Genomic DNA, 144,179 nt, shown 5'->3' on the forward strand with positions numbered 1-144,179 from the left:
GAATGGCTGGCAGAGACGCTTAATAAAACCAAGAGATTGAAGGCTCTAGAAACAATGTTATTGATGTGAAAAGAATAATTAAGGTTGGAAGTAAGGTAAATGCCCAAATCCTTGACAACAGAGACCCGTTGAAGAGGGGTACCATTGATGGAGTAATCAAGAGAGGAAATGATTCTTTTCTTAAGTGTAAAACTGATAAATTTACATTTACTGATATTAGGTGACAGTTTCCAGTTGTTACACCATTGTGCAAATTTGTCAAGATCTTGCTGTAACATGACACAGTCAGCGAGGGATGTGATGGTGCGATAGATCTTGGCATCGTCGGCATACAAGCTGAGTTAGGAACAGTTATTGTGTCAGCTATTGTGTCAGCCGGAAATGTTGGCATTGTCCAAAACGCGATATATCAGAATATAGACCTACATGTTGTTCACAAGCGGCTGCATGGTTGGTTGTCCTGCAAACAATTGGCGGCTCAGAAGTTTCTGGCGCTGGGATATCGAGAGGGAAGTGAGAAAAGCCTTGCATGGCGATCGGGGCAGGGTTCGGGTCTCAGATATCTACGATCCACTCACAGTTCAGTACCCAAAGCCAAGACCGGGGAGGGGGGAGGGGGGCAGGGCGCACAGAGATACTGTTAACATCAACCAGCATGTACTACCGAACTTGATCGATATATTTTCTGTGATTATTTCCCGTTGTTGTTGACATTATAGTACAACATTTTCAGTTTTTCATTGCCACTCACCTACGTGACTAAGGTAAAAACTCTGCGAGTATGAAAATATCTGCACAGGGAAAGTTTGAAATTCACATGCAATATTTCAAATAATTTATTATACATTAGAAGTGTATTTTCTACAGCAAAATGGTCTCTCCTCTCTTTTCTTGACAATCTGACAATATTCTGCTGTTACTAGTCGATGCACACCGCCTAAGCTACAGTGTTGACTTTATCAGGGAATTAAATTATTTCGCCAGTGGTGGCGTTTTCATTGGAAGTCGCACTTGATGTTTCCAGTGTTTCGTCAGTGCGGAGTCCGTGGCCACTATTCTCTGACTGCTTTTAATAGGGTATGATCTCACGTCATTGTCCCTCAATCAAGGAGGGAGTGCTCACATTGAGGTACACCATATGCCAAGGCAGTATGTATACGTCATGTTTAGGACCGTGGTCTAATGCCATAGAGAGACCGTTATCAGCCTGAGAAATGTCGATACCATGGGTCAAAGTCTTAAAACACAATGCACAGTTATCACAGAAATCACGCTATACTTCAAGATGTCAGGTATTGTGGGTTTTATTGCTTCTACATACAATACAATATGCAAAACTTCCATTTCAGTGCCAGTAATTTGGTATTTTAGTGTCAGTGGTCCCAGCAATAATGCAAGCCACGTTATCTCCCGACTACAGTCGGGCACGTGACCTTGAAGAAGGGCTTCGGAGATCAGCGCAGATAGCAGTGTTCGATGCTACAGATAGTGAGAAAAGTTGACATGGCAAGCAGACGACAGCACTCAAACTCATTTTTCAGCAGATATCAAGCAACTTTTGGTTCGTTTTTGTTTTAAAAACAGACACAAACCTGTGGATTAACTTTTCTCGGGTAACTGCATGATGCCTACAGTCAATTTTGAAAATGTTGCCGACAATATTCCACAAAATTTGATAGCATACTCTTCACATGTGAACAAAATGAGGTTTAACGGTATTTTCTCTGTTAATAGATTTCAACCATCAGCTGTGGATATTTGGTCCGAATAAAGTTTTGCACTGCCTCTAAACCAAAGAAATGAAATTGAAGTTCAAGTAAGCAGACGCTGTAGTGGTCATTTTCTGTCCTCGGGTGTGAAAAATCACCGTGATGTGTGTGCACCTGTAAATTTGACACAAATGTGTCCATTACAACAGTCAAGCAGAATCCAACAGTCAGGCTTATAAATAAAGATTTTCTATTGCTTGATAAAGATATAATTAGCCAACTCATAGAATGCATATTTCTAAATCACTTCTAAAATCATCTATTAAATCATATACAACTCTCTAGTTAATACAAAAAGCCAAATTTGAAGTGAATTCACTAAATGAGACAACTGAAGGTTAGTGGACACATCTTTGGTTGCGAATAAGTTTTTTTCTTAGGGGTTGTATATATTACTGATGGTGTGAATATACTCCCTATGTAACTTACAATTCAAACAAAACTTCATGTCCACTAAACTTCAGTTTTGCCCACTAAATAAAGCTTTCTAAGCTATAGGTACAATTTTTCTTAAATAATACGGCAAGACAAGATTTCACTTGTCTTCAAAATCAAGCAGACTGAAATTTTTTTTACAGGAACAGAATAGGAATCTCGTCTGGAATGGAAAAATTGGTACAATGTATATCAATGTGTGCTCATAAAGTACGACAAACAAAAGTATGGTGTTCTTGACAAGTTTTGATGCAAAAATGTTGCAAGATAAGTTGAGAGAACCAATGATAGCACTCATCGATTGTACTGATGGCATTTCAGAGGGAGGGGTTCAATTATTGGAACTGCACCTAGATCCATCACGTCAGCATAGCTACAACTTTCAAATATGGCCTAAATTATGGCATACATGTTTTAAGGTTCTTCATTCGCCAATGTTCCTTGGAAATAGTGTTTACATTGGTTGTAGGGTTCCCATATGGACTTCAAGTGCAGTTCCAAAGACCCCTCCATTTAAGTACAAGTCATTTTTGGATGTACAGTAAGTCAAATACATAAGGAGTGTCTTAGTATGACCGGGATATTACAGTATGATGTGACGGTCAGTCTGACCAAAGATGGTAGAGACAGATCGATATATTCTAAGAAGTTGTTTAACCCTTTAAGTGCCAAAGTCAATAATTTGTCACCTTTATAAAATATTACCCTAAAATTTTTAGGTCCAAATATCTTTTTTAAGATTTTTTCCAAAATTTGATCAAAAACTGTAACCTTTGGAAAGTTCTGTCCATTTGGTCAACAATTATTAAACATGTTTCAGAAAAATTCTTAAAAATTGGTAAAATGTCGCACTAAAATTTTGGCGGGAAAAATTACAGCACTCAAAGGGTTAACGACAATCGGCAGCTTCTTCAAGCTTGATGTTGTAAATAATAAGGCGGCCTATGAACAGTTTAATAATTTCTCTGCTAAAAGCAAACATACTTATCATGATCTTTCAGAACTTCTAAATCGATGCATTATTTCAGTTTTAATGTGTGTTAATGATACATATAACATTTTTCTTTGCTGCCAAAAAAATATTTTATCTCAGATACGGCTCTCATGTCACACACAGAATGCTGACACCAAGTAGCTATCCTTGACACACAAATAAAGGATGCTTTCAAAAAGCCACAATAAGAAAGCACCAAAAAATTTTTTTCTCAACATTCTTCTCTTTCCCACTCTTACATTTCTCTGAAATGGTATGATCAAACATTTCACAAGGTTTACTGACAGAAGAAATGAAAACCTGATTTGAGTAAAGCTGGTGAAGATATTCATCCTCATCAAATCATCATCATCACACATTTCACAAATGAAATTTCCTACCTTCGTCGCAACACAAGAAATTTTCAGAATACTTTACACCAATGTTTACAAATTTCTAGCACGATGCTTTTTGGGGTGGTCCAATAATCTTTCGGTCAAAATACATAACAAGAGTCATCAACAAAGAATCCAGATTTTTTTTCGTGCAAAAAAAAATCAAAAAAACAATGAGGCTGAATTGAACTCAGCAAAATATAATTCCATGTTACACTGCCATCGTTGCTGTAAGTCATTCAGATTTTCTCGTCATTAAAGCTGATGAAGTCGTTAGAATGCGAAGTTTTGCGCACCAGTAGGATGGGGAACATCAGACTCAAGGATTCCTAGAGACAGGATTTAGCCAGAGAGTCTTCAAAAGTCCTCTGTATGCGTCACATTCACAGACCACGATTCATCACTGGAAATACTCGTTTACTCAAAAAAAAAAAGCTGCCACATCCGATGAGGAATTCTCATCAGATGTTGGCGTTTTCAAGTGAAGAAGCATTTCCACTCCCCCTTTAACGAGTGAAAATCTTGTGATGTCACAATGAGGAAAGATGTCGCCAGCCACTTCTGTCAGGAAATAAATCTCGAACACACAAACTTCCCGTGGACCTGATTTGTGTGTTGTCATGGTACCATCAAGTGGTTAGCAACTTCTTCCACCTCCTGTAACGTCACCACTTTTTGAATTCTCTTCTCGTTTCTAAACTATTTGGGCCAAACGCTCTTATACAAAGAGAACCATCATACTGGGGACAAATTATGGTAGTTAGAGCCATAGCCCTAACCAAGCCATGACCGCCTCGTATCACGGTTGCCCAACATCTTCCATGTCATTGTAACATGAATGATGTCCACTACTACTACTTTTTTTAAAATGCCAAAAACCAGGAATGACAGACTTGGTTCATCACTATCAGCAATGTGGTCTATCTATCATGCTTGACAAACAATATCACAATTGCTGCATGCAACAAACCTTATCCGTCATTCCGGACTTCAACACCTTTTGTTCTGTTTTTTACTCAATCTCTGTGGTCAGTGAACATGGAATTTTTTTTGGAGGAGATGACTTATTCCTCGGCTAGTCATCTGACTCCAAATCACTCTTCCTTGGGGAATTTGGAATCCAAATACTTCTGAACTCCCTCACTCATGATGTGCTCTGGATGCTTCAAGACCTCGGTGACGTGCTCGCTGACAAAGACCACTTCTTTGTCTTCGATGATGAGGATGCGGTCAGGCCAAGCGGCGTAGTTCAGAGCGAACTCGTTGTCCATGCTGTCGACGACGACGCGGACTTTGTCTTCATCTTTGTGGTCGGTGGTAAGAAGATCAGGCTGGAGATCTACCAACATTCTAAAATGGAACAAAAGGAAACAGAACTTAGATATGATGTACTGTACTTGGATTGGAAAGTATCTCTGTGATTACATAATCACTATGAACTAAATCAAAAGAGAGTTGAGCACACGCATATTTAATAATACGTAAAATCTAAATATAGCTATTTGGGGTAAATACAATATAGGTTGTACAACTGCAGTGTTTCATCAAGAGAGGGGGATGGGGGATTCCCCTCTGTTGACATGTTGGCACCCCCAGTAATTTTTGAAGGTGGGACCAGCCCCATGAAATGGTGCCAGTCACACCTTAGAGGTATAAGGAGAACACATGAACTGGTGAAATCCCCCCTAAATTTTCTGGTTAGGGGGAAAATCCCCCCTGTTGATGACATCCTGGATTAAACACTGCAACTATGTGCATTTTACCTACTAACAAGTATGGTTGTTTGCCAAACTATGCAAGCATGAGAGCAAGCTCATGACTAAACTCATTCTAGTTTCTCACAGAAGCACATATTTTTTGAGAAAAGGAAATAACTTTACAAAGGGCATCTTTTTAGAAAAGTTCTGAATCACAAACTGGAAGAATCTTATGCGCCAAATGTCAGACTTAAACTCAGTGTCCTTGCATACCCGTATTCACAGATTTGCAGGGATGGTGACTGAAAATATCATACAGAGGCTCGGAAACTTACTGGGCAGCGTCAATCCTCTCCTGAAGGGTAGTGTGGGCGCTGACAGTGGAAAACTTGTCACCGAAGCTCCAACCATCTTTGGGGTGAGCCTCCTGCAGATAGACGAACACGAACTGAACTCTATCGTGGTAGCTCTCAAAGAGGTTGAAGAGAGGACCACCTTCAATGATGGTCTAAAAGAAAGAAAAAATTCAGAGTTAGTATTTTTTTCTTCCAGAAAAAAAATGAATATTGCAGTATTTTTTCAGATTAATATTCTCTAAATGTTGCAAATGCCCATAATGATAAGAGATGAGGTGAACCATGTTATTACCATTCAATGTAACTGAAAATAAATTGAGCAAATAGATGCCATGCGTTATGACATGTATTTGACATGGCAATCATCACATGGTTCATGAATATTTATCAACATTGCATGGTACCAACTGTATTTTTGTCATGTTCTTCCAATTCGTATTAAATAGGACTTCTTGAAAATTACACATGTTCAAGAAGTATGCAAAATTCAGCATTGAACGACAGAAATTTTGCGAAAATCAGCATTGGATGACAGAAATTTTGCAAAATTTCAGCATTAAACAACAGAAATTTTTGGAAAAATTCTGCGTTGAATGACAGAAATTTTGCAAAAATTCATCGTTGAACGACAGAAATTCTGCCCGTAGACTCACCCTCATTATGGGTCAGCTTTGCGATGAAGCGATGAATACAATAGGTTGGTCCTTCTTGGAGTGGAGTTCCGACAACGAGACATGTTCTTTGTCATCTATTCCGTAGAGTTCAACATCAGGTGGATGATCACCAACACTGATTTGGGCATTCAATAAATTGGCAACTCCTTTACCGACAAACTGAAATTGGGTCATAATCTGGTTGGCACGGAAAGAAAAATGCAATATTTGTTAAGAAAATGTGTAAATAGATGAAATTAATTCAAGAAACACGTGTATACAAATGTTTGCACAAAGCTGCACAGAATATTCAGTCAAATAATTCAATCATAATTTAGACGGCCTCATAAGAAACAACTCAGTTTAATAATCCGACTCTTAAGTACATATTAGACCTTTTTTACTACTTTCTGAACCAAGGAGCTATTTATAACTATTGTCAGTCACTAAGCATTAGGCACTTTGAGTGCCAAAGTCAATTTGTGTCGCCTTTATAAAATGTTCCCCAGTCAATTTTTTTCTGATTTTTGCCCAAAATTTTGATAAGAAACTGTTGCGAATGAAATGTGATATCCATTTGGTCCAAAATTATCACAAAAATTAGAGAAAAATTCATAAAAATAGTGTCAATGACACTGTCCTCCCATTTTGCAGCGATACTAACTACTAGTACACACATGACATTGCATTCTTACAGGTTGACTAAGAAAATTCCATTGCAAGTCCAAATTAATCTTATACCCCGGCAATATGAAATGCTCCATCTCATAATGACTTTTACACGTCTGACAGAAAACAACCTAGGATCAAGACTATCATGTTTTACAGCAATCCAACAAATACTTTGGGAGAAAATGATTTTCTGACAAAAAATGGGAAAAATTGCCCCAAAAATACAAATATGAAAATTTCACCACAATTTGAACAAATCTGACAAAGGTCAACCCTAGGATCATACAAACAAGTTTTCAAGGCAATGGGATGAGTGCTTTCAGAAAAGATTTTTTGACAAAAAAACGGGAAAATCGCCAAAAAATATACATACAACTTTTAAAATTTCACCACAATTTGAAGAAATGTAACTTAGGTCACTATAAAGAGCCTGCATACCAAGTTTCAACCAAATCTGGCCAGTGATTTACAAAGTTTTAGCAATTTGCAGGATTTTTCCTTTTTTCCCCTTCATTTGCATATTTTTGACTTTGTCATGTTTATTTCAACAAATTCACATCTCCACCCCTCGATGCCTGTCAACCAAATACTAAGATGGTAGGTGCTGCGATTTAGGAGTTTTTAATGTTGACAGACATACATCCGCACATAATAACTAACATACATACATACATACAGACAGACCATAGACCCTCCAAAAAACGCGGGTCTACAGACAGACAGACAGACAAACAGATAGACATGCATACATGCATACATTGTTTTTACAGCTTTTAATCTCCAACAGCAGACCAACTTGTCAATATTAGCTTGATCAACTTGATACTACTGCTTATTATAATATAGATGAGAGTTAATTACATTCTAATTAAAGTAAACAAGACTTGCTTATCAACATTTACGTCATAAAAAAACAGCATATCTGTCAGGTTATAAAGAATCTTCAGCTGGTTATCTTTATCAGTATTTCATCCTATTAACCAAGCACATTTTAACTTTCAAATTAACATTGCAAGTAAGTTCTGTTGAATAAGTTGAGCCTGTAGGTACTCAGAGAAAGCACACAGAAGAGACAAATGTTTGCAACTTAAGAAGTTCAAGGTCATCAAAAGCATTATAAGGAATCATGTAACACTTTCATTGCACCGTTTACACAGATTGCATAATTGCTATAAATAGCACATGAGGAATCTTACAGTCCAGCTTTACCATAAAAACCCTATCACTTTGACCACTCTTTTAATTGATCACTCTATTTTTTCCTCAAAAAGTAATTTTATTTTATCCTTACCAAGTCAACCATAAATGGAAATTGGAACTTTCTCTATCTCTATTTATTTGACCAACCTATCATGATAAGCTATTATGAGCAATTTCATTTAGATAACATACACAGCACAATATATGACGGTTCAGAATATGTCAAAGTTGGGATTCAGGAAACTTGCCTTTACATGTTTTAATCCTCCATTTCACTATGAACTGTCAAAAAAGTTGAACATTCTAATAATTCTACACTAAAATTATTTTGGCTTTGTTGATATCCTCATTAATTCAATTATTTAAAATCATATTAATTATTTTTTTCTGGGTGAATTGATAGGGTTTATACAGTACAGGAGTTACATACAATGTAAGTCAAATTCAGTCAAAACATCAATTACTGTTTAACATTGCATCATTCCTATAAATAGCACCTCAGCCTGGAACAGCACAATCATAATCTGCTCATTCACACAGGCAGTACTTGACTTTGAATGAATGACCTACTACATTTCACCTATGTACCAAATTTGAAAGCATGGCAAAAAGTACCACAAAATTTGCAAATTTCAGCTTGAGTTCACAGAGTCATCTTCAGGTCACTCCTAGGAACCTGCACACCCAATTAGAAAGTAATGGCATACACAGTTTCAAAGAAGATTTTTTTAACCAAAAATGGCAAAAATTGCCCAAAAATACAAATATGCAAATTGTGCCATAATTCTGGTGAATTCTATTTTGAGTTTTCACAAGGTACCTGCACGCCGAATTTTAAAGCGATCCAACCATTGGTTTAAGAGGAAAAGATTTTTTACTAAAATGGCAAAAAAAGAAAAAAAAATCATTAAAAATAGAAAGCATCAAATATTGACATCAAATCTACATGTTTAATTGAGTTGGTCCCAAGGTACCTTAAACCCAAATATGACAATGATCAGATGAGTAGTTCCTGAGTTATTGATTTTTGACCATTTTCGCTTTTTTTCTACCTCATTAGCATATCTATGGGCCTAACAAGTTCATTTTAACAACGGCACATCTACATCATATATGGCATCACTACACCAAAAATCAGCTCAATACGTGCAGCGGTTTTGGAGTTTTTGCGTTGGACGGACAGACATCCATACATACATACATACATACATACATACATACATACATACAGACAGACATCTCACATACAGACTTTTTTCAACCATATAACCTCCCATTGCCATATATGTATGGCAAATGGGAGATAAAAATTGGTAAAATGTAGCACTAAAATTTTGGCGGGAAAAATTACAGCACCATGACTATTGTGGCATTGTCACCTCTTCTTGTGATTTTACAACACAGTTTGAATGGCCAGTCTGTTGTATGGATCAAAATCACTGAAAGATCCTTTGTGAGCAAAACCCATGGCATACGGTGTCTTACCTCTCTGTCAGTCTTGTACTTGGGTACAATGAAGGCAAAGAATGGAAGTTTGCCAGGCATGATGTCCGCACTCACTCCATAGCTTTCCAAGACTCTCTTTTCAGCTTCGCGACACGTGTCGAACATCTGCATGTGGTATTTCTTCTTGTCGATGTGATCCACGGTGTCGTCAAAGTCATGGAACAGGTCTTCAGACTGCATGACCGCTTTCATCTTCTTGGAAACTTCCAGAACCAGTTCGCGGTTAGAGAGGAACTCTTCAGCTGATGTCACTGATGTAGGAACAGAAGTTGGCAAAGTTTAGTGTATTGACAATGTCACGTGAAGCATGTAAATGCTGCTGCATACATATTTTGCACATTCGACAAACGAAGAAATTGCATTTCAACAGAGAAACATTGGCATGCTTTGCAGTCAATCATTTTACATGTTGTTCAATTTATTGTAATGATATTATTTTACACTGCTATGTAAACCCACAGACCCTCGAGAAAAACGTCTTTCTGGAGGGTCTATGGTAAACCAAACTCCTAAGTAATCTATATTTGCAGCATGTCTACTAATTGTGCAAGAAAGTTTAAAATGCTATCTACGTCCACTGTAACAAAATCTTGATGCAGAAAGAATATAGCGAGATAACAGAACAAGGAAGAGGTGCAGAGCTTAGGAGATATTGAGTGCACGTCACATTACCAGACACTTCCCATCATTGAACTTGGTAAAAAACCAAGGTCAATGATACCGTAATGGAAATGTTTATAAGAAAGGAACAAGGCATGCAGTATTGAAGCACTAAAGAGGACAGATTGGAGAGACAGAGAGAGAGCACAGACCCACCGTACACCATAGGAGGACAAGAGAGGAACTGTACAGAGTCCAGAAGAGAACATCAGTTTGTTGCAAATTTTGGATATTTGGGGTTTTACCTGTGATCTTATTTTGAGGACTAGGCGGGCTTGCCTTTGGCTTGTCGTCAACATGGTGCTCAACTTTTAGTTTTTTTACTGCAGGCTCATGACCGTTTTGTACATGCACTGCACCATTGCTAATGCCATTACCCAATGCACTGTTGACTTTCTTCACATGTTTTAGGCTGTCAACGTCGTATCCGTTTTCAGCCTTCGCAGCGGCTTCTTCATCATGCTCTCGCTTACGAGAGGTCACGACAGAATTCTGAAAAAATAGGGAAAATTACGTAAATTTACTCATCAAATAGAATCAGCTGTGAACAAATTTGAAATGTTTAGTTCTATTGATATACCCCAAAAACATCCTTCTTGTGAGGCAAAGTTTACTTTTTCGCCGTACAAATAAATTTACAATACATGAAATCTGGTTGAAAATATCAGTGAGTTACTAAGCTTAATTAATTGTGACAAATCATAATTCATGTGATGGCTGTAGCTGCAAAATTGTAGCTCTACGGTGAGGCGGTCGGGGAGTTTTGGTTTTTGCGACCTCGCTCACCAGTAGAGCTACAATGCCGAAGGCCCTGAAGCATACAAAATAAGCACGCTGCATATGGCATGGCATTTTGATGTAAAATCCCATATATTTACTGCATTTGGTCATACTGATTTATCACTACTGAAGATTAAACACTATACTACACTAACCTTGTCGTGTATGGGGTTTGGTATTTGTTCAAATACGTCGATCGCGTTCCAAAACATTTCTTGGAGCTGCCATTACCAACTTCCGGTAATGGCGGCTCCATGAAACACGCTCAATGTTTATGGAACGCGATCGACGTGTCTGTGCTAATACCAAACCCCATAAACGACAAGGTTAGTTTAGTATAGTGTTTAGTCTTCAGTAGTGATAAATCGGTACGACCAAATGCAGTAAATATGTGGGATTTTACATGAAAATGCCGCACCATGTGTGGCGCGCTTATTTTGTATGCTACAGGGCCTTCGGCATTGTAGCTCTACTGGTGAGCGATGTTGCAAAAACCAAAACTCACCGACCGCCTCACCGTAGAGCTACAATTTTGCAGCTAGTGATGGCTGATGTAATGCCAGCTACGCGACAACCTGTTTACGAAAGAAGTCAAGCCTTAGTATCACACTCGTATATCTATTTACCTTCTTCACATAATCAGGAGCGTCTAATTTTCATGTGACAATATAACGAACGAACTTGTACTCCGAGAAATGGCATAACGATAAAACAAGAGCTCTTGGCTTCACGAGAGCTGTGGCCAAGCTTCAGAGCCTCGATGTGGCCCTCAAATCATATGATCACAAATGTTGAACTCTGACCCATAGTTTACTCGAGGTCAACGCAATGCAGTACAAACCGGTTACGCGGAACGAGCAGCCGAGAAAAACAACACTGTTATTCCTACGCTACGAGTACTACGTTCATGCTGGACAGGCTCGTTTTAAGTTTCCGGAATTTTTTCAGTGTTTCAGGAATTTTGCCTTCGATCATTTCATCGAAATCTGATGTTGAAGAGAAGAGAAAAGTGAAGAAATCTCCGATTGAAAAGACGATCAAAACAAACGCGTTCGCGCCCTCCTCCCCTTATCGATAACAAGATTTCGTACAATGGTAGTGACGCAGGAAAATCTTTGGCCCGTAAAACATGCGGCGGAATTTATAGGTAAGATTCTCCAACATTTTTGAACCCCAATTTTCAGGGACGATACTAGAATTATGTCGGTTTTAAAACCGTATCTGCGTTCCAAATTGAGGCATCGAACGGAAAAGCCAATATTTTATTTATCAGTAGGCTACTCCACTGCGGCGGCACTGCACCATACTGTGGGACGCTGTCCAAAATTTGTTTTTTATTCAAAATAAGCAGATACATAGCACCGATGTCCTTATTTCAGTGACAGACGCCGCTTCGTCTCGCATAGTAAATTCTTTTTGACACATTATTCATGTAGTAATTTAGTCATGTACACTTTGCACAGAACCTTACGTTTTTAGAATTTAGTTTTTTAAATCCCATCTCCATTGTATTTCGAACTCTTTGACTCGTCAGAATAGACTGCAGCTAGCTCGGTACTTGCCAGAACGGTGGGGCTGTCCCACATGTAGTGTCAGCAAACCAAAATTGATTCCTGTTGATAGTTTATACTCCATGGGAAAATGGTGTTTCAGCTGTTTGTTTGCCAGCCTGTTTAATAGGAAATCTACCGTTCCTCGCGGATTTTTTAGATATCGAAGTTTGCGTTAATCTGTTCATCACCAAGTTGAAGCCACGGTCCCTCTACTAGCCTAGGCCTACAGTACAATTTTGTTCCAAAATTTTGCTGCGCATGCCATTGGCGTCATGAAATGACAAGAACGAATTGGAACGGAAAGCCAAAAGTGATTTCACACGCAGAATGATCTTAGTCCTGATAATGACTGGGGTCTACAGGCCGTGAACCTGGTTGTCGCACTGTGAATGAAAGTCGGCACAAATGCAAATGTGCGAGTTACGATTTTCACTCAGGAGGGCGCGGTATACGCGGTAGCGTTTCGATATGATTGCTGATGCGCATGCCCAATACACGTATCGTGGTCTGGTGGTATTTCAAGGCCTATCTTTCTCGACTTTTTTCTAGTCCGCAAGGTGAATTTCAAACTTTAGAATCTATCATATGCCGATAAGAAAACAATGCCCACTCCCAGAGTGTAGCATATTCCAAGGGACTAGCACTTGCTTCGGTTAAAAAATCCTGCACTACCTCCGGACATATAACATCCGGGCACTTTCCATGACTCGAGTCGGAAAATTCATCAGATCAGTGTTGTGATCATTAATATTATAACGATTCTCTTCATAGTTCTCTTCTATTTCAGACAACTCGTTGAGAAAAACTGGATAACAAGCTGAAGAAATTTAAATCGGACATTCCCCTTCAAGAAAAATCACTACACTGATTGCGGTACCTCGGCTCACTGATGATCACGAATTGTTATGTACTGGAACTCGGGCCAAACAGTAGATCGAGTCGTACTTGGAAATATTTCGTTTCAAATACAATATACACATATACGGGTATTCGTACCAAATATGTACAAGAACTTAATACAAACACTAAGTTTCAAACAAAAATATTGCGTAATTTCTAAATGATTAATAAATTTAAAACTCACGCTCTCTGGCATCTTGGCGCCGTTCCCAGTTGTCTTCCACGTGACTGGCAACGGAGATTCTTTCAAATCTGTGAACCATTCAAGAAAACGGAGAATATTAACATTGTTGTTTGATTTCAGAAATCAAGTTGTAGTTCCTGACAGGTGTAACAAAGTTACGAGAAAAGGTAAACGTATCATGATAGGGGAGAAGATTTCAAAGAAAATTGAGAGGACAGTACCTAACCTTGTTAATGTTGAAAGTACAAGCTACTTCTAAGAACAAGACATTTTGAGCAGTTCAACTAATGCTGAAGTTCTAGATATGAGAAGAATGGTGTGATAGAATCCTGGCATCTCGCAGTTGGGACTAACTGTTACTGCACTCAAGCTCTGACAGGCAGGTCAGATCGTCGTCAGGACGTGTCGAGATGACAACAGGCTGCAGAGAAGCGGATTGTCCGACAAAGAGTTCAATTCTACCATCGTGGATGTACCAAGAAAATCTAGTTTTTTTAATTCGGATTTTGGCGAAGAATTATCATCGTGAAGATAAATCAAGTTGTAAGGACAAAGAAGTAAAGCGGGCTTTTCGACAGAAACGTTTGCCAACTCTCCCTTCATCTTAAACTTTGCCTAATGATGTTCGGCAGAGTTTTGTCCGTCTCATAATTACCTAACTTTCATCCTGGTGAAAAAAATACATGTAATGGCAATGTTTTATATTTTCAGGTCTGGCAGATTCAAGAGATAGAGAGGATGGAGGTGGTATCGAAGATCGTAGTTTGCAAAAGATGAGAATTTTCGAAAACCACCCCGGACAAGAAAAAGCTCAAAGTCGTATATAGACGGAAAGACGAGACGCCGTTCATGGAAGGCAGAGGGTTGTACTGCACATTGAAGATTACGTTGAAACTTTGCACTCACTAAAAGAACTTTATTGTCAGAAAAAAAAACTCAATTTGCTGTGACAGAATAACCTTAAATTTTGCGCCCATCGGTCTCGAACGGCCACGCCCAAAGACAGTGGTCGCAAGTTATCATAGATTTCAGCGCGATCGCAACGTACGACAGACATATATCTACATAATTTTGCTGTTTCCGCGATACTTAACGATTCTTTTCTAATGTTTTCTTGTCAAAAGCCCCAATCATATCATGGTCCCAATGTTGGTCTATTTGGGAGAGAATTTTACTTCCCCAATGGTGCTCAAAGCATCACCTGGCCGTAAATACTTGAATGATCGGTTGCGAACCTGCGAAAAGTTGGCTTATCAACTAACGATTTCCTTTGACAAAATCTGGAATCAGAGGCATAAACAAGTTTTGCAGGTTTTTTCATAATCTGAATACAACAATGTCGCATCTCTGTATACCCAGGGTCGAATTTCCAGCGCAAAAAGTGTTCAGTGAAACCGTGAATGATTACATATTAATTGTATCTCGCGCACTCCAAATAAGGACAAGTCAGGTGACCCTGCGACGGTGTCATTGTCTAAATCTTACATACTTTATGGTTGTATGTACTTGTTACCGTTAAATTCTCCACCTTTTGTATCAAGAAGCTAAATTGATGACCAAGATACCCACATCCTTCCACTTGTGGTGACGTGTTGTGAACAGCAAGATGATCGAGAGCATTTACAACCTGACGGGGTCGATGTACCACGCGGTGTTCACTCCTAGGAAATTCCCCACAGCCCGAGACAATCCACTCTAACCTGCGATTATTCTTTGTTTGGGAACCAAGAAAAGTCACATTTTTCTGTGGTTTACGCTTTTCATGGTAAAATTGATATGTTTGATTATATCTACAGGTCTCTATGACAACCACAGGGACGAAAAGGAAAAAAAATCGCGGGTGTTAACATGCCGTTACACATGTGAGCAATTTCGTAATATGTTTGACTGCGGCTGAAATGTGCTGGGTGAATTTGTCTGAAGCAAAGTGGGTCTCAATCACTTGAATAAATGGAAGAGTCCCAACTAGTTCGTCCATGTTATAAAAAATAAAAGCACTGGTTCACGCTGTAAATGTATGTAGCAGATGTAAGTTCAATTATGTTGCTATGATCGCGACAACTTAGAGACTAACTGTGTGACTACGATATTCGGAACCACTGTTCGAATGAATGTCTATAGACTTTAAGAGCCTGACACCGGTGTGATCTCGGAAAGCGCTGGCGAACAAAAACGCCGGTACGAACGGAAAACTCACATACTCGATGAGAACACAAAAATACTCAGCACACACTACTGACAAACAAAATGAAGAAATATTAAAAACCATATATGCGGAAGATGGTTGCACAGAAGTCGGACTATACTGAACTACGTACTCCAATGTCATTAAATAAAGCCTGGATCAGGGCTCTGGAAATTTCCGTAAATGTTAGAAAAAGGTAGAGCCAGCAAAACTGGCTAAGGACACCGATTTCACCGACAAAAAGAAGCGCTGTCCAAGGAAAAACGATATAAAATAAGTAAACACCTCAGTAAAATCAATCACTCGATCAGATTCCACGATGAGTTACTTCAAGTCCACGTTAGCTGTTCGGGATCACCGGCTCCAAAAATGTCAGCTCAGCTGGGCCACGAAGCGATCCCCTCGAACCGCAATGGTAAAGTGAGCGAGATATTAATACATTCAGTTACCCTACTCTCATCTCATGCACGGTTTTTACCGTGGAAGAGTACAGAATTGTTGGGGAAGATCTCATAGCCAATAAGGTAGGGGTGTTCACGTGAAGGCGACTGACCCGGCATTATTGAATATGCAAATGACTGTGTCATGTGGCTTTTCTATACAGCGGTGCCTAGGCAATGGATTAACAGTGTGCCATGAATATGAATAGCCAGCTGACTGAGGACAATGCCCGCGATGCAAAAGTACAGCTGGATGGAATGGAAGGTTTTCTCGCCGAAGGATCTCTTCAGCTTACTTTTCGCACAATCGCCGTTGCAAGTTTATTTTGAAACCACGTTCAATGTCACAACACCATCAACGAAAATCATTTAATGTATTCTTCGCTCGCTGTCAGAACGGTATATCGCGGTATTTTCCGTTGTCGACGATCACGAACCGCGTGATGTCATCATGCCGGTATAGGGCTTCCCAGACGGAACCATTTATTTGTAGGTGTGTCAGCAACTGACGGCGTGGAAAGACCTCCGTGGCGCTGGCTGGGCTTTGCTTTCCGAGTGCAAGGTCACCTTTGTACGGACAGTGATAAACAGATAAACGGTTATTTCCGACTAGTACTCATCCTCACCCTGGTCGCATTTCACCTACAAACCATGGCCTTGCCGTTGGAAGGATTTTGACTCGAAATATATTGGCGCAGAAAATTGTTCCTTTTGTGTAACAGATTAAAACATAAATCACTTTTCCGATAGACATAGCTGTGGGGGAAACGCAGCCATCTGTGGAGGGGTAGCGGGCGTCTATGCGGGCCATCAAAAGGTCAACCCCGCCACGAATATACGGTAGACCACGTTCCTTCCACTGTGCACTAGGGACCGTCTTTGCTTCCCTGAACCCATTGTGTCGTTTCAAGTAAACTGGCTTGAGTTGGAGGTCACACATCTCTCAAATGACGTCACAAGATTATTGAAGAAAGGGAAGACGTCGACGCCGAGCAAGGGCAAGTCTTCTATCACGCATGCGCTTCCTTTGTGTCTTTTTTTTTCATCGGTCTGTAATAAGTGCAAGCTTTATAGAATAGCGCTTATGGTCAGTACATACAATTTTAAACTTTTGCCGCGAGTAGTTCTCGTTCAGTAAAAAACAAAATCATGTCAATTTAGAACCTAGCCCTGCGTACGATGCTGTGTTATTCCGGCGTTATACATTAGGTGCATATGGCCAGCCACTGGACTCTTGATCTGAAATCGCTTGTAAACTAACGGTTTGGGATGTCACGAGAGCAAATGTTTTTGCAATCTGTGAGGAATTGAGTTATTCGGATAGGCATAGAGCGGAATCGAGTTGATTTCGGCCGAAAATAGTTAGAAAGGGTATTTTTTCGTACGTGGTCCAAATCGCGCCGCGGGCGCCCTGTTTTCCCATGAGACTGAGTCAGCAGGGGTGTGTGGTGGGAGGCCGTACAACGCCAGGAACACACATCATCGTACGCAGGGAACCATTCGTGAAAAAATGAACGCAATTCATAAAATACAGTCACTCATGCATGAAGTCCCGAGTCAAAGTGGATACAAGATCGTTGCCCCAGTTTTTTCCTCGACCCGCCCTGACACATCGTTTTCTATGCACTATTGAGGTTCTTGAGAGGACGGCTGGTGACCTCTAGGTTTCCAGCCGCCCATGATAAGGTACTCAGCACTGGTGTCGACTGACGTGTACAACTGAAATCCCGCCAGGGAAAGATCGACACCAGCGTATAGGCTCGGTAATCAGTACCAGGTGCGTGGACTATAAAAGCTAGCACGGCTGGCAAGCGTCGCGGTGCAATCAGTGTTAACGGTTACTATTAGAACCAACCTGACCGATCCAAGCTTTAATATTTCACTATAAGAACCCTTTGAGTGCCAAATTCAATGTTTGTCTCCTTCGTAAAATACAACACAATTTTTTTTCAGATCAGACAATTTTTGTTCAAGATCTTCCCCAAAATTTTGATCAAAACTTGTAATCAGTGAAAAGTGATATTTATTTGGTCCAAAATTATCAAAAAATTACAGAAAAATTTATAAAAAATAAGAATGTTGCACTAAAATTTTGGTGTGAAAAATTACAGGGTTCAAGGGTTAATTCTGTCACCTGATGGAAATGAGGTCATGGAATTTTGATGTCATGAATTACATCGTGACCCTAAAACGACAGTGCGTGCCATTACAGACTCTCGTTTGCTCATCACAAACGACGCATTGTCACATAGCGCAAGTTGCGCAGTCAAAAGTCCCGCAGACGAAATCACGCGTTGGTCACGGTTACCCACCACCGCATTATGCATGTTCTGGTTCGGTGAAGCGTATCAGTTATATTCACATAATCGTGTCTGGTGATGTTAAGAGATATTGATTGTCGATTTCAACGGCTACGTCACGGCAACTCGGGGCGGTGTTTCTGTATGATCTGCAAAAGTAGGTCAGCATTAACATATACGTCGTTGTGTCATTGCGATATATTAATTGACCATTCGACAACAGTTTCTCACAAATCGAGTCGACTGTCTGTAGAGTATCAACTATTGTAATAATGTTCATCCTGTTGACATTTTGAGCTTTAAACTTCTGATGATGAGTACAAACAAGAGATGGGAAATCAAGCATAACCTCGGTAATATGTAATGTTAGGTATGTGTGGTTGTAGCTCCACATGTCTAGACAGTAATTTTTTATTAATCCACGCATTTTATTTCCACAGTATTTTCAGGTTTTTTAAGGTTATTCAGCTCGCGTTGAATGTATCACAAGCGTCGTCGAAACAATGCTACATTACTGTTGGCAAGGCCAGGCTGAACTTTCCGCTTTTGATGGAGCATGCGCACTGTTCTGATGTGGACAATCCAAGCGACAAAAAGCTATCAATAAATAATACCATAGGCCTTGAGTTTTCACAAGGGACTATTGATAATAGCAGCAAGTTGCAGCAACCCATTTAACAGGGAGTATGATCACATACTCCCTGTTAAATGGGTTGCTGCAACTTGCTGCTATTATCAATAGTCCCTTGTGAAAACTCAAGGCCTATGGTATTATTTATTGATAGCTTTTTGTCGCTTGGATTGTCCACATCAGAACAGTGCGCATGCTCCATCAAAAGCGGAAAGTTCAGCCTGGCCTTGCCAACAGTAATGTAGCATTGTTTCGACGACGCTTGTGATACATTCAACGCGAGCTGAATAACCTTAAAAAACCTGAAAATACTGTGGAAATAAAATGCGTGGATTAATAAAAAATTACTGTCTAGACATGTGGAGCTACAACCACACATACCTAACATTACATATTACCGAGGTTATGCTTGATTTCCCATCTCTTGTTTGTACTCATCATCAGAAGTTTAAAGCTCAAAATGTCAACAGGATGAACATTATTGACCTCCACGCACCTGTAAGTGCCTCGCAAAATACTGAACTCGTAATGACCAGGCCTAATATTGTTTTTAAATGCATATTTAATGGAAATTTCTTTTAATTTTGGGGAGGTGGTGGAAGACACACACGGTGTAATATACATATGCCGTTAGTGGTATGATGAAGATACAACCAAGCCCATGATGACGGTGTCGGTACAGGAAAATTAATCTTTTTATCAAACGTATTAGCTCGCCAGCACAGCTTGTAAGTGATGTATGGATTTTTCAATGTTGCGTTTACTCTCATGTAAACCGATTCATTCTGAATCCTTATTCCATCTATCACAGTCCCTCTCATGATGCTGTAGTTCAGAAGACCTATGCACCTTCTCCCTGCGTCACATTTATCCAAAACCCAGGCGCGTGGAAAGCACTTTTTATTGGGAGGGCAGTATGTTTGTATGTATCATATTATGCCAAGTGTGTATGTTTTAAATTGTTTTCATCTGCAATATCATGAAGGGTGCCCATATCTTACATCAAAGTTTCAATATAGATACCATGCCACTACTTTTGCAATAAATCATGAAATTGTGTTTAACATTAAATTGGCTAGTATTCATAGCTAAGCTACGGTTTGTCATTCAGATAACACCATTATAAAAGCTCAGTTTTGTCATGAGGTATGGTATTACAAATAATTGAATTTTGAAAACAAGTTTCGATTTTTCTTTGTATTCCTAAGTGCCACGCGGTTTGTAAATTATACATGTGCTTCTTGTGACTCCAAATCCCGTCAGACCAACATAATTACGGACGGCCACTGGTCCGAGTAGTTCTGTAGACTCACCAACCCCTTAAAACACCACATTGGATTTGTGGTGTTTCCATATGAGAAACGAATGTTAGAATTTAGAATGAAAATGTCGTATCAAAACGACGCATACATTTTCACATATCAAGAAAAACAAGATCTGGACCAAAGCTTTTTCATTCCAGGGTGTTCTGTTAACCATGCAGGAATTCATAGGATTTGGGGGGGGGGGGTATCGATAGGGAGAGACCATCGGATAGTTTACCAGGTGGGGAGCGGAAGAGGGAAATTTACAAAATGTGGTGGGGGCGGTTGCGAATAGCTTTCACTGTTCCTTTTGAATGTGTGTTATGAAGAAAATGACAGACATTAAGTCATTTTCCAATCAGACAGCATAAAGCATAGTATGAACTGGGTTTGGGCAAATAATTATTATGTTTGTGCAAAACTGCTGTTAAGTTTCTTCAGCAAATTTAATGCAGATTTTCCTTACTTTTTCGATTATTTATTCTTAAAGGCAACTTTGCCGGACCAAGTCATGTGGTCGGACAGAATTGTTTTCGAAATCCCCATCACAAATTACAGCAACTGAGCAACTGATGTAGTTATTCGGCATTGAACGTTTCGCGTACACTATACAAAATCGAAACAAAGTTTGTTCGGATTCGCAGAAATTGCGATATACTCTTAGCCGTTAGCCAATTCTACTGATCGCTCTTTAACTGGCAATATGATGATGTGTATTGTCGTTATCACAATTCCTCCAGAGGTGTGCAGAATGAGTGGGGGGACACCATAGAATTACCCTTCTGCAAGACTGTGAGCAACCTTGTTGATGATGCAATAACGCAATCGGCAAGGAGCGGTAGGTTGGTCACAATCCGTAGGACCGTTTGACTGTTTGGCCAAGAAAAAAAATAATAAAAAGTTTGTTTCTCATCCTAGACATATTGCAAAAATGATGCGGTAACGCAGTTTTCCTTCCCTTTTTTATTCTTCAACAAGAACGCATAAAAACATGAAAACGACATAGGAATGCACGCAGAGATAAATGCACAGCAGTGTTGTTTTAGTATTTTTGTATAGCAACAGTTCTGTGGTTTGACTTTTAGTGCAGCAATGCACACTTCTGACAGCTTAATATAACAGTGACATATGTGTATAGTTCTGAATGGAATGTTAGTGTCAGTTATTTTGTTTACAGTTCTGTTTTATACAGCACTGTGTTATACACTATTGTCTCGTATTTTTGCGTTAATTATTTTTTTTCCATTTTATTTCCCCATGAGCAGAAAAAAGGTTGACGCGGCGGGTCTGAATTGACGCGCGCAAGGATGAGAAACAAAACTTTTTATTTTTCTTGGCCCCAGCCTTGGATCTATCTATTAAATCGTTACGAGCGAAGAAATAGAACACAATATACAATACTTACATAAAGGCAATGAGAGGGTGTGACAAAGGTAAAGAAATGGACAATTGTATGCAAATTCTATCAACTGTCTGCAAATGATAAGGGCAAAGGTCAGCTTTGTCTCCATTGGACAGTCATGTATTGTCCCAGGACAAGGTCGTGTCGACGCGAAACTAAACTCACCTGACCTGCGACGCGAAACTAAACTCACCTGACCTGCTTCAGTCTCTCATGCCGTGGATATGACGATTGGTAGGCACAGTCCAACAAGCTGCTACTTTCAGGCAGTAGATGGATGACTGGAGAATATTTTAAGAAAATGATAAAAATCGACACATTCTTTCCAGCAAACTGTGGTACTCTGCGCCAACATGATTTTGCAAGGGGTTCGACGTTGTCCCATATGTTACTTTGTTTGATCGTGTTTCCGTGCGTGTTTAATTTGTTCCCGCTGAGGATTTATAGAGTTGTTTGCAATGAATAATATTTACTTTCAAAAGCGCAACTTACATTGGGAAAGAATAAAAACCTATATATACAGACTAATAATGAGAAGAAAACCCAGGGCCTGTATTTAGAAAGAGGACATTAAGGAAGTATGCGCCTCGAAAGTGAAAGACCTAAACTTTTGCTCAAACTTTAAGCAAGGAATATCTCACCATTTCTCTGACAAAATCAATAATAAAAGTCGGGGGTAACCGTGCATATTATAGTATTAGAGAAAAATTCCCAAGATTAAGCGAAATTTGAAATCCAGAATGGCCGCCATCCGTGTGTTAACTCTATGGATAACAATAAAATTTTTGATTTACGAAAAAGCACGACGGTGAAAATTTTTCTTACACCAAGAGCTAGAAAATGAACCCCCTCCCCTAGGTTTTAGATCAGAAAAGAACTTTAAATGTTTAGAGTTCAAATATTTGTCCCCGAGGCGCAATCAACTTAAACACATACAATATGACTGGAATATACATGAGTAGTTAGGCCTACTGCCGATTGAGTTTGTAACTAATCCATAAGCTCGCTGTCATCCGTTGCATATCAGCTGATATGCAATCATGGTTAGATTGCATATCAACATTGAGATAATGCCTTGACATGCAATTCTGCGAAAAAAACTACAGTCCCGGTATGCCATCTGCAGCGTGTTGGGCACGTGGAGCGTACATGGAATATCCCCATTGGCAATTATTGTATCGTCAAGCGAACGGTCCGTTGTCAGAATAGCTATACGTAACGTTCATAAATATTAGGAATACATGTGTAACTCGCTTGAAATATTTCTACAATAAAATCGGCTACCCTAGAAATAGTCACTACAGCAAGAAAGTATTTCATTACGAGAAGTATTGCTGATGCGAATTGTTTAAACCAACACGATTGGAACTAATTTTGATTGGATTTTAATATTTTTCAAATTTCTCAAAAGTGTTAGGTGCCGTATAGCTGAATGTTGCAATATCGCAAATTACTCATAAAACAAATGTGTAAAAAGAAACGCAGATGAGGTTACATTTTTACATCAAATCGACATTACTTCACCATCCAATTATCCCAAATTTGTTCCAATCGTGTTAACCATGGTACCTAAACATATGCCTGTTTCAACGTATTAAAAATAGAAGCAACAATAAAAGTAGTGCCTTGTCAAAAATTATGTATATAAAAGGCAGATTCCAGTCGCCAGACTCAAATCGAGCAGACAAGAACATAGAAGTGTAGCAGATATCATATTGATTGTCCAATGCAAACATTCCACGTCACCAAGGCATGCAAGGTGTATGCCTCGTCATTGCCAAGCTTTTTCTCCCAAATTAAAAATTAAATATTGTGTAACACATCGTGCAAATATTTCTCCAAGATAAACACTTTTCTCTACTATACTGTTCTGTATTAAGGACCCGTCTATTTATTCCAAAGACTGAAACAACACTAGCGAATGAGCACTGCTAAGCAATTTTTTTCTTTTTAGAGCTTTGGTGATTTCGTAAACAGTTTGTTTATTCAGGGGTTATCATCAAGTTCACCAGAGTTCATGGACTATGTGACGCACTCTTACGCAAATTGTTTTACATTTGGGTAACCTCTTACTTTTGTGTAACTTCTGGGTCACTTCACATGTGCAGATAGTTTGACGTAACAATACATCGCACAGGCTCATGTTGGCGAATTTTGACAGTGTGTCACTTTTTAATAACTTTTAATCCCATTGGACGTTCGAGCATAGACCGCATTATTAAGTTCGAGAGCCCGTTTCATTTCTGTTGTTTAATCAACAAAATGTGTGGCGTTCATCGCAGTACCTCCATTGTATCATAGACCCTAGAAAGGGTCTATGATTATACGTTGCAAACACGATTGGAACTAATTTGGGATGATTGGATTTTCATATTTTTCAAATTTCTCAAAAGTGTTAGGTGCCGTATAGCTGAATGTTCCAATGTTACAAATTACTCATAACAACAAGTGTGTAATGTAAAAAGGAAAGCAGATGAGATTACATTTGTAGATTAAATCGCATTACTTCACTATCCAATTATCCCAAATTAGTTCAAATCGTGTTGCTGTCGAACTAGCCAGAAGGTAAATTGTTTATAGCTATTGGGGGCCCATTGTTACGATGTTCTTGTACACGTATTTGCATCAACAACAATATGGTTGAAACAACAACAATAACAACTAGCAGTTTACAGGTGTTCATCTCCATGTTTCTTGTGTCTGAGTCAAGTACAGTCCATACAGCCAAGTCATACAAAAGTTGATGAACAGAATATATCAGAAGTATTAAATGGCGAGAATCAATCAAGAATCAATTCCTATCCACCTCGATATTTCTATTATAGGTAGCAAGCCATAAAACACAAAAGTATCCTATTAGACATAGGATACCTTTGTGTACTTCAAAGACCCAGACATGCATAATGAGTAGGAAACCAGATATTAAACATATGGCTTGCTACCAGTAATAGGAATATCGAGGTGGATAGGAATCTCTTCAAATTTAAAATTGACAGTCTGTCAACGAAAACAATTTGGTGATTGCGATGTAGTAGAAAAATTGCGATTGTTTTCTCTGAACGCGTGACGTCGTGGAGTCATCGGGTTCACTTCATGCGCAAATGTATCAAAAGATCAGATGCGAAGACAGCATACTACTGCGATCATCTCACTCAAAGGGTCTCACACGGAAAGTATCACTCCACTGCTTTCGGTTAAACAGTGAAATGAATTTATTTCACAAAGCAGTGGAATGTTACTGTTCAAGGGTGATCAAATCTCTTCATCTTTTGTTCTATTGACTTGTCAAAACAAATCACAGGGGGCAGGTAAAAGTTTCCTGGGGTGGGTAGGAGGGTTTTTTGGTGCAACGGTTTACCTTATTTGATTTTATTAATTTTGACTGTGATATTTCAAATAAACAGTTCATCTCCAAACCGTCTGACTGTGTTTTCAATACCTACGATTCCTTATCTCCTCTTCAACCAGTGCACATACCACTCTAATTGCTCCGCAAACATTGCCAAATTATTAATGACTGTGCGTATCAGCGGATTAGCTTATTAAGTCAACACCACAGCCGTCCCACACGTAGTAAAATAAGGAAAGGGTCGAAGATCTTAGACACAGTGTCACAAATAATGCAAATCTGAGCAGATATAGAAGTCAATCGATACCGATGAACTGTTACATGCCAAAGTACGCCGTCTAAAATGGTCATCTTGAGCCAGAAAACCAACCTACATTTTTGAGTCGGTCATGGTCCGATGTCGTCCGTAAGAGCGGAAGTCGGAGGTAGAACCTTTTGACCTCGAATTTGTTTATTTCCAGTGTATTTCCAGGCAAGCAGTAAACATTTCACATGACCATGATCACCGTCCAACTACAAATTAATGTTGTTTTATTTGCAAATAAAATAAATAAGAGCAACAACCAGATTGCAAAGTTCTGAGTGATCATCTTCCAATCCGTGGATACTGTCTTAGCGATGATCTCGGCAAGTCAACGAAATCTCGCAAAAAAATATGAAAATCCAATTATCCTAAATTAGTTCCAATCGTGTTACTGTACTTGACTCAGACATACGAAACATGGAGATGAACACCTGTAAAATGCGGAAATATTTGATCGTAGTGCTCAGAGATATTACTAGAGATCTAAACTGAATGTGAATCTGATGCTTATTATTGAGTCGCTGATTTTCAAATGATGCTCTTATACAAGACTATGATAATCCCAGGGAATTGATAGAAGAGTCTTAAAAATAAACAGGCGCACACACGTTTATCTCCAGTTGAAATAAAATAGGCAAGTTTCAAATACACAAATAATGTTTATGAGTCACAGTTTATAAAAAAGGAAAATTTCAATATCATATTTTCTTCTTTATCCATTGGTGTATTTGTGTATGAATATTTCAAATGACAACTATCTGATACTACATACTGTAACAGGTTTGACTTTGTGCAGCATTAAAGACCCATATACACTTTGACCATCAAATGCAACAATAAGCAAAGGTAGCTACATCCCAGAGATAATTTTATATCACTTCAAAGGGAAAGACATATAAAAAAACACTATGATGTGTAGAACTTGATACATGCAGAATACCATATATCAAAACATATAGTTTGCTCTTCCACAGTCATACTGGTATGATGCACACACCAAAGTAGGTATCTTATCTATATGGATCAAAAATGAATGAAAAGTGTTTTTCTTTCACATTTCACTCCCTTCATCCTATACAGCACAAAAAGATAATTTAACGATTTTAATTTTCCGAGTAAACAAAAAGAAAAGAGGGACAGCTGAGTTGATGCATAGGTTAACCCTTTGAGTGCTGTCATTTTTCCTGCCAAAATTCAGTGCCACATTTTACCAATTTTTATGAATTTTTCTGTATTTGATTCGACAATTTTGGAGCAAATAGACATTGCATTTTGATTGCTACAGTTTATATCAAAATTTTGGCAAAAATCTGAAAAAAATTTGACTGGCGTATATTTTGTAAAGGGGACAAAAATTGACTTTGGCACTCAAAGGGTCAACATATCAGTAAGTAGTACACATCCTGCCAGACAAGCTGCTGGTCACTTGGCATTTGTCTAAACTTTGCTCAGACATGCACAGTTGGTGATCACCCTGACACCTCAACCAGTCTGCTGATGTTTTTTCCTTCAATTTACTCTGTAAGGCCAAGAAAAATAAAAAGTTTGTTTCTCATCCTGGACATATTGCAAAAATGATGCAGTGACGCCGGTTTTTTTCTCTCAATTTTTTTATATTCTTCAATCAACACGACCGCGTAAAAAAACATGAAAACAACTTAGGAATGCACGTTGAGATAAATGCACAGCAGTGTTGCTTTAGTACTTTTGTATACACTGTAGCAATATTTCTGCAGTTTGAATTTAGTGCAGCAATGCACAGTTATGACAGCTTAATATGGCAGTGACATATGTGTACAGTTCTGAATGAAATTTTAGTGTCAGTTATTTTGTTTACTGTACTGTTTCATACAGCACTGTGTTATGCACTATTGTCGCACATTTTTTCATTTATTTACTAATTTATTTATTTTTTCATTTTTCCTCAGCAGAAAAAAAAGATTGACGCTGCAGGTCTGAATTAACGCATGCAAGGATGAGAAAGAAACTTTTTGTTTTTTTGGCCTTATGATGTCGATGAGCAAACAGACTCAGGGAAAGTCTAGAATCCTGCTGATGCAATAAAAACTTTAACCTTTTATAATTTTTTCAGGATGTCTGCAGTATGCAGCAACATAGCTTGACATATAGCAAAAGAATTCTTGGTCATTGCAGGGTTCAAAATAACATTTGACCCACTATCCTAAGTCTGGTAAATTTCCAGAAGGACGAGTAACATTATGTTACAGGTAGTCAGACAGATAGTAATTTTTCAAGAGGTACCTTTTGGATGAAATAAAAAAAATGCTCGTAAATGCTTGCACAGACAGGACCAGTAAATCTCTTTGAAGGACCGCGACATCAGCAATTTTACCAGTCTGATCAGACAGTGTGATGCATTGAATCCTGCGTCAGTTCAATCTAGCACTTGTCTGTGAGTGTGGTTATATGCCAAGGGACAAGATAAATTGCAGTAAAGCCAAGTCTGGTACCATAGCGTGCCCTTCAGTCTCCATGTTGATCTAGAATGTATTGATAAGCATGTGGTGGCTTTCTGAAGAATACAACCAGTGCTGTCTGACCAGAATGTATATAAGCTTTGATATCTTTACTATGTGTCAATGTGACAACAAAAAATGCACCTTACACAATTATGAACAGTGCTGATAAGCTGAATACTGTGAACTTGTTTTAACATTTTGAGTGCCAAAGTCTATTTTTGTCCCTTTTATGTAAAATAATACCAAGTCAATTTTTCTCAGATTTTTGCCAAAAGTTTGAGAAAAAACTGTAGCTAATGAAATGTGATGTCCATTTGGTCCAAAATTATCAAAAAATTACAGAAAAATTTATAAAAATTGGTTAAATTTTGCAATTAAATTTTGGCGGGAGAAAATTACAGCACTCAAAGGGTTAATGAGTAGATCAATGAAGATGGTTGAAACACCAAACATTATTGCTAAAGAGATCTGACTTAACCTTTTCATCCCAATTATCTGTAAACATGTCAACACCTACCATTGATAACAATATGTCTGGGCAAAACTAGGGCGGTGAAAGGGTTAAGGTTTACTACTCTTCTACATGATAGATAACACAGGTACAAAATCTCCGGTTGTTGGAGAGACCCACTTTTGTGGTGTAAAGTTCAGAGGTCAAAGTTCAGATGTAGGCAATAAAGAGTTATCATACTGATCTAATTCCGACAACTCTAAGCATAGACCCTCGTTTTTCTCGAGGGTCTATGCTCTAAATAACGTCCTTGACACCTTGATATAGCCAGGGGACTGCCATTTTCAAAGTTCTCCTTTGGCTCAGTGACAGAAATACCAGTCATGTCATGAAAACATCAATTCCAATATGTTGCGGCAGTATTTCGGCTCTCATTTAAAATAAACAGGACACGGCTTTCCATCCTTACGGCAATATGTAGCAGACAAATCCTCTAGTTCTATCAATAACACAGGTGTCAGCTACTGAGCTGTGTCTATAAGACTCTGAAGAGACACCGGAGTCCATTTTTGTCCTTGCTGTTGAAAAATTACGCCGTGTTCGATGTACATTGTGTGATTCCCAAAATTGTACAACATTTTGCCGTTGTAGCGTCTGTTGGCTGGTGCAAATAAAATGCCATTTTCTTGCGCCTGAAAAAGAACACAGAAAATAGGTGTAAATTTCATAGCTGCAGATTTGTAAATTTTGTAGCAGATTTATCAGGTCCGAGTCTACTGAGAACTAACTTGAGATCACCTTGCATGTAATGATTATCTAATTAAGGTAGTATGCATCTCAAGAGAGATATTCAGACTCAAAATTTTCTATACTTTTCTAGTCTAGTCTTGTGAGGGCTCATTTTTAAGCTCTTGGAGATGGTAAAGTATGAATACCATTTTAGTTTTTTTGCAAATTGAAAATTTTAATTTCCCTTCCATAGAGTTAACACAGGCATGGCGGCCATTTTGAATTTCAAATACAGGTAAATGTTGGATATTTTGTTCCTCTGGTGTCGACATTTGCATCGTCACCCCTGATTTTTTATTCATGATTTAGTAAGAGGATAGTTTAAAGTTTCATTGCCGAAAGTTTGAGCGAAAGTTTAAGTCTTTCAGTTTCGAGGCGCATACAACAGTGACGCAGCCAGGAATTTTAAACCACAGGACACTCTGCCCCCCTACCGTTTATTTTTGGGGACATTTTGCACATTTTGGGGACATCATGCGGCACTTGTTAATCAAATTTTGTATCATTTTGTAGCAAATTAGTTTACAAAACAAAATTTAAGCTACCGGGGACCTCTTCACTATGCTTGAATTTCAGGCAAGTAATTGTTGCAGTTAGTATACCGTATCTGTCACCAATCAGAGCGCTAAGTCGGACTACAAGCAAGTTATAATATCAAGTGCAGCGTTTTTAATTACTTCTATTCACAGTGCTGAAAGTACGAAAATTGAGCCTCAAAGTAATCATACAAAACAAAGGTTATCGTCAGTATCAGATATTACTTCCAGACTACACCTGACACAGTCGACTCATGCATGCGCCCGAGGTGACCCACAGTATGCGAGAATGCGGGACAATGGTTCGATTTTGGGGTCATTGTCGCAAGGGCGCATCCTGGCTGCAACACTGCATACAACCGTAAGTTCTACACCACCACTACTTTGTACAGTACATTTCCATGTTACACGGCCATAGAAATAAATTTTCCTGTGGACTCAAAAAGGACAGACAATGAAATCATAGCCATGTTAGCTGTGTAGAAAATTTTTTTTACAGACAAATAATAGATACGGGCGGAAGCGTCTCTGAAAAAAGTTCTTTTATCATTCTCTGGACAAAAAGAAAGGTCAGGTGAGTTCTGTATGGACAAAACACAAAATACTCCTTTCTACACACTAATATCCGCTAAGAAAGTCATCAATTTTCCAAAGATGTCAGCGCTACAACTGCTGTATGAACAAACAGACCAGAATTGAGGACACATGGCAAATAACAGAGATTTTGAAATTCAAAATAGCAAATTGATGAGAAGGGGCTACACTATATTTCAAAGTATTATACAATGTCATTCTCTTTGCTGTATCGCACTTTCAGAAAGATTTTGCAAAAGACAAAGCAAAGACTTCAAAGCGAAATCCCGTTGTAGATGAAACCTTATTTGCATAAACATTCTGACACTCTTGTCTTGCATGGTGACAATGTTCTTGATAGCACAACACATGCAAGGCATGTCACGATCCTATCACACTGGTCTTGTCAAACTATTGAAGTACTTGCTGTGTACACAAGACTTTGGACAAACATCTACTTCAAAGACTTGGTGAAAGCTCATGAGAACCCATCGAATATGGCACACATACCCCACTCACTTCCAAAAGATATTTTACTGCTTCAAACTTTGATTGCGTGGAAATTCTTGGCAAGTGGAAATGTAACATTATTCAGTATATAAAGCTTGAAAACAAAATATTGCAAGTTTAAGGTAGTATGCACCTCAAAATTGAAAGACGTAAAATTTTGTTCAAATTTTCCTCAAGCAAACTTACAACCACTCTCTTTACAGAATCAAAATGAAAATCGAGGATTACTACGCAAATTTTGGTGTTAAGGAAACAAATTACCTTAAATTTACAGACATTTGAAATTCAAAAATGGCCACCAATTCTACAGACAATAACTTAATTTTTCATTTTCACAAAAATAAGCCCGTGAAAACTTTATTCATTCCAAGAGCTTCAAAATAACAAGAGCTCCAAAATAAGCCCCCACAAGTGGTATTGTAGAAGTTTGAGAGTCAGAATATCTGTCCCTAGGGTGTGTTCTACCTTAATGGTAACATTTGATTTTTCTGATAAGTGTGCTCCACTTGAATTTCTGATTAGACTTTTTCTAAATTAAAATGACATACACGTGACAAATTTCTATTTTTACAACATTGATTCGAGTTAGCATGACTGTCTGGGAATTTATCAATATGAAATGTATATCACAAAGAAAACATAAAGAGACACTGAAATGGAAAATATTTCTGTACCTTCTTTTCAACCAGGTCTTTGAAGCTTGTTGGTACTGTTATCCTCCGTACTGGGCTCTGTGAAAAAAGTCATACAAAATTTCATAAACTGAAATATGTTGAGATTGATACAAAATTTCATAAACTAAAATATGTTTTTCAAAGCTTGTCAAATGTACACAGGTTATCTACTATGCTGCGCCGTGCTATCCTGACACCTCTTAACACTTTGAGTGCCATATTTTTTCCCACCAAAATTTTTGTGCAACATTTTACCAATTTTTGTGAACTTTTATGTAATTTTTTTGATAATTTTGGACCAAATGAACACAACATTTCATTGGCCACAGTTTTTTATCAAAATTTTGGCAAAAATCTGACAAAAATTGCCTGAGGTATATTTTATAAGGGAGACAAAAATTGACTTTGGAGTTCAAAGGGTTAATTTCTTTGAATAGTTTACATCCACTTGCAATTATGCCTTGAAAAACCATGAGCATAAGAACAATGGATGCATGTACCTTTACCAACAGTTTATCCAACTAAGTGTTGCACAAAAACCGTGCATATATTTGACCCAGGTTTTAGACAAATTAAATGAAACCATGGCGATAATGAATTAATGGTCATGACCATTATTCATTTTCGCAATGGTTTCGCTTATCGTGTTTAAAATCGAGGTCGAATATATGCATGGTCACCCATTCATTTAGTATCTTTCAACATGTCAATCAATATAATTAGTATCTCATTTCAAACAAAATTCATGAAAAATGGCCGACTTTGTCCTTTTAACACCTTAATGCTAGAAGAGAATTTTGTGATGATTTGCTTGGACTTACTTCAGTACGTTGTGGTCTGTCTTGTTGCATAGCTTCCACTGGGTCAGGTCTTTGCATGTACGGAGGCATGTTTCCAGGATGGAAGTTACCAGTTACTGAACGATTCATTATCTCCAGGGCTTGGTTGATTTGATCTGTAGCATGGGGAATTAAACAAGAGGTAACTCAGAAACTGTGGAAAATTTTGATAGCATTTGCCATGTCCATGTTTTAGCATTTAGAAGTCATTTATTTTACAATGTTTCACGATGTTCTATTCACAGTGTTGATGCCCATATGTTCAGCCATTGTCATTAGGTAGAATGAGCCTCGGGGATAGATATTTGAACTTTCAGATTTTTACAATTCTTTTCTGATCTACCACTTGTTGGTGTTCATTTTAAAGCTCTTGAAGTAGGAAAAATCTTCATCATGTTGGGTTTTCGAAAATCAAAAATTCTATTTTTTCCATAGAGTTAATACAGGGATGGCAGCCATTTTGAATTTCAAATATCGGTAAATGTTAGGTAATTTGTTTCTGTGGTATCAAACTTTGCACGGTGACCCCTGATTTTTATTGTTGATTTGGTAAGAGAATGGTCAAAAGTTTCATTAAGAAAAGTCTGAGCACTGAGTGACTTTATGTAAATATTCCATGTTTTCTTGATATCACAAAAAGTCAAAAAAGAGAAACTTTGTCCCCGTAAAGGTGGTATTCTCCCAAATACAACTTTATCATTGAATTGTACACATACTTTATAGGCTATCAAAATATATCTTAACCCTTTGAGTGCTGTAATTTTTCCCACCAAAATTTTGATGCAGCATTTTACCAATTTTTATGAATATTTCTGAAAATATTTGATAATTTTGGACCAAATGGACAATACATTTCATTCGCTTCAGTTTTTTACCAACATTTGGGCAAAAATCTGACAAAAATTAACAAGGGTATATTTTTTAAAACCGACAAAAAATTACTTTGGCGCTGAAAGGGTTACCACACACATAGCATGCTTAAAGGTATACAGTCACCTGTAATCTAAATATGCCAATATATGGTCAAAGGGGAGTTCCTTGGTATTCAAAATGCCCATGTGAGGGCGCTGTTTTTTTAAAAGCGGCCACCCGCTTAAAATCTGTGATTGGTTAGATTTTCTCTTTCCATGGTAACTGTGGCAAAATTGGAACAGATGACCTTTAAAGTAAGTAATGGGAAATAATTTATGTAGAGATAAACAGGACTCGTTCTGAGGAATGGTAGTAAGCTCATTTGAGCAGTGTTTGTTTACTCTGGTTTACCTTTGATGGCTGGAATGGCCAGAAGTTCGTCTGAAAACATGGATTTCCATCCTTTGTACCATTTCAGGACTTCATCGTAGTTTGGGTTGTTAGTCAACCAGCTGCACAATACATTCAGCCATTTTGGAAAGAACTGTTTCGCCAGCAGTGAAGCCAGCGTTGACTTGGGTAGCATGTTTTCCCACGACATCACCCAGTTGAATGGATCTACACATTGGAGGAAAGAATATCATGTAACTTATATCATTCAACAACCAACTGCAAACACTGTGGAATTACTTACAGGCAGAAAAAATCACACTATCAGCTTTTTACGAAAAAATAAAACATCAGAACTTAAGATAGAACGCGCCTCGGGGACAGACAGTCAGACTCAAATTTCTACAATTCTTTTCTGATCTACCACTTGTGGGGGCTCCTTTTAAAGGTCTTGGAGAAAGAAAAACTTTCACTGTCTTAGTTTTCAAAAAATGTAAAATTTAGTTTTCCCTCCATAGAGTTAGTTAACTCAGGAATTGCAGCCATTTTGAATTTGAAATATCGCAAAATGTTGGGTAATTTGTTTCGCTAGTAGTTCCAAATTTTGCACAGTGACCCTAAATTTTTATTGTTGATTTGGTAAAAGAATGGTTGAAAGTTTCATACAGGAAAGTTACAGCAAAAGTTTAAGTCTTTCATGTTGATATAGGCTTATCATGAGCAATACATCTGCAATCTTGCTGCTGAAATATATTTCCTATACACCTTACATGTACCCCATCATTCAACAAGCAAGGAGCTAATTTACAGGACAAGGTACCCATCTTCAACTCTCCAATTGTACAATGAGCAGTAGAGACCTTGCTTAAGGGCACCACACTATATATATATGGTATAGTCGCATCCTCAACACCAACTCGCCACTCTATTGATTGCCAGTCTGGTACCCTTCCAAATGAGCTCTAACCCTTGCTGTTAAGTTTTAACAGAGCTCAGATAGTGTCTACTGCATGGCATGATCCTAATGACGTTCAAAAGTTTTACAAGGACCAATGCCGTAAGAATAGTATATAAGAGCAATCAAAATATTCGATATGATTGTAAAAAGATACACAATATTAAACATCATGAAAGAATGAAAACTCATTTACATTGAAATATTCTCTCTTACCAAGTTGTTGCTGATAAGGGTTGATGACAAATTCCTGTAGACACACGGCAAGTTTGGGTACAATATGGCGGACAAGAAACGCATCCATTGTTCCTGGGGAGAAGACTTGTTTCCATGGTTGCAAGATTGTCTTGGCCGATATATCACTAGGGTGCCAGTTATTGAGTGCATTTCCTAGCTTGTTTCTGATTGGTGGATACAGCGGTTCAAGTCTCTGACCTGAGAGGGCAAATCAGAGCATGTACAATCAGGCTTTTTTCAAATGATGTCATAATTTGCAATAAATAAACATTTGTCCGCACATTAAGATTACATTTTTGGAAATTATTTGTTCAAAAATGGCAAAAATACGACCAAATACATGACTGCTAGTGTTAAAATTAAATTTAAAAAGACAAATTAACAGCTCAGACTACAAGCTTCAACAACAGCTATGCATGCAACACTGACAAAATCTGTTTCACAACACTGCTGTCTCATAGCCTACAACACTAAATCACCATTTCACACTCATCAGGTTTGAACACTACAACTTCAAGTTGTTTGGCAGCAATGCAGACAGTTCAGTCAGTGTTTTTCATTCTGTCATTCTGTCAAGGCATTCTATAGAGATGCATTCCTCAAATAATATCAGTAAACACTGACATACTAAGCATGACAAGCCTTGTCCTCTTACATTAATAATCTACAAAAGTGGTGCCTCCAACTGCATTCTTCATCTCATGGCACAAAGAAAAGAGGTTATAAACTACGCCTTTGAGGGCGCTCTTCAAATATTTACAGTTTGTCATAAAGCTTTTAAGACTGTTACATTCATTCAATAAAGAGTGAGTAATAATTTGATCATTTTGATTTAATCATTCCTTTCCCTGGATAAAATGTCAAGTGCAAGGAGTGTTGACATTAGACAGAAATTAAATACAAAGTTGTATTACTGTAGATGACTGCGGAAAGTAAAAATATTGTCCTTTTCTTTATAATTGCTTGTGCAATAGGTAGCAGTGAATAGACAAGAGATTTGATGAGAAAAAGCAGAGTTTCCATCTAACTGTTTGAGATGCATAACCTTTCATTTTTTTGAGCTCAGAGTGTGTTATGACAAATTTCAGCCATCAAAGATGTAGGAAGCTGATTAAAACTGAAGAAAAATCATTTCCTTGGAGCAAAGATTCTAAAATATGCCTTAACAAGTGACTTTTAAAATGGCTGAAAAAATTTGGGTTGCTGACTGAAATTATTACAAAATTAAGTTTTTCTGACACAGGTGACAAGAACAGAAATTTACAGATATGACATTTTCGCACTAATATGACTCCGTCTGTAGAATTTTTCACTTACCCATGAGCGGTAACCATGGATGCAGCCATGAGTCAATTCTCTGAGTGTCTGTTAAGGGATTCCAGTTCTGAACTTCAGTCTGTAACTTTGGAAAGATCAGCTGATCAAAGATGTTGTTGCTGACCCACAGGGGCAACAATGGCAACCAATTTTCTATCACCTCTGTGAAAGAAAAGAGAAAATTAATTTATATACTGTTCTGAAGTCTGGGATTTGAAGGATAAATGATAGTTATCACCAAAAGATTTTATAGTAGGAAATGACAGTCGTGTGCCATCTTATCTTGATGAACTCTTGATTAGACGCAGTATCTGTCACAGCTTGTGGTCATATTCCATGGGATAATTAAATTCCATCAAGCCATTGGTTAGACTGGAAGATCCGTCGTCGAGGGCTCAAGGGTTGCTCATAAATCAGGATTATTTCTGTTTCTCATGAATGAAAGTTTGAGCAAAGTTTGTCTTTCACTGTCGAGGCGCCTACTTCATGACGAAAAACCTTTGTTAGTATAATTTGCATATATGAATACTTATGATGTGGTTATGTCTCTGCTACACTGACATCAAACCTACCTATCAATGGATCACAATTCCGGGGATTCCACGCCTGGACGGCTTTCCGGATGTACGGCATCCATACTTCCCAAACCATTCTGTCATACATCGTCATGGTTTGCGCACCTTCTCTGGCAATGGCGTTGTCATGGTTATCGATCAAATCCTTCCACTTTTTAAGAATATCTATTCCAAATATACTGTCTTGCAGTGGGTCCCAGCAAACAAAAAACTCATACATCTGAGAAAGAGGGATGATTCATGTGTCAGTTGCTATGGTTACACACAAGATACAAATATTCAAAGGAGATATATTCAAATTTGGCAAACATCCAATGACATTGGGTTATGTACGATATAACTGTGTATTAATTTCAGTTAAAGGATATCTGATATCAGAAATCAGGTTGTTGTATTTTTGTCACGTGCACAGGCTGTGTGACAGTAGCTTCAGAATTCAGTAATCAAATGTGGACATACTTGCTAAAAATATACAGACAAACTTTGTATTTGAAAGTTTGACAGTACTGTTACACAGATTGCAAACACAAAAACATGGACAAGGAAATGAACTCAGTAGTCTTTCTGTGTTGTACTGTGTCTATTTCTGATTCATCCGGTACACAATAAACCAATGTACGAAACAAATTTCTAAATATCTACATACAACACTCAGGACCCAATTTTAATCTGACCATTTTACTCATCAATCGTACTGAATGTGGTACTGCATCAAGCTTTCAAAAACACATCATTATCAAAAGTCAATATATCAAATGGTACAAATCAGGGATCCTTTTTGTCAAACGTCGATAGTTCTACTCCAGAATAAAAAGGACAAGCAGTGTTTTACACACTCAGTACAACCCAAAGGAACACCTGATGATGGTACAAACAAATGCATATGAGCAAACGGAAACAGGAATGCACGCATTTCTTTGCGTGGTTGTGCACCTGGTTTTGTTTATACTGTGATCAGAGACACTTTAAGGTGAAGTACTACGAATTACGTCAAAATTAGGTTGTGGTGTCATTTTCTTGAAACTTTGCACAAATATTTTTGGAAGTTGTGCAAGTGCAAAAATGAAATAAAACATGGGGTCACCACGCTTGTTTCCATGGAAACAGACGTTAAAATGGCGTCGTTAGAAATAAATAAAAATGATATAATTCACTTAAACTAAAGAAAGCAATTATAAAACACTTAGCAAATGAGTTAATTTTAATAAATACCAAGAATTAAGGTCCATATCTATCGAATGTATAGTTTTCATGATGTTTGTAAAGAAATTTTAACATAAGTATCGATTACAAAATGACGATATCGAAATTATATCACTACATAATTTTCGAACTTTCTTCCTGTCGCTTTGAATGGTGTCATTTTGACCAAACTTGGCGAATAAAATCCTGACATAATACCATTTAGTTTACACTTTTAATAAAAGGGTGTCACCACGCTACTTTTTACAATATCTCCAGGTGAATGGGTAATATGCGCCATGTAAATTGGTACTAAATGTTAATTTTTCGCTCATATTGAATAAAAACCAGCTTCCTAGGGGGTCAAAATATGACAAGGTTATAGGTCACATGAATTTCTAAGAGACTGGGTCAAAAAATTAGGTAAAAGCGCAATTTCATCAATGACAGGTGATGTTAAATACATGCGCTACAAAATAACCCATTTGCGGCAGGCTGGAGTTAAATCTGCGCAGAAATGTTCTAAAGCGTGTGCGCGTCCGAATTCGTCGGCCTTTACCTTACAGATACTGTACGATGCACATTAAATTATATCTAGACATTATATACTTTACCAATGGAAAAACTGTCGGTATGATGAGATTTGATAATTCATAAAGTCTATATTCTTCATAAAAGTCATCTTGCAACATTTTGAAGAATTCCTCCGCGTCTTCTAGCTCCCATGGACACATGCTGTCTGGTTCTTGTCTCTCTTCATATCTGTAACGGAACACAATTGTCCAATAAACAGTGAGTGGCCATGTGGGGGCGCTACACCACACTCACTGATTCCATATTTACATGAACTACATGGTCATACAAATTCAAGATCTTGTATCCACTTTCAACATTTCATCATTTTACAATCCAATTCCAGAAAATTTCTGTGTATATGCCATGGATTACCTCAAAGCTAAAACCATTTATGCAATCCGTAGAAGTCAGCAATATCTCTGAGTGATAGATTCGTTAATAAAACACATATCAATCACTACTTACTTTGCAATCATATTCATAATTTCTGTCATTCTGCTGATCTGTTTGGATTCATTGTCAAGTACACCCTTCAGTTTCTCTTCCTCGTGTTTGAGATTGACAATGGTATCCTCTTCGTGATGTAGCCTGGAATTTGGAAAAAGAAAAATCAGGATTATTTGAGGTGAAGTTGAGGCAGACTGGCCTACTGAACTGTCCGGCAAAGGGGTTAATTTATATAACAATGCATAATTTGCATATTCTTTTGTTGTGAAAATGAGTTCTGTTGTATTTAACATATGAGTAGATCATCAGTAAAACAGTGGGACGATCCAACACTCAAATTCCCATTGTGAAAGATCCAGACTGGTTTCATAAAGTTTCTAATCAACACTGAAGTTTCAACTCTGAAACTCTTTTAAAATTGTAAGGAGTAATACCATGAGCACATTAAAACATACAATTGGAAATTTCGGGAAACTTACTGTTTATCATTTTTGATAATTTCTTGTTCGGACATGTCCACCAGCAAGTCTAGATTATGCATCAACTCTGGCATAGTGAACGCTGTTTGGTCCAGAGTGACAGGCGTGACTGGTTCCGTTTCTTCACCAGGTCTGCTGTGTTTCTGACTGATCTGATCGTATCCGGACAACACCCTCTTCTCCTTTCCAGTCAAGTCAATCACTTTCACTTGGGTCATGGCTTTGTCGGTCGGCCGGGACGATTTCTTCAATTTCACTTTTTCCTTCAGTTCATCAATCGTTTTGTAAGAATACTTGGGTTTCTGTTTAGCCTGTTGCAAACACAAACGGAAAATGGAATACTTGAAATTTACATTCTTTTAAACAAAACTATGCCTTCAGTTAATCTTCTACAAATAGCTAATGTACCTCACGTCTTTGATAGCAAACTTCTGTAAATTACACATACGTATACAGTGCTTTGGGTAAAACATCTTCCATTAATGAAAACATAGATGGTGAGACTTGAAATGATCTGTTCAGTGTACCTCAGGTCCTTTCTTCCATTGTGATAATTGATTTCTGAATTCCTCGTCTTCTTCATCTTCTGAATCGACTTGTGGTTTCTGATTGGGTCGTTCTGGTCCGTGCGCACCGATGGCGCCCTTTCCTTTCCTCAGATGCGCCTCCACAGGTGTGATGATACCCTGTCCCTTTTTACCCAGACCTTTACCAGGCTGGTATCCCATCTGAAAGACAACAGGAAATAGAACTGTTACAGAGTTGGCGATTGTGAGGTCTGGCAGAGATCACCCTATTCATTGCGCAATGCCAAAAACTTACAAATAGCAGCAACAACTGAATTTGCAAAATCATAGTGGAGACCACTACGGTACATCCTTACCCTAGAATTCAACAATGCATTGTCCATGACATAGTCCCTACATGGTTGATGAATTTAGAAACAATTGATGGAAATGATAGTCATGTTGGATTGTGTCACAAAACCAATTTACATGCATATGTATTACATAGGTGGTAATCCTTGTACCAAGTTTGGAAGAAATCGCTCCTGGCATCTCTGAGAAATTTGCGTGAACAGGGGCACGCACAGACGCATGCACGGACATGGCCAAATCTATAAGTCCCATCTGACTTTGTCCGTTGGGACTAAAAAAGTAATTTACAGTCAGGATGTATACAAGTAAGACATATATCAGAACCAATTTGGAATTGTCATTGCAAACATTGTTTCATATAAGAAGAAGAATCAGACTGCGGTTTCTTTTCGATATGAACGTCGCAGTGATAAGTATTTTTACATTGTCAAAAATACTGGCATTAAACTACAATAAAATGGAGTGCAAGCTATATTTGGTATGTTTCATTATTTATCACTATATGTAACACATTATGCATTGCTGGAAGGGGGGGGGAGGGCAAATTGACAAACCTACCTGAAGCAGAAGCTTCTGACCAATACCTTTGGTATGTTTTTCCCAACTTCCAAACCCTTTATCCGAGGTATGCATTTTTCCTGAACCCTTCTGTTTGAAACCCAATCCACCCTGTGATTTGAATGGTTTCTTCTTGGTGCTTTTGAATTCCATGGGAACTTCAAAGGCTTCTTCTTCATTGCCCTGGAGATGAAAATTAATATTGTGTTAAAATCAGATTTTTATTTTTGTCGTGTTGATCACTGCAATGTATCATTCACAGTTCTTTATAGCTCGTCAGGTTGAGTGGCGATGTGAAACATAACAGTAGTTTGACATCGTCACACATCAGTATGCTGCAAATAAACGTTTTTCATGAATCTTATAGTGTTACTATCCACAGTGCACTCACATTCCACTAAAGAAGTATTCTTATGGCTGAAAAATGGTCATATGAATTGAAACAGAAGCAATCTTGACACGATCACATTGACACAAATTATTCAGCAAATTTTGTCCTTATCCTGCCAAGTTCATATGTCACCATCAGGCCAATATGGTTATAAAACTAGTGAAGCACATGTACCATATGATGCATTTTAACAAATTGGACATTTGAAGGCCCCTGAAAATATGTATACACTGTAAACATGATTTTTACTGGGGAAAGCTGCTACAAGAAACCAAATCAAGTAGGTAAAATATGGATGATGTTGGCTCAATACTGCTTTTTTTACTGACTTGGCAGATGGGGAAGTGATACTGTCTGGCAGGAAAAGGGTTAAATGTACAGGAATAATAAATTTTGACCCCATGTCCCTGTGCAGAGGTCCAACTGGACTACAGGGAATATTAGGAAGAGTTCAGTCCAATTTGTGGTGCTGATCCAATTTATCATCCTACTTTCCAAACCGTCAAACAACAGAAACTTCTGGAGAAAGCCACAAACTTACTTCTTCCATTTCCTGTTTCATCTCTTCACCAGTTTTCTTGAGACCTCCGCTGACAAACTCAAGCCCAGCGGAGAAATCTTTCCGTCTTCCTCCTCCCAGGCCCGCCCTCCCTCCTCCGTATTCATCGTCGCTGTCATCTCGAGGAGGGGCCCAAATACCTGGAAATTTGGAAAGAATTGAGTATAAGTAAGTGGCATTCATGTGCGAATGCAGCAACCAAGCTACGTTGCATGTAATGGTGTTCTGATTCAGGCAACTACAGAGTGTGAGTCCAACCTTGTGCTGATAATAAACTTAAGGTAGATCACCCCTCAGAGACAGATATTCGGACTCTCAAACTTTTACAATTCTTTTCTGATATACCACTTGTGGGGGTTCATTTTAAAGCTCTTGGTGTAAGAAAACATTTTGGCGACTTCATTTTTCAAAATTCGAAAATTGTATTATTCTCTATAGAGTTAACACAGGGATTGTGGCCATCTTGAATTTTAAATATCGGCAAATCTTGGGTTATTTGAAGGACTGCCTCCAAATATAGTAAGCACACTGTGTGACAATTGTGATAACATACTCAACCATACAATTTTCTTCCCTATTTTTGAATCCCGGTATCTTTAATTATGATGCTCATTGAGAAGTAGAGAATTTGTCATTTGCATCGTTGACTTCTGCAAAAGCCAGGTCATAAGGTTTATGGATGAAGCCTTTATACAAATATTTCCATAATTATGCACAAGGCGGAATAAAAGTAAAGCCTCAGTATTTAAGGATTTTCCTATCATTTGGATACACCTATATATGATACATAGGTTATAACTTTTGCGAATGTAAACAAATTATCTTTGTAATAAAATTTTGTAGACTTTATTGCAGATTACTGTAGGTTTGCATATATTAAACAAACTTTGCCAGGATTGTCAATGTCAGACAAGGATGATTGTAATTTTTCCCCTTACAGAGCAAGAAATCAGCAATAACTTTTCCGGAACTTTGTGAAAAATACATAGTTTTTGTCACTTTCCAGGTGCGTTTTTTTTTTTATTTGAACATTTAAGAAGACTACTTCCCGAAGAACTTACTATCAATTGTAAATTTGACGGTATATTTCTGACAGTTACATGCATATGTGACACTACATGGAAGTGTGTTAGCACCCCTCACCTACGGGTATTGGAGAGCATCTCCGTAGTAGTGCCAACTTCATGGTCATGTAGAGCCTAGATTCTATTCGTGCGCTTGCCTCCGTACCTCTGACCCACTGGGTCGGAGGTACGGAGGCAAGCGGACAAATAGAATCTAGGCTAGGTCATGTACAAACTTGAGAGCGTTGCTCACCATAAATGGCGTCACTCTTGGTTTGCCTATATCGTTTCCGATCGGGATTAAACTCGTTTAACAAATCGTAATCGGTTACTTCAAAGCTCTCCACTTCTTCTTCGGAATTGGAGTCGAATCTGTCCGCCATACTTCTTCAGTTTGTGTATGGCTCCTAGTATCACGACCAATCGATCTGTACTCTTCACAATCACAGAACAAGGTACACAGCGCCAGGCCCACAGGCAAGTCCCCCAAACAAAAAAAAATCTTGTTGTAAAAGCAAGATGCTGGTACAAATATTTCGCTGATCGAGTTTGAATCTGGTACAGTGATTCAATGATTCAAATTCAGCAGCAGATCAGTCTATTTAGACACTACGTTACGTAGTATCGACGACATGTATGATGTAGACGTTGTTTTGAACGTAAGTTCAGGGTCCCTCCAAACGCATAACGTGAAAGAAACGTTCCTGTGTGATTTACCCTTAACTGTCCTAAATTGACTTACAGCATCATGTGTTGAACTTGGTAGAGGGTTAATGTCTTACATTTAATCACGTAAGATCTGGCTGAATCGAATTATCGCGGGTTTAACACAGCTACCGATGGTCCCGAAGCTTTTTTCCCATGAAAGCCGCCATCTTTGTTTGATTCTACTGGGGCGCCCTCTATTAATACTGATTTCAGCACGTGAAGGACACAAGGGAGAGAAGGAGCTTTGGATCGCCATCGTCCCCTTTGGACTCTTTTTACTTTGCTAACGTTGACAACTTTCATCTTTTTTTTAGTTTTAAATGTTTGAAGTAAGTATAGAGATAATTCCACAGTCCTGAAACGTTAAAATAAACAGTTTAAGGCAGAATGCGTCCCGGGAACAGATATTCGGTCTCTCAAACTTCTGCAATTCTTTTCTGATCTACCACTTGTAGAGGCTCATTTTAAAGCTCTCTATGTAAGAAAAAATTTCACCGTGTTAGTTTTGCGAAAATAGAAATTTTTTTTTCTCTCCATACAATTAACACAAGGATGGCGGTCATTTTGAATTTCAAGTATCGGTAAACCTTTGGTAATTTGTTTCACCAGTAACAGAATTTGCAAGGTGACCCCAAATTTTTATTCTTGATTTTGAAAGAGAATGGTCGAAATATTTGCCTGGGAAAGTTTGAGCTAAAGTTTTTAAGTCTTTCACTTTCGAGGTGTATACTACCTTAACGTAAAAATAATTACAGTCTTTTCGGTTTGTAAACTATGCAAAAGCATAGTAGGAAGCAGAAGCGAGAAAAAATAACAGCGGATATTGTTATATCTGCTTTAAGACATATATGGTGCAGTGAGTAGTCAAGAAACACGGTATCGGAGAGAAATAGTTGTCCCTTTTTCAGTTTTTTAAATAGATCTTATACGATTACTTCATGCTCTTTGATTTTATGCAGCTCAAATTGTTTTGTGACAACTATTACCCTACTGTGGCATGGATTGAAAGATCCGTCGGTAGAGGGCGCTCTAGATAGCACCCAAAAGCAACGACCGCAACGTATCTTCTAATCTACTTGAGGCATGGAGCTGATTCAAACCGAAGCATTTTTCCAGTATTCAAGTTTTAAGTGAACTAAATTTCAAAAACGTTCCATCACTTTGAGACGTTGTCAGAAGAACTGGGTTGTGACCAAGGATTACAATGCACAAAGATGTATTTATCAAAAGCGAAGAGACAACCAGATCTGTCAGTATTTTTTCGCCGGCTCTAATGTACATAAAAAAATGTTGTTGTTGGTTTTTTTTCTAAATTATCTTGAATCCTAGCACGATGATAATACTTTTTCCAACAAGTACGTCTTTCCGTTTTAGTCATTTTACAATTTCACTTCAAAGTCTTAGTCAGTGTCTCAAACTAAGTCCTAGTTTTTACAATCGGTTTCCAAACACACAAAATACTCAAGAGATATTTTTCAAATTTATACAAATCTTGCAAAAGTAGATTATATATATATATATATATATATATATATATATATATATATATATATATATATATATATATATATATATATATATATATATATATATATATATATATATATATATATATGAATGACTGGGGTACTGGGGTACGGGAAGTATACCCGTCCCTCGCGATAGGAAATGAGCGATAAGGGTGAAGACTTACATCCTAAGCCCGTTGTAAAGCAAGACAGCAGATCAGCCCGGTGGAATGATGGGGTGGTAATGTCGATAGTGTGAAAGTTAAATGTCCGAAGCAAGAGAGTTGACAAATCAGTACAATGGAAGGTAAAAACAGCTGTTTAAAAGAGCCTTACACTGGAAATTCCAGATATATTTAGACTCATTCATAACATTGTCTTTGTCTGAAACTTAATACTAACAACGAAATTAATACTTGTGATAGATCTGTAAGTTTATAAACCACCTTTTCTTAAACTCAAAGGGTTCAATTATCCGGTATTCTCCACAGTTATCGTTCAAACAATCAAATACACTTTTGTTGCCCTACTTCTGTGCTTCATTTGACGAATATTTTTTTCATAGTTTTACTGTTTCTTACTTTGAGGTAGCATGCACCTCGAAAGTCAAAGATCAGACGTAAACCTTTGCTAGCACTTTACTAAATGAAACTTTGCCCCATTCTCTTACCAAATCAACAATGAAAATTAGGGGTCACCCTGCAAAATGTGGCACTTAATTAGAGAAACAAATTACCTGTCATTTCCTGATATGTGAAATTCGAAATTATCCCTATCTGTGTGGTAACTCCGAGGGGAAAATTTTATAATTCGATTTTCGAAAAATTCAAGATTCCTTACACCAAGAGCTTTAAAATGAGCCCCCACAAGTGGTAGATCAGTCTGATAACAGATTTGTAAAAGTTTGAGAGTCCGGATATCTGTCCCAGGAGCGCATTCTACCCAAATATACAACACATTCATGAGGTGATTAATGCTAGTACAACATTACGAGTTGTTGAGAGTCTACACTGAGTAAAATACACTGCTTAATGTAATATATGCCATTAGTTCAAGTGCATATTGCTTATATCCATCTTGACTGGATTAATAATCCAAACCTAACATGTATCGAAATGTACATCCTTCATTAGAAATACTCTAATACCAAGTACTTTTTAAAGCATTACAAAAAGGTTTATATATTCACCTCTACTCTGTACATATTTGGAATATTAAATGTATAAAAAACCCCACATCTTTTGTATGATAAATGCACGCGTTTACATAAAAATGCTTTCGAAATAAAGATAAAAAATCGTATCCTTGGTGGTAAAAGGAATTGAAACCGAAAAGAGAGTCTGTATAACAACACTTTCAAAAAGAATGGTATAAATTCACACACAAAAAATGGTACAATGTACATTTCTAAAAATTAAGTACTTCTCACTTGAGTAAAACAATATCAAAAGTTTGGGAATTGCAATTTTCCCAAAAATGCAACTTTTTAAAAAAATGTTAAAACAAATATGACAGTTTTCTAAATATGATCATCATTTTCATCAATTCAAAAGGAACACAGATTGTCTTTTTATATTGTCTGATCGGAAACATTAAAACGTCATTACAGCTGTGCGATTTGTGATGCCTTGTGAACGCGAGTGCAACTAACTTATTTCTTAGAAAACCAATTTATTTTTATCCTATAAAACATGTGTAAATGCAATGTCTGGAAGTTCTCAGTAGATTCTTCCAACAAGTTTCTCGACACGTAAAACCGCTAAGCGTATGCCGGCGGCAACGTATCATTTGACGGCTCCCCCTTCGCTTGAGGTTGGCCGTAACCGTAACCGGCTCCTGGTTCACCCTGGCCATAGGGGGCGCTTGTCCCTGCCATCGGCACGGCGCCAGGCTGCACGAACATCGGCTGAGTGTTGTAAGGACCTAATTGAGAACAGTTAAAGAGATTATTTATTTATTTATTTATTTATTTATTTATTTATTTACTTTATTTATTTATTACCATGATACATCAATTTTTATTTATTTATTTTTCAATCAATCTATCTATGTATTTATATAATCTATCTATCTATGTATTTATCTATCTATTTATTTATCTATTTACTATATGCCTCGTACACCGAAAGTTGAGCTCTACATGGAATCCCATGGCAACTTGTTGATGATGTAGTAACAGGCCACATAGTCATCATTTGACTGAAAGTGAATAGGAGCTATTTCCAATTTGACAACTTCGGGATTTAAAAAAAAATATGCATAAAAAATTGGTTAACCGCACAACAGTGATTTAAATATTCTAAATGTGTTATAAGATGAAAATCGATCTACTTTTGCTACAGATTTGGTCTAACATTTAGATAAAGAATACGATTGTCATGTGCAAAAGTAAACTAAAAAATTTGGAGTGAAAACTAAGTAAGAGAGACATGTAAAAACATTACAGTGCCTTGTTTGGGACTATGTACTCTCGAGGCAGGACACCATTTGCTCTTTTGTTTATTAATACATTTGTTTAGTTGCAAGTGTAATTAACGTAACTTTCATACGATTAAATAAATTCACTTCTAGGGTATGAACAACATGATAGGCAAACTGTATAAACTCAGAAGCTTTGTCTGACTTAACTTCAATTTTAATTTCAATAGCAATTGACCGTAGATTTAGTGAAATATTGCATTTTGCACATTGTACACTTACCGTAAGGTGGTGGCGCACTTGGGCCACTGGGAGGCACTAATATCACTTGTTGGCCATATTGCGTCGTTGCCATTGGAACCTGTTGTGGCACCCCGCCGGGCTGAACTGTGTAGTATACCTGTACAAAACGACACAGTGAGTAACACTGGCGACACGGGCAAACACGATTTTCTGCGTTTTCCTGAAAACTATTTCTTGTAAAAAAGGGGGGTATTTTGGCCTGTCCGATTTGTCGGTTCCTTTCTGGTTGTTTAATCATGGATTATGTGTTTATTCGTTTGTCTAAACAACCTTGTGTCCTAATTCGTCCTCAAGGAACAAAAAATCAGACAAACACATCACTGTCGGCGAAATATCATCAAACTAGATGATTCTTCAATATGTCAAACCCAGACATCGTGTATTGTATCATTTGTGCCGAAATTCTTATTCTCTAATGTGTTTCACTTTGAAATGTTTACAGTAAATTCGGTAAATTTTCGATCGGATTCGAAATGTTAACAGTAAAAGACATCAAACAGCTAAAATCAAATGTTGATATCGTCTACTACTTTCAGGTTACCTAAAAATATAGATTCGTAAAATTCATTCATTTTTTACGTCTTCGGAATTCAAGTGATCATTATGATAGGATTAAACTATAACTAATGACTACGTCAAATTTGATTCAAAAATAGACAGATAACTTACGACTGGTGAGACATTTCTTGGCTTACAGCAGAGGGCGCCACAGCAAAAGGCAGAGTTAACAATCGCGACAACGAAGTCTATAAACCCCAAGAACAGGATCACGCCCTCTATGGCCAGTTTGGTGTCCTGATATTCGGAAGGAATATTCAAAGATGGTAACAAATTCAAGCCTTGGTTTCACTATTAGTGGTAGAAGTGATAAAAGAAGTGATGCGCCATTTATGGGCATCAGTCAGAAATTACAATAATATTGATTTATTTTTGAAGCTTAATGACACACACGACCTAGCGCGAAGACCAATGCAATTAGGAACTTTGAATAAAAAGGTGAAAAACATCAGCCCTAGCATTTGAAACATGTTCATATGCATATTGATGCATACTAATGCAAGATTTTTATGTGCTGTGATCTACAAAAAATCCTCATTTAATTCATTTAGGCACAGTCTGTGATTTAGCCGTCAGTCTCCGCTTTTGTAATATATCCTCCTTTTAAGTAAGCTGGTAACTGGCCAGTCGTTTATTCGTCAAATGTTCTGACAGTCAAAAGTTTTCATTTTACCCTGTTATTCCACAGAAGTCTGCTTAAATATCCAGCCTCCAGGGTGGGGAGGGGGTAGAGGTGTCTTGGTCTTATCACAGGTTATGAAAGGAAACTCTTCTCTGTCATGCCCTTGGTGGTGCATTAACTGTTGACTTTGGCAAAGTTAATCCGGTGATAATCTAGTGACAGCCTCCACAGATTAGTAACTTACTCTTGATTGCTTTAGCGCATTATTAGGCCACGGTTCCTTTGTGGCGGGACCGTGATTAGGCAATCAAATGCATCAGATAATAGACGCAACATGTCGATAAAACTTCGGGTTAGGGTGTCAAAGGACAAATACATGACATAGTGATGGAGAACAAGAAATCTTTTCAAAACTAGTGTTGAGATGATACCGAGACACCAAAGGAGTATTGGCAATACAAATCATAGTCGAAAGTATTAAAATAAAACAAGTATTAAAATAAACACTATCGATAAGAAACCTGTGATAAGACCAAGACAGCTATACTCCACCCCTGGGGAAGAACATTTAAGCAACCGCCTATGGTTATTCGTTAGTTAACCTATGGTAAGGATACTCACCCTATCATCACAGATGTAGTCCCCCCAAGAACCGTGTCGGCTGTAGTCATAGTAGCAAGAGTCAATAGCTTCTATCACCATGGTGGCCACCATAATACCAAACAGAGTTGGGTAAAATAGAGTGGCGGTTAAAATGCACATCACCATGGAACTGATAATCTGGATAAGCAAAAATAATGGACATGTGCCTTTCAGTTGTTACGTTCTACATTTCAAGTCGGTAAGAATGTGCCTCGGACTCGGAGACAGATATTCAGAATCTAAAACTGTTACAATAGTTTTCTGATCTCACACTCGTGGGGCTCATTTTAAAGAGAAACATTTTCAGACTTCATTTTTCAAAAATGTAAATTTTTATTTTTGAATTTCAAACTTCTGTAAATATTACACAATTTGTTTCTCCAGCACCAAACTTAGCATAGTGACCCAAATTTTCCTTAATGGGTAAGAGAGTGGTTGAAAGTTTCATTGAGGAAACTCAGCAAAAATTTTGTCTTTCACTTTCGAGGTGTTGACCACCTTTAATTTTATATATGTTATTTGCTATCGGTCGCTTCGTTTCGATGTGTTTTAAATTATGCACAGTGTACCCACCTGAGAAAACAAAACCTTAATAAACAGGGTATTTGATACCTGACAGTGCGTACATTGGATTTAGGGATAAGACCAACGAACACGTATCATCCAAGAATGAAGAACACTCGTGCCAACACAACCCCTCGAAAGTTAAAGGTGAAAACTTTTGCTCAAACTTTCCTTATTGAATCTTTCAACCAAACTCTTTAAAATTCAAGAATAAATTCGGGGATCAACATGCAAGTTTTGGTACCAGACAAACAAATTACCCAAGATTTACCGATATTTGGAAATTCAAAATGGCCGCCACCCTTGTGTTAATAACTCCATGGAGAAAAATAAAAGTTTCGATTTCCGAAAAACTAAGACGTTTACAAATTTTCCTACACCAAAAGAGCTTTGAAATGAGTCCCCGCAAGTGGTAGACCGGAAAATTTTAATTAGGGCCCTAATATCTGTCCCCGAGTCGCATTCTGCATTAACAAAGCAACTTAATGAGGTCACTTCTCAAAATTGTGGAGTAGGTCTTTAGAAAAAAAAAAAAAAAAAAAAAAAAAAACGATTTTTGTTTCACTTCTTCAAACCTCTGTTGTCAAGATTATAAAAAGGAACACGCAAGCGTTATTACCTGATACAACAATAAAATATGGAAATAAAGACGAATATTTTTGCTTACCACACCGCTGGTCTTCCAGTTAGCTGCTAAGACTCCAAGCAGACCGGTAACAATGAACTGCAAGTAACGGTAAGAATATTCAGAATGCCAAGAAGAAAGTGTAACAGATGGAAAACGGATGAAAGCGATAAAAAAGCGGTGACAAATTTGCCAAGATGACATATTGTTGACATGGAATCACGTATACAAGTTTTATCTTCTTTTGTTTATTTGTTTGTTTTGACTGAGGTACGCAAAATGGTGCCTTAATCATGACAGGAAAATAATAAACGTTTCATGCAACATTGATACTACTCTACGTAGTTTTAATATTCAGTCCCACGACCGCAAGGACCAACAGCATACATTTTAATAGGATCCACAAATTACGTTGCCAATGGGTGAAGAGAACCGATAGAGTTGGTCACAGTTCTCAGCAATGATCATTTCTCGCGCTACGTGAGACCTAAGGGACTGGTCAGTTTCTTCGGCCTGGGGGGGGGGGGGCGGTGGATTATTTTTTGCCGACGTCAAAAAGTGGCTGACCCCCCTATTCCAAATTTTGAAAACAGGGTGACCCCCCTATTCCAAATTTCTAAAACAGGGTGACCCCCCCCCCCCGGGCGCGACAAAGGTAAAACAAAAGATGGACATAAATTATATATATATATATATATATATATATATATATATATATATATATATTATATATTTTACATTTTACATATATTTATATTTTAAATAGTCATTCTATGTTTTAGTGAAATTGTTGACATGTCAGTTGTAAGATAGGAATTTCAAAGTGTCAATCTTAAAGTTTAAATACAGTACATTTTGAATGAGCTGTATTTTGAATGAGCTGTGAATGTATTTCACACTTTCTCTGCTTAACCAGATGTCCTGAACTGTTGTACAGAAATGGATGTCAATCATTAATATCAAAGAGGAAAAAGCAGTGAATCAAAAACTTTGATGGGTGTTAAGACTTGCCAACCATCCAATTAAATCTACTGAGGAGCCATAGAGAGCTTTTTTTAGCCAAATCTGATGTGTACAGTGTCTGAGAGGACCTTTTCTTGTGTAACATTGAAACCATAAAAGCACAGCTAATAATGACAAAAACTGCCTTTTTTAACTGTTATTTTGTTCATAAAAAAGCATCTTTCTACAGAAAAACCTATGAAACAAAGGACAATAATTGCATCAATGAGAAGGAAAGATATCTTGTCATTTTTCTATCTCTAAAATAAGTCACTGTATCAAATATATATTGTGAAATATTTGTGCATGTTGCTTTCTCATACTGAATTCTCACAGAGAGAACAGAAAAGTATCAGGAATTTGTCATCCTTTTCATATGAAATGCAGATTTCATAATGGTACACTTTCACTTAGCAAACATCAAGATATCTCTGAAAGTATGGCGCCCGAAGGGCGCGCCAAAAAATATGAAACATCCTGATATCTCTGATATATATGCCTTGTATATTAAAGTCATGCACCTGAAGGGCATGCTGAAAGATGTATGATATATTAAAGTAATGAGCTTGAAGAGCACGCTGAAAAATATTGAACATACAGATATCTCTGATGTATGTATGCTTGATATATTAAAGTTGGGCGTGCTGAAAAATATGACTGATTATTAAAGTTACGCGCCCGAAGGGCGCGCCGAAAAATACAACTGAATGGTGAATTTTGTGGCTGACACTAGCATTTTAGGCAATGATGACCCTGTGTCAAAATTCAAAAACACACTGACCCCCCCTATCGGGCATTTCAAAAACATGGTGACCCCCCCCCTATCACCAAAGTCAAAAACAGGGTGACCCCCCCCCCCATGAATCCACCGCCCCCCCCCAAAGGCTGAAGAAACTGACCAGTCCCTAACGAGACCTTGTCGGGCTGTTATGTTTTCAGGCCCTCCCTTCAAAGAAAGCACACGACGCATTGAGTTCATCACTAAGAATTAAAAAGGTACGCACTAATGTAATACTTATGTTTACATACAGAGACCCTATCGACCTTCTATCAGGCAAGGTTTTCATTTCCTGCGTAGCAAGTAAAACATCATATATAGCGAATGGTAAAGTCTCGCGGCATCAAGCGAGATCTGTTGTATGAGGAAGTATTTTCACGAGAGGCAAATACTTACGATAGCCCCACACCAAAGTGGTGCTGCTATGAATGATATGGCGCCATTCAGTGCAAGAATGACTATCCCAAACAAGACACAGAGGGAGCCAAGGACAATCTGCATGGCGCCAAGGACGCCCACTGCGCGGTGAGAGAAGTCATTCCTAGCTCCATTTGCTGCCTGTTGCTCCATCACCAATGTGACGTTTATCTTTACAGTACACTATGGTATCGCAGTCTGTATCAACACTCTCCAAGCTTCCTGAAAATGAATGCAAATGTCAACTTTCAGCATTAAAACCTTGCTTAGGTCAAAAATCCAAGGTCCGAGAAAGTGGGATAATCTGAACAAACACCTGATTTTAGGCCAGAGAAAAAACTCTTGTTCATCGGATTTTTTGGACCAAGGTTCAGGAGGGGCGAGCGAAAATTTTTATTTTTATTTTTATTTTTTGTAGGCCAAAGGTAACCGCGGTCCCCTCAAACTGTTTTGCCGGGGTGCAAACAAGGAAAAATAATCTTTTCCCCTTTTAGGCTAACCAGAAATATCTCAGACAAGATACACTGATACTGGTTATTGAATTCAACACTATATTTCTTAACAATAACATAGGGAATTACATATACAATCAGTGTTTGCACAAGTTATTCCGAGTGTTTCAACATGCTCTCAGAATAAAACTGATATGCACAGCAAATCACTGAAATCCAACAATTCAGTATTCTCCTTCAATATCCTCCTGGTAGGACCTAGCAATTTGGTTTTTCAATTTACTTTGGCCCCATATTATGGCTTCTTTACCGCTGTTCCGACACATTTTACACAATGGTCTAACAACACTCTATTGTGATCCTGGTGAAGTTATATAGTCATCGTTCAGAAGGAAACAGCAAGCTTCAAATGATACTGTAGTTGCACTGTAGTAAATTGTTTCCATTGGACTGGTGAAGACCACAGCTTGGCATACAAGTATGAATTTGCCGAAATCAAAAAAAATTCCAAATTGGGCAAAGTAGAAGTGGCGATTCCGATGAACAATTTATTTTTTTCTTTCTGGCCTTACAGATCTCGATGCTTCCCTTTGAAAACTGACAAAATAATTTGCCGTTCATAACGTATTTCCTGTTCTCAAATATTAAGTAAACCTATTTTTCTGCAAGCATTCTCAAATTTGTTGCGGGTGAATAATAGGTTAACTATCTACTTCCTTTTAACTTGACTTAATAGGATTAAATGTTGTAAAATTATCGTTGTAACGTGTTCATGAATTCCCCGATATTTTGCTAGGATCTCCACCGTTGCAATAAAAATACTGACCTTTGAAAAAACCTCCAATTTACATATAAGCTCACGAAAGTCAACGTTTGTAAATGAAGCTTATGTAACTTACATGTATCGCAATATGTTTTGTTGAAGTCTGCGCACGTATGTATGTATGTATGTATGTATGTATGTATGTATGTATGTATGTATGTATGTATGTATGTATGTATGTATGTATGTATGTATGCATGTATGCATGTATGTATCTATGTATGTATCTATGTATGTATCTATGTATATATCTATGTATCTATGTATCTATGTATGTATCTATGTATGTATCTATGTATGTATCTATGTATATATCTATGTATGTATGTATGTATGTATGTATGTATGTATGTATGTATGTATCTATGTATGTATGTATGTATCTATGTATGTATGTATGTATGTATGTATGTATGTATGTATGTATGTATATATCTATGTATCTATGTATGTATGTATGTATGTATGTATGTATGTATGTATGTATGTATGTATGTATGTATGTATGTATGTATGTATGCATGCATGTATGTATGTATGTATGTATGTATGTATGTATGTATGTATGTATGTATGTATGTATGTATGTATGTATGTATGTATGTATCTATGTATCTATGTATGTATCTATGTATATATCTATGGATCTATGTATCTATGTATGTATGTATGTATGTATGTATGTATGTATGTATGTATGTATGTATGTATGTGCGTTCAATGACTTAAATCAGTTTGTTCAAACAATGATGAATAGCTTTAGAGGGGAGGACGATTGCCTATTGCTATTTTGTGTCGACTACATGTTCAAATCGCTCTCCAGCCGACCATTTCCCCATTATTCACTTTCTCACAAGGAAAACGCTTGATTTTCCCTTCAATGAAGTTGAAAATATGGGTAATAAAATATAAAAAAAACTCTCAAAAATACGCGACGATAGTGCACAACACAGTGCTGTATAAAACAGAACTGTAAACAACATAACTGACACTATCATTCCATTCAGAACTGAACACATATGTCACTGTTATATTAAGCTGTTAAACTTTGTGCATATCTGCACTGAAAGTCAAACCACAGCGCTGTTGCTATACAAAAATACTAAAGCAACACTGCTGTGCATTTATCTCTGCGAGCATTCCTATGTTGTTTTAATGTCTTTTGTGCGTTCTTGATGGTTGAAGAATAAAAAAAAAATAGAAAAAAAAACTGCGTCACAGCATCATTTTTGCAATATGTCTAGGATGAGAAACATACTTTTTATTTTTCATGGATTAAGTTGATTTATCTCAATGAGTTCTGTTTTTCTGTGCTTCGTGTGTCTCTGTTTGTGCTAAATCTATTGTATGCGTTCTTTTCTTCATTACTGTAAGGGCCAAGGTCAGGTTTCTGCGTTCATTCTATGGTTTGGAGGACCTACAAGTCTCTCAGTGTAAGCTCACACCTGTCAAGTTCAAAAACGACTCACGAAATCAGCGCTCCCATCTTACGCCGAAACGGTACAGTCAACTTTTCGGAGTGTTCGTGACTAACAATGCGTTTCACGAAGTAACCCTCAACGTGCTTTGAGCATTAAGCTTATATTCATCTATCGATATCGTACAGACTTCTTCACGTCGTTTTAGCCCAATAGACAAGTGACACAAATTGTGACAGTTCTCTGACTAAGTTGACTAGTCATATCTGTATTCTTCAAGATGATCATTAAAATGTTTGAAAGAATCAATAGCGGTAACACACTTGCATCGTGACACAGTCGCCATAATAAAACTCGCACTGCACAATATGGCGACCATAACTGCGTCATAACTACACTACAGTGATTGCGCTTCACTCTGCGTTGTAAACACTCAAGTAAGTCTCTTTTACCTTGTTGACACGTCGGTAAAACGGCACTCTTCGCAACGGCCGAGATTAACGCGTCGATCAGGCAGGATGTCCAAAGTCAATCACCAACCAGTGGCAAATAAGTGTAAACGGTTAGTCTACCTATTAAATACAAGTGAGTGTGTAGCGCTAGTTGAAGTTACTAGGACACTTATTGATAGCAACTCACGTATTGCTTTCGTGTTCATAAGGTCCCGTCAGGTCAAAGAAACCTTTGTGGAGGAAATATGTTACAAACAGCGCTTGAAGGAAATAAAATCCATACCAAGGTAGTCATAATGTGTTTTACTTCCTTGATCTCACTTAACTTTTCCAGGCCGTTTGGGTATTTTACTTCAGCATTATTTTCTATAATAAGAAAATATAATATTCGCGACGGACCTTCAACTTTTTGGGTCCACTTTTGAAGATTTGGTCACTCGGAAGAGAAGAGCTGAAACTTATTATTTAATTGATTATGAAATGGACATCAGATAAAATACACTTCATGTTCTTCTCAACAAAGTATGTTGAATGGCATTGTGTGTACATTTCCAAAATATTTCATTGCTCTTTCCACACATACAGCCACGTTCTCGAGGCACGGTTACCCCTAACATTGAGGTAGTGTAACCGTTTAAAGCCATCCCAGGAGTGTGGGAAAACAGTAAGACTCTAAAGGTGTCCTTGAGTTGAAATGTATTATGCTATGATTTTGACAGAGAGACAATTTGAAATTCATACAAATTCATTGTATTCACTACTATCAGTAGCATATTTAGGGCGATTTGGAAATTACTGTTGATCTACTTTTGATTGACCTTATCATTGGATTTCAAAATAACAATTTATTTTTATTGGACGTGGATGAGTGTGACACCAACATTTGTTCTGAAATTTCGAGATCACCTTTGTCGACTTTCATCTCATTAAGTATACAAATATGTCATTCTAAGCTAACCAATAAGGCTGCAGGTTGTAGTTTGTTAGACATAGACCCTTTTGGGTGATGAAATCTTATCTCACAATTTTCAGACAACCTTTGCCTACTTTCACCATATCACTTACATGCATGTCCGATTTCAGGCTTAGGATTACAGGTTTTCTTCATGTGACAAGGAATAGTGTGGGACCAAAATTTGTTAACAGACTTTAGCATGACCTTTGATCTGCTTTAACGTCACTTATTATGCGTATATCTAATGCTAGGCTAACGATTAAGGTTAGAGGTAAACTTTTCTTGGCCAATGTCAACTATAGTTGGATCGAGCATATTACCAAATTTTTGAATGACTGTTCATCTATCTTTGCATGCATCAGTATGTACAACACTGAAGACCTTGAATTTCACAGAATGGGATATTAATGTTATGCATTTTCATTTATTTGTGTACCTCATTCTCGGCTATATATGTATGTCACTCGTTAAGGTTTTGGGCGAGTGTGGGCAACTATGGCCACAACGTAGGGACACTTTCGAGGTCATCTGAATTGGTTCTTTGATAGACTACATAGGGGTTGTATTAATGGAAGTTCTAGTACCTAGGCCATATGGGGCACTTTGGAAGGCGTTGGTGCACTTTTGAAGTCACACCGATTGGTTCTATATAATACTCCAAATTTGATGTATTGATGGTATAGTATTAATTTTTCTTGACATTTTGTATTTATTGTTTGTATATTTATTTCTATCAGTAGGCCTACACCAGCGGACCGGAAGCCCATTTATATGCACCGCAAAATGCAAGTGTAAAAATGAAAATAATACTAGAATAACGAGGGTATCATTACAGACGTACAAAGATCACGAATGTGAATGTACTTATCGAAAAATGAATTTAATATAAGGTACAATCTTTCAAAGGAGATGAACATAAAATCTGACATACTGCTAGCCTTTAAGAAAATTAATCAATAAATGTAACAAGTGACATGCTGATGTAAATGTATTATTTCTTTAACGTGGAAACATGTCAAATGCAATAAAGGGACATTGCTAACTAAAATAATAAAACAAAAAAGTAAACAACAACATACAGTACAAATACAGACAACTTACAGAGCGGAGGGATAACAAGTCAAAAGTCAACTTTTCGAAGAACATTTCCAAGATTCAAACACAAAGGAACGTGTTTGTTTAATATGTTTGGCCTTGCAGAGATTATAGAAGTCCAAATTCGTTTAAAGTGTTGCCATTAGGTCTTGATAACATTTCAAACTGTGCAATGCATAAAGGTAAACGAAGAAAAGTTATAGTATCCACAGCATTGCCAATACTCATGGCACATTTATGATTGCGTGATAAGACGTTTTCGTGGGTTACTATAAAAGCAAATAATGAAGATTATTCGTGAGTGTGTCGATATTTATAACGTGTGTGAAAATGTACGCTGATTGTGTTTATGGTGTAATTGTTCTAAAACCTGTCATTCATTCATTCATTCATTCATTCATTCATTCATTCATTCATTCATTCATTCATTCATTCATTCATTCATTCATTCATTCATTCATGCATTCATTCATTCATTCGTTCATTCATTCATTCATTCATTCACTCATTCATTCACTCATTCATTCATTCATTCATTCACTCATTCATTCATTCACTCACTCACTCACTCACTCATTCATTCATTCATTCATTCATTCATTCACTCACTCACTCACTCACTCATTCATTCATTCATTCATTCATTCATTCGTTCATTCATTCATTCATTCATTCATTCACTCATTCATTCATTCACTCATTCATTCATTCACTCACTCACTCATTCATTCATTCATTCATTCATTCATTCACTCATTCATTCACTCACTCACTCACTCACTCATTCTTCATTCATTCATTCATTCATTCGTTCATTCATTCATTCATTCATTCATTCATTCATTCACTCATTCACTCACTCATTCATTCATTCATTCATTCATTCATTCACTCACTCATTCATTCATTCATTCATTCATTCATTCACTCACTCATTCATTCACTCATTCATTCATTCACTCACTCATTCATTCACTCACTCACTCATTTATTTATTCATTCATTCATTCATTCATTCATTCAAGCAAATGATTCCCGACCTGGTCAATATTTATGGTGTATGCGAAAAGTTTAATTTTTTTCACTACAACTGTTCATCATATTACTCATTTGCGCCTAGAGCTCTGTTCAGAGATTAAGCGCATTACAAATGTACTCTATTATTATTATTATTATTTCCAAGAGCTTCAAAAGCTTTAAAATACAAGGAAGATCAGCAAAAAATCAGTAAAAGTTTGGGAATCCCTAAGCGCATTCTACCCTAATATACAATCCGTTCTTGCTGCCATTGATACATGCACTGTGTAACACTGCTTTATGTAATATATACTATTATGTCAAGTGCATATTACTTATATCCTCAATGACTGAATTAAAAATCAACACCTTGCATCTATCGTAATATACATCCTTCATGTCAGAAATACCGTAAGCCTAACAAATGCTTTTTCAACGCATTACAACAAGGTTCATTTACTCAGTACATATTTGGAATATTGATGTCATGACTAAAATAATGTACACCTCTTTTGTATGATTAATGCATTCGTTTTTTCAAGAATGTTTTCAGTATAAAGGTAATAAATAAAATCTTTGGTGGCAAAAAGTGAATAAAAAGACTTACGATCGTGTCAATGAAAATGGTACAAATTCACAATATACATTTCTAAAAATGAAGTACTGAATGGTTAAGTAATATAACAATATTAAAAGTTTTTGAGTTGCAATTTTTCTCAAAATGCAACTTTAAAAATGTTTAAACAAATATGACTGCTAGCATTTTTTCTAAATATGATCATCATTTTCATCAATATTTTTTTTAAAAGGAACACTCCACTTAAATTGTCTCACCGGCACCGGAAACATTAAAACGTCATTAAAGCTTTGCGGTTTGTAATGCTTTATGGTACGCGAGTGCTACAGACTTATTTCTTAGAAAGCTAATTTATTTTTCCCTAAAAAAACAGTGTAAATGCAACGATTGTCATGGATCGGAAGCTCTTACTAGATTCGTTGCAACACGTAAAACCGCTAGGCGTATGGCGGCGGCAACATATCATTGGTTTCGGACTGCCCGCTCCTCACTTGATGTTGGCCATAACCGGCTCCTTGTGCCTCGCCGTATGGGGCGCTTGTCCCTGCCATCGGCACGGCGCCTGGTTGCACGAACATCGGCTGAGTGTTGTGAGAACCTAATTGAGAGCAGTTAGAGAGAATTTTGTCTATACAGATGTCCTCATAGGAAATTATAGTGCTCGATGCCAAAAGCAGATCGTTAAATAAAAAGACAAATTACTTCAAATTACAAATACAAAGTAGTACGTTACATAATTTCGTTTATCCAGAAATGTTCAAACAGACGGAAGGAAATTTTTCTCAGATCTTCACTCTCGTTCACATGGTTCGGACACAATATACTGCGGTTTTAGGTTGTTTTGAAATTCGATAGATAATATTTGTTTTGGTAGCGATACTTTGAAACTACTAATAACTCGTAACGTTCATTTAACAGGGTAGATTTATCAGCCATGAAAGTATGTAGCTTTGCTAGCAATCTCACTTGCTTATGTTAGAGTGGCTTGATGCTTAGGCAATAATTTACCATGATACAACATATCTATTTATTTTTTTATCTATTTCTTTATCTATCTATCTATTATCTATTAATCTATTCATTTATCTTTTCATATATCATCATTTATTTATTTAAATTTATTTATTTATTTATTTATTTATTTATTTATTTATTTATTTATTTATTTATTACATGCATTGTATAGCGAACGGACGGTCGCGCTCTAGAGAGAATTCAATGGTGACTTGCTGATGACGTAGTGGACCATAAACCAATCATTGAACAGAAAGCGAATAGGACCCGTTTTCAACTTGACATCTTCGGGATTTAAAAATGAACGAATTACATGTTTGACATTTGAAATACTCTTTTTTATAGAATTATGCATAAAAAAATCGATAAACCGCACAACAGTGATTCAAATATATAAAATATGTTACATGATGAAAATCGTTCTATTTTTTCTACGGACATTGGTTTAATATGAAAATGAAGCAAAGGATTGTCTTTTGCATGTCAACTCAAAACGTAGGAGTGAAAACTATGTACGAGATGAATGTAATAAAAACTTTACAGCCAAAACAAGGCATTATGTACTCTCGAGGCAGGAGACAATTTGCCCTTTTGTTTATTATTCTTTTTGTACTAAAGTTGCGAGTGTACTTAACCTGTAACTTTCATACGATTAAATAAATTCACTTGTTCTTCTACGGTTTGAACAACATGGTAACCTGACGGTAATAACTCAGAAAGTAAGTCTGTCTCTGGCAATTCAACTTGATATTGACCGTATATATTTAGTGAAATATTGCATTTTGCATTTTGTACACTTCTTACCGTATGGCGGTGGCGCAATTGGGCCACTGGGAGGCACTATGATCACTTATTGGCCAGACTGCGTCGTTGCCGTTTGAACCTGTTGTGGCACCCCGCCGGGGTGAGTTGTGTAGTATACCTGTACAAAACGGCACAGTGAGTAACACTGGCAACACGGGCAAGTACGATTCTCTGCGATTTTCCTGCCAACTATTCCTCGTAAAAAGTGTTGTTTTTGCTTGTATGATTTGTCGGTCGTTTCTGATTGCTTAATTATTGGTTGTGTATGTCTTTATTCGTTTGTCTGAACAACCTTGTGCCGTAATTCCTTCCTAATGTAGTATCTCATACGAAGAAAAAAACAATCAGACAAAACCATCACTATGGTTCCAATATAATACAATCAAGCAATACTTCAGTTTGTCAAACCCAGACATCGCCTATTGTGTAATTTATACCGAAATTATAATTGTTTTTTTTTCTGTTTGACTTTACAATGTACATTGTAAATTCAGTAAATGTTCGATTGGATTCGAAATATTTAAAGTAAGACACGTCCAACAGCCAAAATCCAATGGAAATGTAGTCTGCAACTTTCAGGCTTCCTGAAAATAATCGAAAATTTCATCATTTTTTCCGTCTTCGGAAGTGAAATGTTCATGATTTGTTTGAATAAAAGACAACTTACAATTGGTGTAACGTTTCTTGGCTTACAGCAGATGGCGCCACAGCAAAAGGCAGAGTTAATAATCGCGACAATGAAGTCTATAAACCCTAAGAACAGGATTATGCCCTCTATCGCCAGTTCGGTGTCCTTATATTCAGAAGAAAGATGGAAATAAGTGTAGGCATTAATAAGAAATAAGAATAATTTTGAGGAATTTTTGTAACTTTATGATAAAACTGACCTAGCTCTAACGAAGGAATCGAATTTTGGACTTGAAATGATAAAGGGAAGAACATCAAAACATTAGCGAGCACAGCATTTACGCATTCTCATTTGCATATTCATTTGCATGCTCATTTGCATGTTCATCTGCATATATATACATAGCGATGCAAGTACTGACATCTTTACAAATTTTTGAATTTATTTATCCACTAATCTCTGCTTTTGCAATGTCTTCTTGCTACGAACCAGCCAGTCGTTTATTCGTCAAATGTGACGTCGTCTATACAGATTCATCATTTGATCCTGTTATTTGTTCGTAAAGCTATAGTGAAGATGCCCACCCTATTCTCGCAAATGTACTGTCGACGGTAGTTGTCATAGTTATAGTGGCAAGAATCCTCAGCTTCTATGGCCATGGTCGCTACCATAATGCCAGAGTTGGGTAAAACATAACTGCGGTCACGATGCACATCACCATGGAACTGATAATCTGGAGAAGCAAAAAATAATGCACATGCGTCTTTCAGTTGTAACATTTTACACTTTCTTTGCTTTTAAGGTAGAACGCGCCTCGGTGGGCAGATATTCGGACTCTAAAAATTTTTGCGATTCTTTTCTGATATATCGCTTGTGAGTGGCGCACTTTTAAAGCTCTTTGAGCGAGGAACATTTTCAGTCCAGGTTTTCGAAAATAGACATTTCAATTTTTTCCCAAAGAGTTAACACAGGGATAGTTACCATTTTGAATTCTACACATCGGTAAATATTTGGTAATTTTGGTTTCTCCGCTACCACACTTTGCACGATGACCCCCGATTTTTATTCTTGACCTAGTAGGAGATAGGCCGAAAGTTTCATCGAAGAAAGTTTGAGCAAAAATTTGGGTCTTTCACTTATGAGGCGCGAACTACCTTAAAATGTCTTTTTTGCTATCGTGTGACGTGAGTTTTTAAATGCGGTATAGTATATCTACCTATGAAAACAAAAACTCAGTAAACAGGGTATTAGATACCCGATAGTGCGTACATTGGTCTCAGGAATAAGACAAACGTACAGTTATCATCAACGGTGCAAGATTAAAGAACTCTCGGCCAAACACGAACAAATCAACTCAGTCAAGTCACTTCTCAAACCTTTGGGAGTAGGCCTTCAGAAAAACGGATTGTTTTTATGAAGTTTTTATGATGAGGGATGGTTCTATTATTCCTAAGGTGCACCTGGTCGCTGCTTTTATTGAACCACAGTTGACAAGATGATCTAAAGGAACATGCGCTAGTGATACAGCGAAAAATATGGAAATAAAAAAAAGACGTGTCTTGTTGCTTACCACACCGTCGGTCTTCCAATAAGCTGCTAAGACTCCAAGCAGACCGGTAAGGATGAACTGTAAGTAATGGTAAGAATTTTCAGAATACCAAAACGGCAGTATAACAGACGGAGTACGGATGGGCGCAATAAACAGACGGTGACAAATTTGTCAAGATGACTGATCGTGTATATGGAATCACGTTTACAAGTTTTTATATCTTGTGTTTTGGGTTTTCTTCGGGGAGAGAGGTTACTCAAAGTGGTGTTTTAATGGTGACAGGAAAATCAAATCCACGTTCAATGCAATATGGATACTACTCTGACGTATGTTTTAAAATTTGATCCCACGTCCTCGAGGGTCATCGGCATAAAGTTTTGTAGGATCAAAAAAATTACGTTGCAAATGTGTGAACAGAATCGATTGACCAGATGATGATCCACAACAATAATCATTTCTCGCGCTACATGAGACCTTACGAGATTATGACTGGGTATGGTGTTTGCATCTCCTGCCTTTGAAGCGGACAACAGATGATGCATTGAGTTATTGATGTACTGAGAGCTGATAAAACGTATTTACAATTCGTCCCTGTATCAGGCAAGGTTGGTTTCCGTCGTGGCAAGTAAACAAAATGCGTTTAGTGAATGGATGAGCCACGCGGCATCTATTTATGAGGGGAGTATTTTCATCCTCAACTGGAGGCAAATACTCACGATAGCCCCGCACCAAAGTGGTGCTGCTATGAATGATATGGCGCCATTCAGCAGTAGAATGATTATCCCAAACAAGACGCAGAGGGAGCCAAGGACAATCTGCATGGCGCCAAGGACGCCCACTACGCGATGTGAGAAGTCACTCCTAGCTCCATTTGCTGCCTGTTGCTCCATCGCGAAGGTGACTTATATCTTTACTCAACGCTGTGGTGACGATGTCTGTATCAACACTCTCCAAGCTTCCTGAAAATAAACGCAAAAGTCAAGTTTAAGCATTAAAGTGTTATTCAACTCGAAAACCAAAGGTGCGAGAAAGAGGGATATACTTTGAACAAACACCTTCATTTACAGAATGATGCCTACCATTGAAAACATACTCAAGATTAAACGTTCACTGAAGTACCTCCTGTACATTTTAAGTGATCTATTTTACTCAACGTACTCACAAATTTACTTTTGTTGATTAATTCATGCATGCGTTCATGTAAAATGCCCTACATCGCTCTGTTTAAGCAATGAGGATGTTGTTAGTGGAAGAAGATTGCCATCTTGTGTCAGCTAGATGTTCAAAATCGCTTTACGGCCGACTACTTCCCAGTTATCAATTTTCTTACAACGGAAACTCAAAATCTCCACTATATCTGATATCTATTGCCCCGGTCATCTTGGCAAAAACCCCGTCATTGGCTTATTCCTGCTCTCTGCCGTCCGGTGACCTTTCTTGAGCTTTGCACAATTAGCAAAAGAAGAGAACAGTTTTCAAGCCCGTCACGTCCTTTTGCAATTCGCTGATACGCGTACAAAAATTCCGCCCTTCAAGACACCACTTCCGAATCCGAACAATTGTTTGGTTTTTTTGTTGTTTTTTTTTTGTTTTTTTTTTGTTTTTTTTTTTTTTTTTGCTGATATTGCGATTGAATTCTTCTTGTTATAGTGACGCAGTGATTACATCTTGTACAGAACAAAAATTTGATTTAACTGATTTAAGTTGAAAATATGAGAAATATCGTGCTGATTAATCTCCCTTCGTTCTGTAAGTTTTTCCTCGCTTAGCGTGTCTGTATTTGTGCATTATCTATTGTCTGCTTTCCTTTCTTTATGACTGTAACGGCCAAGGTCATGTTTTTGCTTCCATTTTATGGTTCAGAGAATGTAAAAGCTTCTGAGACAGTTCAGAGTAAGCTCTCGCCTTTAAAGTTCAAACATGACTTACTAAATCAGCACTCTCCTCTTGCGCCAAAACGGTAAGCAACTTTTTCGAGATGTTCGTGAGTTACAATACGCTTCACGAAGCAACCCTCAACGTGCTTTGAGCCTTGCATGCATCTATCGATATGGTAGATACTTCTTCACGTCGTTTTAGTCTAATACACAAATGACACGAATTGTAACAGTTTTCTGATTAAGCTAAGTAGTCATAGCTGTATTCTTCTAGATATTCATTAGAATGTTTGAAACAATCAGGAACAAGTAACTGCTATTCAACATAATGAAACACGCGCTGCACAATATGGCGACTATAACTGGGTCATAACTACACTACAGTGATTGCGCTCCATTATTCCAGTCTGAGTTGTAAACACTCAAGTAGGTCGCCTTTACCTTGTAGACACGCTGATAAAACGTCACCTTTCACAGCCGAGTGCAACGCGTCGATCAACCAGGTCCAGGTATTCCAAACTCAATTACCGACCAGCAGCAAAAAAGTGAAAACAGTTGGTTTCCTCAAACATACAAGTGAGTGTGTAGCGCTAGTTGAAGTTACCAGGACACTTATTTATTGATAGCAACTAACGTGTTGCTTCGTGGTCATAAGGTCACGTCAGGTCAAAGAACTGTCAGTGGAGGGAATATGTTACGAACAGCACAATAAGGAAATAAAATTTATACCAGGCTAGTAAGTACGTGTTTAACTTCCCAGTTATAACGGAACTTTTCCCGGACCGTGGAGGTATTTTTCGTCCGTTTATGAATCATTGTATTTGATTTCTTATGATAAGAAAAGTATTCGCGACTGAATTTCAACATTTTGAGCCAGCTTTGAAGATTTGGACACTCGGAAGATAGGAGCTGTAACTTCTGACTTCATTTTGCATGCTACAGATATCAGACAATTACACTTAACGGCCTTCTGAACAAAGGAACGTGCTGGAAAGTGTTGTATGAACATTTTCAATACCTTCAATACACGACCACATTGTTTGAGGGTGAAGCCAGGAGTGTGAGAAACCAGTAAGGCGTGTTAAGACTCTAACAGTGTCCTTGACATGACAAAGGGACAGTTTTAACTTCATACTAATTCGTTGTATTCACTACTATCGGTTGCACTTTTAGTGCGAGTTGGGAATGACTGTTGACCTAATTGTGTTTGACCTTATTATTTAAGTACATATTAAGGTGGAGCTGCAGGTTGCCAACACAGTTTTGTTCAGAGGAATATTTCTCATCTAAGATGACAAGGAAACCCCCTCATACTATATTTCAAAAAGCAGAGAATCTAAAGTTTAGTATGGTGGCAATAGTTTACTTGAAGGATAAGGGGTGTATATTTGGGGTGAAAACCTCTATTGTGGTATGAATAATTAATTTAAATCAAAAATTTGATACTATTTTTTGAAATGTAATATTTCACTTCAAACAATAGTACATGTAGAGAAAAAAACGACTATTTTATTTTGCATTATTTATCCTCAGGCTAAATTGCATGGTTGAAAAACTGACACTCAAAAAAGTGATAAATATGAAAAACACGATTGGCTAAATGAATATGACTCGTACTCAAAATGTGAGAACTTTATTGCCAAACAAAATTATCGTTTTTATACATAGCGTTTAAAAAAATATGAAAATTTCAGAAAATTTGCCCGAGCAGGAGTGGAATTTAAGTCTTTGGAAATCTTTAAATTGGGAGAGGGGAGAACTCTGGAAATCGGGTAATTTGTATACATTTCCATAAATTAGCACTTCTTTATCAGGCAACTTACGACTGCTTGACAAGCTTTTAAGTGAGCCTAACCAGTGTTTCGATCTTGGTTAAAGAATTATTTAAAATCGAATGCATATTTGCAAAAACGTGATTCTGAGCAAAATACGCTGTGTTGGGTGCGGCGCCCAGTAAATTTCCCAATAACAAATGGGGCTCTTGGCGATGGATATTCATCGGACATGGATGAGCAATGTTTGTTCTGAAATTTTGAGATCCCCTTTGTCAACCTCGCCTCATTAAGTGTGCGAAGTTATAATTCTAGGCTAACCAACAGAGGTGCAGAATAGAGTTTTGTTGGACATGGTCCGTTTTTGGATCAAAATTTATTACATAATTTTCAGAGGACAATTTGCCCACTTTCACCTAAGTACTTAGGCCGTGCCTGATTTCAGGCTATTCAATAGCATTACAAGTTTCCTTTGCTTCACATGGAATAGTGTGGGACCTAAATTTGTTAACAGACTTTAGGATGACTTTTGACTGCTTTATTGACTATTATGTAACATCATGGATTATTTATATTCGATTGCTAGGCTAACAGGAGGTAACATTATTTTGACCATGAACAACTCTTGAACCAAACATATTTACCAGCTTTTTGCGCGACCGTTCGCCTACCTTTGCATACATCAGTGTCTGCAACACAGTAGACCTTTTGTTTAGTGAAATTTGGTATAATAGTAGGCTATTCATTCTAAGCCTATGTTACAAAATGTTGGCATTTTCAATTATGAGTATACCTAATTCTCGGCTATGTATTAATGTCACCAGTAAAGGTTTTCGGCGAGTGTTAGTAACTAGGGACACTTTTTACGGTCATCTGAATTGGGTTTTTGAGTCGCTAATGGATGGTTGTATTTTGTGTAACGTCGTAATACCCAGACAATAAAGTGATACTTTTTAAGAAATATGGACACTTTTGAAGTCACACCGATTAGTTCTATATGATAAACTAAATTGGACGTATTAATGGTATTTAATGAATTTAATGTTCCTTGACATTGTGTATTCATTGCTTGTATATTTATTTCGGTGCACCAATGGACCAAAGACCCGTTTACAGTAACCGTAAAAGGCAGCTGTAAAAATGAAAACAATGTTAGAATAACGAGAGTAACATTAGAGACATACACAGATCACAAATATAAATGTACATTTCGAAACATGAAATCCATATAAATTACAATGTTACAAATCATATGAAAATATTTAAAGTTGAAACAATGCACGCCTTTGAGAGAATTAACAAATCAATATAACAAGTGAACATGCTGATATTACCGTATTTTCTTTTTACTTGGCAACAGGTGAGTGTGAACATGTCAAACGCAATATAGGGGCATTTCTAATTTAAAACAAAACAACAAAAAGAAGAGGGTAAACAACAACATACAGGACCAATACAACGAAAAGAGCGGAAGTATAACTTGTACAAAGTTTGTAGTATTTTAATTGTTTGGACTGCAAGAGATTAGACAAGTCCAAATTCCAAGTCCAAGTGTTGGCATTAAGTCGGGGTAACATTTCACACCATGCAATGCATAAATTTAAAGGAAGAACAGTTATGGTATTCACAGCTTTGCTTATATCTATGACACATTTATGATTGCGTGTTGTTACTATGAAAGCAGGTGATGGTGATTATTCGAGACTATGTCGATATTTATAATATGTTTGAAAGTGCATGCTGATTGTTTTTATTATGTTATTGTTCCTAGTTCCAAATATTTGTTGTCTATTAATTTGTTTAGTTATTTATTCATTTATTCATTTAATTATTCATCCATCCATATTAGGCAAATTACTCCCGACCTGGTCAATACGGTGTATGCGAAAATGCTGAATTCTTTCACTACAATTGCTAATCATGTTTCGCGTTTCCAAGATTTATACCCTACTCTAAGAGTTTTAAACTGCGCCCCCGCGAGGTAGATCAGAAGAAAAACATAAAACTTTGGGAGTCCGAATATCTGTCCCCAAAGCGCATTCTACCCTAGTATACAATCCATTCTTGCGGTCATTGATACATCATAGTGAGTCTGTGAGAGTCTACATATGCTTTGATGTAAAAGTGTATATTACTTATATCCTTATGACTGAATTAATAATTTACACCTGGCATCTATCGTAATGAATACCCTTCATCAGAAATACTCATACCAAGTACTTTTTCAAGGCACTACAATAAGGTTTATATATAACACAGTACAAAACACATTATTTTATACGATAAATGCGAACACCCATTTCTAAAAATGTGTTCGGCATAACGATAAAAAATCATATCCTTGGTGGCAAAAAGCGAATAAAAAGATCAAAAGAGAGTCTGTTTCAAGGAATACGGCACAAATTCAAAAAGGTCGTAGAATATACATTTCTAAAAATAAAATACCTCTCAGCTAAAGTTTGGGACTTGCAAGTTTTCCCGAAACACAATTTTAAAAACTGTTAAAACAAATATGACGGCTAGCCTTTATTCTAAATATGATCATCATTTTCATCAAGATTAAGGAACAAAGATTGTCCTCTTGTATTGTCTCACCGAAAACATTGAAACGTCATTCAAGCTTTGCGATTTGCGCTAATTTATTTTTTCCTATAAAACATATATGCAGATTCTGCGTAACAAGTTTCTTGGCACTTAAAGTCGTTGAGTGTATGCCGGTGGCGACGCATCATTTGTGTCGGACTGCCCGCCCTTCACTTGATCTTGGCCGTAACAGGTTCCAGGTTCCTTGCCATAAGCGGCGCTTGTCCCTGCCGTAGGCACGGCGATAAGCTGCACGAACTTCGGCTGAGTCATGTAAGGACCTTATTGGAAACAATTAAAGATAATTGTTTCCTTTGTATCTTATACGACTGATGACAAGATATAAGCTTCAAAATGAATCATATACTATAATATACTATAACAATATTATAAGAACAAATAGATAGATAGATAGATAGATAGATAGATAGATAGATAGATAGAGTATATATATATATATATATATATATATATATATATATATATATATATATATATATATATATATATATATATATATTATTGAATAATAATGATGACAATGAGGCCAATATCACGATTTGTGGCCTGCGCAAGGGATGGTGATCCTGACCGAAATATTATGATGCTCGAGCCACAGGCGAGTGTATCATCAATATTTCGGTCTGGAGCACCAGCCCGAGAGCAGGCCATAAATCGTGATATTGCCCGATCTTCATGTGTCATTAATTTTATTCCACCGAACATTTGAAATCATCATAATATCCAGTATGTTTCTCTGCACATCGAACGACAGGTTAAAATAACTTGCAAATTTTTGAATGGCGCATTTTATTTATCTCCTGCAAGAGTACCTGGCGCCTGTATACTACAATGCCTGTGTGCGCTTCGAACTTGCATTTGAACAGCTAGCGCGTAGTTGGCGATAGTCGAGGGCAATAGCAAATCGGACCATGTTATATAAAATTTTTGGAATATTAGATTGCGGAGTTTAAGCCAATCACGAGATCAGTACAATAAATGAGGTGCAATAATAATACAATGTACTAATTATTGTATAGTTAAAAGTGTAATGAACTTGTAACTTTCATACGATTTTGGAAAAGTTCACTCGTCTTTATACGGTCTGAACAACATGATAACCAGATTGTGATAACTCAGAAAGTTTCTCAGTAGGTAGTATATTTTAGTGAAATATTATACTCTGTAAGTTGTACACTACTTACTATATGGCGGCGGTGCTCTCGGGCCACTAGGAGGCATTATTATCATTTGTTGGCCATATTTCGTTGTTGCCATTGGAGCCTGTTGTGGCACCCCCGCCGGGCTGAGCTATGTAATATACCTGTACAAAACGGTACTGTGAGTAACACTGGCAACATGGGCAAGTACGATTCTCTGCGTTTTTTCCTACCAAATATTCTTTGTGAAAAAGTTGGTTTTGCTTGTCTGCCTAGTCGGTTCGTTTAAGCTAGTTTTTTTATCGCAACTTTAAATCCACACTTGAACTTGAAAATTATCTTTCTTGGGTAAAAATACCGGTCCATAAACAAATGCTTGCACGTTTACGTTGCTCCGCTCATATTAAACATTGAAAGAGGAAGACAACATTGGATTGATAAAGACCAGCGATTGTGTACACCTTGTGAATTGAATAAGGTAGAAGATGAGTATCATTTTCTTTTGGTGTGCAATATATATATATATATATATATATATATATATATATATATATATATATATATATATATATTGTCGGTTCTTTTGTTAGTGATTGTTTGTGTTTATTGAATTGTCTAAACAACCTTGTGCCCAATTCCTTCTCACTCTAACATCTCGTACAAGGAACAAAAACGACAAACACATCATTATAGGCCAGATATCATATGATCAAACAATCCATCGCCTGACATCGCTTATTAATCATTTGTGCAGAAATTCTTATTCTTTATTTGTTCCACTAAGTCAACAGCTGAAATCTAACGTTGACGATTAAACTATAACGATGACTGGCTAAAATTTGATTCACAAATAAACAGATAACTTACGATCGGTTTAGTGTTCCTTGACTTACAGCAGATGGCGCGACAGCAATATATGGAATTGACAATTGCAACAACGAAGTTTATAAACACCAAGAACAAGATCACGCCCTCTATGGACTGTCTGAAGAACTAATATTCAGAAGGAAGATGGAATTAACCAGGTGGTTAACAAATTCAAGCCTTGGTTTCACTATTAGTTCTAGAAGTGATAAAAGAAAGTGATGCGCCATTTATGGGCATCAATCATAAATTACAACGATGATGATTAATTTTTGTAGCTTAATGACAAAATTGACCTCGCTCGATGAAGGCCAAACCCAATTGGGAACTTGAAATAAAAAGGTGGAAAACATCTGAAGATTACAGCAACAGCATTCCAAACATGTTCATTTGCATATTGATGCATACTAATGAAAGACTGACATTTACAAAAAATCTTCGTTTGATTCATTAAGCCACAGTCTGTGATTTACTTATCAGTCTCCGTATTTGTAATATCCTCTTAAGTAAACTAGTAACTGGCCAGTCGTTTATTCGTGAAATGTTCTGACAGTCCGAATTCTTCATTTTACCTTGTTATTCCATAGGAGGCTGCTTAAAATATCCAGCCTACGGGGTGGGCGGGGAGGGGGAAGAGGTGCTTCCGTCTTATCACAGGTCATGTAAAGGAAACTCCTCTATTGAACCTTTGCTGGTGCATTCACTGTTGACTTTGATCAACTTAATCTTGTGATAATCTAGTGACAGCCTCACAGATTAGTAACTTACCCTTGATTGCTTTAACGCATTAGACAATCAAATAAATCAGATAATAGACGCAACATGGTGATAAAATTTCGGTTGAGACTGTCAAAGGGTAAATACATGACACAAAGAAGGAGAAAAAGAAATCTTTTCAAAACTAGTGCTAGGATCATACCGTGACACCAAAGGGGTATTGGCAATACAAGTCATAGTCAAAACTATTAAAATAACACAAATATTAAGATAATATCACCAAACCTGTGATAAGACTAAGACAGCTATACTCCGCCCCTGGGGACGAACATTTAAGCAACCCCTCCCCCCATGATTATTTGTTTGTTAAACTATGGTGAAGATACTCACCCTGTTCCCGCAGGAGAAAGTTCCAAGACCGTATCGGTATTCATGGTAGCAAGGGTAATAAGCCTCCATCACCATGGTGGCCACCATGATGCCAAACAGAGTTGGGCAAAATAGAGAGGCGGTTAAAATGCACATCAACATGGAACTGATAATCTGGAGAAGCAAAAATAATGGACATGTGCCTTTCAGTTGTAACATTCTACATTTTCAAGAAGGTTAGGGAAGAATGTGCCTCGGGGACAGATATCCGGACTCTCAAACTTTTACAAAGCTTTTTTGATCTACCATATGTGGGGGCTCATTTTGATAAGAAACATTTTCACAGTCTTCATTTTTCGAAAATATAAATTTTTATTTTTTCTAGAGGTGACGGCCATTTTGTATTTCAAACTCCTGTAAATGTTATGCAATATGTTTCTCCAGTACCAAACTTGGCATAGTGACCCTTAATTTTTATTCCGCACCGGGTAAGAGAGTGGTCAAAAGTTTCATTGAGGAAACTGAGCACAAATTTAAGTCTTTCACTTTCGAGGTGTGAACCACCTCAAATTGTATATATGGTATTTGCTATTGGTCGCTTTGTTTCGATGTGTTTTAAAGTCCATATAGAAAATCTACTTGAAAAAAACAAAACCTTAATAAACATGGTATTTGATACCTGATAGCGCGTACATTGGTCTTGGGGATGAGACCAACAAACAGGTATTATCCAAGAATGAAAAACACTCGTGACAACACAAAACAGCTTAAAGGTAGTATGCCCTTCCAAATTTGAAGGCTATAAGTATTGCTCAAACTTCCCTAGGGAAATTTTCAACAAAACTCTTTAAAAATTAAGAATAAAATTCGAGGATCAACGTGCAAAGTTTAGTACAAGAGAAACAAATTATCAAAGATTTACCTCGGAAAAGAATTGTAAAAGTTTGAGGGTCCCAATATCTGTCCCCGAGACCCATTCTACCTTAATTATACAATATGCACCTCGAAAGTGAAAGACTTAAACCTTTGCTCTAACTTTCCTCAAGGAATCTTTCAATCATTCTCTTTCAAAATCAAGAATAAAAATAGGGGGTCACCGTGCAAATTTTGGTACTAGAGAAACAAATTACCCAAGATTTACCGATATTAGAAATTCAAAATGGCCGCCATCCCTGTGTTAACTCTATGGCGAAAAATACAAATTTTCAAATTTCGAAAAACTAAGCCGGTGAAAAGTTTTCTTTCACCAAGAGCTTTAAAATAAACCCCCACATATTGTATATCAGAAGAGAACTGTAAAAGTTTGAGAGTCCGTATGTCTGTCCCCGAGGTGCGTTCTACCTTTATCAAGATATTGCTCAACATTTGGGAGTAAGTCTTCAGAACAAAAACGATTGTTGTAGTGAGTTTTCCGTTTTTAAGGTCTATGTTTTCTGTTTTTATTCCCTTTTATTTCACTTTTTCGAACCTATGTTTACAAGAAATTTTATAAAGGAATATCCGCCTGATAAAACAATAAAATATGGAAATAAAGACAACTTTTGTTGCTTACCAAGCCGTTGGTCTTCCTTTTAGCTGCTAACACCCCGAGCAGACCAGTAACGAAGAACTGCAAGAAGTGGCAAAAATTTTCAGAATGTCTTAAAGAAAGTGTGACAGACGGAATACGGATAAAAGTGATAAATTATAAAAGCTTTTATCTTTGTCTTTTTGGGTTTTGCGTTAGGGAAACTTGTGTCTTAATCATGAAAAAACAATCCACGATTCATGAAAATATGGATACTTCTCTGATGTAGCTTTGATATTCGATCCCAAGTCCTCGGCGATGATCATTTCTCGCGCTACATGAGACATCATGAGATGTTGTCTGACTGTTGTGTTTGCCGGTCTTGGCCTCAAAGAGGAGAACACAAGACGCATTGAGTTCATGTCTGAGAACAGAACAAAGTATTTACTAATCTACTATTTTAGTTGACAAAGTGATATCAGGCAAGGCTTGATTTCCTCCGTGGTAAGTAAACAAAATATTCACTAAGTGAATCGATAAGCCACGCGGAATCTATTTATGAGGGGAGTATTTTCATCCTCAATTAAAAGCAGATACTCACGGTAGCCCCACACCAAATTGGTGCTGCTATGAGTGATATGTAGAGGGCCTCGTGCACTAGAATGACTATCCCAAATACCACGCAGAGGGAGCCAAGGACAATCTGCGTGGCGCCAAGGCGGCAAACTGTGCGGTGAGAGAAGTCACCCCTAGCGCCATTTGCTGCCTGTTGCTCCATCAAGTAGGTGACTTATATCTGTACAGTACACTACGGTATCGCTGTCTGTGTCAACACTCTCCAAGCTTCCTGAAAATGAACGCAAAAGTCAACTTTAAGGATTAAAATGTTGTTCAGCTCGAAAAGCAATGGTGCGAGAGAAAGTACAATAATTTTAACAAGCACCAGCTTTTACAGATACATCTCTTAGAGAATGTACAAAATTTTTGCCATGCACAACATACCTCCTCTGTACATTTTTAAGTGACGAATCTTTCTTCTGGAAGCATTCACAAATTTAATTTAGGTGAATAGTAGGTTAACTTTTTACTTGCTTTTAGGTTGCAAAATTGCCTTGTAAATTGAACAAGAGTTCCCAATATTTTTGCTAAGATCGCCACCATGATAATAAAAATACTAACCGTTTAAAAACACTTCAATTGCCTCAACGTCATGAAAGTCAACGTTCGTAAATGAGGTTTATTTAACTAATTGCAACGTGATTTGTTGAAATCGCGCATGTATGTATGTATGTATGTATGTATGTATGTATGTATGTATGTATGTATGTATGTATCTATCTATCTACGATCTATTTATTTATGTATCTGTGTATCTATGTATCTATGTATCCGTCTGTGATGTATTTATTTATCTACGTATCTATGTACGTCCGTGAAATGACCTAAATTGATTGGTTCAAACAATGACGAACAGCTGTAGAGGGAGGACGATTGGTATTTTGTAACGGCTGGATGTTCGAAATCGCTCTCTCTCTCTCTCCGAACATTAGCCAGTTATCCGTTTTCTCACAAGGAAAACTCCAATTCGAAACTATAACACATATCTACTGTCCCGGTCACCTCCACAATATCCCGTCATTGACTTATATCTGCTTTGCGTCGTTTGGTGGTCTTCCTTGAATGTTGCACATTAAGCACAAAAAATACAGTTTTCAAGACCGTCCCGTCCTTTTGCAATCTGCTGATACGTGAAAAATAATCCGCCCTCCGAAACAATCTTCTGTGCCGAATGTTTTTTGCGAACAATTATGTTGGCTGACATTAAACTTTTACTCCTCTAGTTACAAATGACGCGGTGATTATATCTTGTTCAGCATATAAAATTTCGCTTGATTAAAGTTTTAAATATGTGAAATATCGTGTAACGTTCACACTAAAATCGGGAGGTAAAGTTGATTAATATCCCTCAGTTCAGTAATTTCCCCGTGCTTCGCGTCTGTTTGTGCTATATCTATTGTCTGCGTTCTTTTCTTTATGACTGTAAATGCTTGGGTCATGATTTTGCGTTCATTCTATTTTTCGGATGACCTACACGTTTCTGAGATTTTTCAGAGTAAGCTCACATCTTTCAAGTTCAAACGTGACTTGAGAAATCAGCGCTTCCATCCTATCACGAAGCAGTAAGCAGTCAACTTTTCGGGGAGTTCGTGACTTAGAATACATTTTACGAAGCAACCCTGAACGAGCTTTGAGCACTATATGCATCTATCTGTATCGAAAATACTTCGTTTTAGCCTAATAGAAAAGTGGCCCAAATTTTGATAGTTCTCTGATTAAGCAGATTATTCATAGCTATATTCTTCACAATAATCATTAGAATGTTTGAAGCAATCAATGAGGGCGACACAATTGCATCGCGACAGACTTACTAACATAATTATGAAATTCGCGCTGCACAATATGGCGACCATAACTGCGTCATAACTACGCTCCAGTAATTGCGCTCCATTCTTCCAGTCTGCGTTGAAAACATTCAATTCAAGCAAGTCTCTTCTTTACCTTGTAGATACGTTGGTAAAACGGCACCCTTCGCACCCAAGTGCGATGAGTCGATCAGCCAGGTAGTAGGCAGTCAATCACCAAACAATAAAAACGATACTCACGTATCGTTTTCTTGCTCATAAGGTCACGCCAGGTCAAAGAACCGTCGTTGGAGGGAATATGTTACAAACACCGCAATGAAGGAAATAAAAGTCTGCACCAAGCCAGTCATGATGTATTTCACTTCCCTTGTTCTAACGGATCTTTTCTCGACATTAGTCGTTTGGGTATTTTCCTTTTATTAGCTAACGTGTGTGAACACGTGGGCTAATGTCATAGCGATGTCTGTCTGTCTGTCCCTGTGTGTGTGCGTGTGTGTTAGTGTGTGTGTGTGTGTCTGTCTGTCTGTTTACATGATAACTCAAAAACGCCTGAATATATTCAAGTCAGATTTGGTACACAGGTACCATATGCTACTTGCAAGAACTGATTAGATTTTGGTTAGTATGGCTTGGATATTAATGAAGTTATGCAATATTGTTTTTTTCCATACAATGGTTTGCCTATGGAGACGGTAATGACAGTGTAGACATATATCTACAAATACTGCACAAAATTTCATGAAACTTTTCACAGATGACAATTTCAGAACATTACCATGACAATGTGAGTGTCACGTCAATTATCTGCTCATTTGCATATTTAATGAACTTTTGTTATTCGTGAGATAACTATGAAATTCTGCACCAAACTTGATGATACTTGCAGTAAATATTGATCTGATATATATCTAATTATATTTAGAAGCATTGTGCAGTGTCAAGTTAATAAATAGCTCATTTGCATATTTTATGAAGTTTTGTAATTAGTCGTATAACTCCAATATAACTACATCAAATGTAATGAAATCTGCTGCAGATACTGATCCGACTGATATCTAACTGTGGTGTAAAGCATTTAGAAGTGTGAAGTTAATTAAGGGTTCATTTGCATATTTAATGAACTTTGTAATTACGTATATAACTCTAAAATTACGGCACCCAAGTCAGTGAAATCGGGTACAGATATTGTTCTCATAAATATCTAATTGTACTGAGTAACATTTGGCAGTTGCAAGTTAATAAGTAGCTCATTTGCATATTTTATGAAGTTTTGTAATTAGTCATATAACTCCGAAATAACTGCACCAAATGTGATGAAATCTGCTGCAGATACTGATCCTATAGATATCTAATTGTGGTGTAAAGCATTTAGTTGTGTGGAGTTCATTAGGGGTTCATTTGCATATTTAATAAACTTTGTAATTAGTCATATTACTCCATAATTAGAGCATTATATTTGATGAAAGTTGCTACAGATATTGATCTGGTAAATATTTAATTGTACTGAGAAGCATTGGGAATGTAAAGTTAATAATTAACTCATTTACATATTAAATAAAGTTTTGTAATTAGTGATTTAACTCTGAGAGTACTGTGCGAAAGTTGATTAAACTGCTACATATAATGATATAACAGATATCTGATTGTTCTTATTACACGGCTCACACGAATGTCGTTAATGTTGGTATGAATCGGGTTTATTGACAGGAATATTGAAAAACATACTACAATAAATCCTCGTCAGATATAGTCACTCTGGCAGTAGACCGTATACAAGTCTTGTCTCACCAGACGTCTGTCTTCCACTCCATGTTGTATGCTCAATTGAACTGCTATCAGAATATACAATGTCTGTCTTTGTTCTTGTGTTTTGGTTAGTGATTATCCTGAGGTCTGCAAATGTTGCATAACATCTCCTTGCTCGTTGTTCTGTCACTTTAAAATGAGACAGGTCAAAGGTACAATTGTTTAACACAACTTCATAACAGTCAAAAAGTATGCAGTAGTTCATGTCATACTGTATCATTTCATGCATCTAGTAGTATGTGATAAATGTCAATACATGTCGAATCTTCAGCAGTCAATTTCAATGCTTGATAACTAAGTTTGTAATTTTATCAAACTCAAAGTCCTTCCATTTCAGGGGTCACATTAGCAGGTCGACTTTTTCTATTGAGTTTATAATGCTAAAATTTTCTACTCTGTTTACTGGATATCCAACATTCTGTGAAGCGTAAAACACATGAGCATATTCAGTTCATATCTGGTTTAAAATATAATCATTGTATTTAATTCTCCGTGATAAGAAAATGTAATAATCACGATGGACCTTCAAATGGTTGGGTCCAGTTTTTGAGATTTGGTCACTCGTAAGAGAAGAGCTATAACTTCTCAATTAATTCTTCATGATATGGATATCAGACAAATTCACTTCATTCTTCTGAACAAAATATGTTGAATGGTATTGTACAAACTTTTCAAACTCATTTCACTTGGCACACATCATTGCTTAAGGTTAAAGCCATCCCAGCAGTATAAGGAAGCAGTATCCTAAGGCGTGTTTTAAGACTCTAAAAGTGTCCTTCACTTGACATGTCTATTCTAAGATCTTGACAAAGGAACACTTTTAAATATTATTTTGTTGTATTCACTACTATCCGTCACATATCCACTGCGATTTGGGAATGACTGTTGACCTACTTTTGATTGACCTTATTATTGAATTTCAAAGTTAACAAAGTGGGCTTGACGATCGGTTTTTGTTGGACATTGATGAGTGTGACACAATCATTTGTTCTGAAATTTCAAGATCACCTTCGTCAACTTTCATCTCATTAAGTATGCAAATATGTCATTCTAAGCTAACCAATAGAGCTGCAGGTTGTAGTCTGGTAGACATAGGCCCTTTTGGGATGATGAAATTTTATCTCACAATATTCAGACGAACTTTTGCCTACTTTCACCATATTACTTAGGTGCATGTCGGATTTCAGGCTATCTAATAGGATTATAAGATTCCTTTGCTTGACATGGAATAGTGTTGGACAAAATTTGTTCCAAGACTTCGGGATGACCTTTGATCTGCTTTACCATCACTGATTATGCCTATATGTAATGCCAGCTCAACGATAAAGTCTAGATGTAACATTATTTTGGCCATGAACAACTATACGACCAAACATATTTACCAACTTTTTGAGTGACCGTTCGCCTACCTTTGCATATATCAGTGTCTACAACAATATTGACCTTGTATTTAGTGGAATTGAGTATAATAGTAGGCTATTCATTCTAAGCCTATATTGTAATATGTAGGTATTTTCAATTACACGAGTACCTACATCTATGAATTAATGTCACCAGTAAAGATTGTCAGCGAGTGTGGGTAACTATGGACACAATATAAGGACATTTTCAAGGTCATCTGAATTGATTCTTTAAGTCGCTACTGGATGGTTGTATTTTGTGTAACGTCGTAATACCCGGACTCTAAAGTGACACTTTTTAACAAATAGGGACACTTTTGAAGTCACACCGATTAGTTCTATATGATAACCTATAGTGGGTATATTAATGGTATTTAATGAATTTAATGTTTCTTGACATTATGTATTTATTGTTTGTATATTTATTTCGGTTCACCAATGGACCAGAAGCCTATTTTCAATCACCGTGAAATGTAAATGTACATATCGAAACATGAATTCCATATAAAGTAAATGTTACACATCAAATGAATACATAAAGTTGAAACAATGAAAGCCTTTGAGAGAATTAACAAATCGATGTAACAAATGAACATGCTGATATTATTGTATTTTCGTTAACTTGGCAACAAACATGTCAAACGCAATACAGGGGCATTTACAATTTAAAACAAAACAACTAAAAGAAGAGGGTAAACAACAACATACACGACCAATACAACTAAAAGAGCGGAAGTATAACTTATAAACAGTTAATAGTGTTGTATTTGTTTGGACTGGAAGAGAGTACACAAGTCCAAATTCGTTTTAAAGTGTTGGCATTAAGTCGGGGCAACATTTCACATCATGCAATGCATAAATTTAAAGGAAGAACAGTTCTAGTATTCACAGCTTTGCTTACCGTATTCCTCCGATTCTAAAACCCCCTTTTTGGAACCAAAGGTGACGAAAAAGATGTGGGGGTCGTACAAACGGTCGTACAAACGTCGTAGTTAATTTATGCTAATTAATGTAATGTTATGCAAATTTTGTGCCAATTTTTTTTTTATTCACGCGAGCGCTGCAGAGAACTTTAATACACTTTGTGATATCGACTCATGGCCATGCTGCGACTATACTAGTGGTCGAATCTGTACAGTATAAATTAATGGATATCGACAAGTTTTGAAATTCAGCGTATTTGCCATACTTTCTTTTGCTAAACAATACGATAGCAATAAATCTTCGTATTTCGAGTACAGATAATCACCACGATACTTCGTTGCAACAAGTATGCTCCCTAGCAGCAGCCAGCTCCCCATAGCATGGCCGCAAAGGTCAGACAATGAGTAAAGGGAAAGTCCCTAAAGTTCCGCTGGCTGTGATTGGTCAATTCACGCAATGGGTCAAAGGTGTCTGAGGTCAGGGTAAAATTCTGTTCAGCAGATACATACAATGTGATGGTCTCCGTCCGATGTTTTCTATTTACGATTTTCAATTACCGTACTCCTTAAAATAAACGATCAATTACACGTTGTGAGTTTTATTATTTTGCTCCTACGGTAGTTTCAAAAAGTCTAACCGTATCTCGAAAGGAAATGTGATCTTACGAACAGGCAGGCTCGAACTGATAAAGTGTTGAAGGATCGGCTGGCCGAGACGAGAGATTGCTACGCCACTCTGCTTACAATTTGATGAATTGAATTTTTGGCAATAAATCTTTGAATATTTTTTTATTACTTGTTTCGATGAACGAAATGTTTCTTGATGTGGAATTCCGTCATCTATGATCAACTGTTCGGAATATGGTACGAACATGCACGTTTTTGTTCTAACTGTAAGTGTATAGGGCCATTTACGAAGTTGGGTATTTTTCCCTCGCAAGACTTCGAAAGCATACATAATCTTGAAAATCTGTTACACTATCGCCTACCCATTGCGGGACTAGTTCAGGAAAACGACACACAAATGCAAGAATAAATACCTGTATTACATGAGAAAAACTATGTACAAAATTGGTAAAACATTAACGAAAGAAATTCAGAGAATTTTCAGTTCATGCGCAGAATAAACTTCGGATGTCGCGTTTGTCGATACAACAAGCCCTCTTCATCGAAGTCAAACCCGTCGAAGTCTACATCGTCATCTTCCCCCTCGTCATCAAACACGAGTCCTACGGCTTCATTTGATAAGTCGTCATCAAGTACCGGAATCTCCTCGGAAATCATGTTGTCTTCAGTTCCGTCGAGCGCATTCGCGATACCCGTGGAAAGGAACGATTTTTTCTCCACGTGAAATGAGCGAATCGTAAAACCCGACTATCGTAATGTTCATGTTATGGTAGCCAAATGGCATCGAAACATTCGATTCGTGCTTGATCAAGATGTTCAAAAATCTGCTTATTTTGACGGTAGCAAAATGACAGTGACGAAATGACGGTATTGTACTAGATCGAGACGCTCAAAAATCCAACTCTTTTAATGTTCATTCAGGTATAATTATGACACATTTATGATAGCGTGTTGAGACGTTTTCGTGCGTTACTATGAAAGCAAATGGTGATGATTATTCGAGACTATATCAATATTTATAATATGTGTGAAAATCCATGCTGATTGTTTCTATGCTGTTATTGTTCCTCGTTTCAAATACTTGTTGTCTATTTATTTATTTATTTATTTATTTATTCATTCATTTATTTGTTTGTTTGTTTGTTTATTTATTTTGTTTATTTGTTTGTTTATTTTGTTTATTTGTTTTAATCATTCATTCATCCATAGTAAGCAAATTACTCCCAACCTGGCCTATATTTATGGTGTAAGAGAAAATGCTGGATTTCTTTCACTACAATTGCTTTTTATATTTCTCGTTTTCAAGATTTATACCCTTATATAAGAGTTTTTAAATGCGGCCCCGCGAGGTAGATCAGAAGAAAAATGTAAAAGTTTGGGAGTTGGAATATCTCTCCCCAAGGGCGTTCTACCCTAATATACAATCCATTCTTGCGGTCATTGATAAATCATTGTGAGTCTGTGAGAGTCTACACTACGTAACACTTCTTTATGTAATATATGCTATTATGTAAAGTGTATATTACTTATACCCTAATGACTTAATAAATATCTACACATGGCATCTATCGTTACCCTTCACCAATAATACTCATACCAAGTACTTTTTCAAGGCGCTACAATAAGGTTTATATATTACACGGTACAAAAGCACACTTTTATATGATAAATGCGAACACCCATTTCCAAAAATATGTTCGGTATAACGATTAAAAAATCATATCCTTGGTTGCAAAAAGCGAATAAAAAAATCAAAAGAGTCTGTTTCAAGGAGTACGGCACAAATTTAAAAAGATCGTAGAATATACATTTCTAAAAATAAGATACTTCTCAGCTAAAGTTTGGGACTTGCAATTTTTCCCAAAATACAATTTTAAAACTGTTAAAACAAATAGCCTTTAGGCCAGGAAGAAAAAATAAATTGTTCATCGGAATCGCCGCTTCTACTTTGGCATATTTGGAAAATTTTTTTTTTTTTTTTTTTTTTTTTTTTTGATCCCGGCAAATTCTTACTTCCGCATTAGTACTGCCGCTGGTGGCGCCCTACACTGTGTCGGGTTTTCGCGGGCACGGGATTTTGAATGAGACTTCATACGTGTTCGGACTTAGGGGCCGTCGATAATAAAAGCTGACGCACAAGAAACGTAATTCCTTCGTTTCACTTGAAACCCCCTCCCTCCCCCCTCAAAACGAAAGTTCTTATGCGAAATTACTTTCGCATTATGATGCTGTTTCTGACAAACCCACACGCACCTCTCCGATCCGCACGTCCATGAAAAAATACCGGAAGGGCACATTAATTAATAATAAACCTCCACTTTACGCGTTTCACTTTCTAACATTTTAATGTATTTCGCACGTAGGTAATATTTCACATACATGTTTCAAGTTGAAAAAGGATACAAGTTTTTATTTCACATTCATGTCTTTTCTGTCTCCGTATTTTGTGGTCATTCTGTTCTCGATGAACGCGAAGGTAGTTTTGTGTTCTCGCTGCAAAGTTGCACTTCGAAAACAATAGAAAATCCTTATGCGATTTTGACGCACACAAAACGAAATGAGCTTTTACCCCCTCCCCCCTAAACGAAGGAATTACGTTCGTCGTGCGTCAGCTTTTATTATCGACGGCCCCTTAGTTGACCGCCAACACGTTGTTGTGACGTCTGAATTTGGCGAATCACGACGCAAAGTGGGTCGATTTGGCTAGAAATTTGCTCGTTTTGTAAAGGTTAGTACATGTCACATCATGAGTATTAATTTGATCGCTAACATTCGACGTGATGGCCAACAGTTAGTTCCAGAGACGCTATTCAGTGTTTGTCCTGATATGACGTTCGGCGATTTGTTCAACAAGATCGTGACAGCAGATATAGATGGACGGTGCATCCGATTGAATGAAAATTGCATCGAAAGTATGAAAATTTACGGCAATGACAAAACACATGGTTGCGTCGATGTTAAAGTACGATCTGAATGATGACTATATAACTTCATTCCGATCACAGTACAGTGTTGTTTGACCATTGTGTAAAATGTGTAGAGACAGTGGTAAAGAGGCCAAAACATGGGGCCAAAGTAAAATGAAAGAACTCAGATGTTAGGTCCCACCAGGACAATATTAAAGGACAATACTGAATTGTTGAATTTCAGTGATTTGCTGTACATTTCAGTTTTATTCTGAGAGAATTTTGAAATGCTCAGAATATGTTGTGCAAACACTAACTGTGAATGTAATGGCCTCTGTTATTGTTGGGAAATATAGTATTGAATTCAGTTACCAGTATCAGTGTTTCTTGTCTGAGATATTTCTGGTAAAAAGGGAAACAATTATCTTGCCTTGTCTGCATGTGTGCAAAAATGCCAGAGAACCGCGTTTACCTTCGGCCTAAAAAAAAAAAAAAAAAAAATTTTCGCTCGCCGCTCCTGGGACTTGGTCCAAAAAATCCGATGAACAAGATTTTTTTTTCTCTGGCCTTATTCAATTTATTCTTGCCTTTATTCTAAATATGATAATCATTTTCATCAAGATTAAGGAACACAGATTGTCCTCTTGTATTGTCTCACCGAAAACATTCCAGCTTTGCGATATGTGATGAGTGCCACACACTTGCGCTAATTTATTTTCCTATAAAATATATAAATGCAGATTCTGCGTAACAAGTTTCTTGGCACTTAAAGTCGTTGAGTGTATGCCGGTGGCGACGTATCATTTGTGTCGGACTGCCCGCCCTTCACTTGATCTTGGCCGTAACAGGTTCCAGGTTCCTTGCCATAAGTGGCGCTTGTCCCTGCCGTAGGCACGGCGCTAAGCTGCACGAACATCGGCTGAGTGTTGTAAGGACCTTATTGGAAATAATTAAAGATAAGTTTTTCTTTGTATCTAATACGACTGATGAAAAAATATTTGCTTCAAAATGAATCATATACTATCATTTATTACATATGTACCACAGTTTACTTGCATCGAAGCGCGCGAGTACTACGGGTATTTGCACTGCAGTGCAATACCGAAAACATTATGCCATACCTTTATGTTAATGAGTATTTACCAATCTTGACCCGGAACTATTTATGTTTGTAAACACAAAAAATGTCGTCTACAAGATTTCGTTTCACTTTGGTTCGATGCTTGCTATAGTAAAATGCATGACATTACCGATTAAAAACTACGACAAAGAAAATTGCATGTACTTATTATAGTGTGATGATGATTTTTATTATCCGGAAGAGCAGTTTGTTTGTCAGCGAAGCAAAAACATTGACAACGGGCGACGTCCGTTTCTAGCTCCATAGCCGGCCGCCATATCACGGCGGCCATTATACATCGAAACACACGTAACTGCGGGCGCAGCGGAGCCAGTTAAACAGTTAACATTTTCAGAGACGTTTTTGCCAGTCGTTTTCTCACCGGACATTCCCTGTTTACCATATAAAGTCACTTTTGCGTGCAGTTTATTCTGTTCTTGTGTGTCCTACACGCTATTGATAACAGAGACAGAGTAAGCGCTTGTGTGCCGCGGCCCGGTGCGGTGAACACTGAAATTTGATCGTTCGACAAGTTACGTTTGCCGTATCTTACTCTTAAATTTCCCATAAAAATCTTCGAACTGTTATTTATTTAGAAGAATTTCAAGCTCAAAATGTCAAAAGCGTTCCACGTTCAAAATTCTCTTCGTTTGGCTATCTATGGCATGTTGCTACGTATGTGTGAGCTATCGCAAGCAGAGTTCAAGCCCCCCGACGTTCCTCTTACGTCATCCTTGATAAACAAGTAAACAATAGTTTAGCCAATCAAAATGGAGGGTGTGGCGGCGTTGACCAATGAAAAGTGAAATCTGATTCGATGCCTCATTACAGTATGTCAATGTTATATAACTCCGCAAGGTCGCCCTGAAGCTTTGACAGACAAGTAGTACGCACGACTATCGTCGATTCTCTCGACAAATGATGCAAATAAAAGATAGAACATATGTAATAATAACAGAACCCATTGGCCTGTGAGTGCAAGCGCGCCGTACTAGCGGTATTTGCACGAGTGCTGCGGTGAATTCGGCTGTCCTTTCACTCGCTTCGCTCGTGAAAGGACTGCCGCCGAATACACCGCAGCACTCGTGCAAATATCGCTAGTACGGCGCGCTTGCACTCATAGGCCATGGGGTTCTGTCATAATACTATAACAATATATATATATATATATATATATATATATATATATATATATATATATATATATATATATATATATATATATATATATATATATATATATATATATATATACTAGTCCGTATCTTCACCTGTGTGACGTACACCAGCACGGATAAGAAATCCATATTACCCCGTTGTACGTCATCAACCGGAGCTTTTTTCCTGCATGGTACCGTTCATACATCGTGCACGTCGCCATACAGACCGATTTGTCGTCATCGATGCTAGCTCCCATTACAAAAAGGTGACTCGATAAATCCAGACATGGAAACATAAAAGGCATGTCCAACGAAATTTCGAGTTGCTAAAACTATAGCTCTTTCCGAGAATCGAATGGGGATACCGTCGATCGTGTTAATTTAATGGATCAGAAACAGTAACATCGCCGCTCCAGGCGAGTCGTAATGCTCAATGTGGACGTCGTACCTGCAGCGATCCCGGTTGGCGATAAACCCGAAATCTACACCTCAACGTAAGTTCAACTGAATAGAAAATCTTCGGAATAGTGACATAGGAGGTAGAAGCATAAAGTCATTTGACTACCAACGATAAATTTCCTTCATCACACAAAAGTTCTGTAAATTCTCGCTCGGAATCAAACTTGCAGCGTAAGGCTGTAGCGAAGCGGTCGTGTCGAGCTGCTCTGCAGTGCAGCGCTGTGGAATCCGATGTATTTCGAAAGTTGACTCAGACAACGCTCAAACATCAAAGTCGAAAACATTGACGACCGCCGAGATCGGGATTGACGAGTTTACACCGGCGGAGACCGGTGACGGCAGCGTTGTGACCACAAACAAGGTCGTAAACCTGTGTGATATGTTCAAAAACCACGGCATCTATAAGAATGAGAATTATTGTGTCGATCGTGTCGTTGCATTTACTTCCATAATAAGACTCTGAAAACTATGGCTATCCGTCGCTAGCGCGGTGAAAGCTATGTCCGCCGATGGCCGACTTGCCTTGGCATAGGTACAGCGCGAGACAATGATTGGCACATTCACATGAGCGAATCCGTATGTCTGATTGGTGATCCGATGTATCAAAATTTCAATTTGATGTGATATGACGGGCCGCCTTACTCATGAAATTAAAGTAATCCGCGTAACTAAAACAAAAATCTCAACGAAATTCTAGCAATTTATTACAATACTTTTGATCCATCCACGTCAAAAGAAAAATAAGAAGACTGTTTGATTTCATTGTATACTCCTGTTTTCGCGGAGCCGCACAAATTCTCGCCTTCGGCTCGAAGTTCTACGGCTCCGCGAAAAACACTCGTAGGATATATGTATATATATTAATTTTATTCCACCGAGCATTTGATATCATCATAAAATCCAGTATGCGCAACGAACGACAGGTTAAAATGACTTCCGAATTTTCGAATGGCGCATTTTATATATCTCCCGCAAGAGTTCCTGGCGCCTGTATACCACAATGCATGTGTGGGCTTCGAACTTGCATTCCAACGGCTGGCACGTTGTGGGCGAGAGTCGAGGGCAATAGCAAATCGAACCATGTTATATCAATTTTTTGGAATATTACGTGGCTGACTTTTAGCCGATCACGGGATAAGAACCATAAGTGAGGCGCAATAATAATACTTATTGTATAATAGTTGAAAGTGTAATTAACGTGTAACTTTTATACCATCAGAAAAGTTCACTTGTTTCTCTACGGTCTGAACAACATGATAACCAGATTGTGATAACTCAGAAAGTTTCTCAGTCGGTAGTAGATTTAGTGAAATACTGTACTCTGCACATTGTGCACTACTTACCATATGGTGGCGGTGAACTCGGGCCACTAGGAGGCAATATTATTATTTGTTGGCCATATTGCGTTGTTGCAATTGGAGCCTGTTGTGGCACCCCGCCGGACTGAGCTGTGTAGTATACCTGTACAAAACGGCATGATGAGTAACACTGTTAGGACGGGCAAATACGATTCTCTGCGTTTCTACTGCCAACTATTCCTAGTCAAAAAGTTGGTTTTGCTTGTCTCATTCGCCTGTTCGTTTAAGCTAGTTTTGTATCGCAACTTTAAATCCATGCTTCAACCTGAAAATATCTCTCCTTGGTAAAAAATACCGGTCCACAAACAAATGCTTGCACGCTTACGTTGCTCCGCTCATAATTTAAACATTGAAAGAGGAAAACAATAATGGGAATGATAGAGACCAGCGATTGAGTACACTTTGTGAATTGAATGAGGTAGAAGATGAGTATCATTTTTTTTATTTGATGTGCTCTTTCTATGACCGTTTGAGAAAAAAATATATTCAGAACTATCATTATGATAATTGATCTTTAAATAAGTTTATCATTTACTCATTCATCAGGAAGTAAGAGTGTTTCAAGGTTTAGCTATGTACACGTTTCATGCATTGAGATTACGCAACGATGTTAAGTGATTTTGACTTTTCCCTTTAATCATGATCTGTAAAATTTAGTTATTATTGTACTATTGGACAAAGGCGTTAAACACAGAATAAACCAACCTCTATATATTGTCGGTTCGTTTATTGTTGATTGTTTATGTGTTTATTTAATTGTCTAAACAACCTTGTGCCAAATTCCTTCTCACTTAAACATCTCGTGCAAGGAACAAAAAGACACACACATCATTATAGGTCAGATATAATATGATCAAGCAATCCACTTCCTGACATCGCTTATTAATCATTGGTGAAGAAATTCTTATTCTTTATTTGTTTCACTTTGAAATGTTAAAAGCAAAACAAAGTCAACAGCTGAAATCTAACGTTGACGATTAAACTATAACGATGACTGGCTCAAATTTGATTCACAAATAAACAGATAACTTACGGTTGGTGTAGCGTTCCTTGACTTACAGCAGATGGCGCGACAGCAATATACAGAATTGACAATCGCAACAATGAAGTTTATAAACCCCAAGAATAAGATCACGCCCTCTATGGACTGTCTGAAGAACTAATATTCAGAAGGAAGATGGGATTAACCACGCGGTAAATAAATTAAAGCCTTGGTTTCATTGTTATTGCTAGAAATGATAAAGGAAAGTGAGGCGCCATTTATGGGCATTAATCACAAATTACAACAACTAGAGGCACCATGGTGATAAAACTTCGGATAAGACTGTCGAAGGGCAAATATATGACACAAAGAAGGAGAAAAGGAATTCTTTTCAAAACTAGTGCTAAGATTATTGCTAAGATTATAGCGTGACACCAAAGGGGTGTTGGCAATGCAATTCATAGTCAAAAACTATTAAAATAAAACAAATATTAAGATAGACAATACCAACAATTATCATACATGCTATGCCTGTATTGCCATTCTTCTATTGTTCAGACGGTACTGATATGTACCCATATTTTAACTAGTGAAATACGAATTATATTTTCACTGTAACCGAACTACTTACAGCTACGCGTACGCGTGACCTTCTCTGGTATGCATTACCTTCATTGTTATATGTACATATAAAACAGCTGAGCGAATAAGACAAATGACAATCCGAAACGTCATTATGATTATGGTCAAAATTCTGTTGTTTGCAGTCACTTCATGGGCATTGCACTCAGGCACAAGTACAGTTGTACTAAAAACATACAAACAAACGTATTGAAAATTTGTATCATTTGCCGACAGCTGTCATCGTGCAAGGCCGGTCCCCTGGCGGTGCGGTGTTTTCGTGTCGTCTACGCCGCTGAAGATTACATGTAAGATATCGTTTGACAGTGCGTCATGATAGAACAGCTTTACGACAAGTTTCCTGTTGATGAGCTTAAGTATCTGGGCGGTGAATTACATAAATCGTTTACAGCCGTAAATGAGCCACAAAAATCCAACCGCACTGAAAATACTCGCCACAGACTAGGTTCAAGGTGCACATAATATTTCCGATTTACGAGCAGACGACGGAAATACCTTTGAAATGTTTTATTCGTACAGCAACAAAATCACGAACGAGTTAGGACACTACAGCCTACAGTGTACTCACTTCATGTTTTCCCTAATCCGCTTACTAAGAAGGTAAATTCGGCATATTTGACGGTCTGGGGACATGTATAATTCTTCGAGATAAAGTGACTGGTACGGGTATTATATCCACTGTGCACTCATGGATGTCGCAGAGCTGCTTGCTCCATGCTCTCAGCTGTTCGAGTTTGAAATCGAACGCTGGCGTGGTGCGAGTATTTTGACCCGATTTTGGCGGCCTTATAACTTTCACGCAGGGATGAGGTTATGTATCAAAACACGAAAACACACCCATTTTACAAACTCCCGCCTATTTTTTACATCCACCGTTATATTAAACAAAAAATAAATCTTCTTCAAATTGTGAAAACCTGTGTCGACATCGTAACATTTAAATTGTTTGCTTTAAAAGTGCTCTATAAACCCTCCTTTGAAGTGGAATGGCCCAACAGCGGAATAATATCAAGAAGTGATACGGTTGTCATCACTCCTTAGCAACCAACTTTTTATACAGTTTTTATACAGCCTGGAGAAAGCAAGGTCGATTTCAAGTTGATTTCGTCGCTAATTTCGGAGCGTCTGTACGAAAACAGTCATAACCAAAGCATGCATGTATGATAAAGGGGTTATTACACGAAGTTAGGGCGATACCGCGTCGTATTCTCGTGATGTGTCCGTATTTTGACTCGTTGCTGCGCAACTCGTCAAAATACGGACACATCACTCGAATACGACGCGGTATCGCCCAAACATCGTGTAATAACCCCTAAAGCTGTGATAAGACCAAGACAGCTATATATACTCCACCCCTGTGGACGAACATTTAAGCAATCCCCCATGGTTATTTGTTGGTTAACCTAGGGTGAAGATACTCACCCTATTATGACAAAGGAAAGTTCCATAACCGTATCGGTATTTATAGGAGCAAGAGTAATAAGCCTCCATCACCATGGTGGCCACCATAACGCCAAACAGAATTGGGTAAAATAGAGTGGCGGTTAAAACGCACATCACCAAGGAACTGATAATCTGGATAAGCAAATATAATGGACATGTGTCTTTCAGTTGTTACATTCTACATTTTCAAGGCGGTTAGGGTAGAATGTGCCTCGGGGACAGATATCCGGACTCTCAAACTTTTACAATGCTTTTCTGATCTACCATTTATGGGGACTCATTTTGATAAGAAACATTTTCACAGCCTTCATTTTTCGAAAATATAAATTTTTATTTTTTCTAGAGGTGATGGCCATTTTGAATTTCCACTCCTGTAAATGTTATTCAATATATTTCTCCGATACCAAACTTTGCACAGTTAACCTTATTCCATACTGGGTAAGAGAGTGGTCAAAAGTTTCATTCAGGAAACTGAGCAAAAATGTAAGTCTTTCCCTTTTGAGGTGTGAACCACCTCAAATTGTATATATGATATTTGCTATTGGTCGCTTTGTTTCGATGTGTTTTAACTTCCATATAGTAAATCTACCCGAGAAAACAAAACCTTAAAGCCCCTGTAGCTGTAACTCTCGAAATTTGTCGACCTGAAAAATGCTTTCTTTTTTCTCTGGTTTTCTTTAAATTTGAAGATTTAAAGGACATAGTCTTTTACCACTGAAAAATTGGACAAGCAAATTTAAATTTTAACCGTTAATTTGATTTCCCGCCATTTTTAAAATTTAATAATATTACAAAGAAAACATTGCAAATGGTGTGCCAGTGGAAAACTTTCAGCACTATGCATTATTTTGGACTATTTGTTTCTGTGAAGATGCCAATGCACATATGCACTGCGTACTGTCTTTTGCTTTATTTGCACGAGGGCGCCATTTTATGTTTGGAAAAACATTTATTATTTATCTTGCTCAAAATTGCGCTTGTAGTCCCAGTGGACAGTTTATTCTACGTGTATAAACACCCCTCAATGAGCACATTCTAATGAAATTGTTTTAGTTTTGAAGTAAAATCACAAAAATAATGCGAAAAAGATAGAGCTACCGGGCCTTTAATAAACAGGGTATTTGATACCTGATAGTGCGTACATTGGTCTTAGCACCGTCCGGTGGAGGGACGGTGGTCTTAGGGATGAGATCAACGAACAGGTTTCATCCAAGAATGAAGAACACTCGTGCCAACGCAAAACAGCTTAAAGGTAGTATGCCCTTCTAAAGTGATGGCTTAAACTTAAGTATTGCTCAGACTTTCTTAAGGAAACTTTCAACAAAACTCTTTAAAAATAAAGAATAATACTCGGAGATCAACGTGCAAGGTTTAGTACTAGAGAAACAAATTATCAAAGATTTACCTATATTTGAAGATCAAAATGGCCGCCATCCCTGTATTAATTCAATGAGAAAAATAAGTTCCAATTTTCGAAAAACTAAGAAGCTGAAATTATTTCCTATGCCCAAAGCTTTAAAATGAACCCCCACAAGTAGTAAACCGGAAAACAATTGTAAAAGTTTGAGGGTCTGAATATCTGTCCTCGAGGCCCATTCTACATTAACAAATCAACTTAAACAAGTCACTTCTCAACATTTGAGAGTAGGTCTTCAGAAAAAACGATTCTTGTTGTGGGTTTTTGTTTGTTTTGTGTTTTTATTTACTTTTTTACTTTTTTCGAACCTATGTTTACAAGATAATATAAAGGAATATCGCCTAATACAACAATAAAATATGGAAATAAGGACAACTTTTGTTGCTTACCATGCTGCTGGTCTTCCTTTTAGCTGCTAAGATCCCAAAGAGACCAGTAACGAAGAACTGCAAGAAGTGGCAAAATTTTCAGAATGTCTTTAAAAATGTGTGACAGACGGAATACGGATTAAAGTGATAAATTATAAAAGTTTTTATCTTTGTCTTTTGGGGTTTTGCGTTAGGCAAACTTGTGTTTTAATAATGAAAAAACAGTATACATCATGAGATGTTGGCTGACTGTTGTGTTTGCCGGTCCTAGCTTCGAAGTGGATAACACATAACACATGGGGTTCATGACTGAGAACGGAACAAAGTAATTACTAATCTAATACTTTAGTTTACATAGAGACATTAGGCAAGGCTTGATTTCCTGCATGGTAAGTAAACAAAATATTCACTTGGTTAATCGATAAGCCACGTGGAATATATTATGAGGGGAGTATTTTCATTCTAAACTAGAAGCAGATACTCACGATAGCCCCACACCACATTGGTGCTGCTATGAGTGATATGTCGAGACCCTCTTGCATTAGAATGCCTATCCCAAACACCACGCAGAGGAAGCCAAGGACGACCTGCGTGGCGCCAAGGCGGCAAACTGTGCGGTGGGAGAAGTCACTCCTGGTTTCATTTGCTGTCTGTTGCTCCATCGCGAAGGTGACTTATAACCTTACAGAGCACAATGGTATTGCAGTCTGTGTCAACACTCTTGAAGCTTCCTGAAAACGAGCGGAAAAGTCAACTTTAAGCATACAAATGTTATTCAGCTCAAAAACCAAAGGTGCCAGAGAAAGTGCAATAGTTTTAGCAAGCACCAGCTTTTACAGATACATCTCTTAGACAACTTACAAAAAATTTGCCATACACAGCATACCTCCTGTACATTTTTAAATGACAATTTTTGTTTCTGCGAGCATTCACAAATTTAATTTGGGTGAATAGTAGGTTAACTTTTTACTTGCTTTTAAGTTTGTGAAATAAACAACGTTTTTTTCAAAATTGCCCTTGTAAATTAAACATGAGTTCCCGATATTTTTGCTAATAAGATCGCCAGCGCGATAATAAAAATATTGACCGTTGAAAAAAACTTCGATTGCCTCGACGTCATGAGTCATAAGATCGCCAGCGCGATAATAAAAATATTGACCGTTGAAAAAAACTTCGATTGCCTCGACGTCATGAGTCAACGTTCGTAAATGAGGTTTATTAGCTCATATTTGGTATATGATGAGTCGGTGGCGTCTGCATGTCTGTATGTATGTATGTGGGTATGTATATGCGGATGTATGTCCGTCACTCACAAAGGCTCCCATACCGCCAAAGCTACCATCTCAGTATTTGGTGTACAGGTAGATGCAGGGGTTGAGATGTGACGTTGTTCAAATGAACACGTCAGTGTCAAAAATGTGCAAATGAGGTAAGAAAAAGGGAAATCCTACAAATGTGCAGTAGTGGCATGCCAGTGACTCAGTGAAACAGGCTAGTCAACTGATCTTGAGTCATTTCCTGTCATTGTTTATGAACTGCTACATATTAACAGACCTGCTCAAACCATAGACAGTAGAGCGGGGGGGGAGGGAGACTGACTATGCTCAAACTAAGAGAGGCTAGCTGTTTCTGCTATGCATGTTGCTAAAGTTGACCACCAGTACCTAAACTTTCAGACCTTATTTACTTTTGTCATTCATGTTTTTCTGGTTTAAATATTCCTTGTTGTTTTTTTGGTTGTTCTGTGCAGAAATCATTGTCATAACATCAACGTAGAATTTTCCTGCACTGAACAGATAGAAACAACATTTATTGAGCTTTGGTACCCATACTGGTATGTTCCAATTCTGATCAAATTTGAGCGACACCGTATAATTGTGGTATTTTTTAACTTATTGCAACGTGTTTTGTTGAAATCGCGCATGTATGTATGTATGTATGTATGTATGTATGTATGTATGCACTGTGTATGTATGTATTATGTATGTATCTATGTATCCATCTATGTATGTTTCTATCTATCTATCTATCTATCTATCTATCTATCTATGTATCTATCGATCTATCTATCTATCTTTTAATGCATCTGTGTATCTATGTATCTATGTATATATCTGTGATGTATTTATGTATCTACCAATCTATGTACGTGCGTGACAAGACCTAAATTGATTGGTTCAAACAATCATGAACAACTTTAAAGGGGAGGACGATTGCTATTTTGTAACGGTTGGATGTTCGAAATCGCACTCCCGCCGACCATATACCCGTTACCAACTTCTCACAAGAAAAACTCAAATTCTTCACTATAACACATCTCTATTGTCCCGGTCACATCGGCAATACCCCGTCATTGACTTATATTTACTCTGTGCCGTCTGGTGGTATTCTTTGAACGTTGGTCGTCCCTTCCTTTCACAATTCGCTGATACGTGAAAAATATTCCGCCCTCAAAACATTCTTCTGAAGCCGATTTTTTGCGAACAATTATGTTGGCTGACATTAAACTTACACTCCTCTTGTTACAAATGATGCTGTGATTATATGTTGTTCAAAATGAATAAAAGTTTTCGCCTGTTTAAAGTTCAAAATATGTGTAATTTTGTGGTACGTTCATACTAAAATCGTGAGGTAAAGCTGATTAACATCCCTCAGTTCAAAAGGTTTCCCCCCATTCGCATGTCTCTGTTTGTGCTTGTGCTATATCTATTGTCTGCGTTCTTTTCTTTATGACTGCAAGGGCTAGGGTCATGTGTTTGCGTTCATTCTATGGATCGGAGGACCTACAAGATTCTGAGATTTTTCAGGGTAAGCTCACAGTTTTCAAGTTTAAACGTGAGAAATCAGCGCTTCCGTCTTACGCCGAAGCAGTAAGCAGCAATCTTTTCGGGGAGTTCGTGACTTAAAAACACGTTTTACGAAAAAACCCTGAACAAGCTTTGAGCATTATATGCATCTATCGGTTTCGAACATACTTCGTCACTTCGATTTAGCCTAACAGAAAAGTGGCACAAATTTTGATAGTTCTGTGATTCAGCAGATTATTCATAGTTATATTCGTCACAATAATCATCAGAATGTTTGAAACAATCAATGAGGGCGACACACTTGCATCGCGACAGACTTACTAACATAATGAAACTCGCGCTGCACAATATGGCGACCATAACTGCGTCATAACTACGCTTCAGTAATTGCGCTTCATCCGTCAAGTCGGTGTTGTAAACACTCAATTCAAATAAGTCTCTTCTTTACCTTGTAGACACGTTGGTAAAAAGGCACCCTTCCCACCGAAGTGCGATGTGTCGATTAGCCAGGTAGTACGAAGTCAATCACCAAACAATAAAAACGATACTCACCTCACCCATCGCTTTCGTGCTCATAAGGTCACGCCAGGTCAAAGAACCGTCAGTGGAGGGAATATGTTACAAACAGCGCAATAAATGAAATAAAGTCTGCATCTTCTTCCTTGTTCTAACGGATCTTTTCCCCGGGATCAGTCGTTTGGATATTTTCATTTTATTTAAAATAGAATCATTCTGTTTAATTCTCCGTGATATGAAAATATACTAATCACGATGGACCTTTAACTTTTTGGGTCCAGATTTGAAGATTTGGTCACTCGAAAGAGAAGAACTGTAATTTCTTACTTAAAATTTCATGATATGTATTTCAGAAAAATACACTTCATTCTTCGTAACAAATTACGTTGAATGACAGAATGGTATTGCACGAACTTTTCATACACATTTCATTGCAACTTCAGAACACATCGTTGCTTAAGGTTAAAGCCATGCCAGCAGTATAAGAAAATAGTAGCCTAAGGCGTGTTTTGAGACTCTAAAAGTGTCCTTCACTTGACATGTCCTATTCTAAGATCTTGACTAAGGGACACTTTTAAATACTTTTTTGTTGCATTCACTACTATCAGTCGCATATTCAGTGCGATTTGGGAGTTTGACCTACGTTTGATTGACCTTATTATTGAATTTCAAACTAACAAAGACGACTTGCGATTGGTTTTTATTGGACATTGAGTGAGGGAACAACATATCTGAAATTTCAAGATCACCTTTGTCAACTTTCATCTCATTAGGTATGCAAATATGTCATTCTAAGCTAACCAATAAAGCTGCAGGTTATAGTCTGTTAGACATAGGCCCTTTAAGGATGATAAAATTTTATCTTCCAATTTTCAGACAACCTTTTGCCTACTTTCACCATATTACTTAGGCGCATGTCCGATTTCAGGCTGTCAAATAGGATTATGTTTCCTTTGCTTGACATGAAATAGTGTGGACCAAATTTATTATCGGGATGACCTTTGACCTGCTTTAATGCCTATATAACCTGATTATGCCTATATCTAATGCCAGCTTAACGATAAAGTCTAGAGGTAACATTATTTTGGCCATAAACAACTATACGACTGTTATAGTCTTATCTCGCCGGTCTGGGGAGCGTACTCACTGCTGAGAGGTACTTCGAGATCTTTGACAGAGTAGAGACTCACAGAGTTGTTGGATATCAATGATGGTGGTTTATTGCTGAAGTGTAAAGTTTACACATCAGATGCCCAGCTATCTCCGACTGACCATAGTGGGTGATTATCCCTTTTTTAAAAGAAATTGTAGCATCCTAATTAGATTAAATTAGTTAAGCCTCCAATCGCTAATCGACTAGTATTTCTTGATTGGTTCAAATAATTAAAATATTCTTCCCTTCAAGAAATACATTACTAAACTTTCTCTGATAGGACCTTGATCATATAAAATCATACATGATCTGCATAAGTGACATCATCGTTATACAACATTTCCCTTACGTAATCGTCCCAGGGTCCTGTCTGGAATTTAGATATTGATGGTAAGAATTCACGTTACTGCCTTGACAATAGATGTCACTAGTACAAGTTTCTATCTGTATCCTTGATACTTAGGTATCAATGACGCAAATACATTGAATGTCCCTGACAACGGAGTTTTAACCAAGATGAAGGAAAATTCGTAATGATCATTAACCCTTACACAGACTTGGAAAGTTCAGCCGTCTCGTTCATTGACCCTTGTACAGATTCCGAAATTACAAAAACAATATCAATAAGCCAGAGAAAATTTAGTCTGTAACACTCCCCTCATTTCAAGGAATGCGTCCCGCATTCGAGTATACTAAAACAATTTAACATACAAGTAAATATTATTAGATAAAGTGAATAAATGCAATACAAAAATACATAATCGATTAAATGTTTGGATAACATACAACATAATTCAAAAATAATAAAACCCATAAAATACATGCTAAGACTAAAGTATAAATGGCATACATATATATAAAGTAAAACAAGATATATATTATAAAATGACTAAAATACATAAATACCGTCGACGAATTAGATACAATTATAAAAAAGATATAAAATGGATATAAAAATACATACAGATATAAATGCAATTAAAAGAATGATAGATATCGATAAGTAATAAACTAAATATTCAAAAATCGAGTATACGGATATATGTGTATATATATGGCGCCTTAAGAAATAATAAATTCATTAATTAATCTTCACACATTATTCCCCACTAATAATTATCATACGGGTTCTGACTTTAACCCAAATTTCCGTAGAAATTCATTATTTTATGGGGGAGTGCCATACTGTTCAATAGCCACACGCGTGAAATCGTCAGAAGGGCCCGGGGACTCTTCCCTTCTCATAATTGACGCTAAAGGTTTACCTTCTTCTTTTATCTTTACTGATTTTTTTCTTACTCTTTCCCAATGGATTTCGTCGAGGAAGTAGTTCAATTGAGACATTTGGTTCAACTCTTTCATCCATTTTGAAAGGGAAAAAACAACTTCTTATATACTATTTCCAAGATTGAACTTAATTTAACTTATTTTATGTAAGTCTGTGTCTGACCTTAGTCAGCGGTACACACTTAGAAGTTAATTACCCTCAATACAAACAGTTAAGGGGCTTCTAAATTTAGTGTTGAATTCCTGTACAGTAGCAATTACGGTTACGTAACTCGCAGGGTCAAGGAATTGGGTCACTCCATTCATACACTCAGACATACTGGAGCGCTTCATTTACACGAACAAACATACAGTGATTCACACGAAGTCTGACTTCTTTTCATTCATTCACATGACCACAACTCTAAAACAGACCCTGTTTAAAGCTACTTCATCTAAAATACGTGGAAATGAGCTATCACAGGTTTACCAGTTATTTTTACAGGATTCTTTCGAAGATATTCCAACAAAGTATCATTCAAGTTCTCAGCATATTTCCATGTATTTTCTTTATGAGAATAATTCTTCCATTTTACCAGATATTGTAATTTACCATTTCGATATCAACCTATCAAAACGTAATCAACTACAGTCACAAAATAAAATCGTTATTGGAGGTAGAGTGGGTTTTATCGCCGATTTCTGAATTCATAGTTTCAGAGAATGACAGCTTAAACTATTCCCGTCCTTTTAACCTCGTGCTCCTCCCTTTTTTGCGGGGGCGTAAAAGTTCTCAATTTCTCTCTTCCCCCTTTTTGGAAATCTCTCTTCCCCCTTTTTGGAAAGCTATTTATAGCAGAATAGCAAATTCAATACAAAATAATTTCTCGAGGTAAGTATTCATTAAAAACCATCAAATGATTACCACTCACAATACACATCGTTTTCTGTATAAACAAGACTCAAATCAATAATGTCTTAGCTGCTGTACGTCGATGCTTCAACAAGTGCATCCTCAAAATAAAAAATAACACACATAAAATCTTCTCTTACATGAAGTTTCTCTATAACTTCGTACACAAAGAGTCACTTTTACTTGTCGTGACTGTGTAAAATTCCCTTTAAATTTCTTAAACTCGGCTTCTAAATAAACTCAAAAATACCAAGACATTATTCTTTTTTCAAGTACCGTTTACACAGGCAATGCATCAATTACAGAAATACGTTCCGCATCTGATTTCCATAAAACATTGAACATATGAATGATAAAAGTGATTGGCGAATTACAACCAAAGAAATCCAAGTTAATTCAGCAGGTAGGATTACACTACACACAAACATGACATGCTGCTAAGCCGGCCTCATAACGTATATACAGTTGAATCCTACAACCCATGACTTAATATGGACATTTCTCATGCTTCAAAAGTCAAAAACGTTTGTAAATTTGCTATACGATAGACAGCGCTCTTTGATAACAAAAAGCAAAGATAATCTGTCATGAATGCAAATCATACATGTATTACAATCGGCTAAACGCCAGAAATGATATCTCTTACCTTATAAGTTATTACATACTTTTTAACTGTTCCATCAAAGAAGAGATCGGAGGCATTTCAATAATTGAACCATAACCGTAAAATACAATATACATCATGAGTCTTCGTGCGAGTCATTTGCTTAGAGTTTATCGAAAGTTAGTCAGTTATATCATGCATAGAGTCCTTGATTGATGCTTCGAACGTCGATACGTTACTCACGAATGTCTTCACTGAAGAGGCCGGTAATGTGCGCGTGACGGTCCGATCGGTCTTCGCCGTCCGGTTCATGCTGATTAGTTATCCCATTTCGTGGCCACACCATCGGTGTCCTTAATTGTTCTAAGTCGTTCCTGGAAGTTGACATTTTTCGAAAGTCGTCTCCTCCCTTAAGTTATTTGTAGAGTTTTCAGTGTCTGTCATGTTTCACAGAATCAGTTCTTACCGGATTGTTATATCTCGTAGTCGATTTCCGAACACCATTTTGTCGTTATCGGATATTTGGTCGTCGTCATCGTGGTCGGCTGCCGGTTTTTGGTCGGCCATCGTCAGACAGTGTCTTCCATAATGAGTTGTCATATACTTCACGATGTGAGCTTGCTTGTTACCCGGATTCTCCACCAAGTATTATAGTCTTATCTCGCCGGTCTGGGGAGCGTACTCACTGCTGAGAGGTACTTCGAGATCTTTGACAGAGTAGAGACTCACAGAGTTGTTGGATATCAATGATGGTGGTTTATTGCTGAAGTGTAAAGTTTACACATCAGATGCCCAGCTATCTCCGACTGACCATAGTGGGTGATTATCCCTTTTTTAAAAGAAATTGTAGCATCCTAATTAGATTAAATTAGTTAAGCCTCCAATCGCTAATCGACTAGTATTTCTTGATTGGTTCAAATAATTAAAATATTCTTCCCTTCAAGAAATACATTACTAAACTTTCTCTGATAGGACCTTGATCATATAAAATCATACATGATCTGCATAAGTGACATCATCGTTATACAACATTTCTCTTACGTAATCGTCCCAGGGTCCTGTCTGGAATTTAGATATTGATGGTAAGAATTCACGTTACTGCCTTGACAATAGATGTCACTAGTACAAGTTTCTATCTGTATCCTTGATACTTAGGTATCAATGACGCAAATACATTGAATGTCCCTGACAACGGAGTTTTAACCAAGATGAAGGAAAATTCGTAATGATCATTAACCCTTACACAGACTTGGAAAGTTCAGCCGTCTCGTTCATTGACCCTTGTACAGATTCCGAAATTACAAAAACAATATCAATAAGCCAGAGAAAATTTAGTCTGTAACACGACCAAACATATTTACCAACTTTTTGAGTGTATGGTCGCCTACCTTTGCATACATCAGTGTCTACAATACTGTAGACTTTGTACTTTGTGGAATTGGCTATTCATTCTACGCCTATGTTGCAATATGTAGGCATTTTCAATTACAAGAGTGCCTACTTCTATATATTAATGTCACCAGTACAGGTTGTCAGTGAGTGTGGGTAACTATGGACACAATATAAGGACACTTATAAAGTCATCTGAATTGGTTCTTTGAGTCGCTACTTGATGGTTGTATTTCATGGAACGTCGTAATACCCGGACTATAAAGTGACACTTTTTAAGAACTAGTGACACTTTTGAAGTTACACCGATGAGTTCTATATGATAAACTAAATTGGGTATATTAATGGTATTTTATGAATTTAATGTTTTTGACATTGTGTATTTATTGTTTGTATATTTATTTCGGTTCACCAATGAACCAGAGGCCCATTACTGTCACCGTAAAATGCAAGGGTCAAAATGGCAACACTACTAGAATAACGAGAGTAACATTAGAGACATACATACATTACAAATGTACACAAATTCCATTTAAAGTACAATGTTACAAATCATATGAAAATATAAAGTTGAAACAATGCAAACCTTTGAGACAATGAACAAATCAATATTACAAGTGAACATGCTGATATTACTGTATTTTCTTTAACTTGGCAACAGCTGAGTGTGAACATGTCAAACGCAATACAGGGGCATTTACAATTTAAAACAAAACATCAAACAGAAGAGGGTCCACAACAACATACAGGACCAATACAACTGAAAGAGCGGAAGTATAACTTATAAACAGTTAATAGTGTTGTATTTGTTTGGACTGGAAGAGAGTACACAAGTCCAAATTTGTTTAAAGTGTTGGCATTAAGTCGGGGTAACATTTCACACCATGCAATGCATAAATTAAAAGAAGAACGGTTATAGTATTCACAGCTTTGCTGATGTTATGACACATTTATGATTGCGTGTTGATACGTTTTCGTGCGTTACTATGAAAGCATATAATGATTATTATTAGAGACTATGTCGATATTTATGATATGTGTGATTGTTTTTATGATGTTATTGTTCCTCGTTTCAAATATTTGTCTATTTATTTATTTATTTATTCATTTATTTATGTAATTATCCATCCATCCATAGTAAGCAAATTATTCCCGACCTTTCCAATATTTATGGTGTATGCGAAAATGCTTGTCATGTTTCTCGTGTCCAAAATTTACACCCAACTCCAAGACTTTTAAAATGCGCCCCACGGGGTAGATCAGAAGAAAAATGTAAAAGTTGGGATTTGGAATATCTGTCCCCAAAGCGCATTCTACTCTAGGATACAATCCATTCTTGCAGTCATTGATAAATCCGTGGCACAATTCGGCCAACCAATAAACCAATTTGCATTTTCAAATAAGAAAATCGAAATGGAGCTAATTTTTAATTTTCAAATGGTTTTATCATCTTGATTATTAATTTTTATGCCTATTTCTAAATTTAAAATCTTTGGGCTGAGATTGAAATATAGGAAACAGGTGTATACTGCTGTGAGGATGGCACTTTACGGCCATTCAAATTTCCCTCTGACAAACTCTATTTCCCACAATTCGTATTTCCGTTTTTTCAATTTCCAATATACCAAATGTCCGATTTTCCCATTTCATTTGGGGCGTGGCAGCTGATAGTATCCATCTTTTGCCTAAAAATGCATCAAATTGTGACAGTTATTTGCGTTGGCAAGTCGTTCAATGGATCGAGTAACGAGCATACAAAGAACAATAGTGTTGCGGCCGCCGGAAAGGAAAGTCCGATATAATCAGTTTGACCTGACGTGCTGAAGTTTTGCGCGCTTCCCGTCAACGTCGCAAACTGGAACATTGTGTAAATTGTGACAGTCATCAGCCCAATCAGAGCGCGGCATCCACATTTAATTTTATCTGATCAATTTATTCAGCTGTCAATCTTTGTACGCAATGATGTTCTCCTCATAATGATCTAAGTAACCAATCATAGTTTTTATCAGTGTGCCAGCTCACTTTATAAATTGCACCTATTCCAACCCGATCAAAATCTTGACCTCAAAGGCGTTTGATACCATGTTTGAGACATCATCGTCTATTAACAGTTCGTTCAGAGATACCACTTGCCCTGGGCAAAACATTTTGAGATGAACACCTATTTCGCAGTGACTTCTTCCTTTATCACCCATTTCTTGAATTTCTTGCGGCTGAACGCACCAACTTAAATTCATTGCCAGAAGTGCACGCGCACTCTACCAACCAAAGAACACTTTTTTTCTTGTCTTCCAGTATGTGAGACGATGTTAGGGACTGGCCAAATTGTTCAGCCTCGCGCGCTCTGTACGTACGTGTGTAGTACTAGTACAAACACTCCAGAGCTTGCAGAAGCCGTCTGAGATAGCGATAGCGTTCTACATTTGCACTATAAATCGGAAGAAAAAATGTTGATGTTGCACTATAAAAACGGTCACTACTCTGACAATTTGACAATTTTTTTGACAATTTGTAGCTATGCGGGTCATCAAAAGGCGGGGTTGACCTTTTGATGACCTGCGTAGCCACGCACCCTACCCGCCAACAGATAGCTGCACAGCTAGACAATTTGATGCCCAAGTGAAGAATGTAAGATGTATAATAATAAGATTATCACGAAAATACCGCAAAGGATGCATTATGACATCGGCGCCGTGCATCACCCTCCGCTTCGCGGCTTCGCGTCGAGCGATACGCTGTGCCAATATCCTCGTGCATCCTTTGCGGTATTCTCGTATAACCTCATATTAGTAAAGTTACGCGCCCGAAGGGCGCGCCGAAAAATGAAACTGAGTGATGAAATTCATGGCTAGCACCATGCATTTGATGCATTTTAGGCAAGTATTAGCCCGTGTCGAAATTTTAAAACACACTGATCCCCCTTATTGGGCATTTCAAAATAGGTGACCCCGTCACCAAAGTGAAAAACAGGGTGCGGACCCCCATGAATCCACCGGCCTCCAAGGCCGAAGAAACTAACCAGTCCCTCATTCCCGCTCATTTTTAAAAGTATCTTGTGCCAATTATCGTAACCAAGCCCCGCCCCAGTATATTTGGTCACACTGAGATAAATGTTACACCTTAATTCCAATTCGATACAATTATTTCCGCCATAGTATGAGAAGATACTGGGCCACGCCCCAAATGAAATGGGAAAATCGGACATTTGGTATATTGGAAATTGAAAAAACGGAAATCCGAATTGTGGGAAATATAGTTTTTCAGAGGGAAATTTGAATGGCCGTAAAGTGCCATCCTCACAGCAGTATACACCTGTTTCCTATATTTCAATCTTAGCCAAAAGATTTTAAATTTAGAAATAGGCATAAAAATTAATAATCAAGATGATAAAACCATTTGAAAATTAAAAATTAGCTCCATTTCGATTTTCTTATTTGAAAATGCAAATTGGTTTATTGGTTGGCCGAAATGTGCCACGGATTTTGATACATCATAATGAGTCTGTGAGAGTCTACACTACGTAACACTTCTTTATATAATATATGCTATTATGTAAAGTGTAAATTACTTATATCCCTAATGACTGGATAAATAATCTACAACTGACGTATATCGTAATTAATGCCCCTCATCAGAAATACTCATAACAAGTACTTTTTCAAGGCACTAAAATAAGGTTTATATATTACACAGTACAAAACGCATACTTATATGATACATGCGAACACCCATTTCTAAAAATATGTTCGGCATAACGATAAAAAAATCACATCATTGGTGGCAAAAAGCGAATAAAAAGATCAAAAGAGTCTGTTTCAAGGAGTACGGCACAAATTCAAAAAGATCGTAGAATATACATTTCTAAACATAGGGCAAAAGTCCCTGAAGCTACTATAGACATGGATACAAAATTAAGTATTTCCTGACTGTATGAAATTACCTCACTAAGGTCATCATAGGGACCTGTAAACCAAATATTAAATATGTCTGACCAGCGGTCTTGAAAAAAACAAGTGACCCAACAGTCGACAGAGCTCTGCTGTGTTATGTAGAAAATAACTTTTTGTGACACATGTATTGATGAAGAAGGTGGATATCTTTGATAGCTCATTTCAGGATGGCCTGACCAAAAATGGCAAAATTAGCTGCAAAAATAGAAAATTGATGATTTCATCAAATTTCAATATATTACACTAAGGCAACCCCTAGGAACCTGTATACCAAATATCAAAGGCATCAGACAAGTAGTTTTTGAGAAACACATTTTTTGACCAAAAATGGCAAAAATTGCACCAAAATACAAAATTGCAGATTTCATTATATATTCAATATATCATATTAAGTTCATCTGTACGAACCTGTATATCAAATATCAAAGCTGTCAGACAAGCGGTTTTGATGAAATAAAGTTTTGACCAAAAATGACCAAAAAATTCCTTAAAAATACAGATTTGCATATTTCATCACATTATGAACAAATCTAAGTTGGGTTATCCCTAGAAACCTGTATACCAAATAATAACCAGTGGTTATAAAGAAGAAGATTTTTTACCAAAAACGACTTTTGGCGCTAATTTGCATATTTTCAACAATATCAAAAAATCAAAAAATAGGTTCTCATAATCATATTTTTCATCTACACAACAAATATCATATCAATATCAAGATATTTGAGTGGACGGACGCCTCACATACATACATACATACATACATACATACATACATACATACATACATACATACATACATACATACATACATACATACATACAAACATACATACAGACAGACAGACAGACAGACAGACAGACAGACAGACAGACAGACAGACAGACAGACAGACAGACAGACAGACTGACGCCGGATGGATACCCATCCCAATAGCTGCTATAGTCTATAGCAGCTAAAAATGAAATACTTCTCAGCTAAAGCTTGGGACTTGCAATTTTTACCAAAAAAAAAACAAAACAATTTTAAAACTGTTAAATCAAATATGACTGCTACCCTTATTCTAAATATGGTCATCAATGTCATCAATAACACAATTGGAACTAATTTTAGCGTATGGGATGTTGTATTAATATTGGTTTAATCGGCAAATGTAAGGTCATCTACTTTTCTTTTCTTTTGCAATTCACTTGTTTAATGGGTAATTTGTCATATTGCAACATTCAGCTACAGGGCACCAAACACTTTTGATAAATTTGAACAATTAACAGATCATATTCTCCCAAATTAGTTCCAATCGCGTTCAATATTAACACAGATTGTCTTCTCATATTGTCTCACCAAAAACATTAAAACGTAATTCAAGCTTTTCAATTTTGTAATATTTTGTTGTAAAACATAAACTTACGCTAATTTATTTTGTCCTATAAAACATATGAAAGAGCAGATTCTGCGTAACAAGCTTCTTGGCACGTAAAGTCGTTACGTGTATGCCGGTGGCAACGTATTATTTGTGTCGGACTGCCCACCCTTCACTTGATCTTGGCTGTAACCGGCTCCTTGTTCCTGACCATCAGGGGCGCTTGTCACTGCCATAGGCACGGCGCTAAGCTGCACGAACATCGGCTCAGTGCTGTAAGGACCTTATTGGAAACAATTAAAGATAATTTTCTTTGTATCTAATACGATTGATGAAAAGATATTAGCTTAAAGAATGAATCATATATTATAACAATATTACAACAACAGAGTCGAGGGCAATAGCAAATCGAACCATGTTATATCAACTTTCTTTTGGAATATCACGTGATGGAGTTTCAGCCAATCACGAGATCAATAGTACAGGTGAGGTACAATTATACTTATTGTATACTTGAAAGTGCAATTAAAGTGTAACTTTCATGTGATTAGAAAAGTTCACTTGTTTCTTTACGGTCTGAAAAACATGATTACCAGATTGTGATAACTCAGAAAGTTTCTCAGTCGATAATAGATTCAGCGAAACATTGTACTCTGTACGTTGTACACAACATACCATATGGTGGCGGTGCACTCGGGCCACCAGGAGGCAATATTATCATTTGTTGGCCATATTGCGTCGTTGCCATTGGAACCTGTGGTGGCACCCCGCCGGGCTGGGCTGTGTAGTATACCTGTACAAAACGGTATAGTGAGTAACACTGGCAACACGGGCAAGTACGATTCTCTGCGTTATTTCCTGCCAACTATTCCTTGCGAAAAAGTTGGTTTTGCTTGTCGGTTCGTTTATTGTTGATTGTTTACGTGTTTATTTAATTGTCTAAACAACCTTGTGCCCTAATTTCTTCTCACTTTAACATCTCGTACAAGGAACAAAAAAGACAAACACATCATTATAGGTCAAATATAATATGATCAAACAATTCTTCAGAGTGTCAAACCGTGACATCGTCTGAAATAACCCATTAATCATTTGTGCCGAAATTCTTACTTATTACCTGGTTCACTTTGATATGTTAAAAGCAAAACAAAGTCAACAGCTGAAATCTAACGTTGACAATTAAACTTTAACGAATGACTGCCTCAAATTTGATTCACAAATAAACAGATAACTTACGAATGGTGTAGCATTCCTTGACTTACAGCAGATGGCGCTACAGCAATATACAGAGTTGACAATCGCAACAATGAAGTCTATAAACCCCAAGAACAAGATCACGCCCTCTATGGCCAGTTTGATGTCCTGATATTCGGAAGGAAGATGGAATTAACTACGTGGTATGCATATTAAAGCCTTGGTTTCACTATTAATGCTAATAGTGATAAAAGAAGTGTTGCGCCATTTATGGGCATTAATCAGAATTAGAACAACAATAATGATTAATTTTGTAGCTTAGTGACAACACTGACCTATATCTAACGAAAGCCAATTGAATAGTAAACTTGAATAAAAGGTGTGAAAAATATCAAGAGATTACAGCCACAGCACATGAAACATGTTCATTTGCATATTGATGCATACTAATGCAAGATTTTTATGTACGGTAATCTATAAAAAATCTTCATTTAATTCATTCAGGCACAGTCTGTGATTTAGCCGTCAGTCTCCGCTTTGTAATATCCTCATTTAAATAAGCTGGTAACTGGCCAGTCGTTTATTCGTCAATTGTTCTGACAGTCTAAATACTTCAAGTTATCCTGTTATTCCATAGAAGGCTGCTTAAATATCCAGCCTCAGGGATGTGCCGTAGGGGGGGGGGATTGCCTAGGTCTTACCACAGGTTATGAAAAGGAAACTCTCCTCTATTGTACCTTTGCTGGTATATTCACTGTGATAAGAAATGGACACCTATACCCCAACCCAGGGGATGAACATTTCAGCAACCGCCTACGGTTATTTGTTCGTTAACCTATGGCAAAGATACCTACCTTATTCTTGTTATCATCATCACAATTGTAAGTTTGTCCAACACCATTTTGGTAGTCATAGTTGTCATAGTAGCAAGCGTCATTAGCTTCTATCACCATGGTGACCACCATTATGCCAAACAGAATTGGGTGAAATAGAGAGGCGCTTATAATGCACATCACCATGGAACTGATAATCTGGAGAAGCAAGTACAATGGACATGTGTCTTTCAGTTGTTATGTTCTACATTTTCAAGGCGGTTAGGGTAGAATGTGCCTCGGGGACGAATATTCTCACCCTCGTACTTTTGCAATGCTTTTCTGATCTACCATTTGTGGGGGCTCATTTTAATGAAAAACATTTTCACAGTCTTTATTTTTCGAAAATATGTGTTTATTTTTTCCCAGAGAGTTAACACAGGGGTGACGGCCATTTAGAATTTTAAAATCATGTAAATGTTACGCAATATGTTTCTCCAGTACCAAACTTTGCATAGTGACCATTAATTTTTATTCCACGCTGGGTAAGAGAGTGGTCGAAAGTTTCATTCATCAAAATATGTCTTTCACTTTCGAGGTGTTGACCACGTTAAATTGTATATATGGTATTTTCTATCGGTCGCTTCGTTTCGATGTATTTTAAATGCCATACAGTAAACCTACTTCAGAAAACAAAACCTTAATAAAAAGGGTATTTGATACCTGACAGTGCGTACATCGGTCTTAGGAATAAGATCAACGAACAGGTGTCATCGATGAATGAAGAACACTCATGCCAACACAAAACAGCTTAAAGGTAGTATACCCGTTGAAAGTTAAAGACAATAACTTTTGCTCAAACTTTCCTAAAGGAATCTTTCATCCAAACTCTATAAAAATTGTGAAAATTAAATTGGGGATCAATTTGCAAAATTTGGTACTGGAGAAACAAATTACTCAAGATTTACTGACATTTCATATTCAAAATGACCAGCATCCCTGTGCTAGTAGTAGTAGCAATTTTTTTATTATCGTGACTTATGACATCACTAATACAAAGTAAACTGATTATAAGTTATACATTAGTGTGAGGGGTCATCCAGCCCAACGGGCTCACAAGTCACTATAAAACAGAATTAAGTGTTAACACTCTATGGAGAAAAAGAAAAGTTTCCGATTTTCGAAAAACTAAGACACGGAATTTTTTCCCTACACCAAAAGCTTTAAAATGAGTCCAGACAAGCGGTAGACCGAAAAAGAATTGTGAAAGTTTGAGGGTCCGAATATCTTAATCAAGTCACTTTCCAAAATTTCGGAGTAGGTCTTCAGAAAAAACTGTTGTTGTGGTTTCTTGTTTGTTTTTAGGGGGTTGTGTTTTTATTCACTTTTTTCACTTCCAAACCTATGTTGACCAGATTATATCAAGAAACATGCGTCTGGTACAACAATAAAATATGGGAATAAGGACATTTTTGGTTGCTTACCCAGCTGTTGGTCTTCTTGTTAGCTGCAAGGACCCCGACCATACCAGTAACGATGAACTGAAAGTAGCGGCAAAATTTTTCAGAATGCCATAAAGAAAGTGTGACAGACGGAACACGGATAAAAATGATAAATAATAAAAGTTTTATCTTTGTCTTTAGGGGTGTTTTGGGTTACGCAAAGTGGTGTCTTAATCATAAAAAAAAGAATCCACGATTCACGAAAATATGGATACTACTGACGTAGCTTTGATATTCGATTCCACGTCATTTCTCGCGCTACATGAAACATCATGAGATCTTGGGCTGACTGTTGTGTTTGCTGGCCTGGCTTCGAAGTGGAGAACACACGACGCATTGAACAAAGTTTTGACAAATGTAATACTTTAGTTTACATGGAGACATCAAGGAGGGCTTGATTTCCTGCATGGCGAGTAAACGTTATACGCAATTAGTGACACGATAAGTCACGCGGAAACTTTTTATGAGGGGAGTATTTACATCCTCAACTAGAAGTAGATACTCACCACAGCCCCACACCAAATTGGTGCTGCTATGAATGATCCTTTGCCATGCAGCCCCTGAATAGCTATCCCAAATACCGCACAGAGGAAGCCAAGCACCATCTGCATGGCGCCAAGGACGCCCACTGCGCGATGTGAGAAGTCACTCCTAGCTCCATTTGCTGCCTGTTGCTCCATCAAGTAGGTGACTTATATCTGTACAGTACACTAAGGTATCGCTGTCGGTGTCAACACTCTCCAAGCGTCCTAAAAATGAACGCAAAAGTCAACTTGAGGCATTAAAGTGTTCTTGTCAAAAAACCAAAGCTGCGAGAGAAAGTGGAGTAATTTGAACAGGTATTAGCCTTAACAGATACAGCTCTTAGAAAACTTACAAAAGATTTGCCATTTTTAACTGACCAATTTTTCTGCGAGCATTCACAAACTTATTTTGGGTGAATAATAGGTTAACGTTTTACTTGCTCTTAAGTTTGCTAAATGAAATTGATTTCTTGTGAATTTTGCCGTTGTAAAATGAACACAAGATTCAGATATTTTTGCTGTGATCGCCATGGTAAAGATAAAAGTGTTGACCTTTGAAGAAAAAACATTTCAGTTTGGATCAAAAAGTCATGAAAGTCAACGTTCGTGACTGCCGTTCATTTACCTTAATGCAATGTGTTTTGTTGAACTCTGCGTGTCTGTCTGCGCAAGTATGTATGTATGTATGTATGTATGTATGTATGTATGTATGTATGTATATATGTATGTATGTATGTATGTATGTATGCATGCATGGAGGCATGTATGTATGCATCTATCTATCTATCTATCTATCTTTCTATCTATCTATCTATCTATCTATCTATCTATCTATCTATCTATCTATCTATCTACGCATATATTTATTTATGTACCTGTAAATCTATAAATCTATGTATGTATCTACATGTATATACCTATGGGTGTGGGAAATGACCTGAATCGATTTGTTGAAACAATGGTAAATATATTTAGAGAGGAGGACGATTGCTATTTTATATCTGGTAGATGTTCAAATTCGCTCTCCCGCAGACCATTTCCCCTTTACCCACTTTCTCACTAGGAAAACTCCAATTCTTCACTTTACCAGATGTCTATTGTCCCGGTCACCTCGGCAATACCCCGTCATTGAGTTGTCTCTGCTCTGTGCCGTCTGGGGGCCTTCCTTGAGCGTTGTACATTAAGCAAAAGAATACAGTTTTCAAGACCGTCCCGTCCTTTTACAGTCCGCTGATACGTGAAAAATATTCCGCCCTCCAAAACAATCTTCTGAAGCCGATTTTTTTTCGGGAAAATTATGTTAGCTGACCTTAAACTTGCACTCCTCTGGTTTTAAGTGACGCGGTGATAATATGTTGTTCAGAATACAAATTTTCGCTTGATTAAGATTTAAAATATATGAAATATCGTGTAACGCTCATACTAAAATCGGGAGGTAAATTTGATTAATATCCCTCAGCTCAGTAAGTTTCCCATGCTTGGCGTGTCTCTGTTTGTGCTATATCTATTGTCTGCGTATTTTTTATGACTGTAAGGGCTAAGGTTATAGTTTTGCGTTCATTCTGTGGTTCGGAGGATCTACCAGTCTCTGATAATTTTCAGTGTAAGCTCATAGTTTTTAAGTTCAAATTGACTTGAGGAATCAGCGCTCCCATTTTACGCCGAAGCAGTAAGCAGTCACCTTTTCGGGGAGTTCGTGACTTAAAATACGTTGTACGAAGTAACGCTGAACGAGCTTTGAGCATTATATGCATCTATCGGTATAGAACATACTTCGTCACCTTGTTTTAGCCCAATAGAAAAGTGGCACAAATTTTGATATTTCTCTGATTAAGCAGATTATTCATAGCTATATTCTTCACAATAATCATTAGAATGTTTGAAGCAATCAATGACGGCGACACACTTGCATCGCGACAGACTTACAAACATAATAAAACTCGCACTGCACAACATGGCGACCATAACTGCGTCATAACTACGCTTCAGTAATTGCGCTTCATTCGTCAAGTCTGCATTGAAAACACTCAATTCAAATAAGTCTCTTCTTTACCTTGTAGACACGTTGGTAAAACGGCACCCTTCCCACCCAAGTGCGATGCGTCGATTAGCCAAGTAGTACGAAGTCAATCACCAAACGATAAAAACGATACTCACCTCACGCATCGCTTTCGTGCTCATAAGGTCACGCCAGGTCAAAGAACCGTCAGTGGAGGGAATATGTTACAAACAGCGCAATAAAGGAAATAAAGTCTGCATCTTCTTCCTTGTTTTAACGGATCTTTTCCCCGGGATCAGTCGTTTGGGTATTTTCATTTTATTCAAAATAGAAGCATTGTATTTTATTCTCCGTGATATGAAAATATAATAATCACAATGGACCTTCAACTTTTTGGGTCCAGTTTTGAAGATTTGGTCACTTGAAAGAGAAGAACTGTAACTTCTTACTTAATAGTCGCGCCAGCGGCTTACTGACTACGCATGCGCTTATTCATAATATACTGTGCGAGTAACCGGAAGTGTACCCTTCTTTCATGGGCGCCGCCATGTTTTTTTTTTGAGTACTCGTAAATAAACAAAAACGAAACAAATAACTATTATATAACATGCCTTTTATAAAATATACCTCTTTTATTAGCCAGTAAATGTTATTATGCACCTTGTCGCTGATACAAAATATCGTTAATATAGATAAAGGGAGAAAACTGTCGTGCATATGAACGGGGGCATACGCAAAGAATGCTGGGATTGAATTATAGAAGAGCGCCCCCTGTGTCAATAATTAGATTCAAAAATTGCCAGTTTTTAGACGGAACGCTATAGTTTTCAGCTTGCAAGTGGAAGGTGGGCAGTGCGGTTACCATTGCAATGATAATGATTGCATAATACGTCCCTTGTTTATAGCAATAGGCTGTTATCATTGTAAAAATTGCCAATTTTTGTCCAAAATTTTTACACGCTACAGAAAATCTATACATACCTGCCCTGCTGCAGGGTTTGACGTCGTGTACGTACGTGAACTGCTTTCATCAGAGGGAAACTGGGCATAGTTGTCATATAAACGTTTATGAAGTAACAATTACAGTTTATCATGAATCAATACAAATAACATTGCCAATCTTTAATAACCCCTGGCGCGACACCAAGGGCTGAGCCCTATATAATATTATTTCATGATATCGATATCAGACAAATACAATTCATTCTTCTAAACAAAGTACGTTAAATGGTCTTGTATGCACATTTCTAATACATTTCATTGCAATTTCGACACACATGGCCACGTTGCTTGAGGCACGGTTACTCTACCCCAACGTTGAAGAGAGAAACCGTGCGTGAGGTTAAAGCTATGCCACTAGGGTAAGAAAACAGTAAGGCGTCTCTTAAGTCTCTTAAAGTGTACTTGTCCTGAAAATTAATTTACTCAAATCTTGACAAAGGGGCACTTTTAAATTCATACTAATTCGTGGTATTGCCTACCATAAATTTCGGGAATAAGTCTTGACCTACTTTTGGTTGACCTTATTACTTTAGTGCATAAGTGATTTCGAACTAACAAGTAAGGCATGGTGATTGATTTTTTATTAGACATGGATAAGTGTGGGAATCAACGTTTGTTCTCAATGCATTTCGAGATCACCTTTGTCAACTTTCACCTCATTAAGTATGTGAATATGTAATTCTAGGCTAACCAATGGAGCTGCAGGGTTTGCATTTGTCGAACATTGGGCACTTGGTGAGCAAAATTTATTCCATCATTTTTAGACGACCTTTTACCTACTTTAAACCATTACATATGCACATGCCTAATTTCAGGCTCTTCGATAGGATTACAGATTTTCTTTGTTTGACAAGGAATAGCTAAGAACCAAAATTTGCTCCCAGAATTTGGGATGACCTTTGACCTACTTTAACGTCACGGATTATGCTTATATCTAATACTATTTTATCGGCCATGGGCAACTATAGTACAAAACATATTACCAATTTTTTAATGGCCATGCACCTATAGCTACTGTTGCATACATCAGTGTGTAAAACACTGTAGACCAGTATTTAATGACATGGAATATACTATGAGGCTATTCATTCTTAGCCTGTGATGCAATATGGAGGCATTTTCAATTATGCAGGCAGTATACCCAACTGTGAAGGGGGTTATTGCTATGATATTATATCAACTTGCGTGTCTTTGTTGTCTTACTTGGGTATTTTCATCACTCTAAGCCCAAAATGCAGAAAACGGACGTCTGAGAGATCGAACGTCGGAAATTCTGCGCCCGAGACCGAGCATTTATAAGTTGGGCTTACGTACACGCACACAGTATCCTATGATAAATACGCATTACGTTCATATCGACATTGTATTTTATTCGCATGCAACACGAACACTCTATATCAAAAAATACCTGCTGCAGTCACACAGAAAATGGGTCAGGAGTTCAAATCAAAAGAAAAACGTAACAATTTTTTTCGTAAATTAACATAACAACAATAGTCCTGGCTTTTTTTAGCATGCTAATACGGGTATACGGTATAAGTCGACCGTCGCGACATTCAGAGGTGGCACAGTGAAGTTACAGGATCTATTTTTGATGGATAATTTGGACGTTAATTTTACCAGAAAACAAGCAGTTTTGAAACAATCCAGACTTGAGATGACTGCAACAGTGATGAACAGTTGTGCAGAGTGTGTTCCCCGATGCAGGGAGAGCTGGACGCTGACACTGAATGCACGTATGCATAAATATTAAAATATATGAAGTCATACATGCATCAATGCATGCACTCACGAACACACACACACATGCGTACATACATACATGCATACATACATAGAGAGAAGAAACTTGGTTGAAACACTACAACAAACGTATCTACTATACCTCGAATTCAATGTTAGGGACCGTTCAGTTTTTACGGCCTGGGGGGCGGCAAAATCTTGTCGCTGGTGTTCAAAAAAATATAGACCCCCTGCATTTTTCGTGAAAAGAGATGACCCCCCCCTTTGTCAGACAAAAAAATTGATTCCCCCCTCCCCCGCTGAAAAATAACAAAAACCCATATGTCAAATTTACACGCACGGTTTTGAACTCCAGTATGCGGCGCACTTTATTCGTGCAGCAGAGATGCCAGCGTACAAACTTCTCAGCCACATCCATGCAAAAGTCTGTTAATTAGGACGACTGTAAGGCAATTTTTATTTTCATTTCCATAGACCACTTATGTCCATGGACATTGTATAAAGTAAACTTTATTGGAGTAGTTCGCCAAAGGCAGCCCTCCGGTTAAGAGGGTCATGTGCCATTACGTAAAGTCAACTTTATTCTAGTGGGCCACCAATGGTAAAGAGGGTCGATCATGGCCATTGCATAAAGTAAACTGTACTGGCCAGGGCCGCTGAAGGCGTCCGGCCGTTAAGATGGTCATTGGCTATTACATAAAGTCAATTCATTGTAGTGGGCCCACCGGTAAAGAGGGTCGATCATGGCCATTGCATGAAGTAAACCTTATTGGGGTGGGCCACCAAAGGCGTTCGCCTGTTAAGAGGGTCATGGGTAATACAAGAGGGTCATGGGCTATTACATAAAGTCAATTTATTGTAGTGGGCCGCTGAAGGTGGCCCACTGGTAAAGAGGGTCGATCATGGCCGTTGCAAGAAGTAAACCTAATTGGAGTGGGCTGCCCAAAGGCGTCTACCTGTTAAGAGGGTCATGGGTAATACATAAAATCAATTTATTGTAGTGGGCCTCCAAAGGCGGTAAAGAGGGTCAATCATGGCCATGGCATAAAGTGAACATTATTGTAGGTATTATGTTTTTGAAAATGTGGTGACCCCTCCTTTTCTACCAGTGAAAAAGCGATGACCCCCCCCCCCTTGCAGATTCCGAAATTACGATGACCCCCCCCCCCCCCGGATTTTGCCACCCCCCCCCCCACGGCCCATAAAAACTGAACGGTCCCTTAGAGCTATACATAAATACATATATACATACACATGATACATACATAAATATGATAGTTGTTTTTCAGATCAATATCTGTACAAAGTTTCATGGACTTTGTAGCAGTAACTCTGGATTTACAGTGCTTCTATATGCAAATTGTGTAAAATTTGCATTAGTAAATTTGTTTAATTGCTGTGATGGGGTTGTAATGTAGAGCGCCCTCTTGGGGCCATCTCTGAATTGTTCCCAGCCAGGTTCCCAGCATGCTTCTTTTTCTTCCCGCCTTTACCTTTTTGCATTTCTTCCCCCTTTTGTTTTCCCTCCCTCTTTTCCTTTTTTCCCCTTCCTCTCTCTCTCTCTCTCTCTCTCTTCCCCCATTGTCTTTTTGTTAATCAGTATTTCTGCCTTTGCCCCCTATTTGGGTGCTTTGTTACTGAATTAAGTGTTTGGATTTCCAATAAAGCACCTCTGAAGTTTTGCCAAACATGATGTGTCGTGTTCTTTATTCTTTGCAATTAGATGTTGATTGACATGGCTGCTGAATGCCTCATAAGACAATTACTTGTCTGTATTATAGATATGCCTGCATTGTTTGGCAAGGTGGTCTTACAGAAAAGAACAGATCAGCTATTGAAAAGGTCAAAAAGAGGGCTCTACCAGTTATTTATCCATGTCTGTCTTACACATTAGGGGAAGACTGCATTAACCTGCATGGTATCTGAAACCAGAGTCCTTTCCTGACCAACTCGGGTGACAAACAGAAGACTTTTAATCCCCCAAGGTGTGAATGTTCCATTGTTATGTTTATCTAATCCAGCTGGTGCTATTGTAGTGCCATTGTAGGAAAGGCAGGTCTGTGAAATTGATCCTCGAGACGAAGTAGGGTATTCCTAAGTTAAAGGAGCTTTCCCGTAATGAGGGAATCGCTTTCATTGTTGAAGCTTGAAACGCTTGAAATTAGATGTCAGAAAATGTGTAAAAAATTTGCCAGTGAAATCTTAAAACCGGATCATAAGCTTAATTATCATATTCCCTCTACATCATGTCATGCGTATACAACGAGGAATAAAAAGATTAATTTTAAAACCCGTACAAGACGTAAAGAATTTAGTCCAGAGGTTTACAGCATGAGATTGCTCCAGAGTTCATGAATTCCTTCTCCGACGTCAGCTGTGATTGTGGTGTTATTTTCTATCAGTTTATTTTACCGTCTGTCTCTCTGTGGACTTTTTAAAGTTTATATCAATCTTTTATCTGGAGTATTTAAAGTTTTTTTTTATTTTTATATAGATTTTTAAACAAAACTGTGTTGTACATTTTGACGTTTTTTTATATATTGTACACTCATTCTATTTGACCTTTGGATCACGAATTGAGTATGAAATAAACCATAATAATAATATCTGTATTATATTTCACTAAATTTGGTACAGTAGTTTCATAACTATATCAGCAATTACCAAAGTTCATTAAATATGCAAATTTGAAAATAATAGTGATTATGTGCCTCATGCCATCTTATATTTGAGATAATTTATATGGTAAGTTTGACACTATGGCCACTATACTTTGCATAGATAACTATGTAATGGCAAAATAAATCGATCCGATATCAAGTTGCACTGAAATCCAAAGACCAATTTTCCAAATTCAATAACTGTAGATGGCATTACTACGTGATATTACAATTTGGCTGTAAATACTGCACAGACAGGTATAAATTTCTTAAACAACAAATTTTAATTAATAACTAATGGCCATACATGTTGCTAGTGTAGGTTCGAGCCCAGTCAGTTCCAATTAAATAAACACATTACACACTCTGCTGACAAAGTGTACAGCCAAACAGAGTAGCAGAACACAAAAATTCAAATAATGAATAGAGAAAAAATACAGTCAATGACAAAAGATGTTGATCAGAACCGGTACACATTAGATCTGCAACCTAAAAGCTTCTTTTCCACACAGATCGACAGTATTGTTTCTATTCAATATACCAATCAACAGTCATTATTGGTAGTGTATTGTGTATTGATAAACTCTCATGCATAAGTTCAAGATGACATCTAGTCTTGGTGACCCAGACTCTGTGCTGGAGGCGCTACACTTCCGCCTTGGGAAGTCTTTCGAAATCGCTATTCAACTACAAAACATAGGGTACGGGGGCACTGACGTCCATTATACTTCCTCAGCGTTTTATTTGACAAGAATGTGACGTCAAAAATGTTTGGACATAAGTGAGAGTTTCTTAAAGTGGTTTGTTTCTGTTCCAATATATATGTACCTTACAGGCCATAAATGTGATTTTCTGGAGCTGGAATATGTAAATTGAAGTGTGGAATCTACCAGTAAGCATCAGCATCCTTTGATATGTGTGAAAGTGAATTAAGACATGGCACTCAACGGCGTGAAAAATATCTAAAATGGAAAATGGCGAACTTTTATGATGCAAAAGGGTAGAAAAATTTGGCAACAAATTATTGTACCACAATGGACAATTGGCTCATCTAACCAAATTACTTGCCCCACCTGGACTGCGGGTAGATGTACACATATCAAAATTGGTGTTTAACTTCATTATTGGCATTGATCACAAAAGTATCTATTGTCCATCACATGGAAAATAAATTTTGGGCCATTGAATAAAAAAGATTGCTTGGTGCCTACCATGGACGCCTATATACACAGTTTACATGTACTTGTCCCCGACTCCCCATTTACCCTCTACTTTGTTATTTTCTCCCTCTCGATTTCATGTGTTATTGTTAGTTAATTTTCAAATCGAGTTAATAATCAACCAATTATTATATATCTGGAGTGCATACTTATCTACAATACATGTTCACTGGAAAAAATATTATTCAAATGTGTGGGGAGACTGTAAGTCAACAGTGCATCTTAAGTTTACCCCTCTTCAAGTGTGTATTGGCAAAAACCAAATTTAATTTTGAGTTATTTAACGCAAGAAACAACATACAATATGGTGAAAATTCGAAAATTCTGCGGAAATATAGGTTACAATAGTGAAATAAACACACAAAATTACTTAAAGTGACAGTGCTGAAATGCATACTCCGATCATGTATGATCATGCCATGTCGGACAGGTGCCGCTAACTAAGCTGTTCACGCAAAAGATGTTCATGCGAAAGGTGTTCATGCGCAGTTTTTCAGCGGGCGGGTATATTTCAAGACTAATCAGCAAGCGGGGAGAAAAAAATCAATATTTCCTGTCGGCCGGGAAATTTCATTTATTTCAGTTGGTGGGGAGAAAATTTTTGTCGATTGTTACCGAAAAATATGTAGTAGGAGGGGAATGCTGTGGTTGATAGACCTTGCAGGGAGATAAGCCCCTTACTTTAAAGAGGGGAGCAATGTTCCACGGGAATATGTATACCTGGTGGGCAATGGGGAATTTCAGTATGGGGAGAGGGCAGTGGGGGGGGGATGGAGAGTGGGCAGACCATAGATACTGGAGGGTAGTGGTCATAAAAATTCAGTGGGAGGGGATTTCTTCCATATAAGTCAGTGGGAGGGCAGTTGCGAACAGCTCTACTTTCTCCTCAAAATTTTAGGTCAAGGTAAAAAATAGTAGAATCAATATATCAGCCTTCAAAACATGTCTGTGATAATTTTGCGAAATCGATGAAATTTGCCAGTTGGCAGTACCTAGTCGGATCATACCATGAATCCACGATTGGTTGTCTCAGAGTCTGACATGCAGCTACTGCCTACATAAATCAATCAAAATATAAGCATACATTCTTTTCAATGATCAGAGTCAACAATGACGTCAAAATCAACACACATTGACAAAATTACCTACATTAAAGGATGGCAAATTCAAAAGTTATCGCTGTGTTGAAATCACGGCATATCCTCAACAGCGAAACAATGCTAACTAGTTACTTGTACATGCGCAAACTAAACGTGGCCTCACTCTGGCCCAGCTCATCTCTGACCTACTACGGCAGTGGATTGCCTTCCCTGATAGAACTGACAGATCTGCCACTGAAGAAATGGATTTGCTGGTACCGGGTGAGTAGGGTCTACAGGGCTACTAAAAATCCACTAAAAGTGCAGTAAAATGGATAGAAGTATTAATTAAAAATAAAACAAGGCATGCATCAACACAATATGAACATTTCTGACGACATTTCAAACACCCACACCAAACATCAAAAATGATAAAATTAGTGGTTTTTTGAAGACAAATTGAAAATACTGATTTTCGCAAGAAAGCTAGAAAGTTACTTTAAAATGATTCAATCAAAAAAAAACAAAAGAGCGTTTGAGATATTTGCCCAAGTATTGGCCATCCAACCAATTTCAAAAAAAATTTACTGAAGGGTTTCTGACATGACTCTGTCCAAGGCATACGGTACATTGTATATGGCATACACCAGGCCATCACAATGGTTCGTTGGATTGCGGACAGTAAGTGAGGCTACCCACAATTCACATTGATTTGTACACTCAGACATTGTTTGCTACAGGCTTCTTCAATTTTATAAGTTTCTGAACAATTTGAAACTTAGAATTTCAGGATTATTTGTTAATAATATGTTTCAAAATGATTACTTATGTTTAAAAAACAAGGGTAAATTGAATGAGAGGACGATGTTTGAATGTGCTAAAAACTGTACACTTGTCAAGGCAAAGTTATCAGCACCTAAGATGGTCTCATCATACCTGTCAGACAAGCAAATTTCCTTTGTCACAAACATCAAAAAATATCAGTACCCTTTCTTTTGTCCACAAAGATGCAACTTATTCCCTTAGTTTCCTTGAAACTATTGTTTATAGCTGTCAAAAATCAAGTTTGACAAAATTACAAAATTGCCATCTCCTCCGCGGAAAAGGGGTTGATCTAGTCTTCTCATTCTTCACAATGGGAAATCAGAAATTATGATTATTAAAACTATGTTGTCAGAATTTTGAAATATGGACTGAGTTGTTCTGTGTATAGAAAAAATTTGCTTCAAGTTCAGTGAGTCATCTCTATGTGCACGGATCATGGAGAATTGTGGGTAGCCTCACTGTACTTACTGTGGACCGTTAGTCCAAAGAACTAACAAAAGAAATGCATCAGACAGTGCATAACTCATGATGGATCATTAAACAGCACAATGATTTTGTTATTGGCCTGTAAGCACATAATGACTTTTTTGTGTGTAAGAAGACTGATTATATGCAGATACCAGATTCAATCTGTAGACTTGGCCAGAAAAGAAAAGTGTTCCAATTGTCAAAATTGGTGGGCACATTTCCTAACTACTACAGCTTCAAACTTTACATCTGTTGGATTTTAACAAGAAAATAATTTTTTACTAGTAAATTCTAAGTGGATGCTGCAAGTGAATACACAAATATATGTCTAAGTGCCTAAATTTGATCATGGAGCTAGAACAAGAAGAAGCAATGACGCCTATTGTCTCAACTGTAAAGCACGATCGTCCCCGCATGTTTGCTTAACATACACCAAGCACCTGTACAGGTTAACTCTCAGTGAAGGACCCGTGCGATGGCGATTTAAAATGCCAATTCCAGCATAGAACAGTATAGAACAGATCGAAGATGCATTACTAGTGTTGAACAGACTGATTTTCAGAGATAGCCGAACAGCTCATCTTTTTTTGCAGTCTTTTGCCGGAATTTTGCAAAAATCATATACTTTAAACCGTACAAAACAAAGAAATGTAATTAAAACCTTTGAAGTGCTCCTCTGTGAGAGTTCTGGCATGGGTTCTGTGCAATCTGACCCCATATCACTTGCTGTAAATGAGCATCACTACACGTGTGTAGTCCCCTCATGCAAGATATGCGCATTTTCGAAAAAATATAATCATTGAGACTTTGGAAACCTAGAATTAACCCTTTGAGTGCCTTCATAAATTGTAACCCAGACAATTTTTACAGATTTTTTCCAAAGTTTTGATCAAGAACTGTAGCCAATAAAAAGTGATATCCATCCAGGGCAAACCTTTCCAAAAAAGTTACAAAAAACTTCATAAAAATTAGTAAAATTTTGAACCAAACTTTTGGCGGGAAAAATTACAGCACTCAAAGGGTTAAATCTCTGTAAACATGCGAGGACAATTGTTGAGTTCAACAATCACTGTCAACACAGTAAAACAAATAGCAAGCTTATCACTCTTATCAACATGAGAGATTAATTGGCTTAAAATACACTGTTGCTCCTCTTTCTAGCTCCATGATTATCGACCTTATCAATTACTAAAGATTGAAACATCAACTTCTTTGGCAGTAATATGGCTTAATCCATAACATACATATATCTCTGAAGACTTGGAAGCAAAAGCCCAAAACGATCCAGCTAATGGGGCTTTATCTTCAATTGGTTATCTCTCCATTAAATTTAGACAAATCAGCCAACAAAGCATTGTCATTGGAGACCGAAAAGCATCGCACCAAAAATGCATTTTATAGGTCTTATAAGTAGTGACTTCTGTGTGACAGCTAATTGCTGAAAACATCGAAATTAATCACTCAAATCTGATGATTTTTTCTTTGCTACTGTTATCATATTGCGCACACAGTCTTTTACATTTGTCCAGGATCTGTTACACAGAACTGCATTTCGTCTCACACAATTTAAGCATTCAGCTTTTCCGGGTAATTTCTGGAGTTGGATATTTTTCATAAAATAACCTTTTACTGCCATCTTCTCTTCGATACTCCAAACTTTATGTTTTTTTGTGGTCACATTCGCTGAATTTTTCTCTCAATCTGGTAGACTTTCAATGGCTATGAAGATATAAAAAAAATCATTTTTTTCTCAATATGCTCATGACACGCTGTCAAAGAAAAATACTTCCCATTGCTATAAAGTTAATGCCAGATGTAAACTGGACTAATAAAAAGGCAAAAATTGCCGAGTAAAATGCAATATATGCATATATTAGCCCATTTTGATTATATCTTACTAATATCATCCCTTGAAACCTGCATACCAAATTTCAAAGCAATCTGACAAGCAGTTTCAAAGAAAATTATTTTTGAGCAAACACGGGGAAAAATTCCCCCAAAATACAAATACGTAAATTTCACTATGATTTGAACAAATTTAACCTGGGTCACCCCAAGTGAATTGCATACCAATACTCAAAGCAATAGGATCAGGAGTTTCAGAGAAGAAGACTTGTTGACTGATGACGGATGGACACACGAACAGACAGACGAACGACCTTTCTGGTAAGCTCCACGTCGCTGAAAGAGGAGCTAAAAAGGACTTTTTATGAACACTTGTAAGCAATGGATTTTCATGTTAATCCCTAATTCTCTTCATGCACTCAAAGGTACAACAGGCAACAGGCAACAGCTAACACCTGAACTTCACGGGCTATAAAATATGAATGTGAAATACCTGTAGATGACGTCCCTGCAGACATTTGCTTTACCCTTTTACTCTGACTGCCAGGGGATGCCTCACTTGACGACAGTCTCTTCCTTGAAGAACATCTGCAAGTGCTTGAAGACCCAATAGTATCACTTTTCTGTGTCTCTGTCAGCATTCTTTTGTCTGAACAAATGTAAACAAGTTGTCTTAATATTTGCATATCATGATCAGTGAGCGCACACATACCAAAAAGTAAACGATGGAAGTAATCATGCATTATGTCCATGTACAGGGTGTGTATTGAGCTGTGACGACCAGAGATCGAGCCCATTTCAGTGAGCAAAAGAACATTAAAAATACTTCAAAAGAAACTAAAATAACCAAAATGATGGCAAAAAGGAGCGACTTTGTCAATTTAAATTCTAAAGAGTAGTGCATTTGAATTCAACAAAGTGTTCTCAAAACAAGTAGGTGGCTTTAGCATTGGCTCAATTTCCTCACCAAAAACAGCTGACATTACTTTCTACGACACAAAAATGAAAATTGTTGAAAAACGTAACTGAATCTAACGAGATAGTATCTTGTTATCTAGACTACGTATGTTGAGGTCTCTGACTAAGTTTCTCCTTATCTCGATTTAGTATGTTGAGACCTTGACTTAGTATCTCGTTGCCTCTACTTAGTTTGTCAAGATAACCAAGATATATCTGATATCTTGAATTAGTATCTCATTATTTCGATTTAGTATGTTGAGGTCTCCACTCAATATCTCTATATCACAGCTTAGTACCTTGAGATAACAAGATACTAAGTCAAGAAAATGAGATACTAAATTGAGATAATGACTGAGTATCTCAAGATAACGCGATACTCTAACAGTTAAAGGGAAACCTAAGTCCAGCAACTTTGACCGTTTATCCCTTCCAAAGTCACCCTTGATTAAAATGCAGCTCAAATTTGCAACATACTTGCACGCGCTGACGACTTCGGAGCAACGAAAAGAGACGTTGAAGTAGACGACGTTTATGGAAATGAGCACGGAATCCCAAAAATACAGATTTGCACATTTCATCTCAAGTTGAAAAAATCTAAGTTGGGTTATCCCTAAGGACCTGTATACCAAATAACAAAGCTGTCTGACCAGCGGTTATGAAGAAGAAGATTTTTTACCAAAAACGCCTTTTTTGGCACTAATTTGCATATTTTCAACAATATCAAAAAACTAAAAACAATAATTTCTAAAATCATAGTTTTCATCTACACAACAAATATCAATCAGTAAGTGCTGCGATTCTCAAGATATTTGAGTGGACGGACACCTCACAAACGGACATACATACATACATACATACATACATACATACATACATACATACATACAGACTGACGCCGGACGGATACCCATCCCAATAGCTTCTATAGACTATAGTCTATAGTAGCTAAAAATGATTAACTGTTGTTCAGTTGAGTGCAAAAATCACTCAAGGAAGAACAAACGGAGTCAGCTTCGAAGACAGAGGCTAAAGAAAGGCCCTCTCGAAGTTTGGAAACCTTTGACTCAAAGATGATGGCATATCCTTCGGAGGTATATTAGGTGGTAAAATATTTGAATTGATTGCCTTCACACTTGACAGCTGAGCAACAATATCAAACAGTCTCTTGTTGTCTGCTTCCTGGATGCGAGTCCGATGATAGGCAGATTTCAGAGCATCGCAGGGGCGGACGTATTCGATCTTTTCGACAGAAAAAGCTGGCGATCGATCTCGAGTTTGGACATTCGCCACTTATTCTCCAGCTGACGTACATTCTTCCTCAACAGCAACAGCTCTTCGCAAAAACCATGGTGCCCGTACTTTATCAATAATCAGCTGAACATCCCTTGAATCAAATATATGAATTTCGCTACGAAGCGGGATTCAAACCTACGGTTACCACCTAACTGCTACGCATATAACCACTCAGCAATCGTGGTTCCAACCCAAAGAGTTGGTCACACGGACGGTATTAGCTGTTACAATTCTATGTGTTACCCAGCCACACAGTGAGCCTGGACCAGATTCACAGACACACTGCACAAACACACAGTGATACTAACCTTCCAAAGTCACAACATCATTTTGATCCTCCAGTAGAACGCCACATCTTTGTCCCTTTTCCTTGCTGGGTTTAGCAACAGGCTCATTATCTTCATCATCGCAAACATCTGAAAAATAAAAGGGATAATAACTTTAGACCGTTGTGTGAATCAGTTTCAATTTTTGTTCTACTCCTTAAAGAATGACGGCAAACCTTACTCCAGGTGCTGTCTTAGAGAAAGGTTTGGCTTTATTTCTTCCTGGACAAATGACTGAATCATTATGTTGAGATCTCAGACTGTTCATGCTCATTACCATACTTTTGTAACCTTCTGGCTATATTTTATTCCTTAAAAAGAGTACCAAACTTATGCGCATGTCAATACTCTTGCTGCCAAGTCATCACTGATGACACAGTCCCCGCTCACACCATTAATTGTGATTCACATGCACACTACAGTACAATGTTTGTGTGCCAAGTTTGAATGAAATATGTTCAGGGATAGTTGAGTTACGGTTCAAAAACATGGAAAAATCGCAACAAAATGGTTGACAGGCAGCCATATTGGATTTCATCGTGAAATAAATTAAATTGCATAAGTATGCCACAATACTTTATCCTAGCATACAGTTTGAAAAAAATTGGCTCAGGGATGACAGTGAAACGACTGCTGATGGACGGACGGACGGATGGATGGACGGATGAACGGGACGCAATCTATAAGTTCCCGTCGGACTGCGTCTATGGGGACTAAAAATGATCACATATTTTGGCATTTACTACATTTGAAGGCAAACATAATTTCGATCATGACATTTTTAGATCAATCAATGGATTATGAATACAAATCCATGTAATAGTCGTGATCCACAGCATAACGTTATGACCCTAAGTACTGGTAGCAATAATGCCTCTCATTGGTTGATGGCACTAAGCCCTACTGACACAGAAGCCAGACTGAACATAAGCTGTGCAGTATACTACAAAACTAACAATTCCACTCTGCCTTGGGGTCACCTGAGCCTCACGCATGGACCGACAAAATACAGACTAAACAGACTTCAGCATGATATGCATTTTCAGTTTCTCCCCAAAACAGGGTAAGCCTAATTCACGTGCCGCGTGCCACGTGCCACATGCCAGGGACTTGTGAGAAATTATAGGGAGGGAGGGAGGGCCTTATTAAAAAGAGTATACGGAATCTAGGAATTGCGTTAGTTTATACATGCCAAGAGTATATTCAGGCAACACCACAATACCCATCTCAACACTACCTTTGTTACGCAAAACTTACGAAAGTCGGGGATTGAAATTAATTAGATGGAATAAAGTCTTTAGAGTTTGACCAATTTCGACACATTTACACACAGAGAGGCCGACTTTGTCTCGGAGCCAAATTGTCGCAGAGCGGAGAAGTTTGCCACCAGCTTATTGTCATGTAAATTCTGTTTTTTCACATAACATGGCAAGATTTTGAAACTACTGGGAAATTTAAAATGAAACATCTGTTCACTTTTTTGCCTATTCTGTCACAACCAAAGGTTGTTGAGACATAGTTAATGATGATATCGGTCAATTTGTAGACACCATAGGACCTAGATATTTGCAATATAGCAACCTTAAAATATGTTCTACAAAATCAATGTACAGAATTTTGATTGATCAATTTTTTATGTTACAAATTTACGTGCAATGTGATTTTGAAAAATACTGGCCCTCCCTCCCTACAATTTCTCTCGAGTCCCTTTCAGCATGTGCAAAGAATTCGCGAGTCATTTGCTGGTCCCCAGTTCATGCATTTAGAAGGCGACGTTGAAGCCCGAATGTTGATTTATTCATGAAAATGAATCAATGAATTGTATTGGAGTGAAAATGCACCTACTTCTGGCTCGCGGCGCGTGGCACATGGCACATGACACGTGAATTAGGCTTACCCCAAAAAATAGCATTGCCCCATACCCCAACGGAAAGCCATTTACATTGAATCCATTGTTATGCAAATTAGTCAGTTCTGTATCAGACATTGCTGGGGAGTGGGGAGAACATGATTTAAAATTGCTGTCTTCTACTGACTTAATTAACACAAATTTGTCAGACAAATCACTGGTATAAATGTTAATTTTCATTTTAGAATGTAATTTCACCAAAAATGATATAGATTTACAGTGTAGGCAAGAGTGAAAAAACAAACAGGCCAAATATAATGTGTACACATGTAGTGATGGGCATTGTTTTATGCAGTTTTACAACAATACATGTTTGGGTATAATTTCTCACCTGCTGAGCTCTCCAAGACTTTCTGAATGCATATCAGCTATTATTATACACCTACCATCGAGAACAATAGAATTTTGCGTGCGCTAAAAAGCCGCACGGTAAGCCCGTTCCGTAACACGTACAGTTTCAAGGCGCCCTATCCCCTAGCTTCTGCTGTATCTGCACGTTCACCGTTGAACGGTTTGAACAGTGCAAGAACATGTCTTGTGTGTGCTCTGTATGTACGTATGTAGTGCACACACACAATCCAGAACTTACAGAAGCGCGTCCAAGATAGCCTTGTACACTTGTGCTATAAATCGGAAGAAAAATTGTTGACATAGCATTTGATGTCCCAGTCACGAATGTAAGATGTATAATAATAAGGTTGTTACGAAAATACCACAAAGGATGCACTCAGACATTGGCGCCGCGCATCGCCCTCCGCAATACGTTGCGCCAATGTCCTTGTGTATCCTTTGCGGTATTTTTGTAATAACCTCATATTATCTAAATCATGTACAGTGTATGAAATAAAGGGTGTCAGTGAACATAAATGAAAATACTCACCATGCATATTGATCTCTATGTCATCCAGATTTTTGTTTTTGTACCTTTCGATATTTCCATTTTCGAAAGCCATCAGTAGTCGGGTGACCTTGGCAACCTGAAGCGTGCTTTGTGGTAGCCGGTAATATTCCCTGTGGATCCTTATGTCATGTCCCAAGAAACCAGCTAATATATCAAGTTCATTCTCCTTCAAGTTGAATACTTGGGACATAGTAGCAATCTGCTTACGTAGGTTTGTTGATGTGAAACGTTCAGGGTGGCTTAACTGACAACATCTCGCAAATTTGTTGATGCACTGCGAAGCACGGATAGGCATCTCAGAACCCTGAAGACATGCAAATATGTATGGGTTTTTCTTCATAACACCAGCAGTAATTCTGGTATGTATTAGCAGCTGTATTTGTTGTTTTATACCAGATTTTAAGAGGACAGGAACATTACTACTTCTCTTTCCCTTTATTTCAACACGCTCAATCTTCTTACACAGGGATTTTTCCCACTCAGAAAGGAGACTTGTGTCAATTCCCTCAGAAGCTCGCACGTTTCTAAAATCTTTCACTGTCATCCTCTCTGCTTCTCCACTTCTCTTTCTGTTAAAAAGTATCAGTTGGGTTAGAGTGATGTCCCTCAACTTCTGCCATGCCTCTTGTGATGGCCTTTCTTTAAGGTCTGCATAGGTGCTGATGGCAGCTGTTTTCAGGTATTGGTTCAGTTTTACAACATCCTCCACCAAGGGAAGATATTTTGGTTTATTTCTCTTTTTCTCTTGTGCAGAGCTTCTTGCAAGGCTGCTTATTTTGTAGCACCATTCGACAGTACACAGCTGGAGAAAATTGTCTGCTGATTTTTCTTCATAAGCATTTTCTGCTTTTATTGCAGCAGTTTTGCATATCAGGGCACAACTCTTCAGGGCATGTCCAAGGTGTAATGCCAGATGGGGATTCTTAATAATGTTGGAGTCAGAGTTATATCCTGCTAAGGTTCGTACACATTTGACTATATGGTCAAAATTTCGAGGTTGGATGTAATCCTTCAAGGAATATTCCTTTTTTCCTTTCCTTAGTTCCAGAAGCAGCCTTGATAGTTGCCTCATCTTCTGCGTTACATAGCGTGAGCAGGTAGGGGTCGCCCGAGTTTTCATAAACAGCTTTGACCCATATTCAACAATCAGTGGGTCATTTCTGGCGGCCATTCCTATTTCATCAGTAATCATTTTTGACAGAACTGCATCCCTCATTTGCTTATTGGTCTTGCCATGGAAAGGCAGCATCATTGTTGCCATCACTTGGATTTGGCGACCACATCCTTGATCAGGAAGTTGCTTTTTAAAAATTCTCACTCTACAGGTTTTATAGTGTTTGGTTAACTCCCTTCTGACAAAATATCCTAAACAGGCTGGGCATGGCTTGTACTCTGCTGCAGGTATTGGATATGTCGGCCTTTTATATGGAATGAGATACCCTTTTCCAGCTTTCAGCACCTCACAATTATGAGCATGGTTTCCTTTGTTACATAATTCTTGTAACAAAATTTTTCTTCTGCGACTTCGTTTTGGAAAACTGAATGCATATGACACATCTGTTTCTGTGGCATGCTTGCTTTCCAAGTGTCTTGGTAACTTAGATAGTGGCTTCATGCAGTAAATGCAATATTGGTGTTTGTCCCACTTTCTTTTATTAGTTGAGTTGTTTGTTGTTAAAACTACAACTGAGGACAGACACTTTGATGATGCACTTGGGATATCTTTAATATCCTCTGATCCCTTCAACACTGCTTCACTTCCTGTTGTGTAGGAGTTACCATGATAGCTTCCAGTACTTTTAACACTTTCTTCATCACTGGTTGCACTCACTTCAGAGTTACAGGATGGTGAACTTTGTACTGACAGCACCGATTCATCTGATGAAACATCCATTGGCTCATAGTCTGGGTCAGAATCTCTATCATCAAAGCTGTCCATAGCATCATCATCATCATCATCATCATCATCATCATCATCACCAAACTGTGCTTCATCTTCAGTTTCTCTGATATTTTTAATCTCTGCATTCTTCTGTTCAGTAGGTGGTCTGACTTGAACAACTTTTCTCTCTTTGCCATGACTAGGAACTTCTGAGGGTAAAGGTAAAGATACAGCTGGACTCTCAGATTCATAATCCGACTCTGCACTGCAGTCTGTTCCATCTTCACTGGCCTTTTCAATGTTCACATCATTCAAATTATTTTGACAGATCCTATTACGAATACCATTCCCATATATAGGTAGTTGTGATGGTAGAGGTATAACTGAGTGTGGAATCTCTGTCTCATAATCCGATTCTGGAACGCAGTCTGTTCCATCGTCACTGGCCTCTTCAATGTTCACACCTTTCACATTGTTTTGACAGATCTTTTTGAAAATACCATTTCCATCCCGTGTAGGCTGTTGAGTGGGTAGAGGTATAACTGAGTGTGGAATCTCTGCCTTACAATCCAACTCTGCAACGCAGTCTGTTCCATCGTCACTGGCCTCTTCAATGTTCACACCTTTCACATTGTTTTGACAGATCTTTTTGCAAATACCATTCTCATTCCATGTAGGTTGTTGTGTGGGTAGAGGTATAACCGGGTGAGGAATCTCTGCCTTACAATCTGACTCTGCAATGCAATCTGTATCACTTTGAACTGCGGTCGATTGTAATTGGGTATCAGTTAATACGTTGAGGAGCTTGTCACTAGGATCTTCCCAATGGTCTTTACTATGGATGTAATCCTGTGATGCTCTGACTGATCTTCATCAAATGACTCAGGGTCAGGAACTTGTTCTGAAGATATCTTGATTAAATATTCACCAATCCTCTTGACGAGACCTTCAATAGACTGCATGGAGATATCATTTTTCAGATAATCAGTACAGTGTATTTTACGACTCTCAACAATAACAGAGGGCAGACAGATCTTCCATTAGGATTTTCAAACCTGTGTGAGGCTTTACGCAAATGTTTTTTATTTGCCTAAAACATATCAAAAACACATACGTGACATCGAAAACTGGTTCAAAAGTCTAATAATAAAGTGTTCAACAAACATCAGCAGTGACAATGCCTTTTCTTTGGTCAGTTATACAATCTTTAATTCTGTTCTGTTCTGTTCTCTGTCAACGGTATTCATTTCGTTACTTTTTCTGTCTACTACTTCTAACGATGTCTTAATTTGCTGCCTCAACTCTATCATTGGAGTTCTGAAATCAAATTCACAAAGTTTTGGGCCTTCTATGGTTATCATCATCAGATCATTTATGACATCTTTTAACTCAGACACTACGTTTCGATGTTTTAATCCCGTTTGTGCAATGAACCCACGTTCACAAGGGACAGATGAGACTGGAATCACAGCTTGTTTGGAATCACGTGTACGGTGTAGCTCCGCCAACCAACTCCTTTACTAATTAAGTAGATTATGCATTGGGCGTGTCATTAGTTAGGCGTGTCTTAGCTGCAGTTATTGCCGTGGCTTTGTTGCCATGGAAACGTGGAAACGTGGAAACATCACTGCTGCTCGATGGCTGGCTACAATCACTGGTTTGCTTGCTTGACATCTTTTCTACTTCTACTTTTTTCAATGGTGCAAAGAAACTGTCGATGGTCTTATGTTTTTGACATATTTTGGAAGTACAGACTAAATCCATAAACAGCAATTGGAAATACTACCGGACCACCCTTATCGAAAGTGTACATGTGTATGCATCGGGTGCAATATTTTTTTGAAATAACCACAAAATCTATCGAACATGTTACATTTTTATTGGTGCAGCCTTTAAGGAAACAATTGACGCGATGAGATTTATAGGATGTTGCAAAATCATTAACATTTCTTTATCGGCAAACATTTTATTTTTAGTCATTGATAAAAAACACATTGGAGGGAAACCACATGTGCTCATGTCTTTGTTACGGAGTCTAGAATGCGTTTTCAATGCGTATCAGATTACTCAGATGTCATTTTACTTTGCCTTCTTGAGAGTAATTATGCGTGAAATACTTAGGATTTTGCGTTTACAGTAGCTCTGGGCATAAAGTGAAATAATGAATAATAATTACATATAAAGCCAGTGATGACAAACCAAATTTTAAATGCTCAAAAGAGTAAATCCAGAGACTGTCCAAACATATGCAGAACAGAAATGCCGAAAAGTGAAATACTGAAAAGGCATTTTCAAAAAAGATTTCCAAATCGGCTAAAGTAGAAGCGAGAATTCCGAAGAACAATTTCTGACCTAAAGGGAGAGATTTCTGTTTCACAGATCTGTACTAGATACAGTCCAATAAGAAGTGTAGTTGACTGTCTGAGTAGAAGAGGCTGAACAGTGGACACAGGGGTGCCTAAGATCTGACATTGTTTCAAATGACTCTTGGTCCACAAAAGCAAACTGACTATTCCAATGGAAAAGCCATCACTGATGATTATGTAACTGTCCCCACTTAAAATTAGAAGTAAATGAAGTGAAGTTCGTCAAATTGTAGGGACTAATAATCTGATGTGAACTGAAAGTGCTCAATGTTTTTCAAAGTACGGGAAGTAGTTCTGGAAATGCATCTCTTTTTTAGAAATCAGTGGGTATGCAAGTGAGCACTCAATATCAAATCCATAATGATCAAACGCAAATACTGATTGGTTCTTGCAATTTCTCATGTGCATCAGTGTACCAAATTTTGGTTCAGTTTGATCAGTCATTCTGGCGATATCACACAGACAGATAGAGACATTCAATACAACATTCACTCACGTGTGAACAGACACAACCACATTCATAAGCAGGCATGAGCAAAATCACAAGTCATCCTGGACAATGTCTGTGAGGACTATCTGGGGAAAGCAAATTTTAAAAATAAATTACGCATATTTATTTTATCAGTACGGTGTAGACAACGAGTGACTCAGTGGTAAAATGCTCTCACTTACTGGTAGCGTGCCTGGGTTGTTCAGTTGCTTCACATCTGTAATGTCTGTGTTTTCCTGATCACAGTCACATCGTCTCAAAACGTCTTGCTCCTGGAAGAAAATAATTATGTTATAACCCTGGAATGAGAAATGGGCCCTAATTGCCAAAAAGAGGGCAACAGGGCCCTTTTCTCATTCCATTACCATGCAAGCAATACCGTCAATGACACGGCGTCGCTCACATTTTAATCAAGTTCACCAAATATGCAAATTAGGAATTGGCTGAAGTGAAAATGCTTAACAATTTTCAATAATTTTATATCATAGTATCTTTAAAATACATAGCAAGTTTCAGTATGGAATTATATGTGCAAATAATGGCACACGACTTTATATTGTCCAAACAATCCAACACAAAGACAGATTATTTGGGGTGAAAAAAATTGGTCAGATTTACTCAATAACATAGTACTGGTGTACAAAAGGTATATTTATGACTGTAAACTTAAAAAAGAAGCACCAACGTTTCAGATATTGAGAATTAAAGTCAGACATATTCAAAGACTAGAATTTTTTATTTCAACAAGAAAGAACACAGTGTCTATTTATAAAGACAAATGGAAGGAATTTGCCGCATAGTTCCTCCTATATCTCTGAAAATGAAACCAGCTCTGTACAATGAATGTATCCATTTTCAATATTGTCCTTGCAGTATCCGTAGTATTTCTTTTTTGCCTTTGGTTTAGATTATTGTAACAGCCTTTGCCAGTCTTTGTCTCTGTTATTGGTTATTGATACAATAAAAAAAAATTATTAAAAAATAAAAAATACATAGCAAGTTTCAGTAACTTTGGTCAAGTCAACTGAGATATATATCCCTAATTAGGAAAGTTCATTAAATATGCAAATGAGCAATTATCTTTCATGTCACCCCTAAATGCCTTTAATAGCTGACATATCTTGGTGTGATCAATATTTGTAGCAAATCTCATCAAATTGTGTGCAGTCGTTCTCAATGCATATGTTTTTTCTAATATTATTAATTATGCAAATGAGCAAAAAGTGAGCAAGCCACATCCACCAAAACTAATCAGTTCTTGCCATTTGTAAACTGAATCTATGTACAAGATTTGATTCTGATCTGATGAGCCGTTTTGAAATATCGGGCCCACTGAGAGACTGACAGACATTACACCAATAGCCAAACACACACAAAAAAAGATGAACACAGGGAACGACACAAATATAATAGACAGTGTGTGGAGCCGCTTTCCCTTTATTACATCACATTTAATGAACAAGCGACCTAGCGGCCGATATAGCTCCGCTGTGTTTATGTAGAGAATAACTATTTTTGACACATGTTGATGAAGAAGGTGGAAATCTTTGATAGCTCATTTCAGTGACCAGGAAAAAGTGGCTAAAATAGCTGCAAAAATACACAATTGAAGAGTTCATCATAATTTGAATATATCACATCGGATCATCCCTACGAACACGTCAACCAAAGGTATCTGATGAGTAGTTTTGTTGAGAATAAAAGTTTTTGACCAAAAATGGCAAAAATTGCCCCAAAAATTCAAATTGCAGATTTCATCATAATTTCAATAAATATCATTTAGTTTATCTATAGAAACCTGTATACCAAATTTCAAGCTATCAGATGAGTAAGTCAGGAAATACACATTTTTGGACCAAAAATGGCAAAAAATGCCCCAAAAATACAAAATTACAGATTTCATCAGAAATTCAATATATATTACGTAGTTCATCTATGGGAACCTGTATGCCAAATTTCAAAGCTATCAGACCAGTACTTTTAGAGAAATACATTTTTTGACCAAAAATGGCAAAAATTGCCTTAAAAATGCAAATTTGCATATTTCTGCACAATTTGAACAAATCTGGAATAGATCATCCCTAGGGACCTATGTACCAAATATCAAAGCTATCTGATCGGTTGTTTTGAAGAAGAAGATGTTTAAAGATTTATTTACCAAAAACAACAAAAATTGCCTTAAAAATACAAATATGCAAATTTCACCACGATTTGAACAAATCTGACTAAAGTCACCCTAAGTAAACTGCATATCAAATTTCAAAGCAATCGGACGAGCTGTTTCAGAGATGATTTTTTACCAAAAACAGCAAAAAACGCCCCAAAAATACAAATATGCAAATTTTACCACAATTTGAAGAAACTTAAGTGAGGTCACCCCAAGTGAACTGCATATAAAATTTCAAAGCAATTGGACTTGCGGTTTCAGAGGAGAAGGCAATTGTTGACGGACGACGACGACGGAAAATCAACCTGTTTGATAAGCTCCGCGTCTCTGACAGCGGAGCTAAATATTACCACAAAGAGGATATTTACAACAAGAAATACTAAACATCAATGCGGGAACAGATTACGCACACCAAAAAAAACACATTTAAAATACAAACACACAACAACAACACTAATATGTTGATGTTTACTACCACATACAATCCACATATCAAAACAAATGACATCAATCAAGCACTTTCTAAGAACTGGGAAGAAATAGAAAAAGACCAAACACTAAGGAATCTATTCATGATGAGACCTATCATCACATACAAAAGAAATCAAAACATTAGCGACACACTCATAAATGGAAAACAGGGCCTGAAAATTTTCCTTTTTACCCACTGGTCCCAGGACCAGTGACCTGTTTTTTTTTTCACTGGTCCAAAGGTAAAATCCACTGGTCCTTAAAAATTTGCATAACAATACAAGAATCATTCATTTCTCATACTCATGTTATATATGCATTTCTATCACATTTGCTTGGGATTTACATACAGCAAAAACTGTTTTTGGCTGAATAAATATAACTCTGTTGAAGTTTGCACATCTTTGTGTAAGCACTAAGTACACTTTCAAAAGACAAGGGCTAATCATCTAAAAGATGGCCAGCAAATTCACAAAGTAACATTATGTCAATTAAATGCTCCATTGAACAGAGGAAAATAAAAAGACTATTACAGAGCCTTTTTTGAAATCACTGCGTATCCTTTTGGCTTTGTATTCAGCTTAAAATTGCTCAATATGGGTCTTCAAGACAAGGTAAATTTAGTGAAGCATGCATGAACTGAGAACACAAACCGTGATTTCTTTGCTTGGCAACTTGTTCTCTGGCTGTTGTAGCTCCTTGGCTGGAACCGTTGCCATGGCAACAGCACTGTCCCTGTCAGACTGGGAGTTGACTGGTACCGTTTCTGTGGCAATGATTGTGGGTCCACTATGAAGCGATTTGGCTATGTCTGTAATCTCTACAGAGCTTTGGGAACTACCGTAGATGACCGTTGGTGTGACTCGCAGCGGGATCTATCATGCCTTCACCTTCTATACCCTTTGGGTATCCTGGAATAAGATAAAAAAAATTTGGAAAACTAAGTGAATTGTTTTTGGCTTGAAGCACAGCATTTCAAAATCTTAATTATTTCAGACCACAAATCCTGAAATGAAGATTCCAACAGGGAAGTATACTGTTCAAAACTTTTACACGTTTTGCTTTTCCATTTCGAAAAATACCATCAAGGACACTATGAGCTCAAATTCGGTTTGAATTGGTCCTTTCAAGAAATATTTAAACTAGAAAAACAAGAATGACAAAAGCAAATAAGGTCTGCAACTTAGGTACTGGAAGGTCATCTTTAGGAACATGCATATCAACTTCAACAGCAATGGGACAAGCAGATCCTAAATATATAAGCAAATTTTCATTTCACCTTTAAAGAGCGAAATCTTTCTTGTCACATGCTGATTTTGCTCGAAATTGAAAAATGCAGCCCCAAATCCCTTAAAGCTTAAAGGTAATGTAAATGTGACGATGACTTTCACCTGGTTTGGTCGCTAGAGCGACAAAGAGGCAACATTTGTAATTGGAGATATTGGAGCAGTTTAGGCAGTACGTCGATGGGGAAGTGATACTGTCTGGCAAGAAACGGGATAAAGACATCTGTAAGAAGTTTCATCATATATGAGACAGTATTTATTGAAACATTACCAGAATCATGAAATTCATAAATATGCAAATAAGAAATTAATTGACACAATACAAATGTCTTTGTGTGCTATTAGAGCTCTGTATGATCAACATGTGTACAGTTTCATTAAATTTGGTGCAGTCTAATAAGAAACAGCTTATTTTCGAAAATCTGTAATTATGCAAATTAGAACAAATTATGCATGCCACACCTGAACATGCATATGTACGTCAAAGTGTCTTATCCTTTTACCAAGTTTGAAAGGAATTGGCTCAAGCATGTCTGAGATATCTGCAGACGGACAGACAGTCGGACGGACAGATGGACAGAGCCCAAACCATCAGTCCCCTGAACTTTGTCCAGGGGACTAAAAAATCTTCTTAAAATTAACATGGCTTAAGACCTTTATGTTTGAAATGTAGCAAGGTTAGGCGCTTTAAATAAAATTATTTGTTTGCCATCCGTGTGCTGGTAGGTTTCAGAGAAAATTAAAACAACAAACACAATGTTAAAACTATTATAAATAAAAATATTTTTTTTTCCAAGGGAAAGCAAATAAAAATATAGCATATGTTGATACACTGGTGTTTTTTGTCTGTTTCTCTTTTTTCCCCTGCCTGGCTGGTAAGTTTTTCAAAAATCCAAAGATGGCAAACAAAGAGTTTTCTTTACATGGCCTTACCATATGGTCTACAAAATTAATGTACAGAATTTTGATTGATCGATTTTTAACATCACAATGTACTCACAATGTGATTTGAATAGAACTTGTGGTTACTGAGATATGCATATATATGTATAATCAAGGTCAAAGGTCACTGAGGTCACATGACATGTTGAAAAAAAAATTATATTGCTAATTAATCCCTATATGCCAAAAAATCAGACCTCTAGCTCTATTCGCTTGCCCAGAATTAGATGTGTGCATAATTAATGAGGTAAAGCGTGTGTTGTCATAAGGTCCCATCCTACTAAATACAAAGGACATAGCACTTGTGGTTACTTATTTATTGACATAAATACGGATGGTTTTCAATCGGATTCGAACCCACAACATACGGCATCAGTCGCCTAGCTGAGAGGCCATAACATATATTTTAGGTAAAAGGTCATCGAGGTCACATGACATTTGGTCAAAAAATTTCTCTCCTATAGTTATCCCTATATACCAAAAATCAGACATCCAGCTCTATTGGCTTGCTCAGAATGAGATATGTGCATAATTAATGAGGTACAGTATGTGGTGTCATAAGGTGTCAAATCATACCAAATATGAAGGGTGTAGCACTTGTGGTTACTGAGTTATGGACAAATATGTATATTTCAGGTCAAAGGTCACCGAGGTCACGTGACATTTTGTCAAAAAAATTGTATTGCTAAGTTATCCCTATATACCAAAAATCAGACCTCTAGCTCTATTGGCTCGCTCAAAATTAGATATGTGCATAATTAATGAGGTACAATATGTGGCGTCATAAGGTGTCCCATCATACCGTACATGAAGGGTGTAGCACTTGTGGTTACTGAGTTATGGACAAATATGTATATTTGAGGTCAAAGGTCACCAAGGTCATGTGACATTTTGTCAAAAAAAAATATTATATTGCTAAGTTATCCCTATATACCAAAAATCAGACCTCTAGCTCTATTGGCTCGCTCAAAATTAGATATGTGCATAATTAATGAGGTACAATATGTGGCATCATAAAGCTGTCCAATCATACAATACATGAAGGGTTGTAGCACTTGTGGTTACTGAGTTATGGACTAATATGTATATTTCAGGTCAAAGGTCACCGAGGTCACGTGATATTTTTCTCAAAAAAATTGTATTGCTAAGTTATTCCTATATACCAAAAATCAGACCTCTAACTATATTGGCTCGCTCAAAATTAGATATGTGCATAATTAATGAGGTACAATATGTGGCGTCATAAGGGGTCCCATCATACCATACATGAAGGGTTGTAGCACCAGTGGTTACTGAGTTATGGACAAATATGTATATTTGAGGTCAAAGGTCACCGAGGTCATGTGACATTTTGTCAAAAAAAAATATTATATTGCTAAGTTATCCCTATATACCAAAAATCAGACCTCTAGCTCTATTGGCTCGCTCAAAATTAGATATGTGCATAATTAATGAGGAACAATATGTGGTGTCATAAGGTGTCCCATCATACCATATATGAAGGGTAGTAGCACTTGTGGTTACTGAGTTATGGAGAAATATGTATATTTGATGTCAAAGGTCACCGAGGTCATGTGACATTTTGTCAAAAGAAAATTGTATTGCTAACTTATCCCTATATACCGAAAATCAGACCTCTAGCTCTATTGGCTCGCTCAAAATTAGATATGTGCATAATTAATGAGGTACAATATGTGGCATCATAAGGTGTCCCATCATACCATACATGAAGGGTGTAGCACTTGTGGTTACTGAGTTATGGACAAATATGTATATTTGAGGTCAAAGGTCACCGAGGTCACATGACATTTTGTCAAAAAAATTGTATTGCTAAGTTATCCCTATATACCAAAAATCAGGCCTCTAGCTCTATTGGCTCGCTCAAAATTAGATATGTGCATAATTAATGAGGTACATATGGCGTCATAAGGTGTCCCATCATACCATCTATGAAGGGTAGTAGCACTTGTGGTTACTGAGTTATGGACAAATATGTATATTTGAGGTCAAAGGTCATCGAGGTTACATGACATTTGTCAAAATATCCGAGATATCTGTGTGTGAACGGATGGACTCACAGACGGACGTACAGACGGACATGACCCAATCTATAAGCCCACTGGACTTCATCCGTGGGGACTAAAATTGTGTCACTGCATCTTTTTTGCAATATGTAACGATGAGAAACTAAATTTTTATTTTTCGTGGCCTTATACATGGGAGTCTATGGAGATCTGCCTTATACATGGGAGTCTATGGACGGTAAACTAAAAATATGCAAATTTCACCACATTTGCCCAAATTTGGGAAAGGTCACTCCTATGCACTTCCATACCAAGTTTCAAATCAATCGGACTTGTGGTTTCAGAGAAGAAGATTTTTTGACCAAAAATGAGAGAAAATTACAAAAAAATTCATGAAAAATAGCAAGTCCAACATACTAACCCAAGATGTGCACAATCATTTCAGGTCAGCCCAAAGTACTTACATGCTAATTTTTCATGTAATCTGCTCAGTGGTTGTTGAGTTTTTTCAATTTTGACTGTTTTTAAATTTTTTCACTTAATTTGCATATTTTTGGCAATGACAACTTCATTGGACAAAATCTCATCTACAGCCCATCATCCATGTAGGCCTACACACCAAATATCAAGATGAAATGTGCAGCGGTTTGGAGTTTTTGATGTTGACGGACAGACGTACATACAGACATGCAGACACACAGACATACAGACAGTTCCCTAGCCTATAACAATAGCTTCCATTGCCATATATACATATGGCTATGGGAGCTAAAAACACCGTCCCTCCCTCTCTGTAATTTCTATCCAGTCCCTTACTGTAATAACCTTGGGCCCTGCGTGTAGAATTCGTAAACAAACATATCGCAGGCCACCACTTCATGCATACAAAAGGCGCCTTTGAAGTCCTAACAGTGATTTATCAATGTATGTGGAATCGATCAAAGTAAATCTGAGTGAAAATGCATCCGTTTCCAGCTTAAAGTTAAACTGCATAACGTGAATCATGGTATGTGTGAATTAGGCTTACCCCGCCCTAGCGGCAGTACAGTAGTTCGAGGTTTTGCCTGGGTCGGACGGCAAAACCAGATCTGGTTTTGCCGTCCAACCCAAACTCCCAGGCAAAACCCCGAGCTACTGTACTGCAGCTAACCCCGCCCCTGCTCTGGGGTACATGACAGAGACTCGAGCTGACACAAAACAAGACACACACATGTAAACATAACGCCAAACCTGACAGAGATGTTGGAATATCACGCAGTCTGGTCGCCTTTCTGATTCGTGCACTGCAACGACGTTGCCATATATTCACGTTATTCGGACGCTGAGTTCATGTCTAGCCGGCCGCGCGGTCACGTGTTGATCGGATATTGACTTCTCATTTAAATACAGCTAAATGGCGGGAAATTCTCACATGTATGCAGATTTTCCCTCGTTTAAGGGACCGTTCAGTTTTTACGGCCTGGGGGACCGGCAAAATCTTGTCCCCGGTGTTCAAAAAAATATAGACCTCCCCCTGAATTTTTCGTGAAAAAAAGATGACCCCCCCCTTTGTCAGACGAAAAAATTTGATGACCCCCCTCCCCCCCCCCCCCCCCCCGCCCCGCTGAAAAATAACCAAAACTCATATGTCAAATTTACCCTCACAGTTTGGATTTGAACTCCGGTACGCAGCGCACTTTATTCGTGCAGCAGAGAATGCAAACGTCTGTTAATTAGGACAGCTGTGAGGCAATTTTTAACTTCATTTCCATCGACAACTTATGTCCATGGACATTGTATAAAGTAAACTTTATTGGAGTGGTTTGCCAAAAGCAGCCCTCCGGTTAAGAGGGTCATGGGCCATTACGTAAAGTCAACTTTATTCTAGTGGGCCACCAAAGGTGGCCCGCCGGTTAAGAGGGTCGATCATGGCCATTGCATAAAGTAAACTGTACTGGACAGGGCTGCTGAAGGCGTCCGGCCGTTAAGATGGTCATGGGCTATTACGTAAAGTCAATTTATTTTAGTTCGCAGGTAAATAGGGTTGATCATGGCCATTGCATGAAGTAAACCTAATTGGAGTGGGCCACCAAAGGCGTCTGCCCGTTAAGAGGGTCATGGGTAATACATAAAGTCAATTTATTGTAGTGGGCCGCCAAAGGCGGCCCGCCGTTAAAGAGGGTCGATCATGGCCATGGCATAAAGTGAACTTTATTGTAGGTATTATGTTTTTGAAAATGTGGTGACCCCCCCTTTCCTACCAGTGAAAAAGCGATTACCCACCTTCGCAGATTCCAAAATTACAATGACCCCCCCCCCCCCCGGATTTTGCCGGGCCCCCCCCGGCCGTAAAAACTGAACGGTCCCTAAACACGTCACCGGTGACTTTAAGGTATTCAACATATCCCCATACACCATTGGGATTCGGTTGTTTTTGACTTTGAAAATGAGATGGAGATAGTGATAATCACTATTCAGTTCATTGTCAAAATTCGCAATGAAATATAAGCTGGCCCATTTAGGGGTCCCTCTATCTGGATTTTTCTCAAATAATTTCATAAGCCACTTTAATTGGAGTGCAT

The 144,179-nt window shown here is 37.5% G+C and overlaps 6 protein-coding genes, 1 long non-coding RNA gene and 1 pseudogene across 9 annotated transcripts; 1 reads left to right on the forward strand and 7 right to left on the reverse strand.

The window, feature by feature from the left end:
* Positions 1-1,288: 1,288 nt before the first annotated feature.
* On the reverse strand, positions 1,289-16,341 carry LOC139117817 (uncharacterized; annotated as a pseudogene).
* LOC139117828 (uncharacterized) lies at positions 11,913-13,692 on the forward strand. The gene is made up of 2 exons (XR_011548595.1): positions 11,913-12,243; positions 13,437-13,692. It is a non-coding gene; the product is annotated as an uncharacterized lncRNA (long non-coding RNA).
* A 9,505-nt stretch (positions 16,342-25,846) lies between the features above and the next one.
* LOC139117836 (tuftelin-interacting protein 11-like) lies at positions 25,847-44,110 on the reverse strand. The gene is made up of 14 exons (XM_070681078.1): positions 43,214-44,110; positions 41,879-42,036; positions 40,947-41,129; positions 40,038-40,238; positions 39,511-39,821; positions 39,050-39,172; positions 38,623-38,770; positions 36,824-37,046; positions 36,252-36,413; positions 34,914-35,132; positions 33,764-33,970; positions 32,483-32,616; positions 31,662-31,718; positions 25,847-29,271 (listed from the first exon to the last, which is right to left on the reverse strand). The coding sequence occupies exons 1-14, from the start codon at positions 43,341-43,343 to the stop codon at positions 29,101-29,103; spliced, it is 2,427 nt and encodes an 808-aa protein (XP_070537179.1). The 5' UTR covers positions 43,344-44,110; the 3' UTR covers positions 25,847-29,100.
* Positions 44,111-45,508: 1,398 nt separating this feature from the next.
* On the reverse strand, positions 45,509-64,859 carry LOC139117848 (membrane-spanning 4-domains subfamily A member 4A-like). 2 transcript variants are annotated; one of them, XM_070681085.1, is made up of 7 exons: positions 56,251-56,471; positions 53,085-53,327; positions 50,951-51,007; positions 49,699-49,857; positions 48,567-48,692; positions 47,877-47,994; positions 45,509-47,099 (listed from the first exon to the last, which is right to left on the reverse strand). In XM_070681085.1, the coding sequence occupies exons 2-7, from the start codon at positions 53,256-53,258 to the stop codon at positions 46,936-46,938; spliced, it is 798 nt and encodes a 265-aa protein (XP_070537186.1). In that variant the 5' UTR covers positions 53,259-53,327; positions 56,251-56,471; the 3' UTR covers positions 45,509-46,935. The 2 variants fall into 2 exon arrangements, with proteins under 2 accessions (XP_070537186.1, XP_070537193.1); XM_070681092.1 differs by lacking the exons at positions 53,085-53,327; positions 56,251-56,471 and adding an exon at positions 64,606-64,859 and having other exon boundaries at positions 46,171-47,099.
* A 2,512-nt stretch (positions 64,860-67,371) lies between these two features.
* On the reverse strand, positions 67,372-77,412 carry LOC139117866 (membrane-spanning 4-domains subfamily A member 4A-like). Its single transcript, XM_070681103.1, has 7 exons — positions 77,298-77,412; positions 75,340-75,585; positions 74,784-74,840; positions 73,253-73,405; positions 72,149-72,274; positions 71,327-71,445; positions 67,372-70,402 (listed from the first exon to the last, which is right to left on the reverse strand). The coding sequence occupies exons 2-6, from the start codon at positions 75,514-75,516 to the stop codon at positions 71,353-71,355; spliced, it is 606 nt and encodes a 201-aa protein (XP_070537204.1). The 5' UTR covers positions 75,517-75,585; positions 77,298-77,412; the 3' UTR covers positions 67,372-70,402; positions 71,327-71,352.
* A 3,354-nt stretch (positions 77,413-80,766) lies between these two features.
* On the reverse strand, positions 80,767-97,155 carry LOC139117976 (membrane-spanning 4-domains subfamily A member 4D-like). Of its 2 annotated transcripts, none has more exons than XM_070681238.1 (7): positions 97,132-97,155; positions 94,258-94,503; positions 93,794-93,850; positions 91,967-92,119; positions 89,954-90,079; positions 88,906-89,023; positions 80,767-85,759 (listed from the first exon to the last, which is right to left on the reverse strand). In XM_070681238.1, exons 2-7 carry the CDS (start codon positions 94,432-94,434, stop codon positions 85,590-85,592), a joined length of 801 nt encoding a protein of 266 aa, XP_070537339.1. In that variant the 5' UTR covers positions 94,435-94,503; positions 97,132-97,155; the 3' UTR covers positions 80,767-85,589. The 2 variants fall into 2 exon arrangements, with proteins under 2 accessions (XP_070537339.1, XP_070537347.1); XM_070681246.1 differs by lacking the exon at positions 97,132-97,155 and adding an exon at positions 97,028-97,094.
* Positions 97,156-105,884: 8,729 nt separating this feature from the next.
* On the reverse strand, positions 105,885-111,615 carry LOC139117992 (uncharacterized). Its single transcript, XM_070681258.1, has 5 exons — positions 111,219-111,615; positions 109,777-109,953; positions 108,965-109,090; positions 108,404-108,521; positions 105,885-108,011 (listed from the first exon to the last, which is right to left on the reverse strand). Exons 1-5 carry the CDS (start codon positions 111,258-111,260, stop codon positions 107,851-107,853), a joined length of 624 nt encoding a protein of 207 aa, XP_070537359.1. The 5' UTR covers positions 111,261-111,615; the 3' UTR covers positions 105,885-107,850.
* Positions 111,616-124,304: 12,689 nt separating this feature from the next.
* Positions 124,305-142,984, reverse strand: LOC139117877 (uncharacterized). The gene is made up of 7 exons (XM_070681114.1): positions 142,849-142,984; positions 138,020-138,277; positions 134,911-135,000; positions 129,970-132,828; positions 127,163-127,270; positions 125,095-125,250; positions 124,305-124,475 (listed from the first exon to the last, which is right to left on the reverse strand). Exons 4-7 carry the CDS (start codon positions 131,927-131,929, stop codon positions 124,453-124,455), a joined length of 2,247 nt encoding a protein of 748 aa, XP_070537215.1. The 5' UTR covers positions 131,930-132,828; positions 134,911-135,000; positions 138,020-138,277; positions 142,849-142,984; the 3' UTR covers positions 124,305-124,452.
* Positions 142,985-144,179: the final 1,195 nt, after the last annotated feature.

The sequence above is a fragment of the Ptychodera flava genome, chromosome 2 (assembly GCF_041260155.1).
Source record: "Ptychodera flava strain L36383 chromosome 2, AS_Pfla_20210202, whole genome shotgun sequence".
NCBI lineage: Eukaryota > Metazoa > Hemichordata > Enteropneusta > Ptychoderidae > Ptychodera > Ptychodera flava.

Excerpts from the sequence above, each read along its gene's own strand:
- LOC139117836 (XM_070681078.1), bottom strand. The coding sequence starts at position 43,343 with ATGGCGGACAGATTCGACTCCAATTCCGAAGAAGAAGTGGAGAGCTTT. Across the intron at positions 42,037-43,213 it reads CAAGAGTGACGCCATTTATG|GTATTTGGGCCCCTCCTCGA; the intron begins GTGAGCAACGCT and ends CCAAATTTCCAG. Across the intron at positions 39,173-39,510 it reads ATTATCAAAAATGATAAACA|GCTACATCACGAAGAGGATA; the intron begins GTAAGTTTCCCG and ends TCCAAATTCCAG.
- LOC139117848 (XM_070681085.1), bottom strand. The coding sequence starts at position 53,258 with ATGGAGCAACAGGCAGCAAATGGAGCTAGGAATGACTTCTCTCACCGC. Across the intron at positions 48,693-49,698 it reads ACTACATCTGTGATGATAGG|GACACCAAACTGGCCATAGA; the intron begins GTGAGTATCCTT and ends TCCGAATATCAG. Across the intron at positions 47,100-47,876 it reads AAGTGCGCCACCACCTTACG|GTCCTTACAACACTCAGCCG; the intron begins GTAAGTGTACAA and ends GTTCTCAATTAG.
- LOC139117866 (XM_070681103.1), bottom strand. The coding sequence starts at position 75,516 with ATGGAGCAACAGGCAGCAAATGGCGCTAGGGGTGACTTCTCTCACCGC. Across the intron at positions 74,841-75,339 it reads CAATTTGGTGTGGGGCTACC|TTCTTCGTTACTGGTCTGCT; the intron begins GTGAGTATCTGC and ends CACTTCTTGCAG. Across the intron at positions 72,275-73,252 it reads CTTTCTCCTGCGGGAACAGG|TTCTTCAGACAGTCCATAGA; the intron begins GTGAGTATCTTC and ends TCTGAATATTAG.
- LOC139117976 (XM_070681238.1), bottom strand. The coding sequence starts at position 94,434 with ATGGAGCAACAGACAGCAAATGAAACCAGGAGTGACTTCTCCCACCGC. Across the intron at positions 93,851-94,257 it reads CAATGTGGTGTGGGGCTATC|TTCTTCGTTACTGGTCTCTT; the intron begins GTGAGTATCTGC and ends CACTTCTTGCAG. Across the intron at positions 89,024-89,953 it reads CAAGGAACGCTACACCAACC|GTATACTACACAGCTCAGTC; the intron begins GTAAGTTATCTG and ends CGTTTTGTACAG.
- LOC139117992 (XM_070681258.1), bottom strand. The coding sequence starts at position 111,260 with ATGGTCGGGGTCCTTGCAGCTAACAAGAAGACCAACAGCTGG. Across the intron at positions 109,091-109,776 it reads ATGATGATAACAAGAATAAG|GACATCAAACTGGCCATAGA; the intron begins GTAGGTATCTTT and ends TCCGAATATCAG. Across the intron at positions 108,522-108,964 it reads CAAGGAATGCTACACCATTC|GTATACTACACAGCCCAGCC; the intron begins GTAAGTTATCTG and ends CGTTTTGTACAG.
- LOC139117877 (XM_070681114.1), bottom strand. The coding sequence starts at position 131,929 with ATGGACAGCTTTGATGATAGAGATTCTGACCCAGACTATGAGCCAATG. Across the intron at positions 127,271-129,969 it reads CATAGAGATCAATATGCATG|ATGTTTGCGATGATGAAGAT; the intron begins GTGAGTATTTTC and ends TTTATTTTTCAG. Across the intron at positions 124,476-125,094 it reads TGCAGGGACGTCATCTACAG|CCATTGAAAGTCTACCAGAT; the intron begins GTATTTCACATT and ends ATATCTTCATAG.